The sequence below is a fragment of the Zosterops lateralis genome (assembly GCF_965231275.1).
Source record: "Zosterops lateralis genome assembly, chromosome: Z".
NCBI classification, from domain to species: domain Eukaryota; kingdom Metazoa; phylum Chordata; class Aves; order Passeriformes; family Zosteropidae; genus Zosterops; species Zosterops lateralis.
This window is the reverse complement of record NC_139800.1, coordinates 13,862,738-13,992,491: the sequence shown is the minus strand read 5'-3', so window position 1 is coordinate 13,992,491 and position 129,754 is coordinate 13,862,738. Positions and strand designations below refer to the sequence as shown.

Sequence of the window (129,754 nt, the reverse complement as noted above, 5' to 3'; positions counted from 1 at the left end):
TGTCAGTATATTAACTTCTGAATTATCAGCTGAATTAAATGGATCACATGGGGTGCTTTGTTGAGACTCTAAATTCAACTAAAAATAGTGCAACAGTGAAGTAGTGATTTACTCATTGTTGATGTGTAGTTTTGTGCCTGGAAAGTCATTAAGGCTTTGTAGATGCTACAGGAAGAAGAGATCTGAATCAGAACTATCATTTTGACAGCATGACTTTGCTGCCAACCTTGTTAATTATTGACCAAAAAGTATATACCATAGAGACATAGATTATATTAAGAGGAATAAATGATGCATTAACAGGGCAACTTGTGCAGCAAAGCTGGAAGCTTTTCTCTTGCTACATGCTGCTGATAGATTTGCCACATCCAGTTCTTTAAATTTACATTTTAAGCACACATTTTTTTTCCTTATCCTGTTCTTAAAAGTCAGAGCCAAAACAGCCCAGCTTTCTCTGAGAGTGAAGCCAGTGGAAAATACAGTAGCTTTCCTGGGCTCAATTCTGGTAACATTTTCTTTGGAAAGCTCTAATGCCCTCATGCTTCAGAGGAGATATTTGAAATTTGGCAGGAAGGCACTATTTGCATTGTCTACCTAAATTTGGCCAGGTAGCAAGTCTTTGCAAAACTATATTCCTCTGGAAAGAAATGCGTTTTTATCAGCTAGATTCTAAGTTAATTTATGTCTACCGTGTTGTGAATCTTGGTCAAATGTTTCTCTGTGAGGTCTTAGATCTACACCTGCAAATACAAAAAAAATTCTCTCTTGACTTCTTGTGTTATTTGTTATTTTTACAGCAGTATCCATTGTTGTTTAAGTCTGTCTGCTTTCCAGTTTGCTTCTGGATGATGGTCTGCTGACTGTACTGCGTGCTCTTAACTGTTTCCTGGGCTTCGAATGGATCAGCTTGTTCTTATTTTTATAAGAATAATTCACTTAGAGTGAATTATCAAGCTACAGTGTTGTAGGACTGTATCTGGGGAAGAAAGTAAAATTTGGGGTGCCCTCACCTGTATTGTCTCAGCAAGCCTTCACATGGAAGCCTAATATGCACCTTCCTCCAGCAACCCAGTATGTGAGCGATTGAGCTCTTAGTGCACTCATAAAATCTCCACTCTGTGAAGTACACATCCCTTGAGCTCTTTAACTCTGAAATGAAAACTTGCAGCAACATAAGGGTTATGCCTTTGGGGCTACATGTCTACCACGAGTGCCATGGACTCTCAGGTCTCTCTGTGGGACCCAGACAGGCTGAAGGAGAAAGCATGTCTGTTTGAACCTGTGTGTGTGTGTATAGAATAGAGAACTTCCAGTGATGGGGACCTTGTAAGTAATGGGCTGTAAGGCCCCATAGAGGAATAGGAGACCCTACTTACAAACTCTTTTCTTCAGTATGCTTTTGTTTAAACTGGGATGGAAGCTGTAATAATGACATTTAACATGGGAAAGTTGAAAGTACCCAGAGTAAGTTACTCACCTGGGTTTGCCTCTTTTGTGTGTCAGTGCATCCTGCTGTCACTGCCTCTGAACAGAGAAAGATGGTGTGATCAGAGAATTAGCTGGAACTGCTGCTTTGCTTAGTTTTGAAATTAGAAAGTGGTCTAATGAATGACTATGAAATGTAGGATTAAGTGAAATAAATTTATGTCTCTTCTTTACAAAAGTGGATTCTCTCTCTGTCTCTCACTCTCTTTTTTTTTCCACAAAAGCTGAGTACAATTTCAGACGAGTCATTTAAATCAAATCTTTGACATGTGGTTGGAGCTTTTGTGTTTTTCTCTTTCTCTTTGCTCAGCCAGGGGTTCTCAAAACTGAAGCTGCATTTTCACGATCTGGTTAAGCTGACCTGAATGTGGAGCTGACACTGCAAGGACATTTCATCCACTCCTGTTTGCATGTTTCCACCAGTTTCTCTGTGCTATCACTGTGGCTTAGTCAGGGGAACAGGTCAGGGACCCATTTGCTTGAATAATTTTTTCCCCCTTTTGAGCCAGGTTAGTTTTGGAGATGAGCTAAACTGATCCTGCTCACTTGAGCAATTTATTTGTTAGTGCTGGCATACGGGACAGTCAGAACTCGTGGCCAGAGGAAGGAAAGCTGGAAAAGTCCCTTTCACTGGTAGCTATCACTTCCACTGGCTTGAGCTGGTTGTGCAAGTGCATCTTGATGTGCAAAAATGCTCTGTATTCACAGCTGTGACTGAAGTCAATGGAAATTGTATTTTAAATGTGAAAAATATAAGGTTTTAGCTGTATCACTAGATATCCAGAAGTGGTAAGTACTTTTTTTTCTTCTTTTTTTAATGGAGCTAAGGATGATCTCTGATTTCACTTGAGTGTGGAAAAATAAATCCTCTGTCACATGCAAATACTAAAATGTTTATGGTCAAGATATGTAGGCAATAATCAATAAGGAAGCTGCTAAGGTGAAAATCATATACATAAAAAGTACATGGCAATGTACAGAGCAGAATGAACTAAACTGGTAACTGAATAGCAAAGAGAAGCTGAGCATTTGGTGCAATAACTGCAATAAGTTGAAGCTAAAAGTTGGGGTGAAAATGATTTTAGCATGCATCCATGCATATACACACAAAATTAAATCTACAGCCTATTTTGATTTCTGCCTTTCTCCCTCTTTGTGATCATCTTTTGATACCTTGATGTTTTATTTTTATATTTGTGAGTAATGTTAATGTTAAAAATCATTCTGTAATCTGGAGATGGCTTGAAAGCAGGACCCAAATATGAACTCTTCTTAAAGTAAACCTGTCTCTAGTTTTTCCTTCTTTTTGAGGTCGCAAGTAGTAGTAGCACTACTACATATTATTTTTGGAGTTCTGCCTCTCACAGCATTGCAGATTGAAGTAAGGCTTCATTCATACTGCATTACAGGACTTGTATTTTGTATTATGTTTATTTTAGAAAGCATACAGGCTATTACCATCAGACACCTAAACACTTTACCAGTTAATATTTATTTGTGAATAATTTGGTCAAAGTCAACATGAGATCCCACCAACAAGTTTTAACTGCCTCTCTCTGGAACAACCTGTGAATTGTTCTTTGCTTTTTTGATTCAGTGTCACAAAACTTTAAGAAGTTAAAGAAGTAAAAGTACAGCTACTTCTTTTTTTCATTGTGCTTCCTAGCCACTATATAAATATCATTCATTGTGGTCTTTCTTCGCTATTGTAATTCTGAATGAATGAAAGTGGGATTTGTGTGTACTTCATGTGATGTATTTTCATGAGGGCTAATAACTGGAACTACCAGTGTAACGGCTTAATGTCAAAATAGCTAAGTGTGAATAAAGTACCTTCCTTTAGGATTAATGCAGGTAAAAAGGGGGTTTCTGCATGTCCAGATGAGTAAAGCAAGTCATTTTCCCCAGCAGAAATCTTGTGCAGCCTCTATCCAGTGTTGTTATTTTCGTTTAAAGGTTTCCTTTGTTAGGCTCTGTGCAGGCTGGTTCCCATTTCCATGGTGACCGTGCTGAAATGCAGACAGGACACAGGCTGGATTCTCATCGGCACAGCCATGCACTTGCATACCAACACATGCTATCTGCTTGGCTTAGGACATTTCCATTAGCAGTTTTAATGTTTAGAGCTTCTTTTTCACATACTGATCTCTGGCCCTGTGATACTACACAGTCTTGAGATTTCAGACCCTATGCAGCAAGACAGTACAAGTTGATAAGCTTATATTTTGTGTAAATAATTTGGCTCTACTGTTCCAATTTAAATTACTCAAGGACATCAGAGAACTGTCTGAGCCTTAGTTTTCTTTTCTCTTGAAAGTGATAACACAGAAGGATTTTAATTTATAAGTCCTTAGGTGAAAGGCTGACATGTATCTGTGCTAAATAGTTATAGAACATAGCCCTTCTTAAGCACTGATAAAAGGAGAATAAAAATAAGTGAGTGTGAATTACATAAGATAAGCTCATCCTTCTGGTCAAGCGTGAGTATGTATCTTTGTGAAGCAATATGCAAAAGTTTTCTTTCTGCTCATTCTGCAATCATTTTCTGAAGGTGGTGAATACTAAAGGCATTTAGTGGAATCAACTACTTTGACCATAAGCATTTTGATTGCTTCCAAATGCTTTGACCATAACCATTTCCATCACTTCTAATCAGGCTTTGATTTCCAAATTGCCAAATAAATTCAATATTCTGAGTGCTGGTAATCATTATTTTGAACTATTCCCTGAATAGCATTTCTGAGTCTTCAGAGGTGAAATTTTATTTTCTCCTGGAGATGCGCACACTGTAAAAATATAATAAGACTTGCATATTATTCAGGACTTAAAAGAGCAGGCAAAGAAGTAGGATCAACACAGGCTCTTTGAATGGAGGATGAGCAAAGACATTATGTGTGCAACTGAATGGCATCTGCATGGTTGAATGTCACACATGATGAATGTCACGGATTCTTTTGTCCCTTTCACATTGCTATTAGACAGGGTGAAGGGCTTGGAAGTTACGCACAGCCTGATGGAACTCTTGCCTTATTCCTGATTTATTTTGCCCTTTGCAGCCTGCTTCCAAGTTTATCATTCTTCCCTCATATCATACAGTTGCATTTTTATTTTCTTAATCATACAAAGCTCCTTGGGTAACATTGTTAGTTATTTCTAAAGGACAGACAATAAAGAAATCTTGGGGGAAATTACTATCAACAGCAGACTTCAGGGAGGAGGCATATTGCACAGCAGAAATACCTAAGGAGATAGTGGAGTTTGAGGATGGACAGATGAGTTGTAAGCAGATGGGTGTGAAGGATTGAACTAGGTTTTTACCTTTTATCTATATGACAGCTAATCTATCTGCCTGTCTAGCTATCTGTCTCAAACATAAGGGACCTTAAACAAGGAAAGGTGGCAACAGTTGATGCTGTGTTAAGACTGCAATAGAAAGTTGTGTGTGGTGATGAGATTACAGATGACCAGGCTGCTTCACCCACTGGATTACCTGGTAAATACTTGCCTCAGCCAGCTGCAGGATCAGTGTTCTTACCTGACTGAGGAGTAGCTGCCTTGTGCTGGGTTCTGTGTGCTTAGTGCAGCTGAAGATGCTGTTACTAGAAGTTGTCAACCCAGCACTTTCTGGGGGATATGCTTGTGCCATGCTCTGTGCTGCCTGAAGTTAGGCAGCTGCCCACAGGTAAACCAGTGGAATTAGCTATCAGTGTGTCTAAATTTCCAAGCGCACAGCAGCTACTTCTCATAATTCCTCACTTTCTGTAACTGTTCAAGTTTCCCTCCAGCTGTGAAAGCACACCAGTTCTACTTCTTTATATATTTGGCCAAAAGAACAAAACAGTAAATTACAGCACTTCAGACCTAAGTTTATTCTTGGCTGGTCCCATTCTCTTAGTTGAGTAGATGTCTACATAGGTGTCAAACCAGGGCAACTTGCGTCAAGGGTTTGTGTCCTGGTTTCTTAATATCTACATGCTACAATAAGGAGAGTAAACCAAAAGAATCCCTTTGAGGCACCTGTCCAAAGCAGCAGCAAGTGCAGTATTATGTCCTGAAGCAACTAGTGCATCCTAGATAATTACCAAATATCACTGCAGAGGAGAGTGTGTGACTCAAATGTCCCTGTGCCTGTATTCTTATTTGAATTTCTTGTTTAAAGAGAATATTAATTGCTAACTAAAGAATAGCACATTTTATTAAATAATTTTTAGTGATTCTATTTTCTTACCGGTAAATTCTAATAAGATAATGACAGCAGTCTATAATAATGAATTTAAAAACTATTCTATCCAATATTCTTACCGAGTAGTGTAAAATTCAGATGTCTTTATATGCAGTACTTTAGATGCACATAGAACTGGTTGAATCTATAGTATTAAACTCAGATTTTGCTGAAATTCCTCAAAATGACAATTTAGCTAACCTTTCCTGCATAGAAAAAATTAAGTGACATGACACTTCTATTAACTGTCCTCACTAAATATAGTTCCCATTTAAATGTGGCTGAAGTAGGTCAAATATAAAATAGCAGAAATGACTGAAAAGGGACTCTTACTAAGATGGGCAAAACAATAAACAGAGAAAAAAATCCAGCAGCGCTACTCACATAGTAGTCCTTCAGCTCTGGCTAATAATAGTTATCCATTTAACTCTAGCCAAATATCTATCCTTTCTTTTCTATGTCTCTACTCTCTTCTTTTTTTTGTTATTTTTTGTAGGGGGTGGAGTGGGGGTTGGTACGAGTTTTTTTTTTTAATTTTTTGTTTTCCCTTCCAAGCTGCCAAAAGCCAGTTCATCATATTGAACAGCAAAGAAGTACTTGAGTCTCTGGAGTTTTCCTTGTGAGAAGCTGGGAGCTACAATAGACTTTGGTTCTGTGAAGACAAAAAAGCAACTGTTCTGCTTTTGTGGAAGCAAGTATTATCTCCAGAAAACTCTTCTTAAATGTACATGGGCCCTTCTCTCTGACCCCAAAATATACAATGGCTGCATTTTACAAAAGAAAAAAAAAAAATGGAGATAACTTCCTTCTGAACTGTGACTACAGGTAGCCTGTCACCAACCTGGCCACTGGACCCACTGTGGTGTGTGGGCCAAGGGCTGGCAGAGTACCTGCTGCAGCCTCACTACTTCACCTAAAACATGCTTCCCCTGTCCCAGTGTGCAGGGCTGGGTGCTTTGGACTCAGCACTTTAAAATGCACAAAAATCAACTTCTTGCAAAGCAAGAAGAATCCAGCAGCTAAGAGTGGATCGAGGGTGTTGGAACTCCATCCTTCTCAGGCACCAGCATGAGGTGCCTTCTTCTGCTGAGGTCAAGGATGGGGAAGAATTTTGGGAGACAGATATCCAGTTCAGGTTTTTGTCAAGAGGTAGCTGCTTCAGAAGTAATGGTAATAGTCACCTGGGAAATATGGGTCTAGTTATCCCTTGAGGATCACAGTGATGTGGATTCACCTCTCGGTGTTGTTTTCCAGAAGCATTTTTGCTACCTGGCAATAAAGCAGTCAGACAAGCAGCCTCTACCCTGTATATTGAAACAGACTCTCAGCTTATCCCAGGATGTATATTCATGCTTCCAGACAGGCAAAGATTCATCTTTCCTGTGGCCTAATGTCTGGGCACTTAGCTAGGAAGAGTTCTGAGTTGGCATTTTTGGCCCAACTACCTGTGCAATTCACATTTGGTAATTTGGTTGAGTGTAAAAAGAAGTAACTTAGCTATTTAGTTAAATAATTTAATTATTTCAAGTAGAAATAAGTAAGTTGAAAGTCCTTCATTGCCTCATACTGTTGTATCAGAGCAGGTTAACAGTAGGGTAGAATACTTTGCTCTTAGACAGGGCTGCTTCTACACCTGATTCATATTCTAAACTTTTGTGCAACTTTTTGTAATGAAACCTAAGTGACAGGTAATTTTAGGTTCATTGTGGGTTAGCTAGCTGCAGAACTCTGGGCTTCCTGGATTGTTTTCCTGATTTTAATATGCCAAAATTCTGCCTAGACACTATCTGGTGGCAGAATTGATCATTTCAAGGTGCATTAAGGTGCAATTTCAGATGAGTGATTGGGACCACCTGCCTACCATTCAGGATGCCCAGTCATGAGCTCCCTTTAAAATCAAAGGAGAGAAGTAGTCATTATTTCTGGCATAGGAGAACAAATGTTCTGATAATTATAGCTCTTCCAAGTATTCTGTTATATATCCTGTGGTGCTTAGGAGGTTTTCTTGTTGCAGGAAGCTGATGTAGCAAACTTTTCCCAGCTGAGCTGCTCTTATTTCTGTGGCTGTCTGTGTACAGTGCACAGAGCTAAGCTCCCAGCCAGCTTCAGAAGCTGTGAGGGAGGAACAGAGTATTAAACATGCTGTCTTAAAAATTGTATGATGGAATGGTCACTGGACCCACTGCAGTCCTCGTGCTTCAGGCAGTGACACTGGAGTGGCAGAGAGATGGATGGTGATGGCAAGACCCTCAGCTTTTTTCTAGTGTAGCCTTTCAGGCCACATTTAACAGTGATATAATATGATAAAACACACAATAAAACAAACAAAAATGTCATAATACTCTGCAGTTTTCAAATAGGCTAGAATGTGATATGGGTGGGAAAGTACAGATACCTGTAGTTGCTTTCCCTTCTTGATATTTGTGTGAAAGCCTGTATTTTTGCTTTGTACAATTGTGTTTTCACAGCAACTGAGATGAGCAAATGTGGCATATAGGGTGTACAGATAGTCACATTGCTTTCAGTGTGGTGACATGCATTTCCTCTCTTACAGTGGTAATGTGGCTCAGGCTTCTCTGGCTATATTTGGAAATATTCCTGGTTTAAAAAAAGAGAAAACACAACCACTGATAATGTGGACACAAGGGAAGAGAAACTGCTGGAGTGAAATACTTGGAAAGTCAGTTTTTATCATAGGGGAACATGCAAGGTTTTTTGTTTATTGTCATTACTTGTGAAGGCCAGTGACAACTGCATATACAACATACATGAGTGTCCAGCTTGTTGCCCTCACATACTTTTAATCTCTTTGTGGTGTTGAGAAAAAATTGTTGTACTCTAAGGACAAAGCTGAACAATCCTGTTAGTACCAAGATAAAAGAAAAACTGCATGTTATAACAAAAAGATGAAATTTAAGTGAATTTTCTGTAAAATAAAGCTTTTCCCCACTGAAAACATGGATGGAAACGTGCCAAGATAATCAATTTGAGTAGGTTTGAATACTTGGTGTCTTTATTAAAAATTCATAGGAAGTTGTCAGTCCTGCAGGAGCAGCTCCTAACCATTTGTTTGGAATCAGTCCTCGTGTGTATAGCAGGTTGTCTGGATTTCTTAACTACAGATGAAGAGCAGTTTATTTGTCTGCTCTGGCAGCCAAGGAGGGCAATGTCTGGGCCACAAGTAGGGAGTTGTGAAAGGAGGAGAAAGACAAGTCTTGTAGAGTAACTAATGAAGTTGTGGATAAATTTAATTAGATCTCTTATTCTGCAGCAGTGTCAGAACAGCAAAAATAGACAGTCCCTGGTTGTGTTATCACAGTCTCTCCAACTTTTCAGTCACAATTCACATCCTATCAGGTTTGGGATGATTTATAGAAGGTTATTGATAACTCCTCAGTGCAGCTTCTTGCATTCTGAGCCCTTGCAAGTGGAAGGCAGTGTCTGTGGCTTTCACACACACAGAGGCTCTCAGGCTGGGAGCTGACCTATTTCCAGGAAGAAGCAGTCAGCCAGCTAAGCCAAGAAAACTTGTTGGAAAGGAAGCGAGGAAGAAGGGTGGGAGGATTGTTACTAAATGAGGCATTGTTTCTCTTTTGTTCTGAGTGGTGCACTTGGGGGAGGTTTTCTGCCTGTAATTTATTTCTACTCTAAATGTTATGATTTCTGTTAATTATTAAGCAGTCTGAGATAGTGTAGCTGCTGTGAAGAAAAAGTTGGCCTCAAGACAGCAGAAAGTAAAACAATTAGATGCACTCGTAAAATGAAGACTTGCATTTTTCAAGCCTTTGTACACATACAAAATAGCAACAAAGAAACTGAAGTGAGGATTATACAATGTTTCACTGCCAATATAAAGAGCAGTGTCCTGCCAATCACTTTCTTTACTCTTTTTGAGTCCTGTAGAGGTTCACATTGTTTCTATTTAGGAGGTTGTTCTCAGTAAAAATCTGTTCAGTTTTAAATGAAACTTTTTTAGATTTAGAAACAGATTATAAAACTGCTGGTTTAGTATATGAGTATTTAGTATATGAGCTGGAGGTATCTACATGCAATTTTTTTTTTCAGTTATACTGACCACACTGGGTAAAGGTTAATATGCCTTTCCAGATTGAATTATAACTGGTCCTTTATTATCCTTACAGGTTGGGTTGGATTCTGTGTAGCCATTTGTGAGGATGCTAAAGACAGATAAAAAAAATTATTTTATATTTATGTTCATTTGTAGGAAAGTCCCAAACAGTGGAACCAATATAGAATTGCTCTTTTTACATGAAAACAATTTGATTTGCTATCCTTACCTGTGCATGCACACAATGCACATCCCAATACAGTATAGTGGATCACACTGAAGACTAGAATATTACAAAAGGAAAAAAGAGTTTCTTTTTTTTTGTGAAGATTTTGCTCATTACTGTGAGAATTGCCCAGTGGCTTCTGAAAGCCACAGTGAAGAACATCCATATTGCAATTCAATGGATTAAGGTAACTGCAAGTAGGTTGTTTTATTCTTTATGTTTTCACAGTCTTGTTAATAAAGCATGCAAAACACAACACATTATGAAAGCTGGGTAGTTCTTCTGTAAGAATACTTGACTAATTCCATTTGGATTATTGCTCTGATACTATATGTTCTGAATAATAAGCGAGTAATGTTACTCTTAAACCAAAATGTTGTTCAATTTAATAAAAAACAGTAAAGTAAGACTAAATATATTTAATATAAAATAAATACTTCTTGACTACCCTCTTTCATAACTTTATTGCTTCCCCTTCCTGCCTTCATTCCACATTCTGACTAATATTGCAAGGACAGTAGGTGCTTATAATGTGAGGGGGATCTGTAGGTGCCTGTACTCCCTCTCTAACTTTGGAATCTGTGAGCCAGCTTCAGCAAACTTTTGCAGAGGGATGAAAAAAAAACCAAAAAAAAACCAGCTGGGTATCAGGCTGAGACAAAAGTGTTTTTTCAAGTTCCCTGACAACTAAGGAGATCCAGTGTGGCTTTGAACAATACAAAATAGCTGAAAATCTGCCCCAAAGACAGCCCTTAGAAATATTTCAGTCATGGAGAAAGCTTGAACCAGAGTGTGCATCCACTGTGAGATGAAGTCAGTGGAAAACAACAGCTACAAGTTCTCTCATCCCTCCCACCCCTTTCTTTTCTCTGTCCTCAGCAGGGTCTGACAGGCTTCAGAGCCCTGCTGATGTGTGCTCTTTGGAGGTAAAAATCTTTGAGACCAAGAGAAAAATTTTCTTCATGGAATTTGTAGTGGCCCTCTTGGAGCAGTATAACCCTAAGGGGCAAAGCAAAGCCCTCTTCTGGAATGAATAGATATTTTTAAATAGGCCAGACTGAGCAATTAAGGCAATGTCAGCAGTACACATCTTAGTGGCTGCCAATCTAAGAAACTAATTCAGGAAACAGACAGTAGTCCAGTGGGGTATTAATTTTTCCACCAAAAACAATTTATAGATGAAAAACCATAGTGCACAGTTTTAGCATAATGCTAGTTCACGGCTTGCTTTTCTTCAGTGACTACGTACTTACCCCTTTCACCCCCAAATCCCTCAGCAGGCTGCTGACCTTGAGTTTGGGGTTTGGGGGTGGGCTGCCCTGCTGGAGCTGGCAGCAGGGGCAGTGGTCATAGCTGTGGGTGTGCTGCCATGCAGAGGGGAGCTGCCAAGGGTGCTCCCCTGGCATCACGGCTGACACAAATGCTCACTCACAGAGACAAAGGGTTACTCAGCTGGGTTATATAACAAACTTTCTCTGGTTTACAGTTAGCAGTTGTTCAAAGAAGTGAACACCGTAACGTTGAGGAAAAAAGGCGAACTTTCCTACTGGCAAGGTTAATGTTAGATAAATTTAAAACTTAGTGTGTGGTGGGTCTTATAGACTCAGTGGTCAAAGTCCATTCTCTTGAGTCCAAAGAGTCCAAAGTCGTCTTTTTTCTTGATACTGTCTTTGCTAGACTTGTCTGATGGAGAGCTGTAAATAGCAACAGCAGACAATGCCTCTGTTTGACTGGATATTTTAATAATAGGTGAGACTTGGCATAACTGAGGCTGTGTAATTATGGTGTTTTGTAATTTATTGCCTTCTTAAATTGGCATGTTACCTTTGCAGTGTAGTAAAATGTGATTGAAAATTCAATCTTTACTTAGAATGAAAACAAAATGACACATTTATTATGATACTTATGGTACAAAATATAGACTAATATTATGTTCACTGCATTCTATAGAGTTTTATAAACTTATTTCACCAAATGAAATAATCAAATACATAAAAATCTGATTTTACTTTTTTATCCTGTTGATTTTTTATGCTTTCTAATCTGAATAATGGGTTTCAATCAAACAGCTATTATAGTCTTAATATCAAAAGATTGATTATCAAACAGACATTTTTTGCTTGATCACTTTAAGCTGTGAGCTTTGCTTACAGAATCAAAAAATTATTGGGTGTACCTAATATGGGCTTTTACTTCATTAAAACTTGCTTCAGCTTGTAGTGCAAACATAATGAAGCAAACAGAAGGCATTAGAGCTATCATTAGGCATGTCATTTATAGTTACAGAAGAATTCCCACAGGTTAAGGCTTAAAGGTGCCAAGTCATAACATGTATTATTTTTCATCCTACTAGGAGAAAAAAAATCTTGGTGTTAAAGTATAAAATCAGCTATGTACCTGCACTGCAGCTCCCATGGCTCACACTGCAATAATGCAGTTGCTGAAATATGGGAATCCCCAGGAAAAAAAAACCACTGTGCAAAGATATACTAGAGTTTATTAGCAAGCTTACAGTTTCTTTTATCCCATTAGGGTTTTTTTTTTCTTGCACTTCCCATCTGAAGCTTGACGTTGGGACTGTGCTACTTACGGAAGGTGTTCTCTTTAAACTGAACTGCCCAAGCACCCTTTCCAGTGGAGAAGAACTGCTGCTTTTGAAGTCTGCAGAGGGGCTTTCAGAAGCTTTAGGCTTGTATCTGGCTTCCTTTGTTCCACACAGTCTGTTTACATGATTGTAAATAAAGTGCCATTTACAGACAGAAGTTAGGAAGTGCATTTTTACCTGCCCAACCAATCTCTCATCACGATCATTAGGTCACAAAGTAGAAGTCTGTCACCAGAAGCTATCAAAACCCAGATAGTGAATTAGTTTTCTTTATTTCAAGATTCTTAAATTATCAAAGTTCATTGCCTGGAGGCAGCAACAGATACTGAATCGTTCCAGCCTAGAATGTACAGTACTTTGAACCTAAATACTTCAATGATTGGCACCCTTTTAATGCATAAGAGACCCTCTTATTTTGCACAGGCTTAAAATAGGTTTAAAGGAAACTTAGAATTTTCTCTTTTTTTGGCTGCAAATGCTTGAGTTTCTTTTTATGCATACTATATTAAGATAGATGTACAAAATGGATAAAAGTTGTTCTTTTAGTGTAAGCACCATATACAATGGAGGAAAACAGGAGGAAAAATGCCTACTATATTATTGCCAGTATGTGCTTGCTAGGCCCAAGCCAACTAAGATTTTTGTAGAGTAGATATAAAATACCTGCTGATGATTATAAAAGTGTAGAATTTAAAATGTGACTGAGATATGCTGAAACTAGGTTCTTTTGATAATGGTTGTGCTGAGCCAGATGGCCTTTGCCAAAATTTCTACGTTGATTTTTGCAAAGCAGTTGTGACTGAGAGACAAAGCTGATCTGTAAGAGCACTGCAGAACACAGTGTGCCTTCAGAGGCTGGGTTTTATGATTGCTTTTTTTTTTTTTTTTTGATCTCTTTTCACTGTCCTTTACTGGCTGCCTGTCTGGAAAGTGAACACGGTAGAGGCAACACTGAAGAGACCTGTGACCTGGCAGATACCTTTTCATTATTCCAGCTATACATTTTTGCTCTCAAAGAGCAGTGCTCTGATGCTGCAGTCATGCAAATGATTAAAAAGAATAAAATCAAGCCTGAGTGGTAAATAGGAAGAATGGGTGAAATGGTTAAGTGAGAAGAAGGTGTGGGTCACTGAGAAGAGGAAAGGACATTGCTTTTGTTAGCTGTGGTGGAGCCCAGTGGAACTACAAGAGTTGAAGCTTCCCAGTGCAGGGACGGGCAGTGTCCTTGCTCCTTGGAATCCGCCCCCATCCTGGAGAAAATAGGACCTCAGACATTCAGGGATGGATGCTGCACACCAGTGGGAGGTCAAGGGAGGAGATGAACAGGCAACACATGACCCAGCACACATTTTGCTGACCCCATCTGACTTGTCACAGCACCCCAGGGGAATCTGAGCCATGGGGAGTTTCCTTTAGGCTGTTGGCTGTCATACCTGCTTCCTGTACTTTTACAGAGCTCTGGAGGAAATTTTTGCCCTCCTTGTAGCATTTAATAAAACTCTTACCTTGGATGTAAATTAGAAACATCTTCCATGTATTTTCACCAAAGCTGTCCAGTGCACTCAGCAGTGTTACCATTTGGCTTGCAGTGCGATTTGCCTATAAGTGTGTAACAGTCCAGACAGTCAGGAGTTTTTCTCTAAATGCCACTGGATTTTGGGTCAGACTGGAACTGTTTATCATTCTAGATTGCTTCCATCTCTTACTTCAAAAGCCAGAGTTTATTTTCTTGTGGAGTATATAATGTGGAGGGTTCTTCTTTGGTATTTACATGAAGGATGGCACTGTGATATAGTCTCCTGGGGCCTCTTGAGAATGGGACACTGCTAAGTCATGCTTGATTTCTGATTGAAGATAATACAATTGAATAATTGACACAAAAATAAAACAAAACAGGATATGACATGAAAAAATATTATTATAAAATACAAGTATATTAGAACACAAAGGAATTACTGGCAATTGTCTATTACTATCTCAATAGGAGATAGTCCTGTCCTCAAAACCGAGACATAAACTGTGGTTATATGAGCTAGTGTTTAGTGTCAAAAGGCTTGGAAAACACAGAGTAATGAGTCTGTACATATTCTCTTCTCCAGTCTTAAATAGCTTGACTCAGGAAATACATTTATCTCTAAGGATGTTTCTCAAGGAACTGTTCTTCTAGCAAAGGATGACTTCTTGCTTTCCAGAGCCTGACTGTAGGTAGTGGTTGTTTGAGATAACTAATATATGATTTCCTGTTTTGAATTTGTGGTGAAAAAGTAGTAACTCTTTTGGAGTTGTATTTAGTCTTCTGCTAGTGATGTTTCTGTTTTGAATTCTGTGGGCAAGAGAACAAAATACATTGACACTTTTTTCAGGTCATGAACTTTGCCTGCAAGCCTGTGGTTGTGAATTTAATATTTTCACTATGATTTTATTATCATTATTACTATTACAGTTCATCTACTGTGATGGGCTGTTTCATGCTGATATAAGCCCTGTTAACCTCTCTTCCAAAGCTTCTCCTGGGACCTGGGAGAAAGTGATACCAATAGCAAGCTCTCTGCCCATCAAAACTAGAGAAATGGTTAGAATCTGAGATTATATTTTTAAGATGCCATCCCTCCTTAAAGTGTCCTGGTTGTCAGGGATTATTGAAAAGCCTACTTCTTTACAACACAGTGACTCATACTAAATAACTGAGGCATATTTATGTGTAAAGCAGATAAAACTCATTCTGTCTGGGCACACAGGAAGGGAGGGGAAACATGAGGGATGTTGTTTAACCCATGAGCAACTCTGTGAACCTGCCTCATCTGGGAACCTCAGGGAGTAGCTGCACAGTGCAACCACAAGTCATGATTCCTTCCATCATTGCCATTTTTGGAGCTCTAAGGGGTTCCTCAGCAGGGCTGTAGCTTGTTCCTGGGTTCCCACTGTTGTCTCAGTCCTTCCAGCTCCACGCTGGGGAAGAAGTTACCTACTCACAGCAGGAATTACCTACTCCCTCATGGGAGTCTGGCCTTTTCCCTGCAGCCTTCCTAGTGGATATTCTCCTAGATATCTACCTATAGTTCTTGATCAGAAAAAAAAAAATAAATCAAGCCCTTTATGGATGAAGAGTGGACCCCCATATGCTACAAAATCAACTTTGTCCCCAGTCCACATTGCTAGTTCCTTCCAAAATGTCATGGAATGGTACACCATTTTTCTCAGGCACATAAGTGCCCAAGGAAAAGCAATTAAGAACAAAGAACACAACTCAGTAGAGTTGCAATGTTAAATGTCACGATTTATTAATGCTCTTCTACCTTGCATGTTTGTATTTCTAAGTTTTCCTGTTTGGACAACTGTTCAGACTGTTTGGACTGAAAACAAAGCCTTCTGGCATGATAATGAAATGACTCAAAAACTTAGGTTTTCTGATGCAGCAGATAATCTCATTTTTATTCCAGTGGCACAAACTAAAATATAAACAGTATTAACAAGTACAGTCAGGGCATTTTGTCTGAGCATGGAAAGTCAAGGTGAATGGAGTGGCAGCTGTCCAGTGATGGTCACAAGTGGTGTTCTCCAGGGCTTAGTTTTGCCTTGATGTCTCCATTGCCTGGGTGAGGGGATCAGATTTTGGGTGACATCAGGATGAGTGGTGGGAGTGTTGATCTGGAGGGCAGGAAGGCTCTGCAGAGGGATCTGGACAGGCTGGATCACGGGCTGAGGTCAGTGGGGTGAGGTTCAACAAGGCCAAGTGCCAGGTCCTGCCCTTGGGTCACAACAGCCCCAGGCAGGGCCACAGGCTGGGACAGAGTGGCTGGAAAGGACCTGGGGCTGCTGGTGACAGTGACTGAAGATGAGGCAGGGTGTGTCCAGGGGGCCAAGAAGGCCAAGGGCACCCTGGCCTGGATCAGCAATTGGTGTGTCCAGCAGGAGCAGGGCAGGGATTGTCCCCCTGTGCTGGGCACTGCTGAGGCCACACCTGGAGTGCTGTGTCCAGTTCTGGGCCCTCACTGCAAGAAAGACACTGAGGGGCTGGAGAGAGTCCAGAGAAGGGCAATGGAGCTGGGGAAGGGTCTGGAGCACCAGTCCTGTGAGGACCAGCTGAGGGAGCTGGGGGTGTTTATCCTGGAGAAAAGGAGTCTCAGATGTGACCTTATCACTCTCTACAACTGCCTGAAAGGAGACTGTGGGAAGGGGGTCAGTGTCGTCTCCCAGGCAACAAGCAGTAGCACGAGCAGAAAAGAGCTCAAGCTGCACCAGGGAAGGCTTAAACTGAACATTAGGAAAAATTTCTTCTTGGAAAAATTTGTCTAATATTGAAACACTCTGCCCAGGGAAGGGGTGGAATCACCATCCCTGAAAGTTTTAGTAGATTTGTAGATGTAGCACGTGGGGACACAGTTTGTTGGTGGATTTGGCAGTGGTTGAGTAAGGGCTTAAGTAAAAGACTGTGTGATTCTTGTGTACCTCAGCAGACTGTTGATGTGTTTGCTGTGCCATAAACTTAACTTATGGCTGAAGGTAAAGGAGAATAACAGAGCTCTGAATCACACATTTTGCCTCTATTCAGCTAAAACAATCCCTCCAGTAACGCTGCAACTTTTGTTAAGGCAAAAAGTGAATGAGTGATTGATTTCTGCCCATAGTAATACAACACACATCAAGAGTGCTAGGGAGGCATTTCACATGACCAGGGTACTGTAGCAAAAACATTGTTTTTTCAAGCATGTGTCAAAGGCTGTATTTATTTTCTTCTGCTGGTGGAGCTGTGCCAGATGATGAGCCTTTTTCACTGGGATCAAAATTCTTCTTTAATTGCTTCTGTGATAACCATAATATTTCTGTTAACAGGCATTCTTCATAAGTGCTGTGAAGCCTACAATATTGGGCTCCTGGAAGCAAAAATATTTTCTGGTCCACCAAGAGAGCAGTTTGGATATGCAGTTCAACAGTTTATAAATGAACAAGGCAAATGGTAAGCAGTTTGAATAGCTTGGTTTATGTCTAGCTAAAAGGTTAAGTAAAAAATATTGCAACTCTTAATATTTCTTTTATAATTCCACATTTCATTTAAAAGGATTCTGGATAATTCATTTTTATATTAGAGCTATCTTTTTACAAATAAATACTTAATGTTATTAAAAGTTGAGATATTCTAAAAAGCTGAGATATTCTAAAAACGTATGAATGAGATGGTTCATGCTTTTTTCCTTAACACCATATGACCTGAGGTCTTTCTTATAGTAACATTTTACTTCATCTCCAATATACTGATTTCCTTAGGCTTACAATTTCTCTAGAATTTTAACTTGCATTTCATTCCTTTGTGTACCCAGAGAATCTTTGTTACACTTTATATAAATGTGGGATATTTTTCAATTTTGACATTATTAAGGTCAAAACAAATTATTAGGTCTGGTGAGTTCTAATTATTAATATTAAATTAAATTAAATGGATATAATTTTGTGTGTGATACAGTATTAACTGTTTTCTTTCTCAAGGGATGGTGTATTTGGATGTATATGATAACACAATCACAGCAAAGTATTGTGTCTGCTACATCTCTTCAGCCACAAAATTTGAACTGAAATCCACTGTTGCCACAACATGCGGCTTGACAAGCAATTAGTAAAATATTGTTCCTGGTAATGTTGGTTTCAAAAAGAACTTCAACATATTACTAGAAGTAAGCACATTGAGTGGAAGACACATTGCTTCCTCTTCTGCAACCTCAGCAGTCACAAAGCTTAAGGTGTCTTTGCGTATGAGGACTGTAAGTCTTTGAGAATAGGTGAGAAGAAATGAACTCTTAATTGGTTTCTGTGTACCTGGGTTTAAGTCTAGAGCAGAAAGCCACGCCAGATTATAGATGTTATGATCTGCTGAGACACTTCAGAGCTGTCAGCCTCCATGGACAGGAGCTGTGTGAGAACCCAAAGAGCAGCAAACTGCCTGTCCTGCCCAAGTGACAGCAGGCTCAGTAACTGCGCTTTTCTCAGGAAAGAGGAAGTAAGATGTCGAAATCTGAAATCCATGAAAATAGATGGGAAAATGTATTGTGCAGTTAAAGTTTGAGAAAGCTGGCTCGGAACTGCTGGGATGTTTGTGATGGCACTTCTGGGGGGCAGTGCGTGCTGCCGTGGGCTGCACAACAAACCACCCCCAACTTCCCAAAGGTGTTTGCTGCCAGGGACCAGGAAGCACCAGCAGAGCTGGATCCTCTGAATTGAAACCTTGGCCTTTCCTCTCCCTCAGCTAGGTGGACTTCCAACCCACCCCCACCCTTCAACTGATGCTGTGGTGGCTTCTCACCACCGTTTTCTGCCTGCTTTAATTGTGTGTTTAGTCACCCATAGATCAGAGAGCGCTTTAAAAAACCCCAAAAATCAACAAACCAAAAAACCCACAAACAAACAACAACAAAAACAAACAAGCAAAACAAACCACCCAAAAAACCCTAACTTCTGTGTAAAGCCATTGAAGGAGAACAAGAATGTGTGCCTGTAGTGAATTGAAAGGGGTTTTTTGCCTCCTACATGGAGGAATTGCCTTGTGTTTTATACATCTTGTGAGTTTTTCTGTAAGCTTGCGGAAGAAACAATAGCTGCCTGATCCATTCAAGCTATTTACATTTTATATTTCCCTCTTTTAGTTTTGCTTCTAATATAAAAGCTCCTCTACTACCACTTTCTTGGATAATGTATGCTGGATAGAAGGGAAAAAAAAGTAACTTTGGTTTAATTTTTCCTACCTTACAGAGTCTTAGAATCCTTTAGACTGGAAAAGACTTTCATAATCATGAATTTCAACCAATCTTCTCCAAAGTATATGTGTATTTTGAATCTGGTAAACTTTTCAGTGTGTAGGCACTTCACCATTAGTTTTTTCACTGCATCACTGTCTCCAAAAATCAAGGAGATTTTATTAACTTGTGCTCAAGTAACTAGGACTTGTTAGAGACTCTTCAGTGAAGAAAAGCCCTTTTCAGTCTTCCACTCAAAAAATTATTAGGCAAACTTAAAAAAAAGTGAGTCACGTTCTACTGTCTTGTTCTGTTCATTTCTAGGCTATTTTTATTTTCTTGGGACAATAGAGCTTTCTCCTGTATGCATTAAAAAACAAACAAACAAAAAAACTCCCTAAAACCCAAATCAAAAAAAACCCCAACCCAAACAGAGCACTCAATCTCTTTCATGTTGTTCAGTAGAGTTGTTTTCTCCTGTGAGCAATGCAGAGGCTGCAGTCCGTGCACAGAGTTCTTGTTGACGTGGCTGAACTGGGAACAAGATAAACAGTCTGAGATAAGATCAGGATGATTTTTTTGTCTGAGGGGGGCATTTATATATGCTTTTGTGAAGAGATTGTCACTGTGCACCAAGAATGTAGTGTATTAGAAAGCTCTTTTTAGGCACAGGGAGTGGGGCTGCTCACCACACCATGTGCTGCTGGGGTGCCATCTCTCCCCAAAAGAGGTTTTCCAGAATCTGAGGTCCACCAGAAATTTTATCACTTTCTAGATTTTGCTTAATGAGTTCAAAGGGTGCTAAATAAAATACAGTTTTAAAAATCCTCCTGTACTCTCTCAAAGAGTAGAAAAGAGAGATACAGAAATACAGCAGATGCTAGTTATATTACAGCAGTATTTCTGGGAGGTGCATCTCCTGAGGCAGTAAGAACTAAAGAAATGATAAAGGAAGAATTTTTGCAGAATTGGTACTGGTTTTTGCTTTTCCTTGGAGATGAGTTCAGAGAGAAGAGGGAAGGCAGACCAAAATGGAGTGCAGGACTGTTGAAGAGTTTGGCACATGTTGGGATGCTGTGACACACACCACCAGAATGACTTTTTTGTGCTAGGGACAGACCATCCAGGATAATTGAGCACTGGTCAGCTGTGCATTGATGAGCCTTGATGGCATGTGGTGCTCAAAAATAAGGACAAACTTGCAAGTCAAGCACAGCTTAAGCTTTTCACAGTGTCTGGTGCGAATTTTAAAATGGGAGCTCTTTAATGAACTCGAGAGAAACTGTGAATACCAATGGAACTCATCAATTAGAAAAGCAGTTCACCATACAAGTAATTAGCCACCACAGAAATATAATTCACTTTATGCTGTGGTTCTCCCTGTCAAGAGGTCATCTGCATTTGAATCTTAAATTGAGACTAAAACTTCTGTTATTTAATAAATATAATCTTTTAGAAAGCTAGATTGTACCCTGTCAAGTTCATCTTGAATGTGCATTCCCTGAACAGCAGCTGACATTACATCCTTCAGAGATAACAGTATTTACTCCACACTGAGAGTTGGTTTTATAGTTGTCTCAGGTGAGGAAGACTGAAATAGTTGAAGATAGGTGTTAAAATGCTTTTTCCTGCACACATGTGTCTTCAGACACATGCTCAGCTGTGTCTGTGTGCTTAGAATTTGCAATTTAAAAAATTATTTTGATTTTGAATTTATATAGAGGGACTTTTTTGTCTTAAAATATTTTGTTTCAGCTCACATGTCAGTAATGACACCTTAATATACAGTGCACTTACTGATGTATGACATGATTATTGCACTACCAGAAGTAGTTTCAATAATCATTGCCTACTGCTCACTGGTCACCAAATATAGTGGCCTTTCTCCTAATGTTCTGTGTTGCCTCTTCAGACCAATAAGGTATTTTGCCAAAAAGGCTCATTTCTGTATGAACTTCTATTGAAATAATTATGTTTTCAAAGCTTTCTGATTTTAATGAGGAAGGCCATTTCTTTTTAGGAGGGTATTTTTTTTCCCCTAACAGAAGCTGCCATTGTTGCAGCTCTGTCTTTTCAGTGCCAGAACTACTGCTAATGCTGAGTTCTTTACCCAGTTTTGTTTTCCCTGACTGTATGCACCACAGTTTGCCCTTTTCCTGCTTGAAGGAACTCCGGCTGTTTTCTTCTAGGACTTCTGAGTTTGTCACTCAGACTGTCTTGCCATAGCTCACTGTAATTTTTAAACTTTTGATTCTTGTTGAAAGGATCAAAAGTTTTAGACTGTGAGAAGTGTTTTACTGTGTGTAGAGAAGCATCTTTGACCGTAAAGAGTTTTCTGGTCTTCATATCTACTTACCACTTCCTGTAATTATAGGAAAAAAGGCCAGATGGTCTAAGAGGTTCTTTCTACTTTTATTTTCCTATTAGCCATCTTTGTGTTTAGAAAACAAAACAAAACACAACACAATAAAAACCAAATACATGAAAAGAGAGGGGGGAAAAAAAAGAAACCAGAAAATATAAAACATGCTCTGACAACAGCTGGGAATTCAGCCCACTGCTATGAATTCTGATTTTGCTTTCTGCTACATCACAGTTTGCTGATTACTAGCTTTGTCATGGTGTAATTTCCCAGACATAATTCGTGTTACACTTTGATCTGCCACTCCTGCAGCTTGTGTGGTAAGGCATTGCTGCTGAACTTCATTTGACTTCCTGTGCCATTGCTTTATATACAGTGTTGGAGAATGAGTAGGGAGATGAATAATAACATCAGTAGCAATATTACGTTATACTCTCTATAGTATTTTGTGAAGACAGTCTACAAGGACAAGTAAAGAAGTTTTGTAAAAACAAATATTTAACTCATGGCTGAAAAAGAACCTTAATTAATACATTATGCATGGTACAGTTTATTGGGAAATAAGCATTCTCAAGTATTTTAGTACTACACTCTTGCATTCTTTCCTGATATATTCCATTTCAGTTTGTCTCATGCATCCTGTCTAATTACAGTAAAAAAAAAATTGTAGCTAGCAGGATGCTAACCAGATACTCCCTTGCTATCTTCATTTCTGATGTTTCAGAAAGATACACATGCATTTTCCCAGAGCAGTGTTGTGTAACTCCCTACTGTAATGGTTTATGTTAATTTTGAAAGGCAAGTAGGACTTTCTGATTTCTTATGTAGATTAAGGCTGGTATTAAATATAAGGCAAAGAATACAAAAGAAATAGAAATTATGTTATTTCCTAGAGCCTTTAAGGCTGGCAATTAAAAGTAGAGGGTTAAACTTGGCATAAGTCAGTTAATAATTTTTTTTCTCAGGCATGTATTGATGACAGGTTAGGCTAGTTAAGTCAAATAATGGAATGGGTTTAATAGCTCTGTTCATTTCTGAAAATCACCATCAGTATCAGTCAGTTCTAAGTGTGAATTCAGTGTATAGAGTGGCGTCTTTTGTCCTGCCAATGTAGGTATGACGTTGAGATTCACAGACTCTGCAAACCTACAAGGAATACAGAAAAATAAGTTAATAAAATAAGTTAATAAAATAAATTCCAGTAAAAAGGAGTGCAAGACAAATGAAAGACAAAAATAATTTTCTTTACTTGGGACAGGTTTAAATTTGGATTTAAAATGAGAAAAGTTCATCTTATTTGATCTTACATTTTCCTGTTTGTACCATGCAGTAGCTCCAAGGTTTGCTTCAGGGGTACCAAAAGTAAAAATATCTTGTGGATATCAAGTTTTAGAAGTCATGGTTCCTTGATATAAGCAGATGTCTGGATTGCAGTTAATGCTGAGGGCAGGGAAAATGGGAGGCAAATAATGCCCGTGAAATGAACAAAAGTGTGCATGCTGAAAGGAGAGAACAGCTTTTAGCAAATGCTAAAGTGGGGATGATGTTTGTCTCTAGTTTATGTCAGTAGATGGGGTATAGGTTGGAATTAGCTTGGAGTAGTTAGGCTTGGATTTGGGGTGAGCTGGTGCTCAACCATGCTTCTGTTCCTCTTCTTCTCACTCATTCTTCTTGTGAGGGAAGCTGTATGGTCTGAGCTCTCAGGACCTGTGGCTGCAGAGCTCTGCCAGCACAACACAGAATTTCACACTGAATTTCATGACCAGATGGGAGTGGTTGCAGGGGGTATTTCCAAGATACAAAGCTATTCTCTGAACAGTAGCTGTCATCCTGCAAGGACTCTGAAATATGTTTTCCCTTCTGGGAAACTTGGAAAAAAAATACAAGTGTTTATAAATGTACACAGTGCAATGTTCAACTTGACAGTTAATGCTGAAAAGCTGCTCCAGTTTCAGATATTGCACATGCAGTGTTGCCATCTATTTTAAAACTGTTTCCTGTTTCCACAAAACCTCCTATCCCTTCTCTCTCATCAGCCCAGTTAGCGTTTTATACCCCTACCTAATTCAGTAATGCCTAACAAGGTGGGAGACTGTTAACACCATGTCTTCCTCCTGCTCTTCATCCTTTTTCCTCCCACTATTGACCAGCTCCAGCCCTCTGTGTCACTGCAAGTATTTGCAGATTATCTGTTATCTGTTGGCACATGACCAGTGCAGTAGTTTCTTATGAGCTCTGTTTATTTTGTGCTGAGCTTTGGAGTTTCTGGTTTCCACTCTGCTGAAAAGGCTCAGAAACACAAAATAACAATAAAATCAGAGGCCTCCTCACAGCTACTGCAATGTACATTGTTTTGATAGAGAAAGGTGTTTATATGAACCTAAGTTGCATATTTAGAAATGCTAGAAGTACACAAAGTCCTGTGCCTGCTGCCTGCGTGATCACCCTTTTCCAACAAGGTAATGGAGAAGAGTTAGGCATTCTTAAAATACACAGGCACACAAGAAAGAGAACCTGAAATCAAACCCCCAGCTGAACGGATAAAATAATGTTGTGTTTAATCGAGGTGAAATAAACTGTAAAAAGAAAACGCAGTTAGCAGTATTTTTTCTGAGCAAACAAGAAAAGTCTAAACCCCTTTCTTGTGCATCTAAAACTTTTTTTTTCATAACCATTTTATTCACACTAGTAATAATATCACAGCAGTAAAATCAGATGATCCCAAAGAAGTTAATATGACCTACAGAAATTGCTTTGAACTACTATAATTTCACTTTTTTAATAGTGTAGGTATATTTGTGTTAGCTACCTATAAAATTTTAGAGAATAGCAATTTTGCTTTAAACAACCTATTGACCAACTAAAAGAAGATGTTTTCTAATGGAACTCAATGTTCTGTCTTGGGGCCCCATTGCTTGTCTTCCTACAGTCTCCAAAACACATTAATTGCTACCATGGATTGTTCTGTTTGAAAATAGTCATATTGCTGCTGGAGCAAATACCCCTAATCCCTGCTTTTCAATAATCTATTTTATTTTTAATAACCCTTGAAGTCATCGTCTTTTGATGAAAAATAAGTGTTCTTAAGCAGTATTCCCAGAAGGTGAACTTAACAGTTTTGTGGAGGCTTTCAGATAAAAATTAAAAGAGTCTTGAGGGGCAGATACTGGGGGAAACCTTATGGCAGATGAAGAAATGAGTCAGAGAACGTGAATCACTTTGTGCTGCAGGCAAAATTATCATAAGTATTAACTTTCTTGTTCAGGATTACACACTTCTGCAGCATATTGTTACCACCTGCAGTATTTTCCTTCTGACTCAGTGTTATCAAGGTGTGGTAGTGCTCAAGCTCAGACATAAGTGTTTGATTGTTGCTGAGCAGATCCTGTAGAAAATGCTTCTTATCAGTTAAAAGAATAACCTAAAAGGAAGCAGTTAACTATTAACTGATAGAACAATAAGTGATACGTGTCTCAATCCCCAACATATATATTCTTCTAAAATTTTATGTATCTATGTATATTAGTACCTTCACTATATTTCTTCTGACCTATGACATGATGTCACATTAAAAACAGTACATGTGTTTGAGGCAAATGAATCCCCAAAGGCTCTCCCATTCTTCTCCACCAAAGCTGTCCCTGGTGAATCCAGTGTAGTGAATTGACATGCAAGTACCGCTCCTGGACAGTTCCAGAGAAGACTTCTACAGCTGAATGCCCTTGGTGCTATATCTTGTGAAAGCCTGTTATCCATAGTTGCCATGTGATGCTGCTGCTGGACTTTTTCAGTATCATTAAGGACCTAATGAAGTTCCTTTTCCTCTAGGCTGTTGGTTGGTTCACCCTGGAGTGGCTATCCTACTAACAGAACTGGAGATATATATGCATGTCCTGTTGGTGTGTCTGAAAACACATGTAAAAAATTGAATTTACAAGGTACGTTCTAATTAACAATGTCTTGCTGCACTTGTTCAGTTTCCCCTTGTGTTAGGATGAGGCCAATCTACCATATAAAAACTTTCCTTAACTAGCTGTCTAAATAATCTCAGATTCTGTGGAGGTGTGTCTGTTCTGCAAGGCCTCAGTGCTGGTGAGACATGTCTGGCTGGGCAAAAATTTATGCCTGCCACTGGACTCGGGCCAGGTGGTGCCAGCAGCTGGAGCCACTGGGGTCTCAGTGTCACCCACTGGGGTCTTTACCCTCCAGCCAAGGGGCAGGAACACTGCGGGTCCCAAAGCCAGTGTCTGGCAGGCAGAGGGCTCTGTGCTGGCATCCGGGGGTGGGTGACTGAGGGGTTGCCTGTCCCTCTCATCCCTAAACCAGGTAAGGGGGTGTGTCTGTGTTTGCAAACTAATTATAAAATTGAGTTCAAGTTTGGACACATTATTGTGAAATATGAGGCAGCAGGGTGTGCTGAGATGCCTCCTTTAAGTCTATTTGTGGTGCAAATAATTTCTGCTCTCTGCTGCCCCTTCCAGGTTTTTGTCTAAAGCCTGATACTGGATCAGGGGAGTCTGGTGTCCTGAGGAATGTAACAGTAGCTGCTTAGCTGCAGCTACTCAGCCAGCCAAAAATATGCAATAAGTAGATTTGTTTCTTCCTCTCTTTTGCCTTCAGCTCTCTTCAGGGCAGATACTCTAAATGGCCATACATAATTGATGTCTATATTTAATTGTTAGCAATTTTTTTTTCCCCCCCAAAGATTGGCTTTGGTTTCTTTTGTCTCAGAATTGCATGCTGCAACCATTTAGTAAAGGTGCCTTAGATTCTGAAAAATCAAGTTTTTGAAAGGAGTTCTAACTTAGTAAATTGCTTCTACATCTTATTTATTATTCTGTCATTACTTAATCTAATTTTATTTCAGCTTTAATAAATATTCCAAATGTGACTGAAATTAAAAAGGACATGAACCTTGGCTTGACTCTGATACAGAACTCAAAAACTGGAGGATTTTTGGTATGTATCAAGACCTTATGCAGTACACACAGAAACTTCTGAGGAGAATCCAGGAACCAGAATTCTCCACATTTTTTCATAAATCCAAGCTAAATGTATTTTATTATGCAGCATGGATTAGTACATCCCACTGCAATTACCTAGGGTCCAAAATCAGTTGTAAAATGTATCATTAATGCAGGAAAATTATGAAGTCTCTCTCATTTATATAAACATCATATCATAATTAATGTCTCAGTAATTTAAGTCAGACAATATGGGCAAGAATACTTTCACCATTCAATTGTTTAAGGCAGTCTTGTGTAGTTCTGATTGTGCTTTCAAAAGACTTTATATAATGTCTCCTTTATCATTCATTCACACTTGCACAGGCACTGTTCTCCTGAGATATCAGTATTTCTAGTCCCTTGGATTTGTGATGTGCTTTATTTGGTTAGTAAGATTGGAAGAGGATGCATTTTTTCAGTGTATATTCCACAAACCACCGTCCTTGGAGCTTGCAAAATAGAATTCTTACTCGAAAGGAAGTGAAAGCCTGTTTAATATGCTTTTTTATGATCCTAATCATAGGCATGAAAACTGTTGGGGTGTAGGTGTGTTTCAGTTTGATGTAGCCATGTGCAGTAAGTAAATAGAACAATAAATTACAGAGAGAAGAGCTCTAGGCTGTCCTTAAGCTTTGAAATTTTTGTCGCATCTTTCTAGTAGTCACAAAAGTATTCAAGTATTTATTATATTCATTAACATTTAGCTCAGTTTACTGAAGTACTTAGAAGTATGCCTAATTCCAACCTTTCCAGCAGTTTTCATGGAATTGTTGTAGTTATTCATAACTTCAAAACACAGCAACAGTAATTTTCTTGACTTGTGGCTTGAAAAGGCCTTGATTAAAAAAGTCTTACTCTCTTTCTTGAATAGTATTTTAAATTACTGTGAATGTCCTATGTATAGCCACTTTTAATGAGTAACTGCAGTGTCTTAAAATATCTCATGCAGGGAAATTTGTATTTTCTAATGATATTCAAATATCTCTCAGTTAAAAAGCATTTCCTGATCCACATGTTATTGACTGATTCTCCTTAATTTGCATGTATTTAAAAAAAAAAAAAAAGAAGATATAAACAGTCACGTCTTCATTGACAGGAGTTCTTTTTTGACATAAGGAGAATGAGGTGCTGGAGACAGGTGCTTATCTGTGACTCAGCCTCAACAAATACCAAAAGCCCCATGACTTAGTTGTGGCAGGTACTGAACCCCATGCATGGATTGCCTACTGGTATTTGCAAGCTGCTTCCAGCTGGGACTTTGCTCCGAGGCTCTGTCTGTGGCAGCTGGTCTCTGTGATGGGCTCTTTGGGTTATTCTAGGGTTTCCTCCTCCCTGCTCACTGCTCTCCTTCCTCCTGTGGCCCCTCTCAGCCTCCTGCCTGTCCCAGTCTGTGCTGTGTGCTGTGTGCTCAGTCCTGTGCTCTTTGGCTGGGCAGTGTAACCCAGGGTGGCACATCAGCTCCCAGATCCTGTTGTTTTGGCTGTTTGATGCCAGGGGATTGCTTCCCACAGGTATTCTAAGTGCAGGGCAGTCATTTCCCACACGCTCATTACATTTTTCTGAGGCATGCTTAGTCCTGTTGGAGAGGTGCTGAAGAATTTTGCTGATGGGTAACAAGGTTTTTCTGGATTTCCCATATAAATTTTTATCACTTGTTTTCTGGGCAGTGCTGTGCCTTTAGTTGAAAGAAGTAGCTCTCATCTCCTTGTGTGTAAAATCTCCCTTCTCTATTTGACAGCCCACAACCACCTTTCTCCTTTGCCCTGCTAAACAAACACAGAGTTTTTTGACTGATATGTTCTTTTTAAAATACGCCTCTCTCAGACCAGGTCTATGCTGTATTCCACGTGAGTCTTTCCCAGGCACTGTACAGTGTATTTGGTATTTCCCCAACTCATCAGCTTCTCATCACACATCTTGAAGCTGTATTTGCTTTGCATGCCGGCTGCATGCTTGGAGTCACCTGCACTCATCCAGTCAACCCATCTGCTTCTCTCCCTTCCATTCAATGACCTTCATATAGATGATTTAGTTTGTATCCTTCACCTCTTTAAAAATCTGTCTTTTTCAGTAAGAGCTAACCATGCCACATGTAGCACCTAAAAAAAGTACTTATGTCAAGATCAGATAATGTGGATATACTTCCTTTCTTATCTAGAAAATCTGCCATGTGGTTGAATATCTTAGGATAGTTTGATGTCATCTCTCACTGGGAAGCCAGTGGGTGATTTAGTTCATTTTCGATTTACTTTTGAATTTAATTACCTTTTATATCTCCAGTATTCTTGAGAAAAGTGTAATAGTTCCTCTTTTCCTCAATAGGGGTGCATGCAACCAGAGTGTATATATAAGGAAATTATGATTTCTCTCAGAACGGTTGGAGAGAGGTTATGTAGAGGTTATTTATTTCCTCGAGTTTCTAATGTTTTCTTTTAAGAAGGAAATCTACCCACCGACTCGGCACCTCAACCCACACACACACAACTCCCCCAGTATTCTCACGGCAAAATGCTGCCTTAACATGTGGTTGATATAAGTACATATAAAGATGTATAAAGGCGAAAATAACATCTGGTTGATCCAGCTGAAAAGACTTCATTGTACCGAGATGGCTTTCAGCAGCGGAGCGGGGTCATTTCCCCCAAAGCCGAGGAAACCCGCGGCCGGGGGGATGCGCGGCCGGGGGCAGAGCTCTCCCGCTGGTGCAGCCGGGAGATGCTGCACTCTGTCCTGGGAATGCGGGGTGAATTCCCGTCGGGACGAGGCTTTCGGGGGGGTCCGAGCTGTCGGGCCCCCCGCTCCAGCCGCTGTCCCCTCCAGTCACTCTCCCCCCTCTCCGGTCACGGCCCTCCGCTCTGGTCACTGTCCCCCTCTCCTGTCACCTTCCGCCCTCTCCGATCACTGTCCCCCTTCTCCTGTCATTGTCCCCCGTCTCCTGTCCCCGTCCCCCCTCTCCTGTCACTGTCCCCCTCTCCTGTCACTGCCCCCTCTCCTGTCACTGTCCCCCTCTCCTGTCATTGTTCTCTCCTGTCGCTGTCCCCCCTCTCCTGTCCCCGTCCCCCTCTCCTGTCCCCGTCCCCGTCTCCTGTCGCTGTTCCCCCTCTCCTGTCACTGTCCCCCTTTCCTGTCCCCGTCCCCCTCTCCTGTCATGGTCCCCCTCTCCTGTCCCCGTCCCCCCTCTCCTGTCCCCGTCCCCCTCTCCTGTCACTGTTCTCTCCTGTCATTGTCCCCTCGCTCGGCGTCCCCCGGGCCTGCATGTCCGGGGCGCTGCCGCCACCTGGCGGCCGCGGTCGGCGCTGCAGCGCGGGGACGGCACCACTGGAATTCCTCTCCCTGGAGGCCCCTGTGCCAGGGGGGTGCCAGGGGGACACCCAGGGTTTGTGAAGGGGTTTGGCCCGGTAACCCGAGAGAGCCTCGCTGATCCCATGTGCCTGTCGTCCTGCTTGTGATGGTTTTGTGTATAGATATGGTGAGACAAGTATTCGTTGCTTTTATAGTTTCTTTTTGTTGTTATTTTTTAAGACTTGTGGTCCCTTGTGGGCACAGCAGTGTGGAAGACAATACTATGCAACAGGAGTTTGTTCTGAAATCAGTCCAAGTTTCGAGATCCTAAGAAGCTTTTCTCCTGCTGTTCAAAGTAAGGCAACATGCAAAACAGAGTCAATTAAATTAAAAAAAAAAAAAAAAAAAAAAAAAAAAAAAAAAAAAAAAAAAACACCAGTCCAAACATATCAAACAAAACCAGCAGATATTGTGTTGGGGACTGTTAATTTTGATTTCTTAAGAAAATTTATGTGCCAAAAGCAAGGTCCCAGGATTGATATGTAAATACTAACAACTTGTTATCTGATGCTGATCATATTTGCATCATATGCAAATTTGCATTTGCAAATATGGTCTTAATCCTCTGTATTCAGAGGCATTGCAGGCTTAAAACCTACATATGCTCCTATTGAGTCCTCATTCTGGCAAAGCCTTCTGATCTGAAGTGTTGCCTGTGTGAGACCTAAATATGCACCTCTGGATTTAGCTGAAGAATATATTGAGACTGCAAGTCCATTTACTGTCCACTTCTTGTTTTTGTTTTAGAGTGTTCCTCTGTTATAGATGTTGTGGTGGTTTGTGATGAGTCAAACAGCATTTATCCCTGGGAGGCAGTGCGGGCATTTTTGAAAAAATTTGTACAAGGCTTAGACATAGGCATTAACAAGACCCAGGTAAGTCAAAGACATATTTGAGAAAGACAAAAAAAAAAAAAAAACCCAAACAAAACAAAACCTAAACCAACCAATTTTAAAGGAAACCAAACATGATTTTGTGTAACTACAGTACCTCCCTCAAAGCCACAGATTACACAGTTATCCTATTCAGTGCTGGGAAATTTATCTCATGCTTATCGTATTTCAAAAAGGGATTAGTAATCTGACCCAAAATATAAATTCACCAAAATAGAAGTCTATGTTGTATCTAGGGGAGTCAGATCTCTTTCACACACTAGATGTAAAAGTAGTTGAAAATAGCTTTTGGGGAGGTGATAAAAGTAGAACAGATTTTTAATGGGCTTTTCATACAACTCTTGCTTTCCAACTGCTGCATCTTTAAAACAGGAGCTTTTCTTGCTGGTTTACTCACTGATCTTTGAGGATTTTTTTCCTTTTGATTTGATGATAGTAAGGAAAATGTTATTGCCTTTTTTTTTTTTTTTTAAATCTTCTGTCTTTACAGTTGTCCATTTTCCCTAAACAGTTCTGAGAACAAAGACTGGGACACTGGAAATCTCTCTCCCAAAGGCTGCCTTCTTCCTTGGGCTACTTTGGAAGTGAGGTGCTTAAAAGCTAGGCTTCCTGCTCAGTTTCTTCTGAACCTCACCTTTAGCATCTCCTCTTTTTTCTTTTGTTTTAAATGCACCTCTTATCATACATCTTTAGCTTCACCTATATTAAAAAAGTAGGGTTTGTGCTGTAAAGTAACTAACCTTTAGGACTTCCTTAGAAGAAATCAGACTGGGGTGCTCTCAGCTTGTAGAACTATTGCTATTTTCTCATTTTTCTGAGAGCTCCTTGTATTATTGCTAGCCATCAGCCCTTCCAGAAGTAACCAAGCCAACATTTAATGTCTACTATTTCAGATTGTTTGCTGTAACATATTGTAGTCCATAACAAATTATATAAAGTGCAAGAGCATTTTAGCTTTCTTTGCTTTTCAAATGTGTTAATATTAATTGGTTTTATATATGTTGAAAGAGAACTATGCATCTGCAGACCTTTTACACCAAACTGACACATAAGTAAGCATCATGATTCTGTGTAGCTAATTGTAAAGCATGATAATCTAACACCTTTTTTTTATTGCATAGGTGGGTTTAATTCAGTACGCTAATGATCCCCGCGTCGTCTTCAACTTGAACACGTATCAAACAAAGGATGAGGTTGTTAAAGCAATGGAGAAAACATCTCAGAAGGGAGGAGATCTCACTAATACTTTCAAAGCCATTGACAATGCAAGGTGAGATGCATTGATGATCTACTGTGCAACTGTTGTAACTTACCTTACATGGCAATGAGAGCATCTTGAATTTCATTCCCACTGGCAGATCATGTGCCCAGGGCCTCTGGAGTAGGTTCCCAGCATTAGCCAGAATCCATCAGGTACATTTACAGTCTCCCATGCATATTGGTACAGGAACATGTAAACTAGAATTGCTGAAAGGCATATTGTTAACCATAGGGTTGAACTCTACTCTAAAGGTATTCTGGTACCCAACAGAATTGCTTGTTATGTCACAGATCTCTAAACATGACAGTGCATCAAACAGAGTGGACAAGGTTTTAGAGAAGATACAAAACCACTGGAAGAAGTAAAGTTTATCCAGGGATTCAGTGAGCCCAGTAGCATTTGTGTTTGCAGGTCAGGCTTTGGTCGATTGAAGAGAAAATGTAACCTCTCGTCTGTTGTCAGTTTGTCACTGCAGCACCATGAGTATGAAAAACTAGGGAAAATTTAAACCAATGTTTCATGACTCTGAACATGTAAACAAACCAGGTCCATTTCTCAACAAGGAGATGTTGTTTTGAAATTTAATCAAGTACAGAACTCTAGGTCAAAATACATGCTGAATCAAATAAACTTGAGAATTTGGTTTAGGAACAGACTAAACCTTCAATGGAGTCAGTATTTGCAGTAGTATTGAGAAATTTATTATTAATTCTGTTCCATTTTTGTCTGAGCTTGGTGATGCCAGTTCATGGTGTCATAAAACTTTAATAGTTCTGATAAAACCCCCTTTTCATTTAGAAATATTTGTACAAAAAAAAAAAAAAAAAAAAAAAAAAAAAAAAAAAAAAAAAAAAGCTTTTCCTGGAATTTATATTTCTATCAGAAGCACCATCTACTCCTTCCAGTCCTACATTTTTTTTTTCCTGTTTCTTTGGTTACATTTCTTACGCAGTACGGAAGCAACTTGTTCTAATTCAGTGATGGACATACTCATTGCAGTATATTTGCTGGATTCCATGCATTATGGATTGATGTGTGATAAACCCCATGTTTATTAACAGACAGCATGCCTTCTCAGCTGAGTCGGGGGGACGCCCCACAGCCACGAAAGTCATGGTTGTTGTGACAGACGGTGAATCACACGATGGCTCCAACTTGAAAACAGTGATAGGTAAATGCAACGAAGACAATATAACCAGATTTGGCATTGCTGTAAGTAATACTAAAATTATACATTACTGCATGTTTGAAAGATTGTTTTGTTGCGTATGTTTGAGAGTGCATCTTCTATACAAAAGCAGACACATTGTTATGCACACATTGTTAAACTGGTGAGACTGAAGAATGTCAAACCTCTGAATTGGTGGAGATACTGGTCTTTTCTCTGGCTGAAAAAGCAAGACTAGAATTGCCTGGGAAACTTCAGTGGTTTTCTCCCTTGCCAGACCTTATGTACTTTTCCTGTATGAATGGTCTCTTGCATAAGAATGAACTCTAATAAGAAATTCAGTAATATGAATAAAGGTAACTTTTTTTAATATTTGCTAAAATGGTACAGGAGGAAATGGAATAGCACCATGATCTCTCTTTCTCCCTCTCTTCTTATTTTGCTGTTTGTTTGTTTCTTTACACAAGGTTTTGGGATACTTACTAAGGAATGAACTTGATACTAAAAACTTAATTAAAGAAATCAAGGGAATCGCTAGTCACCCAACAGAAAAGTATTTCTTCAATGTGTCATCCGAGGCTGCACTGCTGGAAGAAGCAGGAACACTTGGAGAGCGCATTTTTAGTATAGAAGGTAAACTGCTCAATGTCTTTGAAAAATTAGATCAGGTTCTCTCAGCTGACAAGCTTATGATTTTATTTAGCTTCAGTTTAGTGCAGTATTGTGAAAATGAGGGGTAGCTGGAGCTGCAGGCTGCTCCTTGCTCACCAGGAGGGGTCTGGTTTTCACAGGTGTTCCTCCAGCTTCTCCACCCCTAATTAGCCTGAGCTTTAAGTTAATTTTTGCAGTTTGGGGAAAACATTCCCTAGCTGATGAAAATTTCTGTCATGTCATGGGCTTCAGGCATGGGGGCTTTTCTGTATGCAACTAAATGTATTTGTTAGCACCAGAAGAATAAAGGTATCTTTATGCTTGTGAGCTTCACCTGTGTGAATCCTAAGCCATTTTAAATTAAAAGAAAAAAAAAAAGAAGAAAAAAAAAAAAAAAAAAAAAAAAAAAAAAAAAAAAAAAAAAAAAAGAAAACCACCTGAAAACCCAGCAAAACAAACCAGAAGACTAGAATACTGCTTACAGAACTGAAAATGCAATTTCTGTGGTGCCTACCAGGTCCCCCCTGGCACCACCCACACTCCTGTGTGTCACTCAGAGGAGGGTGTTGCAGACGTGCCACAGAGATACTTTGGCTGCCCCCAAAGACACCTTTTAAATTAAGTTTCTGACCTTATATTGGAGATGTGTAATCTGCTCTCAAAACCCTAAAGATCTTAAGGAAAGTCTGCCACTTCCCTATGCTCAGGAAGAAATCTTCCCTTCACTTACATCTATTCTTTGCTAGCCCCTCCTGCTATTCAAAACAGGGGAATTGGTCTTTTTACTGAGTATACTCCCACTGAATTCCCATCCATCTAGCTTGGGAAATGGATGTAACAGTATTTTTCAAGATTAATACAATGGCTTTTTGAAGTCCTATAAAAATAAAAATTCCAATTCTGTTTGAAAGTTCTGAATATACAGTCATTAAAGCTGCTGATTTCAGGCTGTTAATGCTTCCTAGGAAACACAAAAAGAGACCAGCCACAGTGGCAAGACTGTCCAAACTGAGCCAAACCATCTTGACCATCATCGTCTGCCCCTTTTTTTGGAAGAGACTTATACCATGGCTCATGGCTCCATCTTATCAATTTGCCATTAAATCCTCCAAATTTTCTACTTTACCAGCTCTGGTTTCCATTGTTTGTAAATGCTTTAGCCAAATTGGTGGAAATACACAGATATATCTAAACTCAGAGGCAGCAAGACTGGATTTTATGTGGTTGTATAGAAATAACCAAATATGTATATCTGTCTCACCAGGTACTGATCAAGGTGATACTTTCCAAATGGAAATGTCACAGGTGGGCTTCAGTGCATATTACTCACAAAAAAAGGTATGGGATTAATTTAATTATTTAATGATACAAATAGATGTACATATGTACACGAGTGTAAGAAAAGAGAAATAAAAATACAGTGTCCAATTTTAAGAATTTTTTACAAGCAGGAGAATATCAAATTGTCCTTTTAAAATTTATACTTGAATATATATTAATAAGTATATTTGTATTATAGTTTGTTTCATGTACTGTTTTTAAAATGTGTTAAGACAATGATTTTAGTGATTTCTGAGCTCATGTAGCAGCATAGATTTAATTTCCCCATGTTTGTGACTAGCTATATTGTAAAGCTGGTAGGCAGTCACCAACATATAAATAAATCAAGTCTGAAAATAATTTCTCAATAAACTATAAAATTAAAAATATTTGTTTAATGCATATTTCACTTAAAAATTGGGATCAAAAAATCAGATATATTTCAATTTTAAGATTATCTTTTTCAAATAAGTCCTCATTGTAAAATCCAAATGTGGTTCAATAAGCTTTCAACTGAAAATACAAGAAAATTGTTTCTTTCTCACAGACCTAAAAGATGAATTAAATTATTTTTTATAAGTCCTCTGTATTTGCACGAATCAAAGTTTTAAATTATGAAGCAGTTGATGCTAAGAAATGCAAAAAATAAGAAACATATGGGCATTTTTTCAGGAAAATTACACATTCAAATTTATTGCAGTTTTCTGTAACAGTATGTCAGTTTAGTGAAAATTTTTAATAACTTGAATAAATAAAACTATGTTTTCTATGTACAAGTATAAGATTAAGTGTTTCTGTACGAAGGATTCTATATAATAAGCCAAGTTAATTTGGATTTTAGATTAAATGTTCTCTCAAGAACATCTCATGTTAAGAATTAAACTATCTATTTGCATCAGCTTTTGTGTGCTGTCATTAAAATCTTCTGTTGTCTAAAAAAGGGGCTTTAACTTTTTTGCACAGCTGCATTTGTGTGATCCTCAGTCTTTTGAGGATCATGGGTGCATAAAGCCATGGACTTAACAAGCCCAGCCTCAGCATGGACAGACTTGGGAAATTATCAGTGTTAAATAAACCAATTTTATCATGAGTTGCAGTGCCGCGGGAACTAAAGGACTTTATGTGCAGGACTTCAATGACCTATTAAGAGGGATTATCACTCTTCTACTGCAAGAGGATGAGTGGCAATTGAGCAGCTCCAGTCAGCTGCCTACAGGCTTTAGTCTGCATCCCTGGTTTAAACACAGCCATATAGGAAATTACACATGAGACCTTCAGCTTTGCTCACACTTTTTCTAAATCTGGTAGTTCTAAAATGTTGACTTTTATTTTTTAAAGGATGTTCTGCTGCTGGGTGCAGTTGGGGCCTATGACTGGAGTGGAACAGTAGTTCAGGAGTCTTCGGAGAGAGTCACCACCTTTCCAAGCCATGTGTTTGAAAAGATTCTTCAGGATAGAAATCATAGCTCGTATCTAGGTAAGGGGCTAAAATACAAATCTGGAAATGTATGAAACCCTGATTCAGCTATTAAAAAAGTTGGAAAGTTCTCCTCTAGCCAGATTTGTGTTAAGAAATGATTTGAGAATGTGAAAAGAATTTTTGGTAAAAAATTATTATTTTTTACAGGTCAATTAATGAAAACTTGATTTTTTTTTAATTTTACTAATATCAAAGTGGTAAGCTGAAAAAGAAAATCAATCTTTGTCACTGCTGTGGTTTAAGCCCACTTGGCAGCTAAGCAGCCACTCAGTCACTCCTCTTAAGGGGAGTGAGAATGGGGAAGAGTTGGCAGAGTAAAAGTGAGTGAACTCCTGGGTTGAGATACAGACACAGAAAGTGAAAAGTCATGCATGCAAGCAAAGCAAAAGAAGGGATTTATTCACCACTTTCCACGGGCAGGCAGGCAGGTTTTCAGCCATCCCAGGACAGCAGGACTCCAACACACACAACTGTGACATGGGAGGACAAACCCATCACTCTGAACATGCCCTCCTTCCTCCTCCAGCTCTGTATGCTGAGCACACCACCATATGGAATGGGACACCCCCACAGTCATCTGTGGGCAGCTGCCCTGGCTGTGTCCCCTCCCAGCTCCTTGTGACCCCTCCAGCCTCCTCACTGCTGGGCTGGGGAGAGGAAAGGGCCTTGACACTGTGTGAGCACTGCTCAGCAGTAACTAAAACACCCCTGTGTTATCAACAGTGTTCCAGCATGAATCCAAATCACAGCTCCACACCAGCTGCTGTGAATAAAATTAACTGTATTCCAGCCAAAACCAGCATAGTCACAGAGACATGATAAATCATGGTATTTGAAAAGGCTTCCTAGTGAATCATACTGATCATTATGAGTTGCTTCTGTTACAATATTTGAGTGTTCTTCCCCAGTTCGATGTGGATGAGAAGCTGATTGACTTTCTATTGTTTCATATGTGCTTGTTGTTTTCTTAGCCTTTTCCAGTTCAGTTTATAGATTTTGAATATTGCTACCACTTAACAGAGATTTTCCTTATAATCTCCATATGTATTTTTGACATGTTTTTGTGACCCAATAAAGCCAGTCAGTCTGTATTCTCAGTTCATTGAAATGCTTTCTGTAAGCTTTCAACATGCTCGCTCTGCTGCTTCATCCCTGAACAATGCTACTACATTAAGCATCTATGACTTTTTCATTCTTGAAGTTATTTAATAATATGTTCTTTGCAACAAAGAACACACATACACTTTTTTCCCCTATGGCTCAGCATTACCTGCACCCAAAAAAATGAATAAATCTAAACCCAAATGTGCAGTAGCTCTTTTGCTTGTATGATCTCTTCAGACTTTCTCTTACTTCATTTTCTGAATAATTTTAAAAAGCTCAGGTAATTTCCTTTCTCTACAAGGCAGTTTTAGTGTATTTACTTTAACCTTCCTGGAGCAAACAATGTTGTTGCCTTTTCTGTCCCTTTATTTCCCTTCCACTTTCTGTCCACTCCAGTGGACAGAACTCCAGGAACTCTCCATACCAGCTCTCTCTCCCCAGCTTGGGGGAGTGTAAGTTAAAGAGCTGCTAAAACATCACAGCCTGATCAACTGGCCCCTGTTCTGCACTCCTCCCACTCACTCCAAATAGTTGTATTCTGTACTAATTAGGAAGGTGTGTACTTAACTTGCAGAATAAAATCTTGGTTTGTTGCTCATTGAACTTCCTGTCACAAAAGTTGTTCTCATCCAATGTCTGAACAAAAAATCTGAATTAGACTGGTGTGATGTAAAGATCAAGGCATAATCCTTTAAGACTGTGCTCCTCATATTGTTCTGCAGCTTGCAGATCTGGAACTTTGTTATTGAGTTTAACTATAGACTTTATAAAGGATGACCTTGTTTTCTTTTCTTAAATTTGCTGGAACTAAACCACAGAAATCTAAAGTATGTACTAATGCTAGATTTATACTGCTAATACATGTTTACATTTTTGCAGGTATTAAACAATGTTTCCTGAAAGCAAATAAATGCTAGAATAGTGGTAATGAGGATTTAAATGTTAAAAGAAGTTCAATCAGCCCTTCAGCTGACATGCTATTAATGTAGCCCCTTCTATTCAGACAAGTCACTGGTCTGTGGTTTGGTGAGCTGTGGGAAAATGCACTGCAAATTTTGCAAAAGCTAGGTGTTCCTCCCTAGCCTGAAGACTGGTTCAAACATTCATCTCATATTTCTTTATTTCTTATTTCCAAGGATACTCTTTGCACATTTTTTCCTGTCTCCTTTACAAGCATGACATTTTTGTGGTCTACATTTTACTGAATAATCTAAGCTATTGTCCATGTTACTCTGTAAACCTGCTTCAACTTGATCTGTGTGTCATTGTTCTCTCCAGGAGAGTGTTGCAAATTCTGTGCCTATGTGACAGCATAACTTCCCATCTGGAGTCGTCACTCTCTGCAGTTAACATACCAGATTGACCAGGCATCCTCTGTGCCTTTATGGATAGCTAACTGATAAATTGCAATTAATGGTCTCTCACATATGTTAAATGTTGGCTTCTATCCCCAGGTTATTCTGTTGCTGTTCTCTCAACTACGAGTTCTGTCTATTTTGTTGCTGGTGCACCAAGATCCAACTACACTGGCAGAGTGGTGGTTTATGATGTTGATAGTGATGGTAATATTGCAATTGTACAGTCACAGAGAGGCGAGCAGGCAAGTATATTTTGGTCATGAGTACAGACTTTCAGGAATCTGTTTTTATTGACCCAGCAATAAATTGCGATTTGTTTTGATAATTTCTCTTTGTCTCAAAGCGTTGAGAATCCACTTGAACTTTTCTCTGCTACTAGACTATTTCAATGAGGTTAGCTGTATTTTAGGAAGTCATCCAATTAGTGTAAAAGATAATATATAAATCTAACCAATGTATCCTTCTGTTAACAATTCAAATTCGGAGAGACTCAGTGAACTCTGTTCTACCTGAGAATTTATGAAGTAGATGACATCAGAAGACAGATCTGGAAGCTCAGTCTCTTCTCCTCTGATCTGGAAAGAGGAAATATTTTGGTTGGTTTTGATATCATCTGTAAGGCAAATCTGAGAGTAGATCAGAGGTTGGGTAGTTTCATGTGCAGTTATAAAAAATATAGACCTCCCATATCTTACTTTCTGTTGGCACTTGTGTTGCTGAGTGGTAAAGACACAGCAGCAACTACGGGACAGAAACAGTGAAATGTGTGCAAGGATATGATTCTTCCAACAATGGAGCATGGTACAGAGTAATTTAATTCATCAAAATTCAGTAGTATTGGAATATTACTGCATGTAAGTTTTTTGAATCAGGTGCTAAAACATGATTTACAAAAACCATATACAGTGACAACCCATTTACTACTGATTGCAGATTGGCTCCTACTTTGGCAGTGTGGTGTGTTCAGTGGATGTCAACAGGGATTCTGTGACAGATGTGCTGCTTGTGGGTGCACCAATGTTTATGAATGATTTGAAGAAGGAAGAAGGGAGAGTATACATGTTTTCCATCACAAAGGTAAAAATGGCTCAAGCCAGCATTGCTTGTGGCTAATTTCTTTCCAATCAGATTGACTGCATACATGCTAAAAGGCCTTTGGCTTCTCCAGATCCTCAAAGTCACTATTTAGTGAATTTTTTCAAAGTGTTAGAAATATTTTAAGTTACTTTTTTTTTTTTTTTTTAAACAAGAAACAGAGCACATGCTTTTCCTGGGATGTGGCATAAGGGCAGGGATGAATGGTGGGAAGCCTTCCTGACTAGAGGGCTGTCTGTGGAGGCCTTTCCAATGCTGCATTATGTGTTCTGCTTTTCAGTAACAGCTGCAAACTTGCCCCAGAACTGCTTGTGCATGTAATCTGGGAGCTGGGCAGCTGGAACAGACCAAAATGGAGCCAATGAGCAAGGCAGTAGTTAATCACTATTAGTGGTCAGGGGTCTGGTGTTGTCAGTGTCTGCCTGGTCCTGGTGTCAGGCAATGTGCTTCATGCTAATATAGCAAGGCAGTAGTTAATCACTATTAGTGATCAGGGGTCTGGTGCTGTCAGTGTCTGCCTGGTCCTAGTGTCAGGCAGTGTGCTTCATGCTAATATAGCATGGGTTGGCCATATCTCTCAAAAACCTAGCTCAAGGCTTTTGCTAATTAATTTGCCATTTGTGTTTGGTGAATGTATTCAATGCCTGACAGTATTCCCAAAGCAGCTCTAAGAAATGTTCTACCAGCTTTCTTCATTGTTTCATAGGCTCTGACACTGGATGGTTACCATAACTCTTGTTGTCCCCTCTATTCAGTAAAGTTTAGTTATTTGTCTGATGCTTGACTGACAGTGCTTTTTATTCAGACCCATAGTAGGTGTTTTCAGAATATATGTATTAACCATACTGAGCCCTCTGGCATTTTTGAACAGTCTTTCATTCACTGAATGCAAAGTAAACATCTGACATCCATCAGAGAACACAGAAAACAGTCTCTTTACTAGGTAAATTGGAATCAAATAAAGAGAGAGGAACGACCATCTTCCTCAGCAGGACCTCAGTCAGAGTATCCTGATGCAACAGGAAACTACCCTGAAACAATTTCAACGTAGATGGAGGAGCTGAAAGTTGGCAGCTGACATTGGTCTTTTTGTCTGTGGTATCAGACATGAGATATGAAAGAAAAGAAAAATGAAAGTGTTTTTTTTTCTGTGCCTTTGAAAGCCAAATAAATTGCAAGACTATCTTAAAATTTTGAGTTGTTATCAAATGTTGGGCTTAAAATTGTTTAAATTTTAAATAAGAAAGAATAATGAAAGGTAGTTTTAATATTTTTTTAAATTATCTGGATTTGTGCAAGTTGTCCCCGTTGCACAAGTAATACTTTTATAGTCATTTTCAGTAAATAACCTAGCTGTTATTTCTATAATTTTAAGCACAGTATGATAACTGAGGTTAAAGGTGAGAATACTGTTTGCCAGAGTTGCATTTAATCTAGTGTAAATGGATGGTTAACTCTGAAGATCTCCAATCTTTCTTTCTTCATTGGCATTGGAGAGGTCAGGAGTTTACCATTTGGACACATGTTTTTTGCATTAGTTTAGTAAGGAAATTCCAGTTCTGTTTCAAAGAATTATGTCCAGTTACATAATTTCCACTCCCTCTGCATAAAAACCAGTAATCCAAAACTGGAAACTGTATTTTTCAATGTATTGTGAAACTTCAGAACAGTCAGATGAGGACAGAGAGGGCATTTAAGCTTCATACATATGGTTATATTTGCTGTTAGTACTTTGCATAGCATCCTTTGATTTTGCTGTGTAATTCTTGCCAAGACTTTGAGACATAATGCAAACTGAATGGGAAATACAATGGGGAAGGAATTCAATGTTGAACTGTCTGAGGGGAATGTACTGGAAAACAGAAACAAAAAACAATGCACATAGATACTGCTCCTATGTCTAATCTGGTGCAATGATAGCTGTGTTTCTGCTTTTTCTTATTTTTCAATTTTGAAAGAGAATCTTGGATCAACGAGAACAGTTGGAAGGTCCACAGGGGTCAGAAAATGCACGCTTTGGATCAGCAATTGCAGCACTTGCAGACATTGATTTGGATGGGTTTAATGATGTTGTAATAGGTGCACCACTGGAAAACCAAAACTCTGGAGCAATTTACATATATAATGGATTTAAAAAGACTATACGTACCAAATATTCTCAGGTAAATAACTGTGTTGCATAATGCTGTACTCAGTACCTTTAAATCTGATAGAGGAAAACAGGTTTTCTGTATTTTGACTGGCTAATGTTTCAGCCTCTTAAAGGAGTACTGTTATTCTCATGGTTTATTTCACATTTTGTTCCTCTCCTTCCTTCAGCCATCAGCATATCCAGGGTGATGTTGTGGTGCTTGTAACTGAACCATATAGAGCAAAAGGATGTGCAGGATGCTCATTCTGAGCAATTTTTGATGCCTGAGCATGAAGTCAGCTAATATCCTAAAAGTGTTTGACATCCATTTTGTCAGGTTTTTAGTGTTGATGGACACCAATGAAGATTAGATAAATCTCAGCTCTGCAAATTACAAATACATAGTATTAAAGGGGAAGTCTTTCACTGGTCTTCATATATACTGTAATGGTAATTTTATTATCACTTTCCATGCAGATTTTCTGCTTGCAAGCAAGTATTTGTTAGAACTCCTATTAAGCTTCATATTCTTTGAGTTGCTCAATGTGAGATGGAAAAAGTTTCCAGCTGTATCTGGCATACAGCAGTCAGTTAGTTGATCTGCTCCCAAGACAGAAAAATCTAGTCCTTTGTCTGGTCCAACAGAGGAGAAAGAAGTGCTACAAAAGCATCTGAGAAAACACCCACAAATGCAGTTTGTTTAAACAATACATTGCATATACAGGGAGTATCAGTGAAAATCTATTAATTATGCTACTACCTATGGACTTAAGCATGCTTTGGCAAACTCAGTAACCAAACTCTCTTTCTCAGAAAATCTTAGGATCGGATTCTGCTTTTGGACAAAAGCTCCAATTCTTTGGAAGATCAGTAGATGGCCATAGAGACTTAGATGACGATGGCATTGCTGACGTATCAGTTGGTGCTGATGGAAATGTGGTTGTGCTATGGTAGGTATATTCTTTTTTAGGAGGGAAGCAGTTAGTGATTCAGATGCAGCAGTTGAACGTGTAGTTAATTAAACAGGAAAATAAGCAAATTAAAAAGCTCTTTAGTTCCATGTGTTCAGCACTAACACACATAATGTCTCATGACTGATATCAAAACTAGCTAAAAAAAGAGCATCAGACTAAATCTCTCTCAAGCATTTAAACCACTGAAAGCCAAGGCAGCACACAGAGCAGAGCCAGGGCATGTGGGAGCAGCCAGGTGGCAGATCCTGCTGGGAAGGACCTAACCATGAATTAGACATCTGCCTGCTACTGCTGTGCAGACACATGGTCCAGAGGGAAGGGACAGCACCAGGGAATGGGACTTGGTGGAGAGTGTTTGTAGAAGCAGGTTGTGTACCTCAGTAGCCACAGTATAATCTTGATAGCTGAGCCTGAGACAGATGAAACCACGTCTCACACAACCTGTGTGACCTTTACGGCTGATAGGCTGATGTGGGGTGAGTGTTGTCCTGCAGGGTAAGGACAGAGAGCAGTAATAGAAAGCTGACCCCTTGTTCTGGCAGGAAACACATTTTTAATGGCCCATTGCCTTTGCCACAGAAGTCAGAGTACTTTCACAAAATATAAAAAGATTTCACAGAACCCAAATCATCTGCCTGCCTAAATGGGCTGTGATTTCCATTCCTTGCTTGAGGAGCTCAATTCAGATGCTGTTCCCTTTCCTATCTGTTGCCTGTCTTCATGCCTGAGGCTCCCCATTGTAAGAAAAATATCATGAATTGCAGCTTCTTTTATCATGAAACAAGATAATTAAAAATGAATGGTCAGTTTGGACCTTTGACTGCTGCTGCTGCTGGGAGTTTCATTAAAGAAAATTATGCTCCTTGAAGTACCAGCATTTATTTAGATTTGATTAATGAAGATACTCATTCTTCTTTCGCTCTGACATTTGGGCTGATTAATGCATTTCATTTTGATTTAAGTGTTTGTTTTTACATGTAGGGTTCCTTTGAAACTGTTCTTCAAAATCTTGATTAACTACATCAAAGTTGTTTTTTTGAAAAAATAGATAATCAAATAAAATGAAGAATTACCCATTCTCACCTTCCCAGAATAGCACTAAGGCAGAAGGAAAACTTACTTGGAAAACAGGCCAAGGGCTTCATTCTCTGATAGCTTGAGAGATTGATTAGAGCATTAGGATAAAGACATCAATTAGCCATTAATTTGACATGAAAATATGTATTATTATTATTACTGTAAGCAATGATATCAACAAATTCATGTATACCTAAGGAAAAATAATTTTACCAGTGCCATTGAAAGAAGTTTACATTGGCAATCAAAAAAATCAATGCTAACATTTACAGATAGTATTAGACAACAACATCTATGTTACGCAGTGTTTTTCAAAACCCCATGTAACTTTTAAAATATACTTTTCAGGTCAAAAGGCATTGCAAATGTGTCCATAATTGCATCATTTAAACCTGACAAAATCAGCCTGCTGAACAAGAATACAGATATAACTGCCAAAATATGTTTTCGGGCTACATTTAGACCTGCTAAGAAAAATAATCAAGTGGGTAAGAGTATTTCAATTATTTGTCTTATACTAATTTCTTCAAAAGTCCGTTATTCAAATGAGTAATGGAAAGTCTAAAGATGTATTAGATTGAATGTCAAGAATCACAAAATCAATGTTAAACTTAAGTGCTTGAGAAAGTGTTTTTAAGACCAAATTCATCACTGGCTCCATACTCTTTGAAAAGTGGGGAATTAACAGTATAGAGGAGGGTTGTGTCCTTGTTGTTCAAAAATCCCCAAAAATGTGATTAGTGAGGGACTGGTTTTTCCAACCTTCTGGTTGCAACAACAGACTGCATACTTTTCCTCTCCCTTCAGAAAAAGTAAATCAAATATTTTCTAGAGGCTCAGAGCAGTTGTCAGTGGGAGGAAGCTCTTCTTTTCAGAGGAAAGTAAATACTTCTGTGACCAGCAGTGGTCACAGAAAAAAACTTCCATTAATTTTTAAGTTCAGTCTCACAGGTAACACCAGTTGGACTGCTTCAGTGCTACATAAAGTGTCTTTAGAAACTCATGATTTTAAGCTATAAAATAACAATGAACTTCCACAACATATTAGTCATAAAACAAAGAGAAGGTGGCAGAAATTGTTATGTAGTTGAAGAGAAGATGCAGATCCTTTAAAGTCAGCTTTAAGTGACTTTAGAGTCAGTGATATTGTTGCAAGGCCCCTTTTTCCAGAGTAACCCTGGCCCTGCTGACTGGCTTCTTGCCTGAGCTGCAGGCTCAGACATATGCAGTGGAAGTTGGATTGATTGCCATTTAATGTGCTCCCTGTGGATCAAGACCTAAACCTGTTTGACTGCTTTGGAAAACACAAGAGAAAGTATTTTCATTTTGAAACTGCACTGTGTTTAGCTATGAAAAACATGAAATATTTAGTGTGGTTTGGAAAGCCTGGTCCCTATAATATCGAGCATAGTAATGAGATCACAGGCAACCATGCTCAGTCAAAAATAAACTGTTATTTTTCTTGTAGCTATAAAGTACAATGCAACTTTGGATGCAGATCTCCAGTCCTCCAGAGTGACTTCTAGAGGATTTTTCAAAGAAAATAATGAAAGGTACATGCAGAGGGATCTTGTGGTGCGCCATGAAGATAATTGTGTTCATGATGTCTTCAGTGTACAAGTAAGTGCAGTTGCAAGTAGTCTTGCAGAACAGAAGTGATCAGAGGAAGACATGGATGATTTTTTGCCTGTAATGTGAATTTCATGCATGGTGTACTGAATTATTTATGTTTCCCAAAACCTCCCAGCTGAAAAATACTTAATAAGATTATGATTTCATAGAAACTAATAACTGTCACATTCAGCACAGATTTTTAGGATACAAAAGAGGGTTCTTAATTGTGTTACTCAGCTTTGGTGTAATATAGAGTCCATGGTCTATAGTTTAGATAGATTTTAATTTCTCTCTGAGTAGACTTTTCTGTAAGAACTAAGTCAAACATGCAAATGTTTTCTTCAAACTAGCACTCAGGCAGACTTTGGGTGCATCCTAACCCCTGGTACACACCCAGCATTTAAATAAAAATAAGCAGGTCTCCATTTTTCTCCAGAACCAATGACTGAACACATCCCTGAGGCTTGCCTTAGGCCCTGCTGCGTGATGCTAGGTCAGGTAGAGGACTTCTGTCCCTGTTCTGGTTTGCAGTGACCTGTTGATCACATTTAGTGCCATGTGGATCAGTGAGCCATAGGACTAAAAGGTAATTCATCCAGTACTGAGAAAAAGAGGAAACATGGCATTTACTGTGTTTTAGTGTCACTCAGGCCCAGATGCTCTTTGTGATGGTAAGGCAGAGTGGAATAGGAATCTGACCTCTGTAACTAGATGAGAATGAAAGCTACTTGGTGATGGCTTTGAGGACTGGCTCCTACAGCTGCAGACAATCCGTCTGTTCCTTAGCTCTTACTGTGATCTATACAGTCTTCAGGAATCCTAGAAAAATCAGTTTTAGCATGGAAATCGCACTGAAAACTGCTAATCTAGAGGAGCCCAACACTTGTCATTCTCACAAAATTATTTTCTTTAGGAAATGAAGCTTTGAAATGTTGCTCCTCCTTGTTTAGAGCAAGTATGTTTTTACTACACATTCTCAATTCACAATAGAAATTTACAAATTTTACCCTGAACCATTTGTTTTACAGGAACCTTCAGATGCAGTGAATTCACTCAGTTTACGCATTGACATTGGCCTTGCAAATCCTAGCTCCAGCCCTGTCCTGGACATATCTTCTCCAGCATCTGTGGCCTATAGTGTAAGTATGCAGATTTACTATTCAGAAATGCATGGCCATACACATCCATAATGTGTGACCCTCACAAACACCCAAGAAGTACATGCAGATGAAAACTGGTGCTCTATGTAAGTCACATGGAGGGCTGTCCCCTGGTTCCTTTTGTACTTTTGCCTGTACTGCATGAGCTTGCTCACACACACACACATCAGCCATCATAACAACATAACATCATCACAACATAACAAGCATGTTAGTTCAGCCATGTCACTGTTGATATGAGCTTCTAGTTGATCGCAAAGATGAATTCTTTCAGTTTATTTTACAGTAAAAAGGTACATGGAACTACTTTGACTACATCAGCTTTTCTGTCATTGAAGAGTAGCCTGTCTGTACTGTTCTTGGATCAGTTAACATGCAGCAACACATTACCCAGTTCACTCATTCACTTGTCAAGATTTTTAATGTCCTTCAGAGGGATTTCCTTATCTGCAAACCAAGAATGTGTTTCAGCTTGAAGGTGTTTTCACTATAGTGTCTTCAGATAATCTTAAAGGTTGAGCCCTGTCATCCAGGAAATGTTTTTGTTCTTCCTAGATTCCTTTTATTAAAGACTGTGGTGAAGATGAACTTTGTATCTGTGATCTTGTCCTGAATGTTCAGCGGAAGGCAGATGACGGGTAAGAGCTGAATCAGTGAAACTGTTAGGGTCCAGTGTTTTTACCAGTTGGTTTGTCTGTAGGCTTTGGATTTCTAGAGGAGAATGCCTTTCTAGTTCAACATCTACTTAGAAAGACCACGGATAAAAAAAGCAATGGCATTTTAATCTAAATTTAATCAAGGAAAAAGAGGTAGGATAGGAACACAAACATAGAAGCAGGACTCTTCACCTTAGACCAACCCAAGTTTTGTTACCTTAGAGATGAGGACATAGTGTGTATTTGGACAAATTGTGTTTGACAGGCTGCTGTTGGGAAAGGGAGCACAATGGGAGAGCAGCAGCAGCTGCACCAGTTGTCTTCATCCCTCCTACAGGGAGCAGTGAGGATCCTGCAGCAGCTGTGCCAGTGGGGAGCTGTGGTCAGCTATTTGGGCAGCAGAAATTCTAAGTCCATGTCAGATATATGCTTACATGTACATCACAGAGATAAGGCTGCCCATGTGTGCTGCCCACTCTGTCCACCTTCCACCAGGGTAGACCCCTTGAAAATTCAGCAAAGTCACTTTTTCAACACATAATCAAAGTCTTGCACTTTCAGAAGACAATAATTCTATCTGGTTTTAGGAAGCACCATCACAGAATTTCTTACGCCAAGGGGTTTAGAAAGCAGAGAGTTTAAGTGTGTACAATGTAGGAAATGTCTTGCTGTGCTTGTTATTTGTTGTTGGCTTCAGGCAACACATTTTCCTGATCCACAGCTGTTCTAGTACCTCTGTTTACAACAATGGACTTTATTTTCCAACAGCAAACAACAGTTTATTGTCAGCAGCAAAAACAGAAGACTAACATTCAATGTGAAATTGAGAAATAAAAAGGAAAATGCATATAACACCAGAATCCAGGCTACATTTTCAGACAACTTGTTTTTTGCTTCATCTTCTTTACCGGTGCGTGATACCCAATTTCACTGTTTCTGTTATTGCCCCTGATTTTTGAGATTCTCAGAGAATTATTTTTTTTTCCTTTCTAGCAGTGCCTATTCCAGAAAAAAATGTGCCTACAAAACTCTCTCACAATTTGTTTTCTTGGATACCAGAATTATTCCCCCGGCAAATCAGTTTATTTAGGTCAAGGAAAGATATTTCCAACTCAGCATAAAAGCTGGCAACTTATTGAGTTTGATCTCACCTCAGACTTCTTTTCCTCACTTTAGCCCTTGGCACCCACACCTTCTCCTTAACTCTCAGCAACATGCCTGAAGCAGTTGCTATGCCACAGAGAATTTGTATTTGATAAATCAGACATGCAGCATTGATGATGAATCCTTAAAGCACAGACTTTGGATCTAGAAATAGTGTTACTGCCAAGGCCATGTGTTCCAGCTAGACAGTTAATCAGATTGACATGATCACTATACCAAAAGCTTTTCTTCCAACAAATTTTATCTTAGAGAAGGGGAAAGGCAGGAATTATGCATACTATTTTGGGGAATGCAGTATACCTATAACTTAAATTGTTGCTCTCAATTCACGAAGGATGAAGTGCAGATTTCAGTGCTTGGCTCATATGGTCAGGCTCCTACTGGAGAGGTGCATGATAATTCTGGGGATGAAATCCAGAGCAATCCCTGTACTGAAGGGAGAGGAAGGATAGCATTCATTCCTGCCCAAGAGCAGCATTATTCTAAACAATGAATTGGCAAAAGTACTGCACACAGCGCTGGGGGTGCCCCTCTACCTCCCCATCCTGTTGTGCAGCAAGTTTGTTCATTTCACTCCTGCCAAAAGACCACACTGGAGCTAGAATTTTCTTTTGCTTTAAAAGCCCTTTTGCTTAGAAGCACTCCAGCCTGCAAGTGAAGTTTGGACAAAAATGTGCCTGCTTCAAGGCAGGAAGAAAAACATAAACTGAGTATGTATGGGCCTTTTTGGGGGTTTTGTTTTGAGGGTTTTTTTTGTAGCACAATTAGTGAATGGTAAATGTCTGCTAGGAATGTTTTTTACAAAAGACAGTACTTTTTAATAAATTCTCCAAGGGCTGATAACTGGCTCTGGTCTGTGAAGTCTTTGGATAATGACAAGCCAGTATTCTGCAAAGTAGTAAACAAAATATTATGTATGGCAGATTTTTCTACAGAAAGTTTGATTTCTGTAGAAATTTCCCTTTGCACACAAAATTCTACAGTGAAAGTACTTAACCAGGTCTAAGATTGTGTAAATATGTCTGCAAAAGTTCTGTAAAAATTCTGTAAAAAAGGACTGTAGAAGTTAATGCTGGAGCTGATCTGTACTCTCTGGCTTGCACTCCTTCTTCCAAGCTCAGCACAAAGTTCTAGTAAGATGATTACAGCCCATAAGAAATTGAGTGGGAATGGTCCTTGTCCCACGTTTCTTGTGACTTCCTCTTGGCCCTGCCTACGCCCCACTCATCTGCTGCAACTCTAGGATTTACTAGAGATAACACTTTCGCTCCTCCTTAGTATAATACATATGCTGTTGAAGGTACACACCTCTCTGCCTTATCAAAATCTGACATTAAGATAGTGTTTCTGTCTGTTTTCTCTGCAGAGTGATGGGACTGAAGTCTCATGCCAAACAGGAGCAGCACAAAGTACAGTCGTTTGCCAAATAAGCTATCCTGTTTTCAGAACAGGACAACAGGTACAACTAGCATGTTTAAGTAACCTTGAGCAATACCCAAAACATTTTCTGCTGTTGTTTTTCCCTAATTCTGCATTTATTGCTGATAAGAGTTTCTTAGATTTCACAACAGAGGCATTAAAAAGAAACAAACTAGGGCTTAAAATTTGTGACTACCTGATTAAAGGACTGCCAGATTAAAGGAAAAAGGCTCTCAAAGCTCATTTGTCACAACCCACAGCTTCCAAATGCTGCTGCAGTTATGTAACTGTTGAAGAGTGAAAACTGGGGGCAGAGAAGCATAGAGCATCATGTGCAGGCTCCTAAGAACTGAACACAATTCCTATCAAATCCCTCCTGCAGTGTGAACCTGGGGTGACTCTATCACCTGCTCCGTGAATCTCATCTCTCCAAGAAAGCAGTATTGTTTTTGGGAGGAGATGGGAGGCTCACACAGCCCTAAGATGAACTGTATATCTTTTTTTTTTTTTCATGTATATCATAAACCTCAGGATGTCCACAGTTTTATGGAATATTTTATTCCTCAAGGGCAGAGCAGAAATAGGGTTCCAACCTCTAACATAATCAACTAGAGCAATAAGAAACTTGCTAGAAAGAACAGAAATATGATATTCTGTGGTGGGACATGTAGAATAATTATACACACACGTATATATATATATAAACTTAAGCTTGTTCTGAATGTTAATGGAGTTGCTCAAAGGGGACCTGCTAGAACAAATGGAAGAAAAGAGTGAATACAAAGTTTGTGTCAGTGCTAGAGTTTAAAAGGAAGGAATTTGTTGCAGCTTGTAGGTAGTTGCACACAATTTTAAAATGCAAATAACTCATGCTTATATAAGAATGACAACTTGTAGGGGAATGTACAAACAAATAAATTCTGAGTATTAAGAAATTACTGAAATATTACATAGAAATCTGTAGAGAGTTCAGATACAGAGGGCAGTTTTAGATTGTTGCACACATGAATAATGCCTTTTGAGAAGTCCCTTGGTTGTTGTACCAACTCATTTACTATGTGTTCCTTGTCTCTTCTGTAGGTATCCTTTGATATTAGCTTTGATTTTAACCTTAAAAATCTTCAGAATGTGGCAGTTCTAAGCTTTCATGCATGGAGGTAAAGTACACAATGACACAAAAGCAAATTAGGCATTAAAAGCTTATTTGTATGAAACAGTATTATTACACCTGACTCAAATCTGTTTTGATGAACAGTGAAAGTAAGGAACAGCAAGACTCGGACAACCAGGTCACCTTATCAATTCCTTTGAGATATGATGCAGAAATTCACTTCACAAGGTATGCTGAATTATGTAAACAGACACTGTCATTTTGCCAAGCTACTTGAAGTAACAGCCTTGAAAGGCCACTAAAATGTAGTGAAGCTTTGCTTTTGTTTTGGAAGTCATAAGAAATTCCCTCTTTACCAGTAGTAGCAGATTTGTCTGTCCTTCCAACCAAACTTATATTTAAAAATTACAAAAGTTGTGGACCCATGTTTACCTTCAAACAGTTGTTGCAGATGCTCCTGTGAACAGAAGTGATAAAAAGGCCAAACAGTGCTTGTGGTCTCAATAACATAAAAGGTACATGCTGTATAATAACATTGGGCTTCTTGGCTCAAATGTAATGACATGGGATCAAATCTGGAGCTACAGTGATCAAAACTAAACAAAAAAATATCAAAAGGAAAAATATGCCCCATTCAGACTCTCAGAAAAGGAGGGGGGAAAAAAAAGAAAAAAGAATTATGGACATCTGCAGAACCTGGAGCAAGAATGTAAACTTTTTAGCAGTTTGAGATAACGATTTGAACTAAAACCTGAGGTGCACCTGACAGATTCTCCCTTGTTGCAGCTGCACTGGCATTAGGAAAGCAGACATCCTGCTTTCCCATGCACCTATCCAGATTCTGGCTCAAACCTACCCCCCTGCCTGGTACCAGCCCTTTCTTTTCCAAGTAGAAGGCAAGTCAGGGCTGTTGCAAGAGGGATCCTTTACCCTGGGAAGGGTTTGTAAGGAGAGGCAGCTGAGCAGGCACAGGGAGAAACACCAACAAAAAGCCTTTTAAGACCTTTTATCTTCATATAGTGCTCTTGAAAGTTCTTATCTTGAGCCCTGGAAACACTTGGTGATTCAGGATGCACTCAAACAGTAATTAGTCTGTTACTGTTCCAAACAAGAATGATTTCAGTTAAAGTTTAACTTAGATTACAACTGAAACAAAAAATACATTGGTGTCACTTTCAGATCAAGGTAGGATATTTGAATTTTCATCAAAGAAAAGATTTATTTATCTTTCCCAAATACTGAATTTCTAGGATCAGCATGTAATTACACAATGCATTTGGTCACCAGTTCTTGAAAAAAGGCTTTTGCATCCCAAAGTGTTCAAAAATTAGTAAATACAGATAGATATTTTTTAAAACAGTAGATATTCAGAGAATAACAGAAATTTGAAAAAGATGGAGCTGCTTCAAATTCACAGCAACAATGGATCCAGGAAATTAATATTCAGAGCTACAAGAACTGTCAGCTGCTGTGTAGGATGAGCTGGAATAGGGACCACAGAACAGAAGATTAGTGTTGTAACCTTCTTTGCAGAAGGTCAGTTTCAGAATATTGGAGGCCCTGCATCATGACTAGATGCACCAGTCCTGGAGCAATACAGAGTTTCTGAGATTATTTGAAGTGCAAAGAAAAGTATTTGAGTCAGTGGTGCAAGTTCTTTCAGCTCCTTGAGAAAGTTGCATGAGACCTCACCAGAAGCAGCAGAGACTGCAGGAGCATCTGTACAGAGGGCTAGCTTCTTAGAAATTTCAGATGGTGCAAACTGGAAACAGCAGGTTTAATTAGCTGAGAAATACGAACTGAAATTAAATGCTTCAGAAGAAGTGAGGATTGAGTCTATAAAAGTTATCCAAGGGAAGACAAGGGTTTGAATTCAGCTACATCTCCTGAACATGAGAAAATGCCATTTCATATGCACATCAAGGAATGAAGGAATACCTACTGCCAGAAAATGGTTAGTAGTTCTTGGAGATAATGAATTTAAAAGAATTAAATTAAATGCATATTAAGCCATGGCATAACTTGGCTTAGGAAGTATTTACCTGAAATTAGTTCCTTCCAAAGGCAGGTAATGCAGCCAAGATCCCTTAAAATACAAGGGTTGAGAAAAAAAAAGTATTGTTTTGCTGAAGTGAAGTCTTTCTAGGGATAATTTCCTGAGTTTCTAGAAGATGTAGCAATATGTCTTACCAGCGACTTCTGAAAGAACAAGGAAGCTGGTACTGTGCATTTTGGAAAAACTGGAGTTTACAGCAATAAGAAAGCAAAAAATATGTCATGTGTGTTTTCCTTGGAGTCCTGTGAGGAAGCTCTTCAAGGAAAGGGCCCATGGAAAATCAAAAAGTCTCCACAGTGCAGAATGGAGGACCAAAACTGATCAGGAAGCACATCTGTGAGACTGCACCACACACATTAAATTGAGATTGTATGCACAGATACTATCCAGATCAAACAGGGAGAGCAGTAAAGATGATAGATTCCTTGTGTAACAGGAAGAGCTGATGTAGGAGTTGTAATAACCCCTATTTCTTGTTACTCACTCACCAGCTTGCTTTTTGACTGCTCAAAGTAGCCTTCTAATGAAAGTTAATGATGAAGAGCAGACACAGTTCCAGGATAGTTTAGCAGAGGAGCTGCTCACAGGTAGCAGGCAGTGGGTGTGATGCACAGGGATGTTTTCCTTGCCTTTGAGCATGGTTCCAGCTGAGCTCCTTAAGCACCCACAGATCCTTGCACCATGTCCTTCCATCACACACCTGCCATTCCCTGCTGCAGTGGGCTGAAAGCACCCTTACGTTACTTTGGAAATTCTGGATTTTAAACCCCATAATTACTAAAGAAAGTGACCCAAAGAGGACTATGAGGACTGTGTCACATGTACCATGTACTTAAGTAGGGTGATGCCTGTGTTTCCACACCCAACAAGTTACAGATGTACCAAGGCAGACAGCCAGTAAGGCCCTTTCTGAAGAAAAAGTTGACTGAAAGTGTGAACGTTGCAGTTTGTGTGCAGAGGAAGAGTTTGCAGTATGGTCCTGTAACAATGCAGGGACTGGAAGCCTGAGACAGCCTGTACCCGATACAACTCTCTTGTCTTAATTTCGTGTTTGTTCCTGCTTTGGGCTTCAGTGTACCATTTTCTTAACCAACTTTGTAAATTTCAACTTTTTCTCTGTCTGTACTTCTGACCTGTTTCACAAAGGCATATCCAGTAACATATGTTTTCAAAGCAGCTGCCAAATTGAAATGTATTGTTTTATGGTTGTTAACCAGGCTTGCCAACATCAACTTTTATGAAGTATACTCTGGTCATAACATTCCTTCCACTGTGAATAATTTTGAAGATATTGGCCCCACGTTCAACTTCTCAGTTAAGGTTAGTAAGTCTGTTTTGTTCTGGTTCAAGAAGTTGCCGTAGCTCCCTCTGTAGCCTGCTCCCAAAACCTAGTTTAAAAAAAACACTCCTGCTTACATTGTCTGATTTTGAGGCTTTTGAATAGATCAAGTAAGAAAATAAATTTTCAAATAGCGTAACTGCTTGGAGTCTTCATAAGGTTAAGGATGACATTTGCCCAAGTAGAATGGGGGAGGGATTGGTCCTGCACTGTGTACATATTTAGAAGATGGTTAATGCTTAACTTTAGGCCAACTTAGACTGTTTTTTCACAGAGTCTCCTGACAACTTGATTAAGAAAAACAAGTCTTTGCAGGCTTGGACTTTGAAACTTGAAGTTTGGCAAGGGTTAAGGGCTCAAACCTGATGCAAGAACTAGCCAAATCACAGTGCTTATTACATAACACAGAAAAAACTTAGATCCAAATATGCAACGTGGAAGAAACTTAAATTATGTTCCATTTCCATTCCTGTGACTGCTACTCCAAAGGACTAAAAAGGCCTATTGGCCGTGGCAGAGTATTTGCTTTTCAAAACATATCTCATGCAGTTAATATGAGCTTCGCTAAGAAAGCAGACAGGAACCTGGAGTTATACTGTATACTTTCTGCTTTACTGTTCACACAATTACTGCTCCGGTGTTTTAATTTAAATAAATAAATAAATAAATAAATAAATAAAAGTACTCAAATAAAAGTACTCAAAAGTATTTGATACAGCAAGAAAATTAGATATAATGGATGAGTATGGAGAACTCATCCATTATATCTAATTTTCTTGCTGTATCAAATAATACTTGATTTTTTTGCTTTGCAGGTAACAACAGGAAGTATTCCAGTAAAGATGGCATCTGTAACAATCAGTCTTCCAGAAATGACCAGCAAAGGCAACCCACTGATGTACCTAACTGCAGTCATAGCAGATGAGGTATACAACTGAACTGTGTTTCGGGGGTTTATCAGTACTAGAAACATCAACTATCTCCCCAATATCATACATAGTTTAAGAGAATCCATGCTCTTTCTCCTTGTCCCTTCCCCATAAAGGGGGGACCACAATGCCAACAGTACACTAGCCTATTACTTGGCAGTTGTGGAGTATCTGGATCTCTTCAGTTAGATCTTTATCCAAGTTTCTGGGAAAGTTATAGTAAAAATGAATTTTTTAGATGAGGAAAAACAGTTCAGGTCAATCTAGAGAGAGGAGAAAAAAAAAAAAAAGTGTCATAAGAATTATTTACTTTTGACCAAAACCACATACTCTTCATTTCTTAAAGAATTCAGTGTTCACACTCTAGCCTTTATAAGCCACCATCTAATCCTAGAAATATATATTATTTTTATGAGTATAAACTCCCTAGTAGGCTGTCATCCAGTCTCATTCCTGCCATCTTTCCTAGGCCAGAGGTGTTACTTGTGATGCTCAGATAAATCCACTGCAAATAGGGAAAAGACCTTATTCTCCATCTTTCACGAAAGAGAACTTCAGAGCTTCCAAAGAACTGGTGAGTAAAACCCAGGGCTGCAGTAAGCAGGACCTTCTGAGCTGAGGGAAGCAGAGCTGACCTGAGCCCATTGCTCTACTTGGGAGGAAAGCTGTGATGGGGTGGTATTCCTTATTTACAGAGCTGGAGCTTAGCCTATGGATGTTCTCAAAGATACCACATCTGCTTTAGCACAGCCTGCAAGTCCTTAATTTGTATGCACAGAATGGCAAAGGCAAGGGCAAAAAGTCTGGATGTTGCAAGAACATTTTTTAAAGTGTATTTTTAACGCATGCTGTTGCCTCTTTTTGCTGTTTCCCCTGGAAGAACTGTAAGAACACAAAGTGCAGTACCATCACATGCAAACTGGAAGACATTACACTGAAGGGAGAGTATTTTGTGAACATATCCACCCAAATCTGGAACGGAACCTTTGCTGCCGTGAGTATCAGTTGCACCTTTATGGAGGATCCAATACTCAAGTATTCTCAAACTCCTGATATTTTTCAGAGTTCAGTACAGAGACCTTACGCTCTAGAAAGACCTTCCTTTACTTTATATTGGTTTGTGTTTTTCCAGACTGAAAACTTGAACCCAAAAGTAGTGAGGCTGCATAATGGAGCTGATAAAATTTCAGTCCAGCACAGAATCTAAGAAAATGCTGTGATAATGCAACCTTCACAGCTGAAAAAGACATTTTCTACATCTGTTAGATTCATTCTAGGGGAACTACTGTTTCCACAAAACTCATCATAGGACAGCAAAGCGCAGTATCATCATAGCCTGTAAAATAATCATCCTTTTAGCTTTTGAACATCACAGCCTACATCGTGATCATTTTAAATTATATCAGAATACCAAAACCCTGTTACTGCTGCCAGTTTTATTTGATATAGAAAGTGTAGAAAACGTCTTTAATTGATTTTTTTTGTGTGTTTATTAGAGTAATTGTCAAAGAAACAGTCCTTGCTTAGAGACCTACAGGATGCTTAAAATATCCATCAATATCTCAGCCTATTTTCAATCACCATGTGTTCCCCAGGATATAAGTCATCATGAATTACCAGACTTCTGAAGTCAGACCGTGTTTGCTTCTTAGCTAGGCAACCAACCAAATGATTTTGGAGCTCTGGGTTGGCCTAATGCGTCAGGAACATGACGCAGTCTCCTCAGTGTGTCTGGTGATTCTTGTGGCAGGTATTGACATTTAACAGCAGGGCTGTTGTCAGCTCCAGCATTCAACTCTCAAAAGGAAAAGGTCAGGTTAATATTGTTAAATGTGTTATGGAAATGTGCGACGAAAAGCATCTGTCTGTCCTTAGTGTTTGTATTTTTCTAATCAGCTGGGTCAAGACCATTTGTTAGTGCTGTTAGGTATGCAGAAGGTGGAGACCTGAACAAAAGGTTACTACTCTCCCAAAAAAGTGACTGGGAATGGCTTGTTTACCATCACTGGCTGATGGGAAGGAGAGTTCATATGTCATAGTTCTCCTCGCATCTCCCATTTTTTAATTCTCTATTTGATTGTCAAATTCAGCACAAATAGTCTTGCAAGTACTCACTCAATCACGTACATCGTCAGCCTTTTTATTTAGTGGCAACCAGCCATTGTCCTAGAAGAGGATAGCAGGTTTGCCAGTACCTGCTAAGCAAAGATGTGTTTAGGAACTGAGGTGCTTTGAATAGTGCTCAGGTGTGTTTCTAAACTTTTAGGTGTGCAGGACACACCACTTGAGCAGATGGCCACAGTGCAGGGATACAATAACTCACACTGCAGAGACAGTCAGTTTGGTGTGTTGGCCACTGCAGACCCACAGCTACCCACGGCTACCACAGAGAAATGGCTGAGGAGGCAAAATGACAGAGCAGGCATTGCCTTTGGTTCAGCTGGAGAGTGCTCCTGTGAACCTGAGGCCATTCCTTGTGGTGCTATAAAAGAGCAGCAGTGAACTGTCAGTGTCTACAGAGCCATGTACCCCTCCTCCCAGTACATCCACAGAGGGAAGTGGAGTCTGGCACAAGGTCCCTTTTCAAATAGGAATTGGCTTAAGATTTTTGTCATCTTCTCTGTTTAAGCTGAGAGAGCTATGTCAGAATTTGAGACGTGGAGAGGAACACATAGTGAAAGGAAAAAATAAATGGGGAAAAACAGAAGCATTGGATAGAACTGAAGGCAGGGGGAAGTAAAAGAACATCGAGTTTCCATTTCTTTCAAAGGCCAGAGATATATTCCCAGCTGTCTTTTGTTGCTGTGTCTCCTTTTCTCACTGCTATTTTCCCCCATCTCTTCCCTGCTAGCAGCAGTGACAGCTTTGAAATAACTATGAAAAGGGTTACGTAAATAATTCCTTCTGTTTTGCTTGAACTGTACATTAAAGAAAAAGAAAAACCAGTTCCTCAATGTCATTGCTAAGTGGATTACTGATACATTATTACTTTGATTGACATGTTGGCTGGGAAAAAAATACAAAAATAATTTTAATTTTTGTTAATACTATGCTTTTCTGGTTATGAAGTCTTCATTTCAAGGCAATAGAATAATTTTAGAATATCTACATTTTAATTGAGTTGCCCTATAACAGAGCTTTACAGTTGTTTTAATCTTCTCTTTCAGCTAATTTTCCAGACATTACAACTCTCTGCAGAAGCAAAAATTGATACACATAACCCTGAGTTATTTATAATTGGAGAGAATACCCTAACTGTAAGTGATAGTTATTTATATTTTTTCAACTTCTCTGACTGTATTAAAGTGATAGTATTTAATTTTCAGTGTCCTTCAGGATTACATAGCAACTTGATTATGTTGAACTAATGTATCCTTCTGACTATATACAACTCCCTTAAGTTATTAAAATGTTTTCAGTTCAGCCCACTGCTATATAAACCAGACATAATTAAAAGCTGCGAGTCTCAAATAAGTTGCAGAATTCTGAGAAAAAGTTAGCTAGAAATTTCTGATATTTCAAATAGCTTTCTGTTCATGAAAAGACCAAAATTTGGACTTCTTGCTGCAATGGGATTAATTGTTCGTTATAGATAAATGAGCTCTGGGAAACATGTTCACAAATGTGATTTATAGTATTACTTACTTCTATAAGTGTATGGTTTGATGTTTCTACACAAATGTTTGGCAAAGATCTCCAGAAAATAATCCCATTTGTAAAGGAATGTGGAATATTTTTAGCATTTGGAATTGCTGTCATATGGACAATATGGACACAACTAATCTCAAGAGAAGTCTCCATACCACTGCTTTATTAATACAGAATTCTTCTTCCAAGCTTTCTACTTGCTATATACAAACATAAAAAACACTGGAAGAATAGATTAGCGCTGTGGTACATTTTAATAAAAGAGAACACCTTATTCCATTAGTCCGTCTTGAGAGGAACACCCTTCCATTTGCAGTACTAATTTCAGATTTATTTTTACAGGACTTAATAGCCTGTTTTATCCATAAAATATCTAAGGCCATTAAAGAGCAAAATGCAAATTAGTAAATTAGTCAAATATCTGTAAGAACGTGCAGCATAGCCCATTCACAGGCAATAGAGGATTCAACTAAATGTATACAAAAGCAGTTACAGATTGATTGCTCTCATTGTGTGATACAATTATCCAATACCATTTTTAATTATTGATTTCTCATGGATCACTCTAGTTCTTGGGAAGAACCTCTAAATAAGCCATTTTGTAATGAGGAAAACCTCCAGTGCCTGAAGAAGAAAGGAAGTATGTTTTTGCAGAAAGATTACATGCCAGTATTTGAAGAGTTCTGAGTGCTTCAGTTTGCCATGGTATTATTTCTATTAGGAGATTAAACTCATTACTATAATGAAAATATTCCAGGTAATTGCACAGGCTTTTTAGGTAACTCATAAACCATGTATTAGTAAGTGTTTTTCCACATTTGAAGCATGGTACTGCCAAATCTACATTACCAGAAGTTCCGTTGGCAATTTCAGGAGAATTAAAATTTAATTATTCAAATGATAGTTGATGAATAAAAGTGAATTTCTCCCCCAGCCATTGACACATGTGCAGCTTTTACACCTTTGAGGCTAAACAGACCCACAGGCCTGAAAGTTATCCACAGGGTTCCTAGGAAACAAAATGGCTTTTGGTGACTTCCAGACTGATCTTTACTCAATGACCTATTACCCTGTGAGAAGTCTTGGTATATGTGCCAGGTTGTGGAGGTACATTCTCCCTAGAGCAGACAGTCTGACACTTGGAGTCAGTTCCCTTACTTCCTGTCTGCCCTTCACACTTTCTTGGGAACAGGACAGTGCAGAAGCAAACGGGCCTTATTTCCCTACTTACCCTGGTATTTTAGATGGATGTGGTAGGATTCATCTCATTTAATATCTGCATTAGTCATCCACATTCTATAAACCCTAGTCCCTGGAAAAAACAGGTATTTCTGAAATGCAGTTCATCTATCCTAAAGATGATCCTGAAAATAACTAGGGTGAATTAGGCTCTTAAAAAAAGCCTATCCTCCTCTGGGAGTCAAGGAACCATATTGTAGATGTAACACCAGAGGAGTTGAATCTCAGTCTCATGGTGTCTTATTGACCACAGTTTAACTTCAGGAAATATAATTTGTTCTTAGGCATCAGTTTTCATTTCCAATAGTGGCACTTCACTGTTAATCTAATGCAGAAAGCATTACTAGGCAAACTGCATATATGAAATTGGCTTTTTACATTGGATCAACTGGGTTGTTGTTTTGCCAAATAAATGAATATTACCTTGTGATGCTATGTGGGGAAGCTGCTTAGGTATTTTTACGTAAAAGCTTTCACATTTTTTCCAAGTTGGAAAGGACTGCCAGCTGGAGGCCAGAATGTCAACCTGCTAGAATCATCATTATAGCCACTCAGTTAGAAAATACACAAAGCCATCCTGCCTTGGTGAAATGAATACACATAACCACACCTAGCACAACAGTGGAGCCTTCCAACAGAAATTACTTAAATCACTGAAATGTCAGTCCAGTGCAAGTTTCCCAGAAAGCTTAAGATTAAATTACTCCAGGCAAATGCACTGAACAACCACCCTGAGAAAATAAACCAGTGTGACTTGTTTTATCATGTTTCAGGAAGGAAAAAAACTTTCAGCTAACTGCACGTCGTCCCAAGATTAAATCCAAAAATTTGACAGTTCATAAATATTACAGCAATGTCTCCCCCAGAAACTCTGTTATATGTAATTATATATTTGGTTATACCTAAGCCAGCTAGATAGGGTATCACCTGAAAACTAACTTCCAGACACTGAGTGCTCTTCTGGGAGTTCTCTGGTATTGCTTGTGGTTCAGGAAATGTAGGTATGCTAGGGTGCTCCTGTTTGACCCATACATCTTGCAGACAATTGATGCAGTTTACCCAGGAGAACACAGATCACCATGAGATCTGTCAAGTCATTAGTGGTTTCATAGAAGGTAGGAACAGCAGTCAAAGGAGACTGAGGTACCTTCCCAGCAGGAGGATTGGAACTTCAACAGATGTGATGGTGCCTGGCCTCAGTGATTAGTACTGCCTCCTACAGCTGCCCAGCACGGATAATGGTCTCTGACAATGCTTGGTGGAAAGTAGTGCTTCTCCAGCAGTCTGATTTTGGGGCTGTACACCAGGCTATTCTCTGCCTTCATGTAAACATGCCTGGTTTGCACAATGATAGTGTGTGGAGCTCTGAAAGGCCTCCTGTTAATGGAGGCAGCTGGCAGGAGAGATTGGTTCTCTGCCTGTTAAGCATGGCCAGGAGTGATATGAGGGCCTCTAGTCCTCAGCTGGCATTGCTGTGCCACAGTGCAACCAGGCACCCATGGACATCAGTGAAAGGGCTGTAATTGCCTGGTATGTTCCAGTCATTTGTCCTCTAATATGTGCAGTCCAGGCATTCTTGATCTTTGGTTTACAAATCCTACCTTATTTGCAGTTAACATTAACCCCTAAGACAAAATCTCTCTGCTTTCAGATCCCAGTTACAATAATAAAGCCGGATGAGAAAGCTGAGGTGCCAGTAGGTGTTGTGATTGGCAGCATACTGGCTGGACTCCTCTTGCTGTTGGTACTGGTTGCTGTTTTGTGGAAAGTAAGTAGGTACTTACACTCTTAAAACCAGAAAGAGATAAATATATTTGGGCTACATTCTTTGGAATCTCTCTTCTCTAGTATGAAACAAAAACCACATCTACAGTTTGGGAGCGTGAATAATACTGCATTGGCATTATACCCTTGACATATTTTAGAGGGGTTTATGAAATGGGTCCTCATAGAAGCCAGCAACATGAAGATGATACATGAGCTTCCAATCATTCAAAATAGGGGCTATGGCATTTACTTTCTTCCTTTTGACATGTCTGCCTCCTTCCATAATATCCCAGCGGTGCTCTGAACACCTATGATATTCCCTCTGGACAAGGGTGAGAATTACAAACAAGGTGGGAGAAGATATATATTGAACAGACAAAAGAAAGGGCACGAGCCAAAAGTAAATTACGAAGGTTACATAGAAAAAGGGGAAAGTTTTTCTGTGTCTCAGGGCATTAGTGTTTGAAGTGCTCCTTGGCACACCAAGGCATCATGGAAATGTCTGTATCTCTGCAGGGAGAAAACTGACTAATCAGCACTGCTGCTCTAGCATTTAGTTGTACCAGGTAGGAATTTAGGGCCCACCTCCTTTCATTTTAGAGGCAGGAATTGTCTACAAATCAAACTGTATGGTGTATGCATGCACATATGTATTTCTACCATCACAGTATTTAGTTTTGCTGAGACATGAATTATCAATGACTGACTGCAATGTGGTGTTATTTTAACACTTCTCACAGCTTGGCTTCTTCAAGAGACAGTATGAGAAAATGACACAGGATATAGAAGATGTCGATGAAATTGCAGAACTCACAAAGGACAAAGACTGAAGATAAGTTACATGGATAAAGAGGAGATCTGAGCCACCAATAGTAGTTGTGATCAGTCAGTTCTTCAGCTGGAGTGCCTTAAAGCTTAGTAACATTTAAACATTTCTAATGAAAGTGTCTTTATAGATGAAAATATTTTACAGATTCTACTCTATTGTAAGAGTAACTGCAGGACAGTTTGGTTTTTTCAAAAATGATTTATAGTGCCTTTTCTTATAATGTTTTGCATTTCAAACTTAACCCTTAGAACTGGCAGGTCCGGAGTATACAGTAACATATGGTTCCAGCAGCCCTTCTCTTGATCCACTGCAGAGTGAAACAGAAGAATTTATTTCAGATTATTGTGGGACAGCATCAGTTGGTAATTCAGTTGACAAGTACCACATGTGTTAAAGGACATTTTCTATTAAGTTGATGATGAATGTGTGGTGAATACTGCTTCCAGACTGGGAGAAGAAAAGTCTTTTTTTTCATTGACTAGCTCCATCCTTATTGTTTTAGAAAAATAATTTCCACCAACAAACCTTTGCTTTAACTATTCTATGAACTGAGAACTGTGTATGAAGATGTCTGTCCGGGTGCTACAGGACAACTGGTTTTGCAGTCTTCCAAAAGTTCACTGTATTTCTTGCACTAAGATCACAACTAAATTACTGAAGGATACTGTTTTGGGGAAGTACTGCCAAATGGTATGTATAACTGTCTTCTGCATACTTTCTCCCTGAGAAAAAAAATATGGATTTCATAATCACTTACAGCATGTTCTCTGCAATGTTATTACTCATTTTCATCTTGAGAAGCACTACCACTGCTGTTACGCTGGCCTTTACACTCTTGGTCCCTCTGATATCAGTTTGGCTTTTGACATAAATAGAAAAGACAGTCAAGATCTTGCCTTTAATTCTGTACTGAAAGATTTTGCAAGACTAAGAGCATAGAGTGTATTAAGGGGATAACTGACTGAGGAATTATGCACGTTACAAAAGGGGATAGTGAAAATCTAAGCTCTACAAAATGTTTACTGCACTTCTTTAGCATCTCAGTGCCCTCCAGGAGACCAAAGTTCAGTACAACCTCCTTACCTGTCACATTATTTTTGGTCCCAACTGTTCATGTCTTGATGAAGTTAACTTATGTTTTATACAGTGAAGTACTGTAGTGCTCTGGAATGAGCTCTAAGCACAACACTTGTGTGACTTTGTGTTGGTTACACACCTCAAGTTTATCACATGCTGTTATGCTGTCTGGTTATAATGAAAGCTTCAGTCTTATAAAGGCCCATGCTGTAAGGCTGGTGACAGTCAGGAGAATTGGCCTTTTGGCTGCCTTTCTCCCTCATGCCTGGCAGTTACACTTAAAATTGATTGTGAGGGAAGATGTGTGTGTTTTTCGTGTGCATGCTGCCATGCAAGTGAGGTTGTTTCCAACTTGAGGTGATTTACTTGAAGAGTAAAACATGCAAATGTGCCTGATTGAGAACACGAAGTCATGGTTTCTTTCCCCCAAAGCTGGATTGTAATTATGCTTAGGCACTTTTCCATTATTTTCTGAGGGACTAGGCTTAAGCACGTTTGAAAGTTTTACTCAGTCTTTTTTAATAGCTAATGAGTCAAAAGCCAACCGTCTCTTTGGCAAATAACAGTTTATTTGCAGCAACAGCTGGATTATGCTCAGTGTAGTTTTATATGTTTTGAATTTATTTTGTATCTATGAAATGTTATGTTTTGGGATGTTTTGTTGGGTTTTTTTTTTTTACATTCTGAAGAACAATTCAGATTCTTATATCAATTATCAAACAAGGTTCTTCCCATCAGTTGAGTCTGACCAAAACAAATATTTTAAAAGTGAGGGAAAAAATAGCAATTGCATAAATCTAAATAATAAGCTAGTGATTTGTAATTATAAACTTTGAGGGCAAATGCTTTGAGAGTAAAGATAAAAATTTTGTCTGCCTCAATTTTTATATAAACTTGTGCAGAAAAAAATAACCCCTACAGCCATGTATGTGGGAAGCTCCTACATAATCAGGGTCATGCACACCAGAGCAGAGGGGGAATTTCACAATACACCAGATGGTATAATCTTCAATTTCTGGTGCTGCCTACAAGGGCAATTCAGGCATTGACCCAGATTTCCTTCTTCCACCTTCGGTGAGAGGTACAGGTCAATATCAAATATGCAACTTCTTTGGGGATTTAACAGGTTATCAATCAGGTAGCAATGATTCAATTCACTAGTCTTCACTGGGTTATGTTTTGACATGGACAATATGATTCTCCTTGCCAATCTGGACACAATACTGCTTTTACAAAATAAAGGGGAGACATAGAAATGGGTAAGGTTTTTGTATCCTAACCACTCCAAGTTAATAGTTTATTTTTCTTTTACAATTAATACTGAAATGGATCATTCAGTTTTTGTAATGGGTGAGTCTATTGCACTTTTAAGTTGGCACAGCCGCAGATAATACTGGAAATATTATGTATATTTTGTAATGTGTGCAAGGGTTTGGTTTTGTTTTTTTAATTTACTTTTTTAAAGCAGCATGTTTTAAATACTCTGAAATTTTGAGCTTTGGCATGTAGTTCTGTTTGTGCTTGCAGCAAGAAAAGTCAGCAATACCTTCAGCAAACTCAAGTTATATCTGATTCTGGTCTTGAAATCTAGCTACTGATTTCCTGAAGTAGTAGAATCAAGTCCAAAATCTGAGTTGATTTCATATGAGCCTATGTATAAATTTGGGATGTACAAGAGAGTTTATAATAAAGTTGACTTCTAAAAGCTAGCATGTAAGCTCTATGGGAGCAGGGACTGTATCACTGTGGTGGCCTGTCTGAGGGCCTAGAACAGCATTACTGCAATAAAACCCAAGACTACTGCTGAACGCAGACTCACTTATTTTTTAAACAGCACCCTAAAGAGAAGCAATGCTACTGAAAAAGCACGGCATAAAATGGGGCCAAATACGGTTTTGTCCCAGTAGCACACAGGGAGAACCCTAAGGGAATGACTCTGCTAGGTAGACAAAGACACTGCACTTGAAGTCTTGTAGACCACAGTCAGGAGTGCAACATTACCAGTAAGCTGTACTGTACTGTAACCCAGTTCACATTATTCCAAAATATTTAGAAAGCTCTAGCTGAATAGATGGTGTTAAAACATTACCATGGCCAGGCCTTCCTCTATACATGAGCTTATCATCACTGGTATCTAAAATTACACCCCATTCTGCCAGTCTCTGCACCTTATCTATTTACAGAACTGGTCAGCAGTAGCATGTCATGACTGGCTCTGGCTGCACCCCACCATGTGTTGGAAAAGCTAAATTCAACTTTTCAGCAGGAACAATGCAGCAAAAGAAGAGAGGGAGAAACTTGGTGCTATGAATAGAAAGATGACAGGAAGACAATACCATCAGAAACTACTACCTGAAAACTACACACATTCAGAGAGCTTTTTATTTCCACTTTCAACTCATCCCTACTTTTAACAGTGGTACATAAATATTCAGGTAGGCTACCAACTTTACACTTCGATCATATAATATCAGATGAACTTAATCTTAAGGCACAAAACTGTCTTTCACCAAGTCTCAGTGTTTTGCAGAATTACAAGCCAGATTCCTTATATACTGATTCACGTATGTGCTGGTTTTGACTGGGCAGAGGTACATTTCTTGACAGTAGCTAGTATGGAGCTATGGTTTGGATTTGTGCTGGAAACTGTTGATAACACAGGGGTGTTTTATCTGTCACTAGGCAATGCTCACAGGTTTAAGGTCTTTTCTGCTCTTCATCCCACCTCACCAGCAAGGAGGCTGGGGGGCATAGGAAGGTGGGAGGGGAAAGAGCTGCCACAGCTGACCACAGGCATTCCAAGTGTTTGGTGGTTGTCTTCCCAAGCCACGGTTACATGCACTGGAGCTCTGCTTTCCTGGGGTTGACTCAACCTGCCTGCTGATGGGAAGTGGTGAATGCATTCCTTGTTTTGCTTTGCTTGCATGAGCAGTTTTTACTTTCCCTATTAAACTGTCTTCCGTCTCAACCCTCGAGATTTCTCACTTTTCCTATTCCCTCCCCCATTCCGCGAGTGGCAGAGTGAGTGAATGGCTGGGCAGGGCTCAGTTGCTGACTGGGGTTAAAGCACATCCAAACCTGAACTACAACAAAACCTTGCAAATTAAAGACTAAAAATATGAAGGTATGAAAATGCATCTCAAAATCTATAGCTAACTGCCACAGTTTTTTATTGCCTGTGAAAGTAAATTAACTGTACATTTTTACAGCTTTAGAAAAGTTGAGTCCTATATTTTAAGTAAACCTTTCTGTTCTCAATTATTTGTATGCAATCACAGGCTATAGTATGCTGACAGTTTTTTAAAATGTACTTGCCTCTTAAAATAGTCAAAATAGAACTTTTATAAAAAGAACTATTACAAAGATGCATCAGCATGCTAATTTTTGTAACACTTGATAAGATCAAATTTTATGGTGTGCTTGTTTTTCAAAAAACAGGTCTAAGGTACTCAAAGAAACTGATAATTTGTAGTCATCAGCCTATTCTGAGCACTGTTTAATCACCTCCACAGGACCCTTAATTGTACTTAATGGCATATAATGCTCAAGACTATTTTTCACAGCATTCTAAGACGGAAAGGGCAGCACTGTCTGCTTTAACATACAATTTGTTAATAATCAGATTTAGCAGTTCTTTCTTTTTAATGCTTCCGAAACAACAAATGAAATGTGCTACTCTATAAAACTACAACTTACTTGGAAGAGCTGCACATAAAGTGAGCAGAGAGAAAGGCCAAAAATCTAGTTCAAAGCTGAGCAATCTGAAGGCTTCATTCCTGAGTGCAGCAGTGGCACTTTGAGCAGCAGCAGCCGAGGCGAGGGCTGCATTTCCCAGCACGGGCAGCACCTGAGCGGACCAGGAGCCGCTCCTCCTGCTCAGGCATCTCTCGGCTGCCATCTCCTGGGTAGGCGCCTCATCAAACAACCCCCTTCCTCCCCCGCCCGTCATCCCGTGACAATCCAGCAGTTACTGTTTTCATCGTGTGCATCAGCCTGAGCTTCTCTTGAGAACAGAGCACAATGCTCAAAATCAGGAAAGGAAACTCTTAAAATCAATCAGTGCTGGTAAATGGATGTTCGGCCAGACAAAGGGGTGGATCAGTGTATTCAAATTTTGCCAGCCAAGACTAAGGCATCTTTTCAGAAGGACAAATTATCGCTCTGAAGACATGCACTTCCCTTCCACAGACAGCCCTCATCTGGCAGACCTCTACACGAATACCATGGTGATTCTCTGGATCCCACTTGTTTCTGGGATCATCTCTCTGTACCACAGCCTCAACACAGCTGGTCTCGTGGAGAGGTAGGATTACCCTTCCCTATGGACAAGGAAGAGAAATGGCTGGACTCATTCCAGAAAGCAGGGTCTTCCTTGTAGATGGACAGATCTTCAGCTGTCTATCAGCCCACTCATAGGACCTCACCACAACACAGAGTAGCCCTCATCCAGCACTGTAGTTCTGCACAGGAACTGTGCTGTGTGGACAGCAGGACAAGCACAGCCACATCTTTTCCTAATACCAGCTGGGAGTCATCCCCTCGCCTGGCAATTTGGAGACAGTTTTGGGTCACTTCAGACACAGCTTAAGCATTTATCTTAGAACACAGTAATCTGTCCTCTTATAATACTGCCCTAGCAGAGAGGGTACCCCTACAGAGGGAGACAGAACACTGAGTTCAGAGCATGGACTTAAATTTCAGTGAGATACATTTTACCTCTAATTAGCACACCATCCCTCCCAGAGACATTTCCATTTCGCTTTTACATGCCAGCTGAAGAACCCAAAGTTACACAAGACTGATATATCATTGTTCCAGAACAAAGCAGTACTTGCCTCATGCACAGCTAGGGACAAAAAATGACATTTCATTGTCTTTACCATGGCAGCATACACACATTGTAACACTCAGCTGTGACTCAGTACAACATCTCTTCCATTCATTGTTCCTGGTCACTGTGGGGAAGTACACAATTATTCTTTCTTCTTTTCTGCACCCTCCTTCCCAGCTGCATTGCTGATGGGGAAGGTGCACTTAAGGTCACCCTGAAGAAATCTTGCAGGAGATTGCAGCACTAGAATGGCACTAAAGAGACACTGCTGCAACTCAGGAATTGTCCTGGATCATGGGGTCCCAAGTAGAATTTAACTGATTTAAATACTACTGTTTTTCTGTATCAGAGCACAGCACTAGTACGGAAGCACTGCATAAGTTTTACTTCATTCATAAACTATCTACTGAAGAACAAAAATTTCACATTTATTCTTGTGAAATTAATACACTAATTAGTTGCATGGTAACAGCAAACACGGACATGGAAAAATGAACACCAAGTATGAAAAAGTTCATATGTTTCTTTCTCTTCTAAAGTGAAAAATAATTCTTTCACAGAACAAGTGATTGTGCTTAGTACTCTGTACAATTCCTGGTAAAAATGACATTCAAACAGCAGAGGGCTTCTCTCCAACCTCCAAAACAAAAGAAAACTCAGTCTTCTACTTGACCAGCTCTGCCTAGATAATAGGGCCCACATGTTTTGTACAGTGTGTATCTGTAAGTGCACAAGGAGCAGCTGCTGTCGTGCAGAGGAAGAACTGACTTCCACTGAGGAAAATGAATCAATATGTTAATAAGCACAGTTTAACTGTTTCTGCTGGAAGCTGTATGTTTCCTTACAATTTGCTTAATTCAGATACAGTAAGTATTAAACGTTATTAAAATCCCTGTGGGGAAAAAAGATCATTACCTACTTTCCTCATTCTGTGCAGCTATAAGTCATTAATAGATTTTTGCTGCAGACACGATAAAATGGAATGTACAGCTGAGGCTTCACTAGTGTGTGATATAATGATTACAAAATCAAAGACTGGTTTGTGTTGGAAGAGACCTTACAGATCATCTAGTCACAACCATCCTGCCATAGGCTGGGACAACTTCCACTAGAGCTCCAGCCTGGCCTGGACAGGGATTTCCAGGGATGGGGTGTCCACAGCTTCTCTGGGCAACCTGTGCCAGTTGCCTCACCACCCTCACAGTAAAGAATTTCTCTCTTAATATCTGATATAAACCTTCCCTCATTTCAGCTTAAAGGCATTGCCCCTGGTCCTACCACTACATGTTGTTGTGAAAATTCCCCCTCCAAACTTCTTTTAAGTCCCCTTTAAGTACTGCAATGTGTAAGGTTTCCCTGGAGACTTCTGCAAGCTGAACAACCCCAGCTCTCAGCCTGTCTTCATAGGAGAGGTGTTCTAATCTTCTGATAAACTCAGGGGTCCTTCTCTGGACTCACTTCACCAAAATTACATCCTTCTTGCACTGGGGACTCCAATGGGATGCAGTGCTCCATAGGGGTCTCCTGAGGGTACAGCAGAGGAGCAGAAGCAAACCCTTTGACCTGCCAGCCTCTCTGCTTTTGATGCAACCCAGGACAGAGGCAGCTTTCCAGGCCATAAGTGCACACTGCCAGCTCATATTGAGCTTTTTGTTCACACACACCCTCAAGTGTTTCTCCCCAGGGCTACTCTTGATTCATTCTCCCTCCAGTTTGTATTTGTGTTTGGGATTGCCCTGACTCAGGAGCATGACCTTGCACCTGGATTATAAATAACTATATATGATATAGGAACATATATATATAAGCAACTGAGCAAACAATTTTGCTTTACCTTATCTCCCTTTGCTTGTTTCTACCTTGTCTACCCTGATAATAGTGACTAGATAAAACTGCCTCTCAACACTAGCAGAAATGCCATATACAATGGGACCTGAAACTCTTAGCATCTAAATACTACCACGGCACAGTAAAATAACAAAGTGACCTTGCTTGGACAGGTAACTTATTATTTCCAGTGAAACCCAGGCATATTATGTCTGTTCATTTAACTAGTTTCCAAAACAGTAACAAGAGAAAAACTGCATTAAGATTAAATCTTAAACGTGAATATAAATGCATATATGAATTGCAGTAAGTTCAATAAACCCCTTTTCTTTAAAAAACTATTCCACTTGATGACTTTAAATCCCTACAATGTAAATCCAATTACTGAAACTAATTACGCTAGAGTTGTGTATTTGTAATAATAGCTGGTTTGGGTTTTTTTTTTTTTCCCTGCAGTACCACACAACTTAACAACTCAAAAGTCACCTTCAAAATTTTGTCTAGAGATCATTAAGTAGTTACAGGTTGGTGTGTTATTGCTAAGGCAATTTTTGGGTTTTTTTGGTAAGAATATTAGCTTTAACTCTGAATCAATCTCTATCCATATTTTTTTAATGCAATGGACTTGTAATATCAGCTGCATAGTAAAAATAGTTTTGCGAGACAGAGCTACTGGAACATAAGCACTACTAAAAAGTTAATAACTCTGGGGTATAGTTTGCATTTTCTTCTCTGTCTGTACTAATAGTTAATCTACTAAAATAGTTAATCTACTTCAAGTAGCTTTCATTTTACAAGAATGTCAAAATAGTATAAAGCTTGCAAACTAAGTCTGCAGTCATACAAAATTAAAACTCTCTAAACTTTAAGATTAAAAAAAATGCAGTTGCCCTGTGGTGACCTCTCATGCAGACAGAGAACACAGACTATCAAGGTAAAAGCATTAAAACAGTATTTATCACACAGTAGTCTAAACACCTTGCAACAAAGAATTTTAGGGAAGATTCTTTTAAAAACTGACTGCATGTCAAAATGCACAAAAAGGCAATTCCAAAGGAGAGTCAAGAACACCTAAAATCCCTAATTAATCCTCAGTTATTTCACTCAGTCCAAACTAAATTATTGAGACTGAAACATATGTTAGAACTGTTTAGAAACATAGAAATTCTCTGTAAAAACTCAAAGGTAAATATGCTCATTAGGAAGAGTAACACTTTATTTTTAAAAGAATACAATTATTTTTCTGAATTTGCCCAAAAGCATTCCTTGTTTTCTTTCCAAGAATATTCATCCTCATAAATCTCCTGTAATATAAAAAAAAAAAAAAAAAAAAAAAAAAAAAAAGAGAGAAATGTTGTGAGTCTGCTACATACAGCTACAAACCAGGCCAAATAACCCAGTAGCCATCCCACTACTATTTACTGATCACAACAGGACTGCACAGCACTTGGCTGGCAGGCAGAAGAGAGGACAGCACCCTTAGAACTTAGACTTGGCTGAACCTCAGGCTGATCCCCACTGGATTTGAAAGGGCCCACCTAAGCTGAAGACAATTCAACAAAGAGTTCTGGAAGAAATTACATAATTGCTGTAGAGCACACAGCACTCATGCAGCTAGATTAACCTACTATACCATCATTTTGAGATGAGAATTTGCACGTAACAAAATGTCAATATTAAAATAAAAATCACATTAATACACTAAATACACAACTAATATATCCTAAGACAGCTGCAGTCCAGTCCTAAACAGCAAATTCTGAGTTCCTGATTATTCATTCTGAGAGAACCTCCATCTCCTCAAGGAGGTATCTGAGAAGTGGAGTAATGCAGAGAATATCACGGTTAACCACATGTCAGGTTCTGCCAGGGAGAGAAGGCAGAGATAATGCTCATTACTTGTATGCAACACTGAGGTATATAATGAGGCTCTTTCTAGACTTGGGCTCGTTTCTCCACACACTGTTATGTACCTACACTAGCTTTGGGACTTCTGCTAATCCCTTCATTGTGTGTTGCTGCTTAGTGCTTTGTGCCTTCTCCTGGCCACAGCGACGAGACGAAAAGAGAAAGGCAAGACATGCTTCTTTTACTTGCAAACTGCAATGCTGTTCAAAGCAAAGCTGACTCAAATTCTTCCACGAGCCTGTGCAGAACTGACTTTTGCTACTCAAAAGAGGAAAGCTCAGGCCTCCTTCGCTTTCACCCTAGGCTGGCTTCAGTATAGAGGATCTAGATGGGAGAACCTTCTAGATGCTGTACCTGCCACATTTGGGCCTGGATGTATAAGAGGAAACTCTCTGATGCTAGACACTGACAACTCATCAGGAACAGCTGCTGCCCATAATGCTGCTTAGGCAGCCCAGAGGTCTAAAGACTAGCATAGGCCTAAATCTGATTTTGTCTCCAGACATACCTTTTTCCATATTGGGACAGATGCTTTTAAGGTATTGATGCAGTACATTACAGCTTCAAGGGATTCTGCTCTGTGTGGAGAGGAGACTGCAATAATTACACTTGCTTCAGTTATTGGAACCACACTAGGGCGAGAAGAGAAAAAACAGCAGCTTTAGCTAACACTTAACATCAAGAGCACCCAAAAGCTGTGGCCATGTCACGTCAGTATTCTGGCCACATGCTCTCCTGACTCATTCATACTGAGCAAGTGTCAAACCACATCCAAAAGATTATACACTTTTTAAAAGAAAGAAAACCACAACCAAAACCAGTACCAGATGTTAGAATTCCACACTTTAGAATAAATAAATAAATAAATAAATAATAATAAGACATAGGCTTTTTTCTTCCATTCTTTCTTCTTTTAAAATTAAGCCTATGGAATTAAGAGGGGGGAATTGTTAACTTGTAACAATGCATAGGAAACTCACTGGAAACTGGCTTAATAATGAACAATAACAAGTTAGAATAGCCAGTTCTTATCTAAAAACATAAGAAATCATCTCAGTTTGCACAAGAATTTGTGAAAGAAGAAATTAAGTGCCTCTCACTATGCAGATTTTGCAATGAAACCAAATTCTTTATGAATTCTGATTTTAGATTCTGAAGTTTCCTACTTGGTGTGTTGTATTAAATTTAACAGAAACATAAGGTTCTGTGTTTCTCCTTGAAATTGTAGCATTCCCAAAATCTGCCTCCCAGTCTTCCCTCTACAGTAAGACTCCTTCAGCATAGTACCTAGGAAGAAATCTCAGCCTAAATGCTTTGAGCTGCCCCCATGACAGCCACCCTATTTTGACTATAGAGGAAATCTAGAGGAAACTACTCCTCAGGCCCTGTATCTTTACAATCACATTCCAAGTTCCTTCAGAATTTCTGCAAAATCTGCTAGTTTCAGCAAGACATCTTCCCTGAATTGGGAAGGCCCAAGAGTACATTGGACACTAGTATTAAAGGAAAATGTTTATCCAAGACTCAAGGAACAACAGGAGGTTCTCCCTCAAGCATGGCTGACAATTACTATGCCCCACAGCCCAGGCTTTCAGACTTTTTGTAGCATAAATAGACTTAAATCTGACAATAAGAACGTTCTGCAGCCCCTCAATAGGAGAGAGAAGAAAAAAAAATAAAGGGCTGCCAACTTCACACCTTTTAAAATTAAAGAACAAAATAAACCAAGAGCCTCCCCTTCCCTGGAGTAAAGTATCTCCCCACTTTCAAAACACCACATCAGCATCAAAGATCCTGCCAGGCTAAGTGTGGACTCCAGCAATAAACTACCAATAAACACCTTTTTGAAAACAAAATTTTTGAAACTTAGCTCCAGAGCAAGAGCTTGATCCTGCAGCCAGCTTTGCTGCACTGTAGTCTAACACTCCTGCAAGTTCTGCAACTCTATAAGCACAGCCATGCACCAGACAAGGACTGGCACTCCAGTTGCAGAAGAATAGGGTCTGGACATACATACCCAAGTCTATGGTGTACTGCAATATGTTTGACTGAAGGCCATTTCTGTCTAACATTTCTGCAGATTTTCTTTATTTCAGTCTCAGCCATTGAAGTATATGCTTCATATTCTAAGTGAATCACTTTTTTTCCTTCAAAATTATTTCTTGTAGTACCTAAACAAAAATGATTTATCAACTAAATGCACTGAGTAAATGAATACATATTGTATCTTTATAATACACATTATATATTATATTAATACAGAGTAAAAAACCAGGATCTCTTGCTATGGTCAAGGTCAGCACTGTGCAAATATAAACAATCTCCCCTAGTCATGGCTGCATAATGAAATTATTTGAACAAGATAAATCTTTACTATAAAAGGAATAATTTAGTTTACACTGCAGCCCATAATGCCCAAGGCTGGGACATCTTCTGTGGTAACTGCTAAGGTGCTATAATGGCATTTGCCCATGTAATTTTTAAATGCCCAGTATTTATGGACCTAGTAGCACTCAGATTTAAGCACAAAGCAGTTTCATATGTGTGCCATGTACATTAAGCACAGGACAGAGCTACCAGCCTGACATTCAATAGCCCATTGGTAGAACAGTACTTCATTTTCAAGTAAGACATGAGTTACAGGACCTCACATACAGGAGGTCATGTGATTGGCATACCCACAATATTCCATTTCCCACCCTGAACAAGTTGTATGCCAGGGGACAGGAGAATAGCTCCCAGGCAGTTCTGTACACCAGAACTCTGCTGTTCTGTTCAGTCCTACCATAGCCATACCAGCCAGAAAGCTTCCCACCACTTTAGCCCAAGGCAGCTATCTAAGAGCTGCCATGGTCTTGCTCCAATAATTCAGAACCTGTTTGCTAAACATCCCGGGCTCAGACCAGGAACTGATTTGAGTACTACAAGTCTGGGATATGGACAACCTAAGTTCCATTTGTTAGACTATTAACATATCCAGAGATTTAGCTCATAAATATTAAACTCACCAATGAACAGAGACACTGCCCCACAGTATGGTGAAACAACCAGCTCTGACACTTCATCTACAGAGAGCTTTTCACACTTGAGCTTGATAAAATCTTTTGGCACATCTTCACTTTCTTCCATATCACACTAGAAAAATTGAAACCAAACAGACTCTGTTGTTGTTCCTCAAGATACAAGCATCAGCCAACTGCTTTTTATCCAGTGCTGATGCCCCAATTTATGCACAACACTGGCACTATCCATGTGCCCAAGAGGCTAGTCTACATGCAAAATTCACTTCTCAGCAGCCTCGCTTAGAGAACTGCAAATAACAAGCAATGACTTGGTTTTATTGCATACATAGTTCCTTCTGATAGGAAAGCCTGGTACAGTTGGGATGAAACTATAATTAACCTAAGGCCCTGGTTTAACAGAACGTTCAACCAGCACAGACCACTGAGTAGTGCTGGTAAATCTGTGGTTGTATTATCAGTCCCTCCTACTTACCTTATCAAATCAAACAGTTTAAAACACAGGTTTCTGATAAACATGGATTAGAGGTCTAATCCTAAAGTTGAGTATGCTCTCCAGGACATTCAGGGCTTTATACTATCAGTTTATTACAGATACACAGGAGACAATTCTAATTTTCCTGAGTAGAAACCAGCCATCAGATCACCTAAGAATGAGGAGTGTTTTGATCAGCAGCAATGCACTGCTGCACTGAATAGATGGACTGGCACTTGAAAGCAGGCAAAGAAATGAAGCTATTCTAAGGACACCTTTTTAACAGTGACAAACTAACAAAATTTCTAAGCAGCAGTCAATTATTTTAACTACATTATCTTTTCTGTTAAAAACTGGCAGGGAATTTTTCATTATTATCTTATTTAGATATGCCAAGTTTCCATTGGTAGGAAGAAACAACCAGGAAAGAGGAACAAGACCTAAAACCCAGATTCAAAGCAGTGCCTGACCTCTCTGGCAAGTGTCTTCCATTTACTGCATACGTGTTAATCATTTACTGGTGCACTCCCTTATAGCTTCTGCTCAGCACAACTGCATTCTCCAGACAGAAACACAAGTTGGGCTCTCCCAAAAGAGTACTGGGGTGAAGGGAGAGAACTGCAATCACATCTTCAGACCTAAACATGGAAAGGTTCTTGTAACATCACACAGAATTCATGAGGTATTTTAGCACAGGATTACACTCCACAGGAAACCAGGTAATAAGTGATACCTACCTAACAGGTTCAGCCCCCACTAATTGGTGGGATGATGGCAACCTCGTCTCCAGGCTGCAGGACCAGAAGCTGATCTCCAAGATGCACGTACTCCTGCCGAACAGCGAATATCACTTGATCCCGGATGACAGCAAGCCTGGGGCGGGGGGGGGGGGGTTGGACAGAGCACAAATAGGTTTCCAAACAATGTTTGCATTTAATCATGAGATTTCATTGAACAACAAACTGGTGCACAGTCTAGGGCAGCTGAGGTAAAAACCACTGAGACTTACACAACTCTGCTTCCCAGGCACTGTCAAAAATACAACGAACGCCCACCTCCTAATATTGGATTTTCCTGTAGTGGCTAAGAAGAAACAAGACTAGTGTAATTTTCAGGAATCAGGATTGGATTCTTCATAGGCCTATGTCAGAACAAACCAATGCATACCAGACCCACTTCAGAAGCTTACAATAAAAAAGTTGGTAACTCAAGAGGCAGCAACCCTCCAGTTTGGGATTAGAAGGAAATACTGTCTTGATGCAGTCTGATTGGACTGGAGCAGTTTTCTTACACATCAAGGAACATTGTGGCATGCTGTTCATGAGATCTCATGAAGATTTAGTGGTCAGAGAGACGCTCTTATGTATTCTCAGACTTTGTGAAGCATTGGGCCTTTTGCACCTACAGGTCTGAAATCTGCTATTGATAAGGAGTGGCCACAGAACCAAGAGAGCAAATGTGATGTGTCTTCTGGCAGATCTTCTCTAATTTTTTATGTGACATATTGCTGTGAGATACTATGATATTAGGACATTATGAGGCAGGAAATGACTAAGTGCAATTACATAGCAAGCATGAGGGCCATAGCACTAAGACAGTAGAAAACAGAATAGCATTTTACATCAGAGGGTGCAGGCATGATAGGAGTTCTTGTTTGAGACTACAAAATCTGGCACAGCTATCTCAACTGTATTGCCTAGAAACAAGTAAGCAGACCAAAAGAGTACAAGTAAAAATCATCTTGTTTTCTACCAGCCAGATAGACAAAAGTAGTCAAGGCACAGACTAAGCAAAACACAGTAGCACTGATTCAGAGAACAGACTGAAGGGAGGAATTATATGAAAGCAAAGCAGCCACTAAAGAACTGTGCACAACCATGAAACTGAAGTGCCCATTAGAAGGATGGGCTCTAAATAAAGTCCCTTGCAAGCTAATTAGTTGGAGAAAAAGGGTAGAACAGAAAAGCACTGTCAAGTACGCTCAAGCTGCAATTTGAATATCCATTAGCAATGTGAATAGAAGTCTGTGGTCAATGCCCTACAATTATATTGAGTTTTTCCAGAAAAGCTAGGAACAGAAGCATTTTTCAAGAAGGCCGCTGTGAAGTAACTGCAAATGCAAATTGTACTGCCCCAAGTCATTATTCATACAAGGACAAAGCTGACAAATTATGGCAAAATGACCAATGGTGCTGCTGCTGCTTCTGACAAAGACAAAAAGGCTGCGAAGTAAAATATACACATTCTCTACTGCCTCTTGCACCCAAACACACTTTATTTCAACTCTCTGTGAGGAAAAGGTCCCTGATTCGGCATTTTGTGGAGTTTCTCACTTGGAAACAGAAATCAATGTTAAATAGTTCATTTTTTTTCACAGTGTTTCAGAGTATTTTACTAAAGAAAGGTTGTGCCTCAATGAAGACTTGGACACCTAAGTGCAAAGTTCTGGAAATTCCAGAGCACTGAGCACTAAATACTGAGGACCACAACCTCTCTTATACCTTAGGTTCATTTAACCCCCTTCCATCCTTCCAAAATGGTATTGCACCTCGGTCCAGCAGGCTCATTCTTGACAGGAGTGAGCACCTTCTCACAGCTTTAAACAGAGGGGATGTTTCTGTCCCCTGCCCAAGGCCTGCCCAAGAGCACCAATGCTGCAGAGGCCCTTACAGCACACAGGACCAGACTCCTTATGAAATACAACCAGCAGTGTGGTGTGGGTCTTTTCAGAGCACTGAAATGGCTCTACATATTTGCTGTGTCAGGGCTGAGTGGCTGAAAACCTGTGGGGGCTTCAGTTCTCCTCCTGACCTGCCTTGCAGAGCATGCCATAGGCTCAAACCAATGGCTTACAGTACAGTCAATCACAGAATCAATTAAGTTTGAAAAGCACTCTGAGATCATCAAGTTCAACCTATGACTGAAAATCACCATGTCAACTAGACCATGGCACAAAGTCCAGTCTTTCCTTAAAAATTTTCAAGGACACAGACTCCACCACCTCCCTGGGCAGCCCATTCCAATGTCTAAGCATCCTTTCAATGAAGAACTTCCTCCTGATGTCTAACCTAAACAATTGGAAACACATGCATATTATAATTTATTTCTTATTTATTGTCCTGCCTGTGCTTGGTCCCTTCTTCTGACATCTCACCTTCTCCACGAACTAATAACATGGCAGTTTTCAGGTTACCACACCACAGGCCTCCTGGGCAATGGGCCAGGTGTACCTCTCAGGCCCAGTTTTGGGTACATCTCCTGCACCTGGGCTTTGCTTGTGTCTACATACAACACCTCCAGCTGCGCAAAACACAAAACACTCGGTGCAGGTTACCAAAAGAAGGTAACACCACTGGTTTTGTGCTGTCAAAGTACTGCTGTGTGTTCCAGCTCAGTGTTAAACACCGAATTTGTATTAAAAATTTAAAAAAAAAATTAAAAAAATATATTTTAAAAAATCCAACCAGGTTTTTTTGTGCACCTCAAGGGTAACTTGCTGCATACCTGGGGTGGACCTTGACGATCTCCTCCCAGAGCTGCAGAGAGGTGATCTCCCGTGGCACGGAGAGGGTCTCGCAGCGCAGCCCCGCCAGCTCCGCGCTCCGGGCGAAATACAGCACCGAGACCTGCCCGGGAACACACAGCGCTCAGGCCGCGGGGCCTGCCCACAGCACCGCACCGGCACCGCCACCAGAGCGCCAAGAAAAGCTTCCCCAGGCTCTTCCCGGTGCCGATGGGCCCTGCCGCGGCTGTCAGTACAGCGGGGGAACGGCGGGGAAGGCGGGGGGCGGCGAGTGACCGCGGATGGGAGCCCCCGCCGCCGCCCAGGCCGCTCCCGCTGCCCGCCGGGACCGGGGCCGGCAGGGACCCTGAGGCCGTGCCCGGCACCGACCGAGCCTCGGGCCGCACGGGTCCCGGGGTCTCCGGCAGGTCCCACCTACCTGGCAGCGCATGGAGCCGCCGTCCCGGGGCTAGCTGCCCTCCGCCGCGGGCCCACGGCAGCGCCTGCGCCCCGGCCCGCACCGCCCCTTGCGGCCTGGCCTGGCCGGGCCCGCTCCGGGGCGGATTCTCCGGGGAGCCCCGCGGGCGGCGGCATTGCAGGTGTTCGCTAACATTACGCGTCCGCAGCCTTTCCCGTGTTAAACATCTGCTAAATACACACAGGACAGGTATAGCCGGCGTGTAAAAGCCACGGGGCCGTTTCAGTGCTGGCACAGGGTTTCGGGGTTAGGGCCTGTTTCCCCTCTGGCTGCAGTCACTGAGGATGGAAGGACAGCAGCATGGAGAGTGCTGGCTCTCACCGGGGAGGGGACAGTGACACGGAGTGTGTGGAAAGTGCTGCCGAGAGACCCACAGCAGCTGTTCCACACGGCGTAACTGCGCCAGGACTATTCCTTGTGGGTGGCTGGGGTTGTTTCTGTAGTGTTTGTGCGGTGACACTGGTAATGGGGACACTCCTCACAACAGTAATGGGGGGCTCCTCCCGGCAAACAGGCCAGGGGCAAGTCCACGGTCGTTACCAGTGTGCAGAAAATCATCTTGCCAAAGGCCAGTGTCCACAAACGAGACTGTTTGCAAAGACCAACTTTACTCCCTTGCTAGGGAGATCCCATGGGGGCATACCCACCTAGGGTCTCTAGTTTTTAGCAAACACAGGCTGCATTTATTCTAAACGCCCTCCTACTTTTCCCATTGGGTGAGGTACTATGGAGATAAAACCTTTCGGATTTGCATACTACGTATCTCCCCTCCAACATGCACCCTCACACTCATCCTTCCAGAACCTGACTGGCTCTTTCAGGTTATCTAGTGGTTTGTAAAGACACGCACACCCATTTGTCTTATCATGAGTGTCACTGAGCTTATGGTCAGTAATTGCGATTTGGGCTGGTGGTCATTGAATTGTTAAGGTTGGGAAGGACCTCTGAGATCATTGAGTCCAATTGTTACTCCAGCACTACTGTTCACCACTAGACCATATCCCCGGGTGCCACATCCACAGTTCTTTTTGAGCCCTTCCAGGGCCAGTGATTCCACCACTTTCCTAAACAGCCTGTTCCAATGCCTAATCAATCTTTCAATTACGTAATTGTTCCTCATATCCAAACTAAACTTCCTCTGGTACAACTCGAGGCCATTTGCACTTGTCCTGTTGCTTGTTACTTGGGAGAAGAGACTGACCCCCACCTGACCACAACCTCCTTTCAGGCATTTTTAGGAAAGATAAGGTCACCCGTGAGCCTCCTTTTCTCCAGGCTAAACAATCCCAGCTCCCTCAGCTGTTCTTCACAGGACTTGTTCTCCACATCTCTCACCAGCTCTGTTGCCCTTCTCTGGACAAGAACATCAATCCTTCAATGCTTGCTGGATGCAATACTGTCAGTTAAAAGAAAACAAAACAAACAAACAAAACCACTCAACTAAAAAGATGGCTGAGAAAGGAAGGCTGAGAAAGGAAGCAGGCCTTTCTGCATAATAATTCTTGCCTCTGAGTTACAAACACAATGAAAGTTAGTGATTGCATTTTCCAAAGAGTGTGTGATAGAAATACAGTCATTTCTGCAGAGCAATTGTATTGTTGTATTGCACCAGTTATCCAGTACATTGTGTCTTAATCCTCTGCTGTGAGGAACAAATAAGTTACTTTTTAAAACTGTGTTCTTTTGTGAATGATTAACTAGTGTTACAAATTGAACTCTCCTAAACACAGCATGTGTCAAGTGAATAATTGCTTTCTTTTTTCTCTGGGCTGAGTAATTTTGGATCTATACATTTTAAATGGAACAGAACACTTTGATATGGTGTGTATGACCCAGCCAGTAGCTAGCAAGTGGCTGGCACATTTTTCCCATGCAAAAGGTGTACATAGACGTTCTTAGAGTGAAGTGGGGGAGTACTGGCCTCAGCTGGAGAAAATTAGCCTCTCAGCCCAGAAAGCTGTGAGCTTTGAAGTATTTGTCTGTACATTTTAGGTTAAGACAACTATGAAATAAAGAGAGAGGGCTTACTGGCAGTGAATTTCTGGGTTTTCTTTCTTTGAGCTCCAAGAAATAACTCACCTAAACCAGTTCTTGGATATTTTTCAAAGGACGGATCAGTCTTCAGCTCTGCATTGTGTGATTTAGTTAAAGGCAAATTATGCCTAGAAAGCAGAGAAATAGAGTATAATTTGTGACTCTTATGATATATTAACTATGTTCTAGAACAGCTAAGAAGTAGCTAAAAGTTCTTAATCAAAACCAGGAATTAAGATGAGGTGTCGTATTAGTGGCCAAAACTAAATTCTCCCTAAATACCTTTTTATTCTGGAAGTCTTACCTTCCAGGAACATCAGCCTCAGCAAGAGGTGAGACAACTACACTGCTTGGTTTGCAAGAGTGAGTTTTATTCAGATTGATTTTGTTTGGTTGATTCTTTGGCTTGTTTGGTAGTTTTTGGGGGAGAGTATGGATATCTACATAAGATTAAATTAGAGATAATTTTATAGCTCTGAAGGAGATATGTTAGTCCTGTAGAAACCAGGATTCAAAACTATCCATAATTATATAGACTAGCTCTATATCATATAGATGTTATCATATATTAAAATATTTCCTGTTCTGTATCCTTCTTTCCAGCACCATTTTCTTCTTGAAGCTTTTGGGTTGGAATATGGGTGTCTGCAATGTATAACATCTACTTCTGTTACTTATTGAGTCCATTCTTTTCAATTAAATCTTGTCATAAGCAATGGGGGCTTTGCTGTAGCAGAAAGGTGTGTATGTATTCTCCCACACCAATATGTACATTAGCCATAATATTGTATATGTACATTTTTCAGAGTGTATTTCTTTCAGATATCTTCAATTTCAAAAAAGTTATGTTGTGAAGTCTTCCAAAACAGATATTTCCCATCCACTTTCCAACTTCTCTTTGTTTTAATAATGTTTAATACTGAAAAAGTGCAAATTTTCCTGAATGTGTGGGATTTCCTTACAGTACCCAAATAGCAGCCTTAAGAAGCTCAGTTCTAAGGAATCATAGATGGGGATGTTTTTCCTACTCATTTATTTCTTACTTACCATCAGCAAACTTGGAACACTTAGATGTAGCTGGAGTATACCCAGACTATGCTCACAGTCTAAAGAACTGGTTCTGCATGTGATGTTGAATGTCTGCATGTGATGTTGAGTAGAGAGAACCACAGTGAAGTCAGCAATACTTAAGTGTGTACACTAGTCTGTCTGCTAGTCCTAAGCTAACTTTGTAAGGCCTTACTACAAGAATTCGTATAAAATATGACTGGGAAAACCAAAGAGGGATGAACTGGAGACATATTGTTAATCTTTAATTCTTCTTACCAATGATTTACCTAATATCTGCAGAAAAACTGCAGAAAAAAGTCTCTCTAGGACTGTACAAGATTGTGATTGTCTAATTTCTAGCAGATTTTCCATTTCCTTTTGTTTTCATTTTAGACATTTTCTCAGGACTGTTTGGTATAAATCATAAGTTGCTGCTCAGAAGTTCAGATTTATACTTGGGAAATCTTCAGAGAATGTTTTTTATTCCAGTTTTCTTGTTGTGAAGAATTTAGGCCATGTCAATGGCAGACCTGACTGCTCTCTTTTTTTGTGATGTTGATGCATAAGACTTTATGTAGAAAAACAGAGAAAATTCCTTTCATTCAAGCTTCCTGAAATAACTAGGGAAAATAGAAATTATCACTCATGACATGGAATAACCCTTCATTACCTCATGCACCCTTCATATTCCTTGGGTAACCACCCAATTCTAAAGTCATTATAGCATTAAATCTTTGCCACTGAGTTCATTTGGAGAAAAAAAAAAAAAAAAAAAAAAAAAAAAAAAAAAAAAAAAAAAAAAAAAACCAACCCCAAAAGCCATTTGGAATAATCTACAAGGATCCAGAAGTCAGGCAGATGTAGGAGACATGTCACTGTGAATTCCACTACTGCCACTGAATTCAGGTCTGAGTTTGTCCTCATGCATGTCAACACTGGTCATAATCTGGAAAACATCTTTCTATTTTGGATGGAAGGAGAGCTGTTCCTTGAGTTTCCGTAGTGGAATGGAGAGAAAAACTTGAAAATATGAGTCTGTCTGAGGCACTGTGACCTCTAGGATTCCTGTGTGTGAGGTATATGTGGCCGTTTGACCAATGTATTTAACATTCCCCTTGGCACTCTTTGAAATTGTCTATTACAAAACAGATGGTGCAGTAGTTACTTTTTGAAGGGCTAGAAGAGCATGACTACATCTGGAATTAATCTTTAGCTCCCTAAACCAATAGATCACCCAGTTTTAAGAGGGCCTTCTAATATAATTGCATTGCACAAGTACAGAGAAAGAATACACAGCTTTAAGGCAGAGTATAAGCAGTCCGGAACTATAATTCATAGGCACACAAGTCTTTCTGTTCAACTGTCTTATTTATGGGCAAGTCTTTTCTACAAGAATTTATTTTTATTGAGCAACAGCAGTAAGTAATGTGTAACTTCTTCAGTGAGATTTAAAAAATCCACAAATTTTCAGGGTTTGTATTAAATATTTTTCTGTTGGCAACTATAGTATTCTTGGAGAGATTACTTCTTTTATTTTTATACTGTCATTTGCCCAAAAAGGTAGCTCAAGGTTGTATTAAACTAGAATGCACACCATCATCATTCAAATAAAGCCAGTTATGGAGTTTTTTATGATTATTAATTTGTACAACACATGCTCTGCAGAATGATGGGAAAGGGCATTAGGGCATTCAGGATTGATGCTAGGCTAGAAGACTATTTCTGCAGATTTCAATGCCAAAGGAAAGTGCAAGTTAACCCATAGAACCACGTATTTGGAAGTGCCTTGAACTGAATTGCCTGAATAAGACTTGATCTGGATTATCTAAATATTTAATATATTAAATATGTTATTTGTCTTGGAAAAAAAAAGAATTGTATTGTCAAAAATGCACTACTTCCTGCAAAGGTCTTGAATTTCTGTAACCAAGTGGTTATAGGACAAGGAGTTTGGAATACTGGAAAATTAGATATCTGAAATATTGTTTAAAAAGATAAAATAGCTCTTATTTGTAGTATTTCTGTGGGTTTGTATGTCTTTCTTTTGTAAAGCACTGAAAACAGGGAGACATAAAAGGCTGGCAGATAAATAATACATTGTTGGTTTACATTCCCAGGTTACATTGTTGGCACTCTAATTATCATAATGTGTAAGAATTTGAAACACTGTACAAAGTAAGAAGCATTTTACAATATCAGTTTTCCTGAAGGAAATGGAATTCCCTGGGAACTACTCAGATCTGTGGGTGACAGATAAAAATGAAGAAAACTTCTACCAGTTCATAACTTGTAATGTCAAATTACAGATTGCAGTTACCTTGCCTTTCCATTCTTTATAATCATTGTAGCTGCTTTACTTAGCTTGAAAGGGGAAGTTTTGCTTAAGTTTTTACTTACTATTTTTTCAGATTAGTGTTTCAGTTCAATATCTTTATTGCAAGTCAGTGTCTTTAGCTGCCACTGGGGGCACGCACAGCTCAATTGTGACAGAATATTCTGCAAATGGCAGTCTGTCTTAGGTTTAGATTCTGGCTATATGACATGGTGATTCTTTAGATATCTGTTAAGTATTGTAGAAGGTTTGCCTTCAATCTTTTCCTTACATTTAACATGTAAATATTATATAGCTGGTTCTGTAGAATGCTGCACAACATGATTAATTCTACGCTTAGAGTTTAATATTTTCAAGTAATAGAGTTAAAAATGCATACGGCTTTATGAGGACTCCAAAGGAGCAGTTACACAGTAAACCATAAGAGTATACCTGCTCTGGCCCTAGCAGGGGGTGGGCTGCAGCTTGCATCCTGCCTGCTGTCATACCTGCCTACTTGCCACCCACAGGATCCCTGCTGACAGTCTTTAGATGTTCATCATCACACAGTCCATGTATAAAATTGAATTAATATTCTTAATTGAAGGGTTCTATGCTTTTCACTCACTTGTTTTGCACACTTCCAGGACACCACGCCTAGATCTTGACTGATAATATCTTCCAATGAGGGTGATCAGAAAGGAATTATTTCCACCAGCCCATATGTCCTGGTCATATTCAACTACTCTGTGACGGCTGACAACTGGAATGCTTCCTTTGTAAATAGGAAAGTAATTTCTTCAAAAATATTATATTCCATTGAAATTTTTCCAAACCCTGGGAAAAGGTTCTCTAATTAGTTCTGAAAGCCAGTCACTTGATACTTTTACATTTTGGTATGAATCCGTGGGGCTTTCGGAGGGAGAGAGATTGTGGTTCTGCAGATAAGAATGAGTTCAGTTTTAAAATTTCAATTTTAAAATTTACATTATGAGCTAATGCTGTATACTGGCATCCAGGTAGCAAATTCTGCTTACAGTTAAGTAAATGACATTGCCTATACTGCAAGTGGATAATGAAAGATCCTTAAACCATCTGTCCAAATTCTTATGTGCAAATCTGAGATGTTAAAGTTTCTATGGCTTTGTTTTGACTAAAAGTTTCATTTTCTATTATATATAATGGCACACTTATCCACATGAGGGCACCAGCTGACATCTTATTCTTAGACCAGTGTGAAATCTGTTTCTGAAAAGAACATGTTTATCAATGGTCATTCCATCTTTACAGAGCTGGAGTAAAGATTAAGCTGTTAAATGTAACAGTTCTCCAATTTTAGGAATTTTTTCAATTCTTAAGGCAGCAATGTTTTCACTTTCCCTAAACTACATACAGCAGGAATCTTGGAATATACTTCAATCACATGGAGATGTGGAGATGTTAAGTTTTTAAAAGAAATAAAATTATTTTTTTATTTGGCTATATAATAGAATCTCAGGGAACATTCATTAAAATTGGTAAACTTTATTATTACTTAGCTTTGGAAACAGAACAAACATCCTGAGGTTTTACTTTCATTTTTATTAAACCCACAATATGCAGTCAACACCCATTCCATTTGTAGGCAAGCATACAATCAAGTTATTTTTAGTATTTAATTTTTATATGTAATAAAGGTTATACAATCTTAAAAAAATGCAAAGAGTAATTGATACTGTTCTCTGGCTTAGGCTGAGGATCCAAGATCAAGTTTGTCCACTTCCTTTCCCTGCTGGATATTAAGAACATTGACCAATGTACAGTACAGAACAATCTCATTTCCTCTCCCATCTCCTAAAGTGTCAGGCAATCAAGACCACAAAGGCTTGGGGCTCTCCTCAAGGACCAGCAGACTGCATGCTTGTCAGGAGGATGTATCAGTCTGTTACCTACTTAGGGAAGGGTACCCAAGTAGTCTGCAGGGTTATTTGATAGAGAGGGGCACACACAACATGAAGAGATGTAAAGGTTTCTTTGAAACCTATCTGACAGCTTTTTGAAGGAAAGAAGAACTTTCTTTTTCTTTTAAAGTCAGGGACTTCAAAAATGCTTTAGAGCACATTCACAAAAAGTTTTAGCTTAGTGAGGGTAATCTTTCTAGACTCTGTGGAAACCCATAGGGTTCTCCAAAGAATGATTTTGAAGAAATTATCTTCTTCTCTTGGTTTCCCCTGGCCAAGCCTCTTTCTCCATTGACTGTTGGCATGAACTGGAGAAACTGGGGTTTTGGGGCTGATCTTGTTCCTGGAGAATATACTCCCCTGGTGACAGAGAAACAAAGCACCATTTTTTAGATATTTAGGTTATCATGGTAAAAAAGAGTTCTCTGAGTGGAGTGGAGAAAGCCTAGAAAAATTTTTTCTCAGCAGAAAGCTCACGGGGCTGGAAAATATCAGAAAAGGTGTTAAATTATTCTCAGTCTTTATTGAAGTACAGATACAAACACAAGCATGTTTTGTAGCATGAGAAGTAACCTGAGCATTAGAACACGTACAAAAAAATTGAAAAAATGTGAACCTACTGCAAATCCTAATGCAAAATGTTGACTTAATAGCCTATTAAAAAAAAAAAAAAAAAAAAAAAAAAAAAAAAAAAAAAAAAAAGCGCACCAGTAAGTGTTTCAAGTGTTACAATAGAAGAGGCTCTACTTGATCCATAAAATATCTGATCAGATATCTAGAAGTCTGGATTAGCTGAATATATATTCATTATCTGAAAAACCTGATGCCTTGGGAACACCAGAAGATTTTTAAGATTCTGGATAACTTTTAGCATAAGTCAGACCTCAGTTTAGCTCAATGTAGCTGATAATACAGGAGAAAAAGTTCTATGTCCTTAGAGAAGGTGACAAATATAATGATGCATAAGAGAGGACCTGAGATTTTGGCATGCACACTGAGCCAATGGGAATAAGGCGGGAAATGTAGCTTTGTTGCTGAGTAAAACACTGAGAGGGTTAGTCACCTGAGCACTATGGGAGTGTTCATACCTGAGGGAAACTGTAAAGCTGATAACACTCTGTGTGCCAGGATTTCTGGCACATGTGAGTCACAGCCTCTTGCATCTAAGTAGTACAAACAACTTGGAGAAACTTTCAAAGTCATTGCAGGAACAGGTAAAAGATGAAAAACAAAAGCCTAAACTGAAGCTGTAGCACAGAGCAGTAGCAACTCTGGTTAGAGTAGCAGTGATTTCTGTAGGAAACTTCTGAGTGGGGTCTATCAGAAAGGATGGGAGTAGTGTGATCTACTTTTAGCTGTCCAGTGTAATGAGCCTTAATTTGTTGCCTAGGTTTTTCTTGTAGTTGATTAAGAGATAGAGACATCTTCAGATAGTGGTTCAGGTCTTTTATACCAATATAACTTTGATACTTATCCTGGGTAAGATATCTGCTGTCTAGAGGCAACTATACTGTTTCACTGACTGTAGAAGGATCATCTGGGACTAGATTAGATACAAAACTTTTATACAGCTAAAGTTAAGTGAAATTGTCCCATCAATTTCTAAGTGGTGGTGTGCATTTATAACTTGTGTCTGAGTAATGGTGTCTTTTGCATAGAATCATAGAATCATTAAGTTTGGAAGATACCTCTCAGACCATGAAGTCCAATCATTAACCCTATAGAGATATTTTCACCACTGAGCCATGTCCCTAAGTGCCATATCTAGACATTGGATGGTTAACCTCATCTCCTTATCTAACTAGGTGTGACACACTTGTAGATGAGGGAAAGGCTGTAGAGGTTAATCAACCAGGACCTGCCTGCTACATGGCTTGTAATTCTATATAAGAAACTGATAATAGTTGACTTGTCTCATATTTGGTATGTGGAGACCTAGGTGCTAAAAGTAACACACAAACAATGACACCAGTGTGGCACTGGAGAAAGCGGTGATGTAGACTGGAGTCCAGATGTGTGAAGGCTTTGAAGACACAGGCATCCTTGTACTGGGAAGTGGTAACTCTGGAAAAAATTTGGAAGTAATGACAGGAATCTTGTGTGGTGCTTTCCTTGACTCCTCTCTCTTATAATAATAAGTATTCAGTGAGAGCACAGATCTTTCTGTGAACTTAAGAGCTCCTCTTCCTTGCATATCAATACCCAAATAAGAGTAAGTTGGTTCAAATTGATCATTTCCCAAACTGCATCCAACTGTGCTAACAAGGTTCTCTGATACAGGACCTAAATTTCCTAAAAGGCTCCTGATTTTCCAGTGACATATTTGAAATAATGAATAATATAAAAATTAATGGAAAAAACCAAAACAGAACAGTATATTTATTAAAAGAGTAATCTTTCCATAAGCAAAAACACTAACATGTTTTCCATGGATTAACTCAGATGATTTACCAGATGTCTCTACCACGTAGATCACATAGTGGTATGATTGGTAAAGACATTTCAGTGAACTATGGTAATGGCAACTTTTATCAAACTGCCAGCTAAAACAAACATTTCCTAGTATAAATTGTATTTAAGTATCTAAGTAGAATTACAATGCTCTGCTACCTTTCTCTCCCTCTCTTTTTTTTTTAATTTTTTTTAATTTTTTTTTCTTTTTTTTTTTTTTTTTTCTTTTCAATTAGGAGACTGTCCCGTTGTTTCTTCCCCAGCAAAGTCTCAAGGCAGACTTTTGACCTCCACTTCCTCAGTCTGGACTTCCTCTGTACTCCTCAGATTTTTACTTTTCATTAATATTTAAGTAGTTGTATTTAATAAATATATACACTGACACGGACCTGAAACCTCTTTTTCCAGGCAGCAGCAGGACCTGAACATATTTGCTTCTGGCTGGTGTTTGCTCTGAAGGACAGATGGCAGTAACCCTTTTTTCCCTGCCTTTGCAATGAGTGTAGATCTGCTACAGAATATTTCAAGAGTGTGCCAAAAATGCTACCTGTAGCAGCTTTAGAGAAGCTTACTCTGTACTCATGTACAGCAGCTTTATAGGGCTCTGGAACTGCAAACCCTGCTCTTTTGTAGAGACCTGGTGACCCTCAGTCAAATCCTGCAGGACTAATACTAGCGGCAAGTAAATAGTGATTAAATTAAAATAACGTCTCTCTGCCTTTCCAAGGGTGAAACTACTACCAAATTTCAGATTTTTCCTTGCTGGCTAGAATTTACAGCTCATCTTAAGAATAATTTTGTCACTTCTTCTTAAGCCTATGCATCTAAACAGCAAGAAGTAAAAACAGCAAAAATCTGAAGCATACCATGTCTGCTTAAGGTATGCAACTCTGTGGGCTTGAGTTTCACACACCTTTGTGTGCTTTCTGCAATGAGGACATTTAATGACACTTTTGAAGAATTTGCACTTACAAGTCTTTTCAAAATTCAGAATACTCTGAAAGTATTGCAGATAACCAGCTAGCATAGCAAAAAAAAAAGAGAAAGTATTGCAGATAACCTTTTTTTTTTTTTTTTTTGATAATGCGCAGATACACTTCATTCAGTCTGATGCTAATGCCTGATATTAAAAGACTAACAAAAGTATTTGTTGCCCGAGTAGATACTCTCTAACACAGAGTAGATACATATGTAGCATTTTTAATTCTGTGAGTGCTTCTGGTTGGTGTGGCCAGCCTCAGGATCAGATGTGGTAACAGATGAAAGATGTGTAGCCTCAGCCAAAAAACACTCTGCAAAGAAATTGTATCAGTTCACTATGCAGCTGCATGGACATTGATGCCAACTCGGGAGAGAAGGTATGGGTAGGAACTAGCAGTTGGAAAGTTTAATCATTTATTTCATCAGCATATGCCAAAATAAACTGCTCATGGGTCTAACTAAGGGTTGCCAATATAACAATGATATGTAAGTAGAAACTCACTACTGATAAAGTCTTTTGTTAGTCTTCCATAAATTTAAGCATAGAAAACTGAACCCAGATTTAAAGAGAACTCCAGACGTCTGATACCAGAATGTAATCATTCTCGCAAAATTAAATTCAAAGAAGAAACAGGTCAGAAATTTGTGCATGAAGATAGGCATGCTGTTGTCAAATAAATGAAAGTTTAAATTAATGAAGTTGAGTGCTTTTCATTTTGCTGTCCATGCACATCATCCACTGCCCTATACAGCAGGAATGAGGTTGCTGGTAGCTCCAAGACACAGACCATGATTTTGTTCAGACCTAGGATTGGTTCCTGAAAAGAAAAATGGCCCTATATTTTGAGAATAACTCTAGACTCTGATTGATTTGTCAAATTAAAGACTCAAAAGTGGTTAGCTAAACTAAAAAAAAAAAAAATTTGAAGTTACAATCAGAAATTGCTAGAATATTAAGTAAGCTCCTAGCATTACAGCAAGGCCTATGGATTCCTCAACTAATCTGGAATAAAGCTTTCTCTGTAAAATTAAACTCTCCAAAGTAGAAAATGATATGGAATTTCCTTTGGGCTTAGTACTCAGGTCTCAGACCTGGGAAATAAATGTGATCTGTAACAAACCTAATAGGAGCTCAAATGCTACACAGCCTCCTCTAGTGACCCCAAGGTAATCATTCCTTTCCTCAGTGCTTCTGTTGCTACATCTTGAGAATTCTTCTCAGGACTGAGGGGAAGATGTTGGGTTTTTTTAGACAGCACCTCCTAAGTTCCCATCTCATTTGCACACAGCACTGACATTTGACCAATTTAAAATTATTCATGTGCAGCTGTAGCCTCTTTATTACTAGGACTGAATAATGCACATAGTTATCCAAACATAAATTAAAATGGTTAGTGGAAGCCTGTATCTTATATGCCTATGTTTTTTACTTGAGAGATTTCTTTTGGATTCAGATAGAGATAGAATGGAGATGTTTGTTTGGGTTTTTTTTTTTTCAAAAAGTTGTTACTCAGTTTAGTGATGCTTTTTCATTATAGCAAGATGAGTAGGAGTTTTTAGTTAAAAGACTTGAGTTTGTAATCCAGTATACATTTGACAAGTCATATAATGTGCATGAGCAGCAGTGGTTTGTAAATCACTTCTACTATGTTCTGTATTTTTCACTCTGTTGATATGTGTCAATCCTTCAATTGTAGACTCTCTTGACATGTCAGAGATTGTGAAACTGAAAGTAACAGGGCAAAGATTAAATTCTGTTATTTCTGATCAGTCTCAATATTATTTATACCTTCTGTACCTGCTTCAGCCTGTCACGATTTCCTTTAATACAGCACAGATAAAGAAAATGTAATATTTTATGCAAAACACAGCACCACTTCAGCAACACATGAAAACTGTGAAAAATTTTCACCTTGCCTTTGTATGTTGCTGATTGAGATTTGTCTTCTGTATCTTCCAACAAAAGATTTTTTTTTTCTTTTTTCTTTTTTTTTCTTTTTTTTTCCCCTTTTGCTTCTTATGTGTGGATTGGGCAAATTATAGCGCATTGGTTTGGGCAGCTATGAAGGAAAATTAATGTTCCCACATTCAAAGGCCAACAGTTGAAAGAGCTGTATATAGATGAGCCATATATTACCATCACATGAATGAGACAGAACAACACTGTCAAGAAATGTGGGAAAGGAAAAGTAGAATATCTTTTTTTCTAAGACTTGACCACTGTTTCTACATTTTCATCTTGGAACTTCTTCAGTTCTGCTTGACCACTACTGGCTTGACCACTAATAACATTCTATTGTTAAAGTCAGAGTACTGGTACTTCAGAGATTTTACTACGGTTTAGTAAATGCAGAAGAAAGTGTCACAGCTATAGTTATAAGCATGTATAGGGGAAAAATAGTGTAAATTATTAAGTACACATTGTATGTCATTCTCTAGGAGCTAAAGTACAGTAACAACCTTTAAAACTATGATATTTCCCAGACTATGAGTTTTCACAGCAGTGCTACACCAAGAGGAAAATTTAAATATCATCCAGTAAAATGATGCAACTAAGTATCCTTTTTAAGGCCAGTTTGTTTAATTTCACTGTCATGCAGACTAAAGCAGCCTAGATCACTATAATCTTAACACTCAAATACACGTCAAGATGGAAAGAGGGCACAACAGCACAAAAATCCTAACAGAACCTGTTAACATTCATGGAGGGTGTGATACTAAGGGGTACTACATACATATATATATATGTGTGTGTGTGTATATATATATTTTTTTTTTATATATAGGAGAAACTTAACACCACTCTGTCTCTAGATGAGAAATATAGATAGATATTCACTCATGTATGCTTGTCACAGATGTCTCCCTGAACTGGTTCATCTTGGTCACTGCCTCTGACCAGAGGTTATGGCACACCCGCAAAACTCTCCTTCTTTCTTGGTTGGTAAGGGAGTGTGTGCAAACCTGGCCTCAGCCCTCAGAGCCTGTGGGCTCTGGCCTCCCCCAGGCCAAACCCAGCCAGAGCTAATTTTCAGGACAGCTGCAGGGTTTGGCTTTCTTGTGGATACATTCTTCTCCCTCAGTCTTGTTTACTTGTCTCTGGACCTGAGGTAATTAAACAATAGTGTCACCGTTATTGTATCTCAAGTTCCACTGGGCATCTTAAATCACAGTCCAAGGTTCCAGTCAGATCAAGGATGGGTGGGCCTTGGTGGTCACAGCTTCTTTATGCAGTTTTGCCATAATGGGCAAAACTGCTTCATAGCAATACTTCAGCTGTTACCCATAACATTTCAGTTTCTGACAGTCGTGATGTGCCCAGAGCCCCTGTGAGGCTTTGGACACAGTGCCACACAACACCCCAAGCCCCACAGTGCAGAGGCCTGGCTTTGGAGGGTGGGCTATGCAGGGCATGAGGAGTTGGCCAGATGGATGCAGCCAGGGAGTTGTGGTCAGTGGCTTTGTGTCCAGGCTGGGGACAAGAGGTGTCCATCAGGGCTCTGTTTTGGAACAAGGGCTTTTTCATGGTTTTGCCAATGACACAGAGAGTGGATGGACCTCCCCCTCAGCACGGGGTTTGAGGAGACAGGAAGCTGAGCAGGGCAGGGCCTGAGGAGAAGCACTTGGGGTGCAGCTGGAGGAGAAACTCAGCACAAGCTAGCAGTCTGTGCTCACAGCCCAGAAAGCCAGCCCTGTGCTGGGCTGCATGGAAAGGAGCAAAGGGCGGCAGGTCAGGGAGGTGGTTGTGGCCCTCTAGTCCATTTTTGTGACCCTACCTGGAACACTACATCTGTGGCTGAGGGCCCCAGCATAAGAAGGAGGTGGACCTGGTAGAATGAGTTCAGAGGAGAGTGACAGAGATCCTCAGAGAGATGGAGCACCTCTGCTATTATAGCAGGCAGGGCAGAGAATATGTTACAGTGCAATTAGGGAGGGATGCCTCTGCCCAAACCAAGGCACAGATGAGACCATATGATGACAGCATGCAGATTTTATTTAACATGTATTTTATTTAGGAAGAAATGTGAAGTAGAGGGATAGAAAGGAATAGAAAAGAGGTCTCAGAGAGATAATCAGATGGAACTAGAGGATCTTAAGGCTTTTCTCAATCCACAGTGTTCTGTGAAACTAGAATATGTGTGTATGTGTGTTTTAAGTTGATATTATTATTATTATCAATATAATTATTATCAATATATTATCATCAATAATAACTACTGTTACTATTATGATGTACTAAGACTACTATTTCTTTATCTTATTATTCATATTTTCCTTTTATACTTATTATTTTTACTACTGTTACTATTTCTTCTTTTCCATTTTCTTCTTATTTTTTATTATTATAATTTAGTACTACTATTTCTTCATCTTCTTTTTCTTATTATTCCTATTCTTATTCTTTGTATTTTTGTGGGTTTTTTTGGTGTGGGTCTTTTTTAGTGGTTTTTTTAGTGTGGTTTTCTTTTTTTACTACTATTTCTTAAACCCAACTTTCATTTGTTTTGAATGAACTGTGTGTGTTGCAATCCTGCAGTGTGTAGTGAGGTCCTGGGAGCAATATCTCCTGTCTGTGCCCATTCTTCATGGATAAAATCCCAAAGGGTTAGCAGGTAATCCTTTCAGGATGAGAGGAAATGGCCTTTCTTCTGGGGAAGATTCCACCAGGGAAGGTTCAGATTAAATATCGGAAACTATTTTTCCCTGACAGAGTTGTCAGGCATTGGAAGAAGTTCCTCAGGGAGGTGTGGAGTCACTATCTCTGGAAGTGTTCAAAAGTTACCTGGATGTGGCACTTGGGGAGCACTTGGGGACATGGTTTCAGGGTGACGATGGTGGTGCCAGGGTGACAGTGAGATGGATGACTTTCAAGGTCTCTTTCCCACCTTGATGATTTTCTGTGATTCACCGCTGAGCCACCTGCCACCAAATGACCCCCAAGAGTGCTGGTCTGGGGCTGGCCACATCAGTAATACTCGGTCTTTGGGACACCCGGTTGGGATGTCCCAAAGCAGCGGGGCGTTGGTGAGGCTGCAGGGCCGTGCCCAGGCAGAGGCAGCCGAGCGGCTCCCCCGGGCGCTGGGCGGGCCGGGCCGGGGCGGGGCCGGCGGCGGGCGCTAATCCTCGGGCAGCGGCGCCAGGCAGGGGCAGCGGAACAGGTCGCGCAGCGCCCGCAGCGCCGGCCTCAGGCGGGAGGGATGCTGCTTGTGGGGAGCTGGCTGCCACATGAAGGCCTGGGCTCCCGGCTGGGGAGATGAGCAGCGGGGGTGGCTGCACGGGGCAGCGCCTGCCTCTGGCACCTGCTTCTTGAAGGCAGGAGAAACTGCACATCCTCCGGGGGCTTGGGCTTTCACATGGCGAGGCAAGGCGCAGAGTGGCATCTGGGGGCATGGCTGAAATGCCTGATGCTCTACCGAAGCCTCCCGAGGGACAGGCACTGGGAGCCCGTCCTCTGCAAAGTGTCCCGGTCTTTTCTCTCTGTAGTCTTCATCAGACAGCTCAAGGGCACTCAGGTCATCCCACTCATTGTGCAGCAAGGGCTTGACCCCAGTGCTGTGGACACTCGTGTGTTCCCAGCTGTCCTGCATGAGCTCTTTATCACTGTCATTTTTCCAGCTGGGCTTTATGGAAGGTCTGTTAACATTCCCTTTGGACATCTTCTGGCCAATGGAATCTTTCACTTCAGAAAGCTCTTGGCCAGTGGACTTTTCCCAGTCAGAGAGTTCTTGGTAGTTGCTGACTTCATGGGACAGCTCTTGCTCACTGCATTCTTCCCAGTTGAGCAGTTTTTTGGAACTAGTGCCTTCTTGAGAAAGCCCTTTCTCCGTACATTCTTCCCAGTCAGAAAATTCTAGGTATCTCCTGGAATCTTTTGGGTACAACTCTTGCTCCATGCAGTCTTCTCCTTGGGACAATTCCTGGTAGCTCCCAGCTTCTCCTGAGGACAGCTCGTGCTCCGTGCAGACTTCCCCTGGGGACAATTCCTGGTAGCTACCAATTTCTCCTGGGGACAGCTCTTGCTTTCTGCTGGTTTCCCCTGGGGACAACTCCTGGTAGCTATCAGCTTCTCCTGGGGACTGCTCTTTTTCTGTGCCAGCTTCCCCTGGGGACAATTCCTGGTAGCTACCAGATTCTCCTGGGGACAGCTCTTGATCCGTGCAGACTTCCCCTGGGGACAATTCCTGGTAGCTACCAATTTCTCCTGGGGACAGCTCTTGCTCTGTGCTGGTTTCCCCTGGGGACATCTCCTGGTAGCTACCGGATTCTCCTGGGGACAGCTCTTTCTCTGTGCTGGTTTCCCCTGGGGACAACTCCTGGTAGCTACCAGATTCTCCTGGGGACAACTCTTTTTCTGTGCCAGCTTCCCCTGGGGACAATTCCTGGTAGCTACCAGCTTCTCTTGGGGACAACTCCTTTTCTGTGCCAGCTTCCCCTGGGGACATCTCCTGGTAGCTACCAGATTCTCCTGGGGACACCTCTTGCTCTGTGCCGGCTTCCCCTCGGGACATTTCTTGGTATTTGTTCATTTCTTGTTGGGAGAGCTCTGGGTCTTCCTCATCATCACACTGGGAAAGCTTGATCTCCTCAGCCAAGGTGCCCTCCTTGCTCTCCTGTTGTGACAGGACTGATGCCCTGCCTGCCTCCTGCTGCTCACTGAGTGCCTGGGCTCCCAGCAGGTAGGGTGAGGGGCTGGAGGGGCAGCAGGGGCTGTGTCGGGCAGAGGTTGGGCTCTCTTCCCTTTCTACTGCAGCTGCTGCTTCCAGTGCTGCTGCCATGCTTTGCTCCAGGTTCCCCTGTTCCTCTGGCTGCTGGCCAGATGCCTGAACCTCAAGGTCAGCTTTGCACATCACCTCAGAGCTGATGTGCCATGCTAAGTCTAGCCATGCCTGGCTGCAGTCTGGGGAGCTGTGTGGGGCAGGGACTGAGCTCTCTGTTCCTGACGATGACACCTCATCACTGAAGACAGGAGAATCTGGTGCTTCTAATTCCTCAAGAGCCAGAGGCTCGGGGGGCTTCTCCTCTTGAGCACCTCCAGCCAGGGCAGCAACAGCTACTGGCTCAAATTCCACGGGACTTTGCAGGGTAGGAGAAGCACTGGACAGCTCATTGTCTTCCTCTCCTGACACGTTAGTGCCTATGCTTCTGGAAGAGCTGGGTCTCCACTGGGCGCAAGTCTGGGCATCTTCATTGTTTTCTGTGTGCAAGGGTTTGTCCCAGGTCTTGTAACTGATGCCTTCTCCCCATTGGGAAAGCCCCTGGCCGTTCGTGCTTTCTTCCTGTTGGGACAGCTTTTGGTCACTCTTGTCTTTTTCCCATTGGGGTAACTCTTCGACATTGTAGCCTTTTCCTTGGGATAATGCCTTGTCACTGTGGTCTCCTACTTGGCACAGCTCTGGGTCTCTCTTGTCCACTTCCAGTTCATACATGTGTGGATGGCCTTGCACATCTTCCAAAAGAGACAGATCCTGGTATCCCTCCCCTTTCCACTGGGACGATTCTTGGTATCTGTCATCATCTTCATTCCATGGGTACAGCTCCTGGACTGTCACATTTTCTTTGGACTGGTACAGCTCTTGCTGTATTCTGTCTTCACACTGGACTTTCACACCTACCTCCCACTGGGCTGTCACTTCTTTTTGCCATTGGTAAAACTCTTGGTCTCTCACTTCTTCACATGGGCAAAGCTCTCGGCCAGTAGTATTTCCCCACTCAGAAAGTTCTTGATCGGCATCATCTTTCCACTCTTTGTCCATGTTGACAAGGGCCCCCTCCTCCTCAGTATCTGACAGGGGCAGGACTGAACTGCCCACTGCCCCCAGCCACTGCCTGCTGAGGACCTGGTCCTCCTGCCAGCTAGTCCTGGAGGACTAGGATTTGAGGTTCACCTTTTCCTCTTCCATCTCAGATGTCATCTAGGCAGAGGGATTCTGGGAGCTTTTCCTCCTGAGGTGGCAGCTCTTGTGGGACTGGTCACCATGGAAATAGTCACTGCAGGACTGGCTCTGCACCCCTTAAGTACTCCTCTGGCAGGGCAGAGTTCTGCTGTGTCACAAGGGTCTCTAAGCACCACAATGTCCCACGTCACCCAGGGCCCTGACACAACATGCCTGTGTCACAAAGGGCCATGCCTGGCACCCCTTCAATGGCCAAACAGATAAAGAAAGAAAGAAAGAGAAAGAAATAGAATAGAGGTGAGGGCAAGAAAAAGAGTGATAGAAACAGATTAAGTAGAAAATATCACCACTCTGTTGATCCCAAAGGTATCCCATTGATGTTCTCCATGAGGGCTTCTTGATGGTGAGGGTCCCCAGGAAACATCGAGTTCACACTTGGGCTGGATGGGAAGGCTCAGGTACCTCCCCTGGGGAGGGGGACAAGTTTGACACAGTCTTTTGCAGATCTCTCTGAACCTGTTGTATCGCTTTGCATCATTGTACAGTGATCTCCTGCAAGGCCTCAGCAATGAGTCTGGGGAGAGCTTTGTGGGTCTTTGATGGGTTATGGCATCTCCTCAGTGCCTTCATGTGCATGTCCCATGGCCTTCCCGGGGTGGGAGGTTTTACAGCTGAGGCAGTTTGTGTAAGGGAGGATGGGTCACTGATGTGCTGGGAATTCTGTACACATCCCTAGAGCAGGGCATGATTGTGGAGATCCTCAGCTTTATTTCACCATGCAATCCCAGACAACTAGAATACCTCTGGTGGGACAGATAAATTTACAGAGTATGTGACAGGAAACTGTTAGATATTGATAATATGCAATTATAGATATTATAAACTTTGCAACTATTCCATGTTCAGTACCTTTCCTGGAGGAAAATTTGCAACTAGATAATTCTCATATAACTGGCCTTTAGCTCTTGGCATTTATCAACAGAATTGGCCATTACATCAGTGTTACATTTAGTCATGGGGAAAGAAGTTGCTGTAAACAGTGTCTCAAAACAGGGATCAAGGACAGAATTGATTTAAACTGACCCTGACAATGAAGTGGTCTCATTACAGGGTTCTGCAGCCAGGGCCCAATAAAGTAATCGGGTGTTCTTTCCTTTATGTTTTTGAGACACTGAAATTTTGTCAGCATTGAAATAGAATGAACTGCCAGGAGTGTATTTCTAGATGTCAATGACATCTCTTTAAATGTTATTCTAATTCCACTGAGTACAAGACAGAAAAGTATAGGTACCTCTGTGACAGATTTATGAAAAGAAAACAAAAATCCTAGTAACTCCATTATCTGCCCCATTTATTTTCATTTTTCTCTGGCATCTCCAGGGTTTCCAACTATAAAAATTTCTTCCAGGAACCATTTTCTTAAGGGGTAAATGGAGGAACTATATATCTGAAATACTCATTTTTAAAGTTTCTAGAGAGAAAATACTTTTTTTATCTCTTCCAGGAAACATTTTTTTGTAATGCAAACATTCACCCTTTTAATCAGTTCAAGCAAATTAGATACCTGCTGTTACTCTGGGAATAACCCTTTCAAGATGCTAAGGAAAATATTTTCCAAGTGGGATCAGGCAGGCACTAGAACAGGTTGCCCAAAAGGGATATGGAGCCTCCATTTAGTTCATGTGAGCAAGGTACTAAACAGCCTGAGCTGTTCTGAGCATGTTCTTAGACTGGGTGTTGTCCCACGCTCCCTTCTAAAGTCAGTTCTTCTCTTAGCCTTCTATTTTGATGACTTGCACAGAAAGTGCTAATTTCTTCAACTCTTGCACTTCAACTGACAGCAGATCCCTGTGCTCAGGGACATTTATTGTCTACTCAGACTTGGGCCTTTATTAATTAGTAAAATAAAATAACTGACTGAGAAGGAGAAAATGAGGATTTTTACAAAATAAGTATGATTTTAAAAGTATGGCACTTTACTTTTGACCTTAGGTAAGCACTGAATAATCTTGGTTATGACTAATGGAAAATTAATTTATTTTTACAAAAGCTACTTTTATAGCAGCCTAACACAAGTTTCACGAAAGGGTGTAGCTCTGATCTACATATTCTTGAGAACAGAAGCTGGTCATTGTCTCTTAATAGCTTGGATGCCAAAATAATTTTGTGTACTCACTGTTTTGACTGGAGTTTCAGATGGTCAGAGGTATCAGAAATTTGAAATCAGCCCTGATACAGAAAAATAGCCAAACAAGTTCGTGTTTTTTCTTTAGCTGAGGCATGATCAGGTAGTGGTTTTTGACACAAAATGCTGATCCACAGATAGAACTAACCCAACCTGTGGGACTCTTCCCATCCAGATTTTTTCTCAACCCATTAGGTTGTAAACTGCTAAATTGCAGAAAATGTCATTGTTTGTGTATATTCCTTGGAGAGTAGGAGACCTGCTTCCATTATTTGACTAATTTTTGTGGGTTTCTTTCAGACCTCTCAACATTTGTTTCTTGCTGGCTGAGTCTCTGGGGATGTCAGAAACAAAGACTGTCACGTTTTTTTGCCTTTAGCACTGAGCAGCACTGTGGCTTCTCTGGTTACCGTATGTCCCAAAAAGCAAATGCAGGGTGCCAGATGATGCAATGACATGTGCCATGCTACTGGCTGAATAGAAGTGTCACACAGGATTCAGCTGCACCACTTTCTTGCCTGCAGGTCTGCATTCTCATTCTTTCTCAGTTTTATGCATGCAGAGTTAAAATTTGTGGGGCACAACTGAATGCAAAGATCTAATTCTCTCAGTTTGAGGGACTGAAATTAGGATCATGCTTGCACTAGACTGTCTTAGTAGTCTGTTAAGAAACAGTCTTTTTCAGAGAGTATTAGGATTGAGCTGAATAGGAGGCATCCCCTTCTCTTTCAAGAGGAAACGAACAATGAATACATTCCTGATTAAGGTACCTATCTAGCTACCCAGAGTTAGGCCACATGAAACCAGACAGCACAAATGGTAGCAAGGCCAGCCCTAATCCAAACAGTCTGAATCCAAAATTTAATTTTCCTAGGAGTCACGCAGACCCAGCCTGTTTAACCTTTTTTCTGTGCTTGTCCTTCAATTTTCGTATGCCAGTGACATTGTTCTTACTAGGAGTGTGCGGGTTCCTACTCCATGCTAATTAATTTTTCTTTCATGGAGGAGTTAACAACAGCAAGCTACCTAGCATGTCTCAAGGTCCAAACCTGCCCACAAGCAGGAGCCACAGACCATAGATGAACAGATGCATGTTTTTGGTGGCAGAACAACAGACAGGCAGAGGAGAGAAGAAAAGAGATGCTGAACTGAGGAGGTGAAAGATAGGAAGAGGAGAGGAAGATGAGGGCTGATGGAAAATCTTTGGTTATGAGAATATACATCTGGGTTTTGGGGAGAAATGTAGAAGCCTTAATTCCTGGCAAAGTCCATAGCTGTGTGATGTCTGCCTTGGTGCAACAACTGATCTGTATATCCCCCTGTATTCCAGCACCTGCTGGAGTACTCCACCCTGCTACAGAATATAATCCAGCAGTAGCTCAAAAATCATCCATGAGATTCAGAGTCTGATTTACATTTTATTCTGCCCTGCAAATATGGACTGATAAAGTAGTTTGGAAGTACAGAAAACATAAAATATGAAAAACTTTAAAAAAAGGAGAAATACAAAGCTGGCTAAAACCAGAAAGGTGAATTATGGCTGATATGCTTGGATTCTCTAGGAATTTCTTTCTTCCTCTATTGGTTAAGTATTTCCAGTTTGTATATCTAGCTGTCATTTTGTAAATATTCAATAATTGTTCACTAGTCAATACCAGGTGCCTCTTGCTAGCCTCCCACACTTATGGGATCAGAGAGCTTTCTCTGCCTCCTGTCAGCTTTCTCAGTTGTTATCCACAGTTTTTTGTGGGAAAATACTTAAATCTGCTGGAAAGCATGTCCTTCAGTGGTTTGGGACTCCTTCTATCTCACTGAAGCTTGTATGCATGATATGTGCAGTGGATCTGGTCCACTCCTTTTCACTGCTGAACCAACGTTTGGAGCCATTTTGTATCTCTTTGGACACACAGAAAATTTTAGCATTTTAAATTTCAGTATTTTCTAAAAAATATTTTATTTCAATCATAACATGCAAGGAATTAATATCCTGGATTTATGTGCCAGACTGGCAGATAGAAGAGGGAAGAGTGTTTAGCAGTAGTATTTCAGTTTTTGATTTAGGTGTTTCCCAATTTTTCTCTGGCCATCTATCTTTATGTATGATTATTCTATTACAAACCTTGTTATGATACCAGAATAATTTTATAAATATGCAATTAGAGGTGGGCCTTGTTCAGCCCGAACATTTGTGTGTGTGTTTATCTTTGCCTCTGTGTTTAAGGTTCCTTTCCAAGGAATCCAAACCTGGATCCAAGTCCAAAGTCCTCAGATGGTCCCTGTCATTGCAGAAGGCTAAGCCAAAACAGCTGAGCACAACTTTGAAGACATTTAGATTCTAAATCCTGGCCCAAATTACTAGAATTCCTTTCCTTCTCCCATCCTTTTAATCTAAATTGAAGATAAGATCTAGGGAGCACGGGAAAAAGAAAAGACACTATCAACAGTTGATATTAATTGCCCTTTATCAATCCCTGAAGAGTTCTCAAAATATTTAAACAATCTGCTCTAAGTAACAACATCAATAAACTAAATGTGAGAAAGAAGAAAAGCCAGTAATTACAGCAGAGTTTAAACATCACATCTGATAACTAACAAAGACCTTTAAATTAAACAAATAAAAAAGATAAAACAGAAAGCATAGTAAAGAAAAAAAATCAAAGCATTGTCCTTAATGGCATAGAGGTCACATGAATTAAATACCTCTAATGTCTTTCCAGAAACAAAACATCATTAAAAGCCTGGAAGAACTGAGTTCTAAATTAATTCTTCATCAACATTCAAAGTGCTTCCCCCTCCTTTCTATCCCAGCATTTTTCCTAAGGCCTTGTGCTTGACCTATAAAAACCATGTAACTGTCATAAACAAAAAATAAACTTTTGGCCATTAATGGAAGATTAGAGTGTTGTAGGAAGTAGGTGGAGTATGAAAGCCTTAAGCCAAGAATATGTTCAAGGTCTGAGAGAGGCTCTTTATAGTAAATATATATGAAATACATGGAATGTATTCGTTATTTATTGCAATTATGCACTCTTTTTGCCAACCAATTATATTTATTAAGTGTAAGTTACTTGCAGATTCATTTGATTTGAAGCTAAAATGTCTGTTAATTTTTATAGCAGTTCTGCAATGCAGTAGAACCCAGATTTTTGCCAAAATGATCCCAAGTCAGTGCAATTTGCAAAAGCTTGTGGTGTGTTAGCTTAACCCAACTTTTTGGGTTAGAGATAAGGCTGCTGAATCGTATCATACATGATTTATCTTTCAGTGGGCTTGATTGAATGGACAGATACCTTAAATCCACCTTTATTTAATCTGTACAAGGCCTTTGGGCAGGCAACTGTTCGGCAACCTCTGCCATTTACATACAATTTACTCTGCCAATACTTCCTTCTCCCTACTGCTGAAAAATCCTCATCTTCCTTGGTATTTTACATGGCTGATAAATATAAAAAATCCTTGGTATTTTACATGGCTGATATTCTCTTTCATCAGTCATTTCTAGCAAAGTGATGCAATGGAGTTTAATATACTTCACTCTAGGGTGGCAAGTATATTTTTTCTGGTTTTGCTTGCATTTACTATTAAAAAGTTACGTTTTTATGCAACTCTTCAATAATTTCATTGGGATGAAACACTGGGGGCATTTCCATTGAGATGAAGGATATGCCAGAATTTTAAGACTGTTTCTTATGTGGTTCTTCTGTGACATATATTTTTTCCTGTTAAAAAGAAAAAAAAAAAAAAAAGAAAAAGAGAAAGAAAAGAAAACCCAACAAAGGAAATTGGCCTGGGGAAAATGGCACTGAGATACTGTTAAGAAGTCTGACTTAAAGCCAAGCAGCATATGCAGGGCGAATGCTCAGTCCACCCATTGTGCTTACAGCCACAGGGGGCTGAGAATAGTACCCTATGAGATTTTACTAGAAGTGTGGTAAAAATATTCTGGTATAGCTGCCTCTCTCTCTGAGATGAGAAACCATAGTTTCTACTTTAGTTTATACTATCTACTTTGACATAAGTTTTTATTTCTTTGTTGACACTGTATCATTATGCATTCAAAGAAGTGGTGTGAATGAAGTGCAAACTATTCCTTAGCACACCGCAAAGTTAATCGTAACCTGGATACCACTTATTCCTATGCAGGTGGTGAGGGGCCTTTGAGTCCACGGCTGCAGAAGTTATGCCCGTGGTGCATTTACTAGTTAGCTCTTTTACCAGAATGCAGCCTACAAATATCTATTTCAGTCTAGTCTAATTTTGAGCAATGTTTGGACTGTTTTAAGTTGTACTAAGGAAAGACCACTTTCAGGCATAGAGAAGAATTATGAAGGTGAAGAGAAGAATCACCTTTGTTCATTTTTAACTCTCCTGTTCTAAGAACAGTGTTGTTTACCAGAGAATCTGATCTATTTTTGACAGGTTTTATTTTCTTTTCAATTAAAATAAGGAAATTAGTTTAGGGATATCTGACATCTTGGAAGTGTCAAGTGCAAAGCATGCTATGCTGTCTGGTCCCCCTTGAAACACAAACTTAAAAGGGCAGAGACCTGGTGTAATCACTGCTTCCTCACCTGACTGAGGTGGCCAAAGCAAACAGTAGTTCCTAAAATTGGAGCACAGCCATGGTCTTTGCTGGTGGCAGTGGACAATGCTCTGCCTCTTGCTCTGGGCTTGGAACAAATCTGCTATTCAGCCTTAAGGAAAGGCAAGTTTCTTAGCTAGAGTATTAGCTACAACCTTCAAAACAAAAATTGCTATTATATTGTCAGAGAATGCCTGTAGATTTATGAGTCTTTGGGAATACAATAAATTAATCACAGTAGTACTTTTTTGTTTTTATAAAGGTTTGCAAAACAAATAATAACGTGTTGATGTGCTTGGGGTTTTTTTACTTCAAAATTTACTAATGGGAGTATTTAGGGATGCTGTTCTGAGTCTAGTTTTTATTAAAATGAGCTGTTGTAGAATACATCTAGGAGGCATGAGTTGGTTGAATGTGATTAGGATTTCAGGAGTTACAGTCACAAGTCGAAAATCATCAGATCCTAAGTTTGATCTTTGTTGCATTTCCTCTTTAGCTACAATAGTAATAGTACACACAGTAGTACCATTTATACTATTACAAGAAGCTAGCTAGGAGGAATAAAAAGGATTATTAAAGGAAATAGTCACTGACTTTCCAGTAAAATAAATGGAAGCATCAACAGTTGTACTTTATCTCTTTAAGTAATTCATAATTTAATGGAAGCTTTCTATTTTAGAACGCAGATGTTTTATTAGGGCTGCTAAAATGCTTAACAAACCATTGCATAATTTGTCAAATTACATCCATCTGCATTAACTAATAAAATATTTGTTTTCAGTAGTGCTGAAGAGGTATTACTTCAAAAGCTGATGTTCTAATCATTCTTCAAAATCTAATTCTGTTCATATTCTTCATCTCAATTCACAATAAGAATACCATGTCTTACACCTAAAACACACTGAAACCACAGGCATCTCTGCACACTCCAGCAATGGCAGCCTCAGCTGCTGGGAATGCCTGCTACCTCCATGCTACATTGCCTCCTAAAGAAGTCTGTTTTCTCAATTGATGACACTGCACAGCCTTTATTTTTGTCAGGGCTTTTTCAGTAGAGTGGTATGATGTGAAATAGAATAACCTGATGAAATACAATAAGTTAATAACAGTGCTATACACAGAGCACCTTTCATCATGACAGATCCCAAAGAGTTTTACTTAGACTGTACATATAAAAATCATTCTTTACCCACCACTGAAATGCATTTACTGTTACAGAAGAATAGAGTAACCATACCGTGCCAGGAATAACAGCTTTTTTGAGTAAGGGAAATTAAGAAAAATGTCTTCATATGAAACAATAATGGGAATACTTAGGGACGCTGGATCTAATTACTAGCATTTGCATTTGGTCAACATGTTTAAAGGATTTCTTGTAAATACATGAATCAGTATAGGAATAGGGGTATCCATAAATATTTTATTTGCCTCAGATTCTTGTGACTTTATTTTGCCTTTTCTCTGAAACAGCACCTTAAGCAGCAAAAAAAGAAGAAAACCCCCACATATATTTAAGAATTGTTTCAAAATTTACCCAAAGAAGGAAATGCCAGTTAGTCACGAACAGCTGGCTCTAAAACATTCACATTTTTGCACCAAATACTGGATAGATCTAACTCTTCCATATGGTATAATTCAGCAAAAAAACTTTTTGGATATTATTGTGAGCTGCTGCAGAACATAAGGGTAACCTAGGTTCTTTTAGTAGATCCCTTGTGGCAGATTAGAGTGAGCAACACTAAATGAATGCTATTTGTAAATATTATGTAAATATTATGGTTCAGTATGGAATAATTTAGTTGCAAAGAAAAGCAGGTATGTAGGCATTTTGGTTATTATTGCCTATAGTTATGTGCAGAAAATCATGCTATGAAAAGCCAGTGTCCATGAAGGAGACAGAGGAGTCCTGCAACTTTATTTGAATAAAAGGAGAGTCCACTGGGGCAGACACTCATGGAGATTCTCAAGGTTTTGGAGGATGCAGCCTCCTTCAATCCTAAACTCCCGGCCACATGCTGCCCTCTTCCTTTCCCCATTGGCTGAGGTACTAGGAAGGTACAGCCTTCCCAAACAGCCTACCCCATGTATTTTTCCCTTATATTACCATGTCCTTTTCCTCCAAAATTCAGAAATCCAGTCTGGGTCCTGCAATAGACTTAGTGCAGACCTGTTTGGCTACTGCCCTAAAGCTCAGGAGTTCAAACTGTAGTTGAACTGCTTGGTTTCTTAAACACTTGTGTGGCTTGAGGTTGATAGAGACATTAACACCCACTTCTCCTCACCCATTGGGTTTTTTGTAAAGATGTTAACACCCATCTTTCCTACTAGTAATATAACATGAAACCATTGCATTATGGAAGTGCAACATCACCCAAGAACATGCACAAGGGAAAAGAAAGAGAGAGAGTGAGAAAGGGCAAGAGAGTGAAGATATCACCAACCACAGGCCCCAAAACAAGACTTGGTTGCTTCACAGTCTTGGTTGAAGTGGTGGTCACAAACTGGATCTTTTGGGTTGTGGATGAAGTCCTGAAGTGATGGGGAGAAATCCACAAGAAAATCTATGAAACACAAACTCTACTGGGTTTATGTCCACTCAGGTTTGTGTGAGAATGCCCAGGTGCCTCCCCTGGGCTGGGAACTCTTTGGGAGTCCCTGACACCTTCTAAGACAGCACAGCTGCCCATCACACCAGCACAGATGAGTCAATTACAGCCCATTATGGCCATGAACAGAGATGGACAGTCTTAGGCTGTCATCAAAGTCCCAGTACTTTCTTGGGGTGGGGAGCAGAGGGAGCCCCACAACCCAGTGTTTTGTGCAAGGCAGGACAACCTAGCATGGCAAGAGACACCTGCCCGACTCCACAGGACCCTCTCCTATCTCACTTGTAGCCCATCTTTCAGCCTCTGTTTTCAGATGAGAGGTTTAGTCACTGCACACCCAAAAGGTCACCTCCTCCACCTCAGCAAAGCACCCTGGTGTGTCCACAAATGGGGGAAAAGTTATCCTTTAACAGTTCACTCTCACAGGTATGTCCAGCTAGAATCCTGTCACACCAGAATTGAAGTCCCAGTGCCATTCAGAGCAATACAATACTGGCAGTGGCAAGACTGGTGCTGTGTTTGCTCTCAGTGGTTCGTGATCCAACATGAATATATTGACACTGGGAATATCAGAGCCAATGTAACTATAAGCTATAAACATTTGCAATACAGATTTATGACTTTTGGTTTAAAAATGCAATTGAAATGTCATTCAATGCATGGTAATTTGGGTTTTTAGCCTTTAATAATTACAAAGTCATTGAAAAGAACAAACATTTTCCTTTGAAGATTAAGTCTATTTGCTAACCGCGCTCCCTATCAATGGGGTCAGTTAATAAGTTGCATGCACACTTTGCAGCCTGATCATTTTTTTTTGCAGCAAGGAATTATTGAAAAATAGAAATTATCATATCAAGTTAGGGATAGGGAGAGATAGAAGGATCATAGCATCCTCTTTTTCTTGACAGTCATTGCAGCATGTAAATCAGCATCAACGACATTTATGACATTGTATATATAGGAAATGTAGGCATATATGAGAGAGGAATTTGTTTGATGCTTCCTGAAAATGTGAAAATTATTGTAAATTTGCTGAAAGAGAATGAGCTGAAGGGTTTAAAATTAAAATAACAGTTCATGGCAGTAGGTTAAGCTGCTGATAAATAATCCATACAGTGTCTTAGGGATTAGTCTCATTTCATGTCATTATTGATTCAATGGAAAAGGATATGATAACTACAGTAATGAGGTTTGGAAACTGAAATAAACATGAGGAAGGCCAGAAGTAATAATAAAGTCCACACTAAAAGGTAAGGAATATGGATTGGAAGCATTATACTGTGATTCAGAATGAAAAAATGCAACTAATATAACTAAAGGATATAGAATCTAAAATTTATTTATCAGCAAAAATGAAAGGTAATAATGATGGGCAGTGGTTTACATGTCTGTAATATCATCTAGTGCCTAAAAATATGTTTCAGGGCTAGACACTCATAGGAGAAGGCAGTGAGGGGCAGCAGAGGCTGAGTTTCAAGTCATCTTGGAAAACTAAACCTGCCTACAGCTCTGACAAGCAAACCAGAACTTCTAGGTAAGAACAATGTAGGGCTCCTAAGTTTCATACACTTCTAGAAAGTGTAAAGCATTGCTTTTGTGAATTTTTTGCTCACTTCTACAAGGAAATTCTCCCATTCCCTCCCTTCTCCAGGCCTTACTTGAATATCTATCTCACTGATATCACAAAACTTACCTTCAAGTTGTGATTGTAAATCTATATCCCTTATCTCAGATTTCACTCTCATTCCAATCCTGTATTCTAGGAAAATGCCGTCCAGATTTTAAAAAAGGGAAATCAATCATTTTCTTAGAATGTTTGCCAACTCTGCAGAATTCCTCAGCTTGAAAAACCTCACAGCAAAAATAATACTGGGAGGGTGAAGCATGCAGTAATTAAGGCTTTAGTTGATGATAAGGAAGGCTTCAATTCATACCCTGCTGAGGCCTGAGTCACCTATTTGATCCCAGCATTGTTCTGGCTCTCATTCCTCATTCTTAAAATGGATTTAATAGTCTCTCTATATATCATAGGAGCCTTGTGAGAATAAATATGCCACAGATGGTAAAGTACTCAGACATTAAAGTCCTGAGGGCCAGAGGAAATCAAAAGTTATATCCTTCTATCTGACTTTGGAATCATTTGAAATTGAGTGCAAAAAGCTTTCAGAGAACATGCGAGACACAATTGCCTAACTTACACTACATATTTTATTCAATTAATTAAATTTCTATTATTCCTATGAATTGTCTGTAAGTGGTTTAGAAACAAGAATTCCCACCCCATCAGGAGGAGAGTTTAATAGAAGGCAGACGTTGTGGCACTACAACAGGGTGAGCAACACACAGCCTCGCCCAGGACCAGCCTCCCAGCTCTCCACCATCTGTGCAACGGACTTCCACAGTTAGTGGGTTTTGATAGATTCAGTTGATTGTTTTACCCCCTGCTTTTTGTTTGTTTTGTTTTGTTTTGTTTTGAGGTATGCTCTGGGGCTCACTAGAGAGTTGAATACCCCAATAGAAATAATGGGATGTTTTTCTCAAAAAAGAAACCAAAGTGAGCCCATTACCATCAAGCTGTTGCAAATATGGATGGAATTTAGTGAATATGTCATCACCCAGCAAGAAGAATCACAGCATCAGCCAGCCCACCTAATGTATTTTATCAGTAATATTCTGTGTGTGGTAGCACTTGTCTGTATGTTAGCTACTACATTTATAAACTTGACCTATTTTCTGTGACAAGACAGTGTCTGTATTTGAGTGAATTTGGAGTATGGTGTAAATATTTACAAATATTTACAAACAGGGCCTTGCTTTTTGACAGTGAATACTCTGTCTGCATTTCTAACCTGGAGCTCTTTTTTCAGTAGTAGACTTTCTATGTTTTCAACACTCTGGTTTGACCAAAAGACTTTTTTTTCTTGATTAAATCTCTTTTTGTACATCAGCTTTTCCTCAGGAAAAGACTCATTCATGCTCAAGATCACATTCTTGTTACACAAAACTGCTAATTCACATTATCAACACCCTCATTAACTAATTCTTAGAGCAAGCTTTGAGATCATTATTCTTTTACTGAGCTGCTCACATGTCTGCAAAGGCAGACAGAATATGCAATATTCCTCCAGGCCACAAAGAAATCATTAGCAGAAAACAGATTAAAATCCTGATTCCTAGTCCATTATTTAGATGATGCTTTTTCCTTCTTCCCAGCTTCTCTGTTGCTCACCACACTAATACAACACAGCGCTTCTTAGAGCAGTCACGTTTTGGTCCAGTGTTTCAGAAGAAAATAGTAACTACAGTAATAACAGCTGAACCCTCTTGGGTTTTGTACAGAGTCCAAGAGAAGAACTGAGAAAGAGATAAAGCACAGCTCTGGGAATGGGACTTGGTTTTGAAGCTTTGTAAGGTGAAGCTACCCAAACTGATCACTAGGTAGTAGCTAACTAACCTTTTTCAGCTTACTGAAAAGAAACCTCACAGTTGTTTCATAATGCCAGCAATTCTGTTTTATTTTACAGAAATAAGGCTAAATAGCCCCCTTTTAATTTGAATGCTGTTTTTATTCTAGGAGAAATGTTAACTTCTTCTACAGGAAAATATCTGTGAAACTCTACAATGCAATATATAGTTCTTTCAGTTTTTATTTAAAAAAAAAGATACAACTTTTAGGTCTTGGCTACTTTTTTACTATTAAATATGTTTTGGCACTTGCCTAGATTATGGAGTAATCACTTGCACAACATCATCCTTTAAATAGGTCAGCCAAAACTCTGCATCCAAATACACTCTAAGCATTGCTCAGATCTCAGACTTTTACAGTTGGGTTCTGTCTCTCTAATGGTCTGAATCAAAATTCTGGATACATCCAAATACCCTGAAGCAGGGGTATTGAAAATACAGATCCAGCATGTCTGGCACAAGTCTTTCATTTTCAGGCTTCTTTTTTTTTATTCTCCTCTTCCCCACCCCCCCCCCACCCCCCACCCCCCATCTCCTCCCTTTCAATTAGAGCAAGAGCACATTGTTATTTTAAGAAATCTAGAAGAGATTATTTTCCAGGATAGTTGATATTCATATGTGAAAATGATAAAGTTATTAACTTGCCATACATCTTGAGTAAAACCCACAGAGAAGAGTAAAAACATGGAAATTCAGCATATATGTTTTGTAAAGAAAACCTATTGTCCTCTCTGGGAGGCTTTATTTCCCGAGCTTTTTAGGCAACACATCTTTGGCCCATAAATCAATATGGAGGAGGTCCTGATGCTCAAGCCTCTATTACTAGCTACAGTTGCAGAAGGGTTGTACGTGAAGTAGGATAGGCACCAAAAGTCTGGAAGAGTCCTCTCAGGACACTACAGTAGTTGTGAGTATTTGAGGTAATCACATTATATACAATGCTTATTGTTTTATTGTGGCTGATATTTGGCTTGCTATCCTTAAAGCAGAGTCAGAACTCTAATTAATCCTGAACCATCACAGTGACATATTTTCCAGAGGATATGCAAACTGAGACTGATTTTTCCATGGTTTCTTAATGTCTCCCCTTTACTTGATTTCTTTTTTGACTCCATGCTGTTGTCACAGACAAGCATAGGATTAGATCTCAGCATTTGTTATGTCTTGCCCTCCAGGATATAATTTTAATTTAATATCTTTAATTGAATGGAATTAACTTTCCTTTATAATTCTACAAAGGATAAGGTCTGCTCAGGTGCCTAAATACAAGCATTAACATTGTGCTAACCCAGTCTAGTTTTGTGACTGTGCTGTCTAGAAGAGCATACTAGAGCTTGGTTTTGTCATACTGGAGCCTGTCTTCGGGCTTGCGGGTGCTTATATTCCAGCACCTTCTTCATAAAAAAGTTAACTTAATATTTACAAATTATTTTGTGGATAATGACTAATGGGATTTATAGATGTTTTCTTCTATTCTATGCCATTTTAATCATCTGTTGAGCACTTAAATTTACTCTTTTGGCATTTCTATCTCTCTCTTTCTTTGTGGTGACAGCCCCAGTCATCTCACAAATGCACTTCTACATATTGTCTCATATTTCATCTGCACCTTTTCCTCTACTGTGCCTTGGTTTGTACTCATCATTGGGTCCCTCAGGCCAAGAAACTTGGACTAAAATAACAGCTTTATTTCTGTAAAGACTAGAGCTGGGAAATAAAAAATATATTATCCCAAACTGGTTACCTGCCTCCTCTAACTATCAGCAGTCTCAGTACTTTATCTTGTCCTTCATATTTTATTAATTCACAGCTTCTACTTCCCCTTTTTTGTCACATCCCATCCAAACTCAGAGAGGGAGAGATTCATGCCAAAGGCAGCTTTCTCCCTTAGCTCTATCTCTAGCACAAGTGTGGGTGCTGGTAAATAAATAAAACCTCTTCCGGCAGATGGAAGGCACAGTGCTGCCCCAAGGACTGCACAGACTAAAGGCTTTAACTGTTTTGCTAGCTGGGTCGTGTTGCTCTTCCACATGGCTCAGCACCCACTTTGAAATCTGTTGCAGAAGGGTATCTTGGATAAGGATTGACCTTTCCATCTCATTGCAGTGGTAAAGCCAGGGTACCACTTGTGTATTAGAACAATGTCTGAAAGTCCTCCTAAATCTCCATGTATTAAGTACTGCAGTAGAGTAGTCCTCACCCCAAATAAGTCAGTCTTTGGGTTTTTGTTGATTTTATTTTAGCCCAAGTAACAATATTAGGACAGTCTGTGCCTGAGACCATGAGAGAGGAGATGCCTGTTTTACATTCCTTTGCTGCAAACACCAAAATCTGACCGTAAGTTTTGCTGCCTTTTTTTCAAATCCTAGTTACTAATGGCATGATTCATTTTTTGTTTTATAATAGCACCCAGATGTCCCAATCAGGGTCCTGCTGTGTTCACCACCATAGAAACATATAAGAAGAAACAGGCTTTTCTCTGGAGAACTTAAAATTTAATTTAGGAAACAAATGTAGTATTGTAAACAAGGTGAGATAGGCATCAGGGTGACTAGTTGCTGTGGGCTCGTACTGGTCACCACAGAACAGTGCTACATCATGCACTGGGACTTCTGTGGTGTTGGAGAGCACTAGTCACTTGACCCACTGTGGCTCTGTCATCAGCCATCAGTTGGTGTCAGGAGCAAGTCCTGAAACAGAACTTGAAGCTAATAATATGAATTTCGTAGACAAAACCATGCAGACTGAGAGGGGAGCATATGGCTTGGTTAGGTTTTTTTCTTTATTATCCGAATGAGGGGACAGAAAATCCCTGACAAGGTAATGCTGGGTAGGCTTATGGAACAAAAGCTGTAGAAAAGTACTAATGGGGAAAAGACTCCCTCATGCAGCAGTGAATGGACAAATCTCAGTTCACATGGGGGATGGTCAGATCTCAGTGAGGAAATTGTGTAATAAAGGCTGGAACTGAAAGAATGAAGGAGACAAAAGGGATTTCAAAATCTTAGGTGTTTTTATTTCATACAATAATTTCCCTTTGGACCTGAAACACCTATCTTTCTATTTTCTGTTCTTGAAATACTAAGTACTGTGTCAAATTTATTACTTTATAAATAAACCCATGTTTTTTGAAGAAACAACGTAAGTAATTTCTGCAAATATCGGTCATTTCACCTGGTGTATAGGAGAAATGTGCTTTTCATTTAATTGACCATTTGGTGGCAGTACATGTTAGCCTCACTTTTTGGATGTTAATATGTTATTCATTAGAGTTGTATCTCAGATTCGTTCCTCTCAAATGTGTCAAGTGCAGGAACCAAATCTTTATATAAAGTCTGCAATGTTAAGGGGTGAATGCCCACTCTTAAAGCTCACTAAGAGAAACGGGTATTGATATGAAGAAAATGATGTTCATTAACATTTCACAGTAAGTCTTTTACCTATGACAAAACAGTTCATTTTGTTTCCTATCATTGTTTCTTCTAAGGTAGTGTGACATATTTTCACAGAAATTATACTTATAATGAAATACCAACAGTATGCTGGGATTGCTGTCTTCTTGACATGGAAATTAAAACCAAGACAAAATAAATGAAATTAATGGCTTGCAAACAAAGAATAAATTCTAGCTATATGATAAAAAAAAACACATCCAGGACTTTCTCTGGTAAAAGGCACGTGTAATCACACTCTTGCAATGCGAAGTACACTACATTCTGAATGAACAGATCTATCTGTTACAGTTTAGAGAAGCATATAATATCCTGTTTTTAATGCAGCGCAGGTGTTGGCAGATCGAAATACTAAGTCTCATTAAATCATATATATATATATATATATCGTTGTGAAACCAAGTTTCTATTTCCAATACTAGTGTACTAGATCAGACTGTTAAAACTAAGAGGAGGGACTTGAAAAGGGATCAGCTTTGGTGCTCATAGGGATTGATACTTGCTAATCTCTGTTTTGATATAAGCAATATTTCATTGGACTGTTTATTTTCACTAAGATATATTTTGAACTTATTTATTGAGCTGTGATACTTCTTGGGAAGTGTTTCTGGCTGTGGACAAGTACCATCTGCAGTAGAGTAAACTTATGTATAAAAAAGCTCGTTAGCACAAGCTGAAACCAGGAAAGGATCCTAGAAAGGGCCCAAGGAGGGGACCTGTAAAAGTAATGTCAGGATGGAAGGGCAGAAGGGCATTGAGCTTTGGTTCTGGACAACAGTCCAGCTTCAAGCTAAACAAGATGCAGTCAGCTTGTATTAATATTATTGTGTGCTCTCAAGCAGGCTGCAGCCACCTGCAAAGCATTCCTGGAGGCAAGACAATTTCTGAAATATGGACATGGAAGTGCAGAATGCACAAATTATAGATCCTATATATATAAATATTTATGCATAGTAATGTATATCTATGTTAAAAAATAAGAATATAACCTCTGCATTTTCAAATCTCTATGAATTTGAAAACCTGAATTAACAGTCTTAACTTTGGAAGCCCCTCTATTTTCAACAAAAGCTACAGGTGCACTTCAGTAGCTGTTGGCATCCCTAATTCTTGAATAGAAAACAGGCAGTTTGATTTGATCTTCTCTGGTTTGAAAGTCTGGCTTCCTCCATTTTATAGTGTTTGTATTTTTCAGTATGGGACATTTCTAAAACCTCACACTTGTCTGCAGGAGGCAAGTGTCACTACTCCCCACTTATGTTCTGAAAATGAAAGAATGGAACTATTTAAAATATTTCAGTGCCATAGAGTGGTCAGAAATATAGAAACAGCAACATTCTTGGGGTAGAACACTCAGTAGTTTCTGCATCGTGTCGTTAATACCCTTCTTGCTTTGACATCCAGTTAATAAATTACACTGAGAACACTACGGGATTCAGTTTAGAATTTAGATGTTAATTTAAAGCTTTTTCCAGTAACAACACAATTTGAAATAAGGAGCAGGAAGTATATTTGAAAATTGGCTGATAATTTCTGAAGAGATTTGAAAAAAAATGTTATAAGCAGTAGTCACAGTGTGTTTGAGTGTTACCTGCAAGTACTTATTCCTACCACTGGGAATACCCAAGTTTCACTAAATCAGGTAAGGCTTGGGAGATTTAAGCAAACACCTCAATAGTAGAAGAGGTGGAGCTGCCACCTTCTCCTCACCCTCAGCACTGTAAAGGAGCTCTACTATATCTCCTAAAATAAGAAGATTTCACTGGCTAAGGAAGGTTTCTTTAAGTGTACAGTTTCAACAGTTAAAAGGAAGATAAGCAATATAGGAGGCATTGATATAATGAGATACCATTTGTAAAAGGTGGTGTCTGATTTCTTAATGTGTGTCCGTCAGTCACAGGAGTGATTTGTGACAGGAAAGTCATCCTGGAAGATGGATAGACCTGCTACACACTTTAGTTGTTTTGTCTTCATTAGGAAGGATCCAAGTTTACTGAGCTCATCTATGTTAGGACTTTGTCATGTAAACTTGTTACCACATAACCATGCATTAACTAGGTTGCTCTGTATTTGTTCCTTGCACACCATATTCTGTAGTAAGTACTATTCTACTCCTCCTGCCCTGAAGGAGTCAATTCCATGGAAAAAAAAAAAACATTATGATAGTTATCACAAGCACCCCTGTGCCTATACCATGCCTGCAGTGACTTGCTCCTCTGCCAAGAACTGGAGTAAGCATGGGGTAAAATCCTACTGAAGATAGTTTTACTTCTGTTCTAGTGTCAGGTAGCTTACCTACAGCCTTACATTTTCCTTCTATCTGCAGGGCCTCCAAAAACGTGTGAAAATATAATCTGACTTCACTAAGATTTTTGTATTGTGGTAGTGTTAATAGCTAAGAACAAATCAATTTTCATAATAGAGAAGCACTGTATAACTGTTTCCTACCTTTTCAGTGGTGGACTTTACCTAGAGATTTTTGTTCTTTTCATACTACTGAAATGGAGAAAATGAACATGAAAATGAGTCCTTTTTTAAAGCCTAAAGCCCCACGGCTTTTCAAATTAGTGAGTTTGTTAATGAGAGTAGTAATTCCAGTATGCATCTACTGTTTGCTGAGTTGAGTCACAAGTATATCTAAATAATATGATTCCTATCCAAAGGATACAAAAGCTACAAACCTCGAAGGAAACCCAGTAAGCAAAAGATATTTATGTTTTCAGGAAACTGATGTCTTCTCACCTGCAGTGGGACAATCTAGGCTGACATTACTTGTGCTTTAGTTTTCCTTGTAGTTCCAAGATTATTATCATAGAATTATAAAATATGCTGAGATGGGAAGGACCTGTCAGGATCATTGAGTCCAGCTCCTGGCCCTGCAAAGGACATCCCCAGTAATCACACCAATGTGCCTGAGGGTGTTGTCCAAGCTCAGTCCAAACTCTGTCAGGCTTGCTGCTGGGACCACTTCACCTAACCAACCTCCAGGTAAGAAAACCTGATATCTAGTCTACACTCTCCCTGTCCCATCTTTAGGTCATTCCCTTGTCACTGCACAAGAGAGTGGAGACATCAGTACCTGCCCCTGTACTTCCCCTCATGAGGCTGTTGAGGACCACAATGCGGTCTCCCCTCAGTCTCCTCCAGGCTGAACAGACCAAGTGACTTCAGCTGCTCCTCCCCTCCAGACCTTTCACTTCATGGTCTTCCTTTGGGCAGATTCCTACAGTTAAATGTCTTTTTTATATTGGGACTCCCAACCCTGCCCCCAGCCCTGGAGGTGAGGCTGTCCCAGCCCAGAGCAGAGGGGACAATCCCCTCCCTTGCCCGGCTGGCCGTGCTGTCCCTGATGTCCCCAGGACACGCTTGGCCCTCCTGGCTGCCAGGGCACTGCTGGCTCATGTTCAACTTGCCATGGCCCAGGAGCCCAGGGCCCTTTCCAATGGCACTGCTCTCCAGTCTTTCATTCCTCATTCTGTCCATACACCCAGGGTTACCCCATCCCAGGTGCAGGATCCAGCACTGTCCCTTGTTAAACTTCCTATTGTTGTTGATTGCGACCTTCTAATTTGTTAAGGTCTCTCTGCAGGGCCTCACTGTCTTCAAGGGAATCAACAGCTCTTCTCAGTTTAGTGTTGCTGGCAAATGCAGTTAGTATTCCTTAGAGTTCTGCATTGAAGTGATTAATGAAGATGTTGAAGGGCACTGGACCGAGGATGGAGCCCTGTGGAATCCCCCCTAATTACAGGTCCCCAGTCAGATGTCACCTCATTCACTGTAACCCTTTGTGCCCAGCCCATGAGCCAGTTCTCACTCATCCCATGATGTACTTGTCCAGTATTCAGCTGGACATTTTTTCCAGAAGAATCCTGTGGGAGAGAGTACTGAAAACTTTGCTGAAGTCCAGAAAGATCACACCAACTGGCTTCCCTTGATCCAGTGGGTGGCTTATCTTTTTGTAGAAGAAAATCATGTTCAACAAGCAGGACTTCAGACATTGTGAAGCCATGCTGTCTGTGGGCAATATTTGAAAATTACACTGTAAATATCAATTTCCACCTTTGTCCTGGAAGTGAAACCATGCATTGGCTACTGCCATTTCTGCTTTAAACCATCCATATCCTGTTGCTTTTGTATGTGGCTATGTTGCTGCATGGAAGACATCACTGTTTGTGGGCTATACCCATGCTCGATACCCACAGCTTCCTGACAGTATGGGGTCAGGACAGCAGCATATTTAATAAGCACAGTATATCCTGCATGGCTACAAGGAGTGAATGATATAAATGCATATCTTCTAAATCCAGTGAGAAATTGCCTGTCCATTACTTTGGGACACTACAGGATTTTGTGCCTCCAATGCCATTTATGTTCAAAAATTATCATTTTTTTTCCATGAAAGCCAAAGCATGGCTTTTACTATCTTATAGTGAGGTGATAAATAAGAATAGTTTTACTCCAAACACATTTTTGAAAATGACTGCTTCATCTGTGTAAAATTCTGCCTTCAGCAATCACCTTGATCTTTGAATATGTATTGTGTTTGCATGACCAAGTTTTGGTAGCAGTGGAGCTACAGGGGTGGCTTCTTTGAGAGGCTCCCTCCTGTCCAACAGAGCCAGTGCCAGACGGTTCCAAGATGGATGTGCTGCTGGTCAAGGCTGGCCAATCAGAAATGGTGGTAATACCTCTATGATAACATGTTTAAGAAGAAAAGTTATTATACATTCATAGCCAGAGAAGAGTGGGATGAGAATATGAGACAGGAACAACTCTGCAGACGCCAAGGTCAATGGAGAAGGAAGGGCAGGAGCGCTGCAGGCACTGGAGCTGAGATTCCCCTGCAGCTTTCAGTGAGACCATGGTGAAACAGCTGTGCCCCTGCAGCCCATGGGGATCCACAGGGATGCAAAAATCCACCTGCAGCCCATGGAGGAGCCCACACTGGAGCAGAGGGATGCTTGAAAAAAGACTGTAAACCTATGGGAGACCTGGCCTGGAGTGGGCTCCAGGCAGGAACCTGCAGACTTGTGCAAAGAGGAGCCCACGCATGGAGCAGGTTTCCTGGAGGGACCCACACTGGATCATACTGTGCTTGGAGGACTGCACCCCATGAAAAATTCTGCAGTTTGTGCAGAACTCTTGCCTGTGGGATAGACTCACACTGGAGAAGTTCATGGAGAATTTTCTCCTGCGTGAGAGAACCTGTGCTGGAGCAGGGACAAGAACTCCTCTCCCTGAGCAGCAGCAAGAGCAATGTGTGATGAATTGACTGTAATCCCCATTCCCTGTCTCCCTGAATCCTCCTTTCTCCCCTGTCTAGCTGTGTAGGGGACTAATAGACATGCTTTGGTGAATGTCTGGCATCTTGCCACGGTCAACCCTCTAGAGTTCTGTGAAGGATTTGGCCAGTCAGAGGTGGGGTGCAGGTCACTTGGCTTGGACACTTTTCCTCTGAATACAGTGTAGGACATACGCTCTTTTTCATACCACAGAAGTTGTGCTAAACATAAGAATATGAAATCGGAGAGAAACTCAAGTGAGACGCTCTGAGGATAGACAACTTCTATGTGTGTAAGATCATTTCATGGGGAAAAAAAGGTGAACATTTTCAACCTGGCATTGTCCTTCTTTTGACTATGGAGATCTCTGTTTCATAAAAACAGTGTCACAGATTGTAATTAATAATCAGTGAGAGAGTCAAGGCAGACCAGACATTCAAAGTTAGTGACACTACCCTGTGAACTGTTGTGCTGGCTTTAGCTGGGGTAGAGTTAGTTTTCTTCACTGCAAAGTGATATGGAGGGGTTTTGGATTTATGCTGGAAACAATATTGATAACACAAGGATGTTGTAGCTATCACTGAGCAATGCTCACATAGTGTCAAGGCATCTCTTGTGCTTCTCACTAAACCCTAACAGTGAGGAAGTTGTGGGGGCACAAGGAGTTGTGAGGGGACACAGCCAGGACAGCTGCCCCCAGCTGACCACAGGGATATTCCATCCCATATGTCATCAAGCTCAGCATGTAAAGCTGGGGGAAGAAAGAGGAAGGGGAAGGATATTTGTGGTTGATGACATTTGTCTTCCCAAGCCACTGTTACACATGATGGAGCTCTGCTTTCCTGTGGATGACTGGACACCTGGCTGCCCATGGGAAGTGGTAAATAAATTCCTTGTTTTTCTTTGCTTGCATGTGTGGCTTTTGCTTTACCTATTAAACTGTCTGTATCAAAACCCACTTTTAGTCCACCATGGGAGGAGTGAGTGAGTGGCTGCATGGGGCTTAGCTGTCAGCTGGGGTTAAACCATGACAGCTGTCCATAACACTATCAATCAAAACTGGTGTAAGAGACAATAAGTCAGTCATGTTATTACATTTGGGATTTTTATTTCAGGAAAACCAAAGCCATGAAGGAAACTAAGTATTGGAGACCTGGTTACATCTTGCTGAATCAGAAGAAAAATTGAATAGTAAGTCCACTGGATAAGAGCAGTATGCATGTAAGCACACAGGGTTAAGCTCCAGGATTCTCTCCTTGGAGAGAATGTTCATGGATTTATCAGGAACTAAAATGATGAACACGTGCCCTATTTTCAACTTAAGCAAGCAGTAATGTTCAGTCACCAGTGGGATTATTATAATGTCCCCTCCTTTCTGTTTACATAGGAAAAGAAACCCAGACATAGAGCTTTCACTACTGCTACTGGATTTGTTTTCTGTAAAATATGCTGGCCCTCCATTCAGGGAGCATAGCAATAGGTAGAGTCAGGAAGTGCTCTGAGTTACTCCATTTTATAATCATAATTAGATAGTTATGGCACTCTTGCTGGACCTTTGCTTAGCTAATACTAGGTTGACACCAAAGAGAAAAGAAAGTTGTAGTCCAGTCTGTCCATGTGCATGTATTAACCAGTTTCATTTCAGTTCAGGACATCGAGTCCCTCTGTCTATCTGTGTCTCTCTGCCCCTTCACTACTCAGCTGAACAGGAGCAAAGGGCTTTTCTAGTGAGTCTTGGCCACAAGAACCAAGGTGTGAGTTCTGCTGCTGTCTGCAAGGGCAGGCACAGCAAATTCATCTGTCCAAGAATCTTTAAATAACAAAGGCTCTGGCTCTGGGATAGACCTCATCTGGGTGACATCGTTGTGGCACCATTGTATTTTATTCAGTGGGAAGGGTAAATGAGGAGAAGAAAAAAGGAGTTTCCCTCTGATTACATGATCTCAGCTGCCCTACCTGGGAGAAAGGGAGGAGATGAACATGAAAAAGAAGGATAAAGTAATGGGGCAGAGACCAAGGGACTTGTTCTGGAGCCATGGCCTTGCCTATGTATCCCTCTCATTGCCACATGGCAGGGGAGGGAAGGTTGGAAACACATGAAATTTTACTGCTGCCATCCTATAGACTTCATTTTCAATACCCAGTCCAGTTTTCAAACCCATTCAGATGTCTTGTACCTCCACATGAAAACTAGAACCCAGAATTGCTTGTCTATAAATGGTCCATGCCTAGTAATGTACATTAGAATGCCTAAATCTAAAGCTCAAGAGCAAGCAAAGCCAGCAGCTACCTTATTTCAGTGAGTACACAGGCTCCAGGAGCTATACAAAAAAAGATATTCTAAGGATATCATGTGTCTTAGATCTTACCCTTTATTACAGGCTGCAAAAAATTGCTTTTACACATGATGTGTATAGCCAGAACTCTGTCTGGGAGGTATATGTCTCTAAAGAGCTAGGCAGAGCTCATTTGTTTCTTTTAAAATATGGCTAGAACTTGTGCTGCCTCCTTCAAAAGTAGTGAGAGCATTCAAGAGGAAACAGACTCAATTCTTCCCTCATCTCAAAATATTTTAATCTCTCTTTTCCTGCTTTTCAGAAGATGGAGATCACCAGGAGGTGACCTATTCCTTATAGGCTTTTGTGGCAAGTAGAAAAGTACTCTTCTCACTCCTTTGGGAAAATTGGACTGCTATGCACAAAATATGGAAGATTGAGTGACAGAGGCAGAGCATGAGTCCCTGGTCTAATGGTTAGGCTTAGAGCTGAGAGACACAGTTTGGGTGCCAGTTTCCATGATCATTCCTATATTTTAACTATATCACCTAAAATACAAGTAATGTCCTGGAAGCAAAACCAGAACTCAGAAGTCCTACTGAGCTAAGCCACTTATCCACTTAAACTACTGAACTGTGTTTCGCCCCATAAACTTTGAAGCCTTGTCAGTGCATTGTACATTTACCCAAATTGGTTTAGCCTAGTGGCAGGGCATTTGTCTCAAAGGGAGGACAAATAACTCTGAATCATCTCATAAACAACAGAGAACTAAACTTACTTGACTGTGCCAAGGTGGGTAAATTTAGATACACAAACTGAGCAGCTTGGGAGGAAAATTTGAGCTGAAAAGGGTCAACTGCCTATTAAACCTCAATGTCTTCAGGGATAGGCAGGCATTTTCAGTATCATGTTTTGGACTTCTAGCATCTAGATCTAAATAAAGTGCTGAAGTCCTCTTTTGAACCTGGCCCAAAGCTATGTTTCAGTCCGAATATAGCACTAACATTAAAAGTCACTGCTTTCTCACCTTACTTTTGGGTGCAAAGTTCACTGCATTCGTGGATATAAGCCAGTGACCCTGACAGTTTGGCAAACACAAGAAAAGATGGTTCTTTTCGTGAGAGCTGGGAATCTGGCAGACCTACAGCACTCAGATTCTACAGTTCATACATCCTCAAAGCAAAAGAGAATAAATTTACCCTCCCAAGCACCAGCCTGACTAGAGCTCAGTGCAGCAGGCTGGGAGAGAGCAGAGTCTGATCTAGTACCATTGTGCCTGTAAATTCTGTGACATTGGAGATCCTCCTGCTAGCACTGTTTAAAGCACTGTGTGCACAGGGAGCTGCACTTCAACAGGCCTGCAAGTTGTTTGTGAGCACAGCATGTAATATCCTGGCACTGGAGCTGATTGCTTACAGGTGGTAAAAGAGACCCTAACATCCACACTGAAAGCACCTTTGCACAATATTAGCCACTGCAGCACACATTGGAGACAGGTGACAAAAATGCATCTGCAGTCCTTACTAACATATCTCTGTGCATTTACAAGGAAGTTGCAAGGGAGAATGACAGAAACAGCAGTGGGAAGGGATCTCTAGAGATCATTCAGTCATGCCTCCCACCTGAAGCTTGAAATTGTGGAGTTCTTTTCAGTGCCTCACTGTCTTCTCAGGCCCCTTGCATGCTGACAGATTCAAAGATGTGGAGTGCATTTTGAGCTCTATAGTACAAAAGTCAAATAAAACCTTAAATGAAAAAAAAAAAAAAAAAAAAAAAGAAGAAAAGAAAATAAAAGAGAAGCCAAGAAAGAGCCTCTAGTTTTAAAACACATGTCAAAGTCCGTGGGTAGTCTTGTTGCAACTGGAATGTGTGGAGCTCTTTTGCCATTAACCTCAAGATGAATGGCTTGTTTTAAAGACAGTAAAAACACCATGTTGTGCAGGTGCCTCTATGTGTGGGTGGATTTCTCAGGAGAATGTCAGGGACTGTAGCCACAGCATTGGCACTCCCCAGTGCTCTGCACCATCTGTGGTGTGTGAAGGGGAAGCAGCTGCAGTCCTGCACAGCCCTTTCCCCCGGTCCTCCTCTCTATCACCACCCCATTCGCCTCCAGACCCTGTACCTGAAATTCCAGACTTGAGGTTGTTAAACAAAATGCCAACTGAATAGAGCAGAAACTAGTAAATGAGCAATAAGGGAATTTCAACACCAGAGGGCGATTAGAAAAGGAGTTGAAATAGGAATAATTAGATATTATTCTAAATGAACAGGGAATTTTAGTTAATCCTATTAACTATTTACGATAAACGGAACAACTGGCTTGTCAAAGTACTGGTAGTTTTTCTATGGTTTGATAGATCAAGGTTAGTTACTGTTAGAACCACAACATTTTGCTTTGTTTCCAACTGATGAAGGAATAAGATTGATTTGAAACATATGGTGAAAAATACTGCAGTTCTTTGTTTGCATCTGTTATACTTTTACTCGTTAGTAATTGGTTCACAAGTTGCTTTTCTATTTTTTGTTGTATTTTTTTAATATATTAAGTGAAAGCAGAGACTTTTTAGCAGATGTACAAATGAGAGGATAAACATCTCAGAAAGCTTTGAAGCTGTGTTATGTTTTTTCTCCAGATTGTTTTATATCTCTAGGGCTACACACAGTGTTTTCTGCTAGTGAACATGGGTGAAAGGCTTTTTATTGGGTCACTTGGACTCAGTGAGTAGGGGGTCCATATCTGGAATCCCATAATAGCATTTTTCAAAGACATAAGATTGCACCCAAAGTAGTAGCACCTTCTTCTGTGGTACACTTCTGTTTTCAAAAGGGTTAACTTATATTGTATCAGAAAGGTTCTGAAGGAAGTTGTAGAGTGTTTATTTAACTAAAACCAAGGCAGTGTTATCTGATTAGTTCTTTAAAAATGCCTTCGAACAGTGAACAGCCCAATATTTAAAGTTAATTCTTAAGGATGCAATGCAGCAATTTCACAGCATTTTCACATCTTTACTCTCTTCTTAGATTATGAAGAACAGCTAATCATAACCCCCCCGTGATCTGTTGAATGCATACCAGAGCAAGCCTAAAAGCCAGTGGAAATTACAATGTGTGCTTCAGTACAATCAATTTTGTTTGTTGTTTTAGTGGCATGATTCCTGTTTACAGCAATCAAACCATCATATTACACAAAGTAAATCAATAGGGTGATAATGTAGCTGTTTACTGTACTTATAGACATGCCTGTGATTATGTCTAGGACACACCACATCGCACAATGCAATGTTCTTTAATTTTTATTTCCCTTTGGATGAAGGTTGACATAACTCACAGGTACTAGCAAATCCCACCATGCTACAAATACAACATTTATGAAAGATACATATGGTACATATTTATAGTGAGCAAAATAAGGACTTGTTTCAATTATGCATGTGGATTAGCTCTTTGAAGGAAAAAAAAAAGTAGGTGTTACCTCATGCCCATATAAATCCAGGGGTAAAACATGCCTAAAACAAAAACCCCTTTACGTGCCGTTACTTGTACATGTTTCAGGCACAACTCTGAACAAGATACCCAGACATATGTTGCTATGAATCTTGGAGAACATGATGTGCTTACATTTTTCAAGCTATCCAACAATTTCTGCAAGAGATTTATGCTGTGCCAGAAAGGGACAGTATTTGGATATCCTGTGGGCACGAGCAATATACATTCAATGCACATCAAATGCATATAGGTAGACGAGCAAGTTACTATTGGCTAAATTAGGAAGTAAACTTTCATCATTTCAGCATTTTGAGACATCATCCCATGCACACATTATTACCTACTGTACCTTGTGCTGTACCCAGTGCATCCTGTCTGCCTTACATTGAGATGTAAACAACATCATCTCTGGGAGGGGACACTGCAGAATCACAGGCCACTCTAACTTCTGCCACAGATTTAATCTGCAGCAACCCACTCACTAGAGGAAAATTACAAACAGGAAAACTAGGGCTAGTTAATTGTCATTAAGAGATCATCCATGTCTTTCATAGAATGGAAATTACAGACTTTAATCCCAAATTCCTTTTCTGAGAGATAGAGGAGAACTAGGGAGAAGCAGCAGGAGGAGAACCTCCTGAAGAAGGACCTTCATGCAGAATATCAATTCCTGATTCAACACAGGATGAATCTAGCAGACAGTGACATTGCTACAGACTTGGATTTTCATAATTTTTAGGAGAGTGCATCCACTTCCTAAATCATGTTGTGTCTGGAAAAAAAACTCTGCAGTTAAAAGCAGCATTACTTTCCAGCAACATGGGCAAAGTGGAGATTAATGATGTCTGTAGCCAAGTTACATTTTCTTTGTGTATTATTTTGTGTATTTGCTTGAAATTAATCCATAAGGAGTGAGAACTTGAAGACTTCTTTCTGTTATTTGCAGCATGAACTCTTTTCGAAGTTAGTGACACTGATTGTCTCTTCCTGAATCTCTCCTATTTCCATAATTTCTAGAGTACAGAACTGCTTCCTCCACAGTGTGCCCATCAAAGGAAACTGCAGTATGTCATGGTCTGAAAACTTTACCAGAGCATGCTAGGTTTGGCCCCTCTCCCTCTGTCTTCCAGAGACTTCCAAATCTTCCCCTGAGGGGAGCATTCTTTGGCTATTCTCTAAGTAAACCTTGCTTTGTTTCCTGGTGTTTCAGCCTCCCTTTTTTAGGTTTTGCTTTATATGAATGAGTTATATTCCTGAGACTCTTGAGAGATAATGGCCCATTCTTACAAGTCCTCTAGGGCCTTTTCTAGAGTCTAGATCACACCAGGTAGAAACATTTTCTTCTGGTGTTTTTTGGTAGCTTTTTTTCCATAATAACTTAGCACACTAATTATTTGTAAAATCGGATTTGTGTGTTTAATAAAATGAATACAATTTTTTCAGATGATTTGACATTTTATGGAATTCTATTTATTTGTGTTTCAATTAACTTTGTTAACAATGGCAAAGTTAGTAATGATATTTGGCAATCAAAACCCATTATGAAGTATTTGAACAATACAAGGTTAGTTAAGTTAAAGGAGATGTTGTGCAGAGCATTTCAAATTGAATTTGGATAGTGGCAAGCATCTGTGTGTTTGGAAATCTCTAAATTTCTGCCTGAAGGGTAAATTGAAGCTTATATAAACAAGAACTTGTGATCTAATGTTTGGGCTTTTACTGACACAGACACAGACACACACAGATGCACACACATAAACCTCTATGGGAGGTTACAAAAGATAGGGGGAAAAAAGAGAGAAGAGTAGAGGAAGAGATGAGACATGTTAGCTGTCTATTTAATGTTTTTCACCCATGCAATACAGTCTGGCAAGACATTTTCCACAGTTCCACCAAATCAGACCTGTAAAAGCAATTATCAGTCATCATAACGTGAATCAAGCTTGAACTGCTGTGGTTCTGAAAAGCGTGACAAAGTTAATTGAAATTTAGGCAGTGAATAGTTTTCACTTCCTGAGATAAGGTGTGTTTTCAGGGGAAGTTTGTTGCTATGTTGGCTGTAGTTAACAGTTCTTAAGTCTCTTGTTAAAGGATTTGTATTATTTCTGTGGGTGGATCATAGTCTCATCCAATTATGACTTCAGTACAGCCAAGCTTTGTGTCATATGCTCTACTAGCCCATACTGGTTTGCACATTCCTTTCACTTCACAAGAAGATTAAAAAAAAAAAAAAAAAAAAGGCAAAATTTTCTCTCTCAAGCGATTACAAACAGTACTTTGGAAGTATCGAATTCTACTGAATGCTCATTTCATTCCAAAAATATCATTTTGGTGGCTTAGTAGTGTATTGTTTTACTAACTACAATAAAATTGTTTAAAATTTGGCAAAAAAAAATATTAGTTCTCAGCCTAGAAGCCAAATGTGATATATATCTATGTTTCCTTGGCTAGTTGTCTTCTAGTCTCCTAACTGTAGAGAAGCTTTCATGTTATGTTGCATCTTTTTTAAAGCAATCTCTGTATTTTTATTGTTTACTGTTAACAATTTAAATTCTGAAGTCATCCATGGCACTGGTGTGAATACAAGCATGGTAAATATTGTGTGGAAAAGAAACTAGAATTTCCTGAGTCCCTGGGGTATATTGCATGCCTAATTGTCTGGGGTTTAGCCCAATTTTAGCCAAAATTATTGCAAGTTTTTGGAACATCTCTGTGCCAAGTTACAAGAAATATCAAAATTTCCTCCATTTAATTTTTGGGGAGGCTTTTTTTAGAACTGATTGGTCTGATGCATTATAATTTTTATTTTTGTAATGTTGGCCCTTAGTTCTTGCTCTTGAGGTCTTTTCATGTCCCACAGGGTGCAATTCTTTGGTCACTTTGAAAAAGAACATTATTCTGAAGAATACCTGAAGAATTTGTTGATGTTACCAAAAAATCTGTTTTGTGAAAGTAGAGTTAGTATTTCAGTACATTTTTCCAGGTAAGACGTGCCAGTAATATAGATAGGATCTGTGGCTCTAAAAACATTTTCAGAGTGAAGACTTGACTAAGAGTCAAAAGAAGCCTTAGTCCTCCTGTCAAACCTCACATAATAGCATTAAATATAGTTGTATGAAGGTTTCTTCTCAAAAAGACTAAACTATTTTATGGCA

At 39.8% G+C, this 129,754-nt stretch overlaps 3 protein-coding genes across 3 annotated transcripts; 1 reads left to right on the top strand and 2 right to left on the bottom strand.

Annotated features, from left to right (window-relative positions):
• Positions 1–17,364: 17,364 nt before the first annotated feature.
• Positions 17,365–66,362, top strand: ITGA2 (integrin subunit alpha 2; the record flags this gene model as incomplete). The annotated part of the gene is made up of 29 exons (XM_083883730.1): positions 17,365–17,564; positions 25,523–25,632; positions 26,562–26,653; positions 30,223–30,337; positions 30,790–30,917; positions 32,057–32,205; positions 33,258–33,408; positions 33,832–33,997; positions 35,280–35,353; positions 36,674–36,812; positions 39,374–39,519; positions 40,211–40,354; positions 42,331–42,534; positions 43,317–43,453; positions 44,903–45,042; positions 46,023–46,174; positions 47,197–47,307; positions 47,884–47,966; positions 48,753–48,894; positions 50,515–50,607; positions 51,648–51,724; positions 51,823–51,906; positions 54,952–55,054; positions 55,889–55,999; positions 56,472–56,576; positions 56,883–56,996; positions 59,170–59,259; positions 62,541–62,657; positions 63,397–66,362. The coding sequence occupies 29 exons, from the start codon at positions 17,365–17,367 to the stop codon at positions 63,484–63,486; spliced, it is 3,567 nt and encodes a 1,188-aa protein (XP_083739856.1). The 3' UTR covers positions 63,487–66,362.
• A 6,056-nt stretch (positions 66,363–72,418) lies between these two features.
• Positions 72,419–76,257, bottom strand: LOC310922961 (molybdopterin synthase catalytic subunit; the record flags this gene model as incomplete). Its single annotated transcript, XM_083883990.1, has 4 exons — positions 72,419–72,524; positions 73,637–73,760; positions 75,146–75,299; positions 76,137–76,257. 4 exons carry the CDS (start codon positions 76,255–76,257, stop codon positions 72,456–72,458), a joined length of 468 nt encoding a protein of 155 aa, XP_083740116.1. The 3' UTR covers positions 72,419–72,455.
• A 1,112-nt stretch (positions 76,258–77,369) lies between these two features.
• Positions 77,370–80,638, bottom strand: LOC310922962 (molybdopterin synthase sulfur carrier subunit-like; the record flags this gene model as incomplete). Its single annotated transcript, XM_083883991.1, has 3 exons — positions 80,565–80,638; positions 80,128–80,249; positions 77,370–77,496 (listed from the first exon to the last, which is right to left on the bottom strand). Exons 1-3 carry the CDS (start codon positions 80,574–80,576, stop codon positions 77,370–77,372), a joined length of 261 nt encoding a protein of 86 aa, XP_083740117.1. The 5' UTR covers positions 80,577–80,638.
• Between the last annotated feature and the right edge of the window lie 49,116 nt (positions 80,639–129,754).